We start from the raw sequence: 130273 nt of genomic DNA, 5'->3' as shown, positions 1-130273 counted from the left end.
ATCTGGGCAAATAGCAAGCTGTCAAATCAATCATGGGTCTACTGTGGCATGTAAAGAAAAAAAGGCAAAAGCTTTTTTTGAGGCATTCAGAACACAGTGTTGCACTAGATCTCACTGCTGTTTGCCAAAAGGCTTTCCATGGCAATTAGATTTCCAGGAAACAAAGCCTCCTCCTGAATGCTGAAAGGGCTCAAATTCATGTTCTCAACACAACACAAGACATAATACAGAAAAGTAGGACAATCTGTTTTTTCCCAAAATTCCAAGGTCAGACAAAAATGTTGTCTCTAATTTTATATTTAATGTACCAATAACAGAGGATGCTGGATACATGGTACAAAATAATTAGTAGAGCAGAACAGTATGAATACTTACACTCACACAGATTCCTATATTAAAGTGGGCAAGTCTGCCAACAGTGGTGATACCAGAATCCTGTTTTGAATGTATCCCTTAAATGACTCGGCCATTGATACTTCAAACATTGCTGGAGAGGTCAATTTACATCTGACTCATACACTGCCTCTCAAGCTAGAGAATCAAACTGACATTTCCAAGTATTTAAGGGATTTTGTCTCTATGATCACCCGGTCAGATCCCAGTGCCTCTCATACTTGTATATTCACTCCTATCATGTTTCAATAAACCTGTCAAGCTTGCACCTGTTCAAAGGTTGGTGGAACATGTCTACTGATCATCTCACAATAATCAACAAGTGACAGCTGTGCCTGTAGCTGATTCTAACATTTCTATCATAATGAGGGACATAGACAAATTTCATTAGCTGTTCATATTTAGCCCATATTTCTTTAAGAAGATTCATGAGGCTATAAAGACCTGAATCATGCACTCTCAAGACAGATTACCGCCTGATACTGTAAGTTATGAGAACAATGGACTGCTTCTGAATATGTCTCTCTTCTTTTATTTCTTTTTCCTTTTTTTATTAAAACCAGTCAGCAAGTAACTGTTGCTGACTTTTTCTGGTAAAGCTTTCTTTAAGGAACAGTCAATGTCAAACACTAATTAAGGAAAATAGGAGTCATCCTTGGCACTTCTTGAACCTTCATGTTGAAAGAGGAATGCCAGACATTTTCCTAAAGCTTTACATTAGATGAAGTTGAAGCATTTTGCAAAATAAATCAGTACTTTAAGGGTTCAGAATGTATTCAGCAGTTTTTAAGAATATACCAGTTCTGATATTAATAAAACAATAGCCTCTAATCATACCTGCTTATAAAAAGGAAAGGGAAGGGAAAGGAAGGGAAGGGAAGGGAAGGGAAGGGAAGGGAAGGGAAGGGAAGGGAAGGGAAGGGAAGGGAAGGGAAGGGAAGGGAAGGGAAGGGAAGGGAAGGGAAGGGAAGGGAAGGGAAGGGAAGGGAAGGGAAGGGAAGGGAAGGGAAGGGAAGGGAAGGGAAGGGAAGGGAAGGGAAGGGAAGGGAAGGGAAGGGAAAAGTCAATTCTTCTCATATTTGAGAAAAAACAATTCACTTTCATCTTCATAGAATGCCTCTTCCATCTTAAAATGACTACCTTTTAAAAAGTAAGATAAAGCCTTAACTCATAGACTTACCTCCCAAAAAAATACGTTTTGAAACTGATCTTCCCCCTTTACTGGAATTTGTTCTAGAGTTTATATATTCTTCCTGAGATCAGGAATAGATACTCTTTATAAAAAAAGAAAAAAAAAAAATAAAAGGTTTTTTACTTTGTTATCTTTACAAGGTTTTACCTCCACATCCAATTCACTTATACACAAAGCAGAAATTATTTTCTCCTAAGTAAATGAGTAATTACTAACTTTCTTTCCATAACTTTTTTTTTTTTTCACCAAAACCTTTAATGTTAGGTTTCATACTAACCCGTGCTGCAATTTCCAGCTTAAAAGTGTTCCAGTCAGCTGCCCACAGCTCTTAAGGCAAGCAGTGGGGAATGAGATGAGTGGGCCGTTCTGGTTACCACATGAGGACAATAGCATCTACATGGTCTCATTCAGAAACTGATGTCAATACCATCTTCTGGGGGACAAAGGGGATCTCCATCACTTGCACACAAAGCCTGGGACTGTTCCACCAGTGCTCTGCAGAGAGATTTCGTCCCTCTTCCTGCCTTGGTAGCCAGAGAAGTTCTGATCTGGCCAGCTCTCAGAAGAGCCTGCAAGTCAGAAGAGACAAAAGTAAATGGGAGCTTTTGGAAGTTACTCTCAAAATACTCTTCATCACACAAGGTGCTAAACATCATCTCTTCACAGATTTTACTGTCCCTGTTAGCTGGCCTTGTTATGGTGTTTTTTGCTCTTGTCCGTACCAACTGGTCACTACAATTTTTTCTTGAATTACATTTAGTCCATGCCTAGCTCTTCCTTACAATGCAAATGCTGGCATTTTATCATATTCTCCCTATAATTTTAACTTTGATTTGCCCCTGCATATTCCAGGAGATTTCTTTTCCTTCCTTTTTTCTAATAAATTACTGATAAACTTAATTTATGAAGTCTAGAAAATTCCAGAAGAGCATCTTTGAAGTGAACTTTAGGCTTATTCTTCTCAACTTTTCCTCCATTTTTTACTCTCTGTTCACCATTAAAATCTAAGACTGAATTACAGTGTGTTTAATCTCTTCCAAGCTTACTCAACAGCCCAAAAATATTTCAAAAATTCTTTATAGTTTATATCTGCTATATAACTTTGATACCTTTTGGAAGTGGGCTTTTAGAGGATTGGGTTTTTCCCCCAAGCATCATATTATTCCTCAAAATTAGTAATACAATCTCATAACTAATTACCCTGTCTTTACTCATATAACTGCATGCCATTAAACAAATAAAGTATTTCAGAATCCTTACTATGCTTTTTCCTCATTTTACTTGTCAATACTTCCTGAATTTTGCTCACTTACTGCTAAATTTCTGACAATTTCCTGATGCACAGTGTCACTCTATTTCATCTGCTCCTGTTCTTGGTTTTCAGTTTCTCTTCCCTCCACATCTCTTGTTAATATTTTTGGGTGGTTTTCAATAAGAAGCATGTTGTAATGGAGCTGCAAATTAGATGAGTCCCTATGTTAAAAACAGGTAACTATATTATGTGAAAGAGCTCATGAGAGAAGGAAGAACAGCTACCATAAATCATCACTGGCTGCTATAACAGAAAAAACTAAAACTGATTAAACCAATTGTTCATTTTCAGACAACTAAGTCTCACTGTTGTTTTCTGTGATTTTGTGCACTGTTTAACTTCCCAGAATGTCTTTCTGCACTGGACAATTTTCCTGTATTTCACATAAGAAATCCAAAAATAATATTTGTTATTTTTCATTGGTTTTCTTGTTGGAGAAATATGGACAGTCTCTCATAGGTCAATATCTGGATGCGTGTTTAAAGAAAATGAAGTGCACAATGTAGTTTATCTCTAAACAAAGCAATGTACTGGCCTTGTTTCAGATAAAGATGTACATCTGAATTTTGCAGTCATCCTATTGCTTTCAAGCCAAGACTTCCATTATGTCTTCAGGTCAAGACCCCCATACCCATTCCCTGTTTGTCTCAAATTTGGGACTAAACACTTTATTTAGGAAGCTGTCATATTTTCAAAGAGCTCATCTTGTTTATTTACAGCAAACAACTCCAGAAGGCTTTTACTGTCATCCCTCCTAGTCTTACTGACTTTTCAGGAATCCAGGAAGATCACAACACAGATAGGCTAAGAACAGTCTCCATTGCACATAAACCCCATGATGGCAGCAACAGGCAGCAAAATACCATGAAGAAATTTCCAAGTAAACATTGTCTTTCAGGGTAGATCTATAATTTCATTATTTAGAATCCTTATTTGGTCTGTAAACTGATAGTATACCACAGGATTAACTCTCTCCCTGGCTGAGAGGAACAGCTCATACTGAGTACTATCACACTCATGGAGCAGTTCATACTGAGTGCTATCACACAGCACTTACAGGATGGCCAGGGTATCAGACCCAGCCAGAATGGGTTTATGAAGGGTAGGCCACATCTGACCAACCTGGTCTCCTTCTATGACCAGGTGACCCGTCTGGTGGATGCAGGAAAGGCTGTGGATGTTGTCTGTTTAGATTTCAGCAAGGCCTTTGACACTGTCTCCCACAGCACACTCCTGGAGAAGCTGGCAGCCCACAGCTTGGACAGGAGCACTCTTTGCTGGGTTAGGAACTGGCTGGATGGCCGGGCCCAGAGAGTGATGGTGAACGGTGCTGCATCCAGCTGGGGACAGTCACCAGTGGTGTCCCTCAGGGCTCTGTACTAGGACCAGTTCTATTTAATATTTTTATAGACAATATGGATGAGGGCATCGAGTCCTTCATTAGTAAATTTGCAGACGACACTAAGCTGGGAGCTTGTGTTGATCTATTGGAAGGAAGGAGGGCTCTGCAGAGAGACTTAGATCGGTTGGATGGATGGGCAGAGTCCAACAGCATGAAGTTTAATAAGTCTAAGTGCCGAGTTCTACATTTTGGGCACAAAAATCCTCTACAACATTACAAGCTGGGGACAGTGTGGCTGGATAGTGTTCAGACAAAAAGGGACCTGGGGGTACTGGTTGACACCTGGTTGAATGTGAGCCAGCAGTGTGCCCTGGTGGCCAAGAAGGCCAATGGCATCCTGGCCTGCATTAGGAATTGTGTGACCAGCAGGAGCAGGGAGGCCATTCTTCCCCTGTACTCGGCGCTGGTGAGACCACATCTTGAGTGCTGTGTCCAGTTCTGGCCCCTCAGTTTAAAAAGGACATTGAGATGCTTGAGAGCATCCAGAGGAGGGCAACGAGGCTGGTGAGGGGCTTGGAACACAAGCCCTATGAGGAATGTTTGAAGGAACTGGGGTTGTTTAGCCTGGAGAAGAGGAGGCTTAGAGGTGACCTTATTGCTCTCTACAACTTCCTGAAGGGAGGCTGTAGACAGGTGGGGGTCGGTCTCTTCCACTGGGCAGCAACTGACAGAACAAGAGGACACAGTCTCAAGCAACATCAGGGAAGGTATAGGTTGGATATTAGGAAAAAAATTTTCACCGAAAGAATAATAAAGTACTGGAATTGTCTTCCCAGGGAGGTGGTAGAATCACCATCTCTGGATGTGTTTAAAAAAAGACTGGACATGGCACTTGGTGCTATAGTCTAGTTGAGGTGTTAGGGCATAGGTTGGACTTGATGATCTTAGAGGTCTCTTCCAACCTCATTATTCTGTGATTCTGTGATTCTGAGATTCACACACATACTTCTGGTAATGCTAACTTGATGTGTATGTCAATTCCTGCCATGTAGAGTGGCAGAACTCACTGTTCTTAATGGTTGTATGCTCATTAATAAAGAAGATGCAATATTCTGAGAAATTTCCACAATTTGGATGGCTAGTATCAGGAGTTGATAAATTAATTTATCCAATTCAAATGTTGAACTATTCTTGCATCACTAGTTCATCCTTCTGGCTCTTGCATTCCTTGGAAAAATGCTTTCTGCTGTCCCCCAGACCTTTCATGGTACAGTAAGGTATTTTACAACTTAACAAACATTTTGTAAGTTACTTTTGACAAAACAGCCCAATATAAGAAAAAAAAAATCCTACTTGATTTGCTAGCATAGCTTAAGGACAAGCTGAAATTCCTGACTCAAAGATCAAGACCAGTAACTGTTAAAAGCCATTCCTGAAACTTTAAGGGCAAATTTCTTCATCAGTGACTCCCAGTAAAAGGCTCTAATTCTAGTGAACACAGGAGCACTGAAGAAACACGTCTGGAGGCAACTTTGTCACTAATCTTAGAATAGGATCCATAAAATTCTCCAAAACTGTATGCAAGGGACAGATTTCAGCGACAGATTTGATGCTGTATTAATTATGGATTGCACACATAAACCAAAATTTGTTCCCCTTGTGATGCAACAAAAATTAAAATCAAAACCAAATTATTTCTCAGTTGGTAAGTAGCTAAATATAAGATTTATGTTTGTTGGTGTTATGTAATACTGCTGGCCTAATTCCAGACACTAAACTCCTCAGCTGTCCCTCAACAGGTGTAAAGTGGTTTCACTATCTTTGTACTTCTGCAAAAACACATTAGACCTATTTGGAAAAACCTTCAGTATTACCATTCTTAAGGACTGAGAGTCATGACCTCACCTTGACTCTCTTACCTACATAACTGCAACCACCCACCAAAATTATGCTTAAATGGATGGTCTGCAGAACTATGATCCTCTGGTGCTATAAACACACATAAACTTTCAGCATCAGCACTGAATGACAAGTCCCATGACTGAATATTAAAAAGCCCAACATCTCCCAACACTGAACTAGTCAAGCAATTATATTCCAAAAGCCACCAGCGTTCTCTTGAAAGATTTCTTCCCACCGCCTGTTTTGGTAGCCAGAGAAGTCCTAGTCCGGCAAGCACTCTGCAGAGTCTAAGTCATCATATTCCAGATTTTTTTAATTTGAACGTTAAATTAAAAGGCTGCGTTTGAACTTGTTCTTTCACCTACAAATCCTGCCAGATCTTATGCTCTGAGGGCCAAGCGGGCCACACGAAGAGGCTTCCGCCACCCCTGAGGGCGGCCGGGCAGCGAGGGCTTCCCGTGCCCTCCCTTCCCGGCCTTCCTCCGCCACCCTGCGGGCGGGTCCCGGGCTGGTGAGCCACGGCAGCCTCCGGCGGGGAGGAAAAAGGGCCGGAGGAGAGCCTGTGCTGGAATGAAGGGCTGTCCCGCGGTGGTGCCGAAGTCCCCCGCGGTTGGTGTTTTGCCAGGTTTGCTTCGCCTCTTTCCAGGACTCACTCCTGGCGGGAGCCCCGGCTGCCCCCGCAGGGACCCTTCCCAGCACTGATGCTCCTGTAGATGATCCTGTGCCGTGCCAGGAACGGCAGCAGAGCAGGAGAAAGGAGCAATTATGACATTCCTCAAGCTGAACAGCAAGGCTGAATAGCTTAGAAGGATATATTAAAAAAAAAAATTATGTCCATATCTACCTATATATATGCGCTGTGTACAACACATCTCTTCTAGCATTGCACTGTTTGTAGTTCGGAGTTCATTTTTAGTGCCATTGTCCAAAAGCTTCAGAGGTTTAAATTAACGAATGTTACGTCTGCCAGCAGAGGGAGCCAATTTTATTCCATAAACATAGGGGGAAAGCATTTTTGAACAGGAACGTTCCTGGTCTTTTTACATTTATCAAGTCAGAAAAGAATAAAATATAATAATTTTTCAGTGCCATCTATATACCATGATCTTGAAGGGCTCTGTGACTGATATAGCCTTATCATTTGAATTTCAGATGAGAGTAGGATTAAATTTTGAAACCCAAGTGGCATCACATACATTTCTTACATCTTGTGGCATCACATACATTTCTTTCCCTTTTTTAAATAATTCATTTCTTCATTATTCAATTATTTTAGACAGTAATAAACAACTGTGCTAATCACTTTTGACAGACAGCATATACAAAACAAGAACTTAGAGCAGCTTATTTATCACATTTAAAGTTGTTATTATGCTTGTAGCAGATCTGCTTTTTGGTCCAGGACAATGATGGAAAATCAGTCGTTCTTTATTATTTATGACATCCTTCGATTTTTTAATTATATTTTAATTACACAAAGGTCAGCAGAATGCCTTGAGTAAGGATCAAATGTGCCTCCTTTCATACCATCTGACTGAAAAAAAAAAAAACCTCCAAATTCCAATTTACAATATAACTGAGTTAATGACAATAGTTTTCATGCAGAAGCAAGTAATAATATTGAATAGCAGACTGCATCACCTTTTTATGTATATATATACATATGTATATATGTATCTGTGTATATACATCTATATATATACATACATATAAAACCCCCTAATATTCCTTAAATTTTAATGGAAATGTTAAGGAAAATTTTAGTCATTATTTTGAGGAATTCTTAGTTTTAAATGTTCTTTCATAAGTCTGGAATTTGAGGAAAGGATCTTAAAAATATGTCAGAAAAAGTAAAAACATAACACTAAAATGAGCTGCATTGTGGCAAAAAATAACAAAATTCCTATGTCACTTGCAGTTTATAATGGTAAACTCTAAGTCAGGTAGTGGTGTAGGGATTGTTGCAGACAGCAGAGCTTGGGCATTATTGTCAATAAGCTTTCTAACATATAGGATTGAATACAACACTGGCTTTTCCTCAAACATTATGTCCACCCATACTGCAAGAGTGGCAAATTTTAGTTAAAACACATTAAGGGATCTGATTAGTTCTTTGTAATCTCCAAGTACAGCTAAACCTCAGTCTGCTGAGGCTGCATTCCTAAGAATTGCAGCTGTAAGCAGTTTAATCAAAAATAAAGCAATTTTTCCTGTAATAATTTATATAGCAGAGAGGGAAAATGTAGCTTAGGAAGTACATGTAACCTATATGTTCAGGAAAAGCATTTATAGCGGGAAGGATAGGAAGCCTGGAGCTCCCCATGGGAACCATGGGATCACCAGTACTGTCAGCCTGACAAGCCTGACTTTCTAGAAGCAAACTTTTCTGTATAGATTTCCATTCTGAAAGATCTCAGGTGCTTCATCTATGAAGCCAACCACCCAGCACAGTAATAAGTGTGTAAGCATTTTTTGAAATAGTTGCATTTTCCTTGCTCTCATCATCTTCCTCAGATTAATCAATGTCAGTCAAGTAAGTCAAGGGTAAAGAACATAACAAATGGAAAATAGTGGTTAGCAGAGCATAGTACTAAATGACTGATGACAGAGCTCCAAACTGAAGAGCTGGAAAGTGACAGATTAAGGGGTGTTACTGTATTAGTTATCTGGAGTCACTGAATAGATATTTATGCATCATAAACCCATTTAAAAGTGAAATTAAAGTTTAGTCTAAAGGGAATGGCATAAATTTAGCATCTTAAAAAAAAAAAACCTTTATCAAGATTAAATGCTCTGTGGAATGGAATATTATCCATTTAGATTTTAAGAAATAATGACACTAATCAACTAATGAAGTGTATTCTTATACATTCCCCATACAAGCTCCAGGCTTTATTTCTTATGCCTTCACAGATATTTATTCCCATCTGTTTCATCCTTTTCCTCTTTTTTTTTCCATTTTTATTCCCAATGGAAACTATCCCACCTCCTGTTCTGTTTTCATTTTCTGCACTGAATGCTTAGCTTTGACTCTGAATTTGTCTCAACTGCAGGCAGCTTAATTATTTCTTCATATCTTTTTCTTACCCTAGACGAAAAATGTCCTCTGACTGCCATTTTTCACTATATATGGTGAAAATATACAGGATAAATAAAATCAGTACAAGCAAATTTGCAAGTTTTCTTAGATTTATGAACTTAGACAAGAAAAGGAACAATGGGGGGTTTATATAGCACCCAGGATAATGTGGTCCCATTTTTCTGACAACATAAAAGTATTACTGTGCTTTCAACTGGAACTGTTTGGTCATGATTATGTTCTTGCTTAAGATCACCAAATGAAAAATGAAGGTCAAATCCTGAGTGTTAGAACTTGTGTGGGATACTGCCAGATGTCTAAAAAAACCATCCAAAACCGGTAAACAATATCTACAGAGCCAAGGCCTTTTTCACTTTTGGTACTGCCACACTGGGGAGCAGACTGGGGGTGTGTGGGAGACTGGGAGGAGACACAGCCAGGACAGGTGACCCCAACTGACCAAAGGGATGTTCCAGACCCTATGGCATCATGCTCAGTATCTAAAGTGGGGGATGTTTGGAGTGATGGCTTTGTCCTCCTAAGTCACTGTTACGTGTGATGGGGCCCTGCTCTCCTTTGGATGGCTGAACACCTGCCTGCCCCTGGAAAGCAGGGAATTCATTCCTTGTTTCGCTTTGTTTGCGTGTGTGGCTTTTGCTTTCCCTGTTAAACTGTCTTTATCTCAGCCCGTGAGTTTTCTGGCTTTTACCCCCGATTCTTTCCCCAGTCCTGCTGGTGGAGGACTGAGCGAGTGGCTCCGTGGGACTTGGCTGCTGTCTGGGGTGAAACCACCGCAATTTCCAACAGAAAGCTCTGAGATGGATATCACACATCAGACCTGTCTGCCATGCAGATGCAGAATAGAAAACCTGCAGCAGCACAGCACTGGAAACACATCTATTTAGATTTTATACATTTTATTATGAAAAGTAATATGCTGGAACCTTGTGTACAATGGAAGGGTGAGCCATATTTTACTTGTGCTTAGCATGTGGAACAGACAGCATGCCTAAGTTTTAAAAAGCTCACCATTTTTTGGTTGTTTTGGGGGAGTGGTTTTGAAACATGTTGGTTCACACTGTGTGGCACCATCACTTTATCAGGCAACCTCAGTGCTGTTCTTTCAACTGCTGGGAGATCTTGACATCAGGTAAGGAACCAAAGGGCAGGCGACAAGAAAGAAACAACCCGAGATGACAGAAAACTGACCCTTGGAAACCGGTTTAAGGGTTCGCTGTTTGAAGCTACTTAGCATTATTTGTGAGGAGGGCAGAATTAATTTATCCGAAATGAAAAGACCTGGAGTTAAATTCTACATATTAACGCACAGAGCATTTATCAAGGGATTCATGGGGACGACCTTTGGACCTCAGCATGCCGATGTGCCTGAGGAAGTGCGAGGGCCGATGTGGACGAGCCTGGCCTGGAAGGAGCAGTAACGCGAGGCAGCCGGGCCAGCGGGATTGCGGAGCGTCTCCCGATGGATTTGTAGAAATGACGAGGAAATACTACCACCGTTTGGCAGCAGGCCGCTGATCCCAGACACACTGGGTTGAGCTCAGTCATGGCTGCCCACGGAGAGAACGCTCAGACCCGCGCACTCCCCGCAGCGTGCCGGCAGCCGACAGGCACGGCAGCACCGCAGGGCAGGGCAGGGCAGGTGCGGGATTCTGGGGGAAATCCCGCGGCAGCGCGGCCCCTCCCGCCCCGCCGGACGGGAAGCTCTCGGGCCCGGACCCCCGGCCGGGAGAGGCGGGGCGCGGGCAGCAGCGCGCGTGCGCCGCCAGGATGCGGCCGGGCCCGGCCCCCGCGGCGGCGCTGACGGACGGGGTGAGCCCGCCCCGCCCCGCCCCGGCCCCCTCTCGCCATCCCCGGGGAATGGATGGATGGGTGCAAGACTAGGTAGGTAGGTATGTGGGTGGGTGTCCTTCCTCAGCGGGAAGGGGAGCGCCCCCGCCCGGGACGAGCTAGCGGCGGAGCCGGGCCGGGCGGGGCAGGGCGGGCTGCTGTCCCCGCTGCAGGCTGGGTGCTCGGCCGTCGCGTTTGGGCCTCCAGCCCCAGGGGCACCTCGGGGGGAGGTGCGGAGACCCCTCGATCCCCTTTCTGCAAGGCCCAGGTTGTGTCACACAGGGGGCAGTTGCGCCTCCCGCACTGACGCCTTCCTATAGCCCCTGCCATTCTCCATCGCCCTTGGAGACTCAGCTTGCCTGGCTTTAGTCACGGATTTTTTGGAAGAGGTCATCATAATGATGCAAGGCTCTTCTCGGTGGTGCCAAGCAATAGGACAAGAGGCCTCGGGCAGAACCCGATGCCCAGGAAGTTTCACCTGAACACGAGAAAGAGCTTCTTTACTGTGCAGTGACAGCACTGGAACATATTGTCCAGAGGGAGTGTGGAGTCTCCCTCAGTGGAGATACTCAGGAACTGTCTGGACACGATCCTGTGCAATGTGTTCTAGGATAACCCTGCTTGAGCAAGGAGGTTGGACCACATTGCCCTAACACCAAGGTTGTGGTTTTGATCCCCGTTATGGGCCATTCACTTAAGCGTTGCACTCATTGTCCTTGTGGCTCCCTTCCAACTCAGACGGTTCTGTAATTCTGTGACCCGCTGCGGTCCTTTCCAGCTTCACCCATGCTGTGATGTCCATGATGAGCCACTATCAAAAGTGGCTCCTTTTGCAGAGCTTTTCTTTTTATTCATGAACCTTATTCTTGCATAGTAATAATTCAAATAAAAAACGTTTACATAAACCCAGGCAAACATTTTTTCACATTCTGGTTGGCACTTTTGTGGGTCCCACACTCCAAGACCCTATTAATGCAGATAACTGTGTTGTCTAAAATTATGCTTCAGGAACCAAACTGTTTCTTGGCACTCCAGAATCACTGAAACATGAAAATCCTTCACCAGCAGATAAATTGTAGTAGATTATTATATTTTAACTGTCATGCTTATTTTGCTCATTTCTCTTAAGAATGCATTTAATGGAAAGAAAATTATTCCTATGTTGTGGGTTTTTTATTTCATGAGTAGCAATGGCATTGCACGTGGAAGTGTCTCATTCTTTGTAAGCAAACAGTTGTGCAGTAAGTCTTTCCAAAGGGTCCTAGTATAATTATTTTTATAGGTGCTTGGTAGGGCTTTTTTTGAGCAGTTTAAGCTTTTTTTTTTCTGTGGAATGTTGCAGTGAGCAGTACCTACACTCATCTGTCATCTTTTGTTCCTCTCTGTACTGCCACATCTGTTTTTGTCTGGCACACTGAACTTGACTGGGGATTGATCTGTCTGGAAAAGTCCTCTCTAAATAGAAGGGTGTTTTTCCATCTGCATGAGCTCTCTGGTGAAGTTCGTGTTAAAATGTCTGCAGTGAGTAGTTAGGAGGACGCAGAGCAGGGACTTGGAAGGGAGAAGAAACAGCTGGCTGGTCTCTGTGGTGGCATAAGCCGCTCTCCCTGTCAGATGTGAAACTCAGCCTTAGTTCTAGAGGTTGTGTATGTCACACACATACCCCCACCCTTTGCTTTTTCTCATTTCCCTGAAACTGTGTATTCCAAATAAAGAAATGCATACTTACAGATGTGTCTAATTACCTTTCTGCTCAGTTCTGTCCTTGCTTTACTTGAGCTGGAAGAATGTATATTTTATATATATATATGAATGTATGGGAAACATGACATTTGGATTGAAACAATGAGATTTTACCTAAAGTATTTCTAGATGGTATAAGTATAGAATTATGGCTTTTTTTGTCAAGGTAGGAAATGCATTTCCAGGTGTAATTGAGGTGCTGGTTGCAGCAACTGTGTACTGCTGTACCACTCACACTTCCCTGTTTATTCACTGGCCTTGTGTAACCCGAGCAGCTGCAGTATTTGCTGGTGTTTTTGCACACTGTGGTATAACAGCAGTCAGTTGTGGCTTGAGAGAGGGCATGTTGAAATGGCTGTTCATTTTTGTTGCTTCTTTTTTCTCCTTAGATAATTCTAGAAGCTATGGATATACTCTTCAGAATAAGAGGAGGCTTGGATCTTGCATTTCAGCTTGCAACTACTGATGGTGTGTCTATAAGACTAATTGATTTCTTAATACTTATATTAACTTTTAGTAAGAAACTATTTATTATATTTATTTTCTTGGCATTTTACCAGGTGTTAAGTGCTTCTTCACAAACTTGTAAATATTATTCTTTACCTCCATAAATTTTCTGACACTCTTTTTCCATCCTATGTTTTTGTTTTAATTAGAAATAAACTTTACATGGACATTTTAAACTAATTTTATTTGCATATACTTCTTACTTGTGGATATGTTATTGGGATCACTTTTCAGCTTGAAGCTGAAGTTGACTCCAAAATTCTAAGCAAACGGAGAATAACTTTAAGGCAATGAATTTTGTTATAATTGGACTGTATTATTAGTACAATTTTGAGACTTTGGTCCAGTCTTTCCAGAGAAATAGAGAAGGGGAACAGGCACTCAACTGAATTTACGGAGGATTAGCTACTGCAATTCCCTGTGATAGCAAGGGACTAGTCCATAAAGCATTAAGGGACTGCTGTAGTCCCCCATTGTTACATTAAGTGACATTCTCCTCAGAAGGCCTGCTCAGGGCTCTCAGGGGCCATTGAGGTGTCATAAGGCAGGATGGAAAAGGAGGCTGTTTTTAGCTCATCTCTTGGTCATTCTGCATTTTAAAGGGATCTGGCTCTAGCAGAAGCACTGAATTCCATCTAGTGAACCTTGATAAGGAACTTGGGCTTATTTGAATTCGTGATGTGGAGCAGAAGTGTTGAATAGATCGACCTAATCCAAAACAGCATTTTGTGAGTTGCATTCTCAGAGAAGGGTTATTTATTTGACTTTGTCTATGGTGTAGTGAATTGTAACCACGGTGAAGCAGAGTGGTGGTTGAATTGTACAAGTGCATGGCACAAGTAAATATGGCACACTGTTCCATTTGAAGGGCAGTAAGCTTTTTCTTTTGGAGCAATTTTCCTATGACTTTTCTAATAATGTAATTTTTACAGATTTCTAGTACAAAAGTTATCTAATAGTGACCAAATTTAAGTTAATACATCAGAGACATGCATAGTCTTTGATAGCTTGTTAGTTCTGTATTCAAAGTAATGTTTTTTAACCCTTAAAGTAAGCAAAAAAATATGGCTAATGTGCCAGTTACTCTGTCATATCCAACAGTGTCATATCCATTATTGGTTCAGGTTGCAAGGTGTGGGTAAAACACCTTACAAGCTCTGAAAGGCAACTGTGCATACCAGCAATAAAGTTTCAGGCAAACCAGACTGTGGCTTGCAGGTTTATGTTGGCCAAAATTTGGTCCTCAGCTGGAATGTAGGCCCTGCTTTTACAAAGATTTAGTCTGGTTTTGGTTTGTATTTATGAACAGTAATATGAGGTCAGAAACATGCGAGTGATTCAGATTGAGTATTTTCAGGATTTTTTCAAAAGCCTAAATATACATAAAAGTTGTACATTGAAGTTTGTTTGCAGCCGTAGGCTTGGTTAAGACTTATTAGATGTGGTAAGTAGTAGAATATTCTTCTGTATGTTTGACAGCATCTGAGAGAAACAGTACACCTTTGTTCAGGGAGCTGAGGGTGAATGTTTGAGACAGATCTGCTAAGTGAAATCTTACCTCAGTTTTGTTTACCCAGTCATTTTTCTGATCATAACAGCACTTGCATTTTTATTCCAAGTCAAAAAATGTTATTAAATTTGTGCCCAACAGCTACAAAAAATGGTGAGGGAATTTTCTAAGCTAATTATATCCTTACTGTGTTTCAGAGGCATCAACAAAAAAGGCATTAGGATATGTTTTCAGTGATCTTGAAAACAAACTGTCCTCAGAGGTTCTTGTATTCAGAATTTGCCACAGTTCAGTGTATGTGTGGCCTAACAATGGTATGACCACAGTTCCAGAGCTGACTGATGAGTCTGCATGTAAGGAGATAAGACGATTTATACAGTAAGTATATTTAAAAACTGGGGGGGATGGTTAACAGATTAATTTCATCTTACAGAAATTTCTCTTTCTGTTGATAATTCAGATTTGATCAAGATGATGAGACCAAACGAAAGCTTGGCAAAAAAAAGGATAAAAAGTTACAGGATATGGTACGTTCCTAATCTATAAGAAAAATTATAATTTAAAAATTTTTAGACTTGCCCTCCCTAGGCTTTTCTGTACACACTTAGGCATTTACATGACTTTAAAGAATGCTTTTAAAGTCATTGAGACTCAACATAAATGAAGAAATCCACCTATGGTAGATCAGCACATAGAAGTTTGTCTTTAACATTATCGGCTTTTTTCTAACCCAAGTATTTCATTACTGAGTTTGATACCAAATACCTGCAATCTCACTTTTGCCTTCTTGGTTCATGTGTAGTTGGAGATGTAATATTGGTGTCTTTATTCTCTGCAGCAGCAGATAATCAATGTAGACCTCATGTTGGAAATGACGTCTTCATTAGCTGCTATGGCTCCAGTCATTGAAAGGGAAAAGAAAGAACACCACTACATAAATATGACATTACCAGTTGATGTTGTTGTATCTGTTTCTCCAGAAGAACCATGGGGAAAGTAAGTGTTATCCTGGACTTGCAATTTTTCAGCTTCATTTCTACTTTTTCTTGAAATAATGAAGTAAAACGATATCATTCACCAGTTTAATGAAAAGCATGTAGTATTTTTGTGATGTAATTTTAACTGTGTAAATAATAAAAGCTCATGTAGACAGCTGTTAACTTCAGTAATCTTGAGACATGATCCTTTTTCTGTCTATAAAAAATTCAGTTTATCAATGTCTGACAGATTTGATAACTCATAACCATTGCTTAGCAAAGAATTGAGAAAGTCAGGAAAATGTTCTAGAAATTTTTGTATATGAAGTATATAAAAGTGAGAGTTGGGGTGTATTTGATGAGTCTTTGTAATCTCAGCCCTACATTTGGGGGTGCAGCTGGGTAGGTACAGATGGAAAACATTTGAGTCTGCCTATGTATTTTTTCCTTGCATTTTTTCCATAGGATTTGACTCTGAACGACACTAAATGGAGTGGATAAAATGCAAAAAAAGAAAACATTTAGTCATGTATTTAATTTTCATTTTGGCAAATGCTCATACTGATTGTGTTTCTGATATGAGAGCAAGGTAGCCACATTTGGGAGGATTGAATCACTAGGGACTCGTTTCTGTGTGCAGACAAGCTTTGAGTAAGGGACAGTTGGGCTGTGCCTTTTCCTGTGGGAGCAGAAGCATTGTAGTGCAGTCATCTGACCAGGTCAGACATGCATTTAGGTATTGTATAACGCACAGCTGTGAGAAAAAATGATTCACAATCACTGCTCTACTTTTGAAATATTCTCCCTTGTACTTTGCAGGGTACAAAATCTCCTAGTGAAAGCAATTCATGGGCAATTAACTGACATGGAAAGATGCATCATGAAATATGTGAAAGGAACATCAATTGTGGTACCAGAACAATTTCATTTCATGTTACCAGGAAAAAATCAACTTGTAACAGTCTCATATCCTACGGGTATTTCAGATGATCAGTTGGAAAGTTACAGAAAGGTAAGGCTAACAAACAGTAACAGGACCAGATCTTTTATTTTTAATTACTGTAATTGAAGCAGTATTAAGGCTTTCTATTTAGTCAGTGTAGAACAAATACTAGCAGATGCTGCTGTATTTTAGATTCATTTTTATTATAACCAAAGCAGTATACTGAATGTGGAAACTTGATTTATTAGAAGTTATTTTGTAGAATGTGCCAGATCTCATTTTTGTGAGGGAATAACAGAAACTTTAAAAGTACATAAAATTTGGTTGATAAATATTTTCTCTAAATTATACTTCCAGTACAGTATTCTTTGAATTTCTCCTTTTTTTTATTCTTCTATGGTAGAACATCAGTTTACTTTTGGTGTCTTACTACATTCAGCTTTTAACACATGTCCTGAAAGGGTTAGTATTGGGGGTTTTGTTTGGTTTGGTTTCTTTCTTGGGGTTTAGTGGTGTTGTGAGGTTTTTTTCTGTTTGGAGGAGGCTGCTTTTTGTAGCTCACAGTTCACCAGGCTTAGCTAGTTTTCGGCTTGTTTTTGCCTTTGGGTTGGTACATCTAGAAAAAAGAATATGGATGAGGTGGAAGAATGTTGAGATATGGCAGTCGTTTCAAATTGAGACTGGTATCAGTCTCGGTCACACAATTTCAGGTACTGAGAGCAGGGAAAGAATATTCTGCAGCTTAGAGGTGGAGAAGCTGAGGGGACTTTTTCTGTGTGACGCATTACTGGGTATATAAAACCCAGTCTAGCCTTGTGTTTGCAGAGGCCTCAGGCACTGGTGGCACTGCCTGTGTTTCCTACTCTCTGTCTGCTGTTCGCTCTAACCCACTGATAGGAAGTGTTACTGCAGCTCCTGTAGCTGGGTTCAGTGCTGGGTCATCTGCCTGAAATGTATTACCTGTGTTATACACATTATCCTACATGATCTCATCATGCCTTTCACTCTTAAGCTCTGTGAAATAAGACAATTTATCTCTTTAAATGTGGCTGCTGTGTGGCAAACAGAGCTTAAGAGATTTTAAATAGACTGAATCTGATTGAACCGTAAGCCAAATATCTTTACTTTGTCTCAGTATGTGTTATTTGTATGCTGCAATATCAGTTAAGATTATAATTTGGTGTGTGTATCTACATTACTGTGTAGATAAAACTGTAATCCTCTTCTATTATAGTGTATTTTATCATGCTTTCATAACAAACTTGTTACTCCTGGTATTTTCAGTGGGGCCCCAGCAGCAGGTGTTATGTAACAAGACTGCATAAAGTAGTGGGCCCTTTAGATGGCAGGTAAGCCTGCATGAGCTTCCCTGGAGAGATAAGGTCTGGTAGTAAACATACCTGCTGAATGTTTGATTAAGCCTATTTTAATAATTTGCTAAACTATGCTATTAAAATTATATTTTTATTGCTGCTTACAATGTGGTCTTTCTTTTAATCCAAAATTTGAATTGTGTTTCTTATTTTTATTTGAACTTGCATGTAGGAATTGCATGGGTTATACAATCTGCCTTGTGACAGACCGTATTTCAAGAGAGCAAATGCTTATCATTTTCCAGATGAACCATATAAAGATGGATATCTCAGAAATCCACATTTACATCTTAGTTCACCTGGCATGGAGTCTGGTATGGTAAGTTTAAATTGAAACATTTTGCAGAAAGTACCTTTTTATTTTAATTGAGATTTTTTTTTTTTGAAAGAATTAATTAGATAATCAATGATGTGCAGATGAGAAAGTGAAATAATTAGCTTGATCTTTTAAGCAAAAGGGCTCCTCTGCACAAAATGGCATTGCTTTAATTTGTTGTATTTGTCCCAAAGAAATTGGATTTTCTTGGGAAAAAAAATGTCAATGTTTTTAGCATGTATTCTAAAAAGTTTCTCAGAACCAGGACAAGAAACTAAAACTATGAACAGAGTTTAGGAGACAAAATGAGGTGGAGTTAATCATGTGTGAATAATGACCCTTTGAATCTTCCAAAGATTTGCAGTCCCCAACTGAAACTTTACAGTGCAAGTGCCAGGTGATATGACTTCTGGGAAAACTGATGCATGTGTGACCAGATGTCTGTGTGTTCTCCCCTCCTGTGCAGGTTTATTTAGTACAAGGTGTATACAGTTACCACCACTATATGCAGGACCGCATCAATGACAGTGGCTGGGGCTGTGCCTATCGGTCTTTGCAGACAATCTGCTCTTGGTTCAAGCACCAAGGCTACATGGATAGACCTATACCAACACACAAGGAAATTCAACAGGTACAGAACATTGAAGGAGTTTATTTTATGCATATTTGTCTAGAAAGGTTTGTGTAGGTTATTTTTAAAATATCAAATTCGTACATTTAGAAGATATTTTTTGTCCCTTAAATTGGACTAGTGTTTCTAAAATGTTTGTGTTGGGTGACATTATCCATACAAATAAGATACATTAAAATAATCTTTTAAATGTTTCCTTGGATTAATGTTCTATTAGGAGCTGTGATATGACATTTTCAGTGGTTTTGTCAAATGAAAAGAACAAAGAACCCAATGTGTCATGCTAAAATCAGTTTTAAAACTGGCTGTCTTATTCAGTGACAGCTGGATTAGTTCCCAGATGCTACACAGGAATTTACTGACAACTTCTGCAACTTTCCCTTTGACAGTAGTACACTTTTCCTGATTTTTGAACTCTCTTTCACTTCTTTCTCTATTTCGAATTTAAATGCATACCTGAATATGTTCATTTTTGTTAACAGTACTGAATTAAAACTGTAGGCTTGTAGCTAATACCCATACTTGGGTATGCCTGTCAAGGAATACTGCAGTTACCTTCTGTCTTCTAAATATAATTCTTCATGTTACAGTTATTTACTGAACATTTTTAGTAAAGTTTAATTCATTCCATGAAAAAACATTTATTATATGTAGCAGGGATTTGAACACTAAAGATAAAACCACATTTCCTGAACATTTCTCAATCCACACCTGAATGCTATTGAAATCTGTGCATGCCTGTATCATATTTAAGCATCTAAAAGAGGGCAGTAGCCCTCAGAAAACCTTTGGGCTTTGTGTCCTGAGCAGAAAAGGTCTCTCTCCAGTGCTGAATGTAACATATAAACCTCAGAATGAGGAAGAGTTTAAAATAAACCATAACCTTTGACATGGATCAGTAGCCTCTTCTAGAGCACTATTTTATGGATCCTTTCCTGAGTGCTTTGAATAGAAATCCAAGCTTTCCAGTCTGTGAAGTGGCTTCTGCAGTGTACAAATGATGCACTCTATTATTAAAGAGCTCAGTGGTCCCCCTCCCAGCCTGTGGACCTGGGATTGTAGTCTCTGCTCATGGACACAGTTCTGCATTACTGCTCAAAGGGACATTTCCAAAACAGAACTGCAGTGAACGAATTCAGCATTCACTGGTCTGCTTTTAAACAGCTAGGTTCAAAACACATGCCTATATGTGCTATATGTGCTAAAGTAACTTTGTTCACACAACATGGTGGAATTCCCTACTATATGTTGTTGATATTTGGGTTTCTTCCTCATTATGATGTTGGGAAGGCACTGGTTGATGCTGGAGACAAGCCTGCAGCATTTGTTGGGTCACGGCAATGGATTGGTTCGATTGAGGTACAGCTTGTTTTGAATCAGCTTTTTGGAATAACATCCAAAATATTATTTGTCAGGTAAGAATCACTACCTGTTTAGTAGCTTGGTAATTGCTAAAAAGACTGAATGCCTTAAAATGCAAATCATGATCACAGTACATGGGAGAAGAGATATAATTAAATAAGAGGTATAATTAATCCTCTGTTCCTAACTTTAGTTGTGCTAAGTGCTTACAGGTGAAGGTGGTGTTAAATTTCTTGGGAGCTTGGGGTTCCAGTTTCCATTTGCTGTAAATTGCTTAATAATATGCAAATTGCCTGGTTTTATAAAGCTATGGTCAAATGCTTCCACAAGAAATGTGGCTCCCATTGAGTTTGCTTAATCTATAAATTGCTTTATGATATGCAAACTGATACGGAATTCAGCCTATTCCTTTGCACCACAATTTTTGATGCAGGCACACAGTCTGATGTCCAGACAGAATGAATGTACTCTGACAAATAGATTATTACTGCAGCCGCAGACCTAACTTGTGAGTTTAGGATTGAGGAAAGTTGTTGAAAAGTCTGGAAAATAATGTTCCCCTTTTTGCATTTGTGTGACAAATAAAGCAAGGAATTTGTTTCCATTCTGACAACTTGATGCTCTCATACACAATGAAGGACCCTATCAGGATATTTGGGACAAGAAGGATAGTCTTTAGCATTTATCAGAAGAAAAATGACCATATTTTTTATCATTTAGGAAACACTAAGCAGACTAATAAAACCCTGAACATTTAATAAATACAATCGTGAAATTAAGAACATACACTATGTATGAAAATACAAACCAAAATACTTTTCATGTGTTATGTTTTTTTGGAGTAAATTCACACTGTAGATATTCTAAAAGAGCATAATGATGAGGATCCTTAATGGTAGGAAAATAGTTCAGGTCTTCAATATTTTAATCTATTTTTTGTTCCAGAGCTTGTACTTGCAGATGATCCACCTATTATTTATAGCAACTATGACAGGCCCTGCCAGTAGGAAGATTTTTATTCCTGCATTTGAGAATATAGAATACACTCCTTTCTGAACTGGGTAGAATTGCTCATAGTGCTGCTACAAGGGAGCACCAGTTTTTCTCAGTGTTACAAAAAAAACATCACTACCATACCGGGAAGAAGAAACAATCATGCAGCTTTTTCAGCTGGTCACTGGTAGTGGAAAACATTTTTGTCTTGGGCTTATTTCCAGCTAGCATCTCTAATTCTTTATGGAAATAAGACTTCACAGCTGCACCAGCAACACCAGTACTGGATCCTTTATAATAAATGCACCATTTCCCAGTTTTGTATTCTGTCTGCATTTAATCCATTCTCTCTACTTGGGAATTAGGCACACAGACTTTCACTGGGTTTTACAAAGATTAGCCACTATTAAAGAAATAGAAAGACAAGATACTAAAAAATGTCTGTATTAATTTCCTTGCCTAGCAAATAGACCTTGTGTTAAAAAATGTTTTTCAGATTTTCTCAGGCAGTTTACACAGGAATAATCCAAGTGACTTTCTAATCGGTTATCTATGCAGTGAACAAGTATCATGGATAATTAGAGAAGTAAGCCTAGTGAGAATGACAAATCTCTTGTTGTTTTTCTTACCTAGCCAGGGTTCTGAACTAGCATTGCAGGGAAGAGAGCTTGCTAATCATTTCAAGACTGAGGGAACTCCGATTATGATTGGTAAGTGCTTGAATATTGAAGAATGCTAATGAAAGTGTATGGCCTCCCTGTGCTGAATTTCATTTCAATTAGAACCCATTCAATTTACTGTAAATGAGTTAATCAAAACTATAGATTAATTAAAAATTACGGTTTTCCCAAGGTAGCCTCGAAAATGCTACAGTTTAGTCTGGTTGGTATCTTTTTATTTAGTATTTCTTTCAAGCTTAGTATTAAACATAGTAACAAAAGTCAGTCTAAAGGGTGTTTTATAAATTCCTATTAAGTCAGAACTTGGGCTGACTTCCATTCTCTACAGGAGCAGAAGTTCAGAGAGTTCCCCAAAACTTCCCCTCAGAGAAGAATACTGTTTATCTGGCTTGGAAGAGAAGGGTATTATCCAAATTTGCTTTAAGTCCAGTTTTAATAATCTGAAATATTGGTACGATAAGAAGTGCCATTTGTAAAAATACTGTGATATTAATTGAACTATTTTTTCCATGCTATGTTCCATGTTACAAATCAGTAATATTGATATTATTTTCAACTTTAAAAACATTAATTAAAGCAATTTTTCAGTCTGTATTTGTCATTCCATAATGCAGTGTAACTTTCTCAAAACAGAGGTGCCAGAAGTCCAGACTTTGGTGTGGTGATGGTTTAGATTAGATATTAGGAAGAAATGTTTCCCTTTGAGACACCAGAATTGCTGCCCAGAGAAGCTGTGGATGCCCCAAGACCAGCGGGATGGCCCAAGGCTCAAGGCCAGGTTCAATGGAGCTTTGAGCACCTGGTCTAGTGGGAGGTGACCTGCCCATGGCAGGGGGATTGGAACTAGGTGATACTTAAAGTCCCTTACAACCCAAACCATGCTATGATTCTGTTAAATATTATTGGCCTTTTGGCAGCCTTTTTGTCTGAATTTCAAGAATGTAGAATCCTATATTGAAAAATCTTAGTCTGTAACTTACCCTTCCCTCTAATGCTCTCTTGTAGGTTGGTTTAATTCTTCTTGTCATTGGAGGGCTGGAGATGGGCTTTTGAGGGTGGGGTTTGGGGATTGTTTTTGCTTGTATTCTTCCAGGGATTTTGCAGTCCCTATGTGCTGTGTGGAGTTATTACTACAGTATCACGGGGAAGTAAAGTATGGCATGTTATCTGAAAGAAACATACAAGAGTTGACCTGTGCCTATCTCATCAAAATATCCCCTTTTCCTGTTTGCAGGCTGGGGAAAAGGAAATCAGAATTTACTATTCTGCCCCTAATATTCATTGATGTAACATAGTAGAAAACAGTAGATAAACCTCATCCAGGAATTCTGATTCCTCTTCTAATTTTAGTCCTTTTACAACCATGAAATTTTGTAGATTTCTTTCATACAATTAGGTTTCTTTAAAGAAAAAGTGTAAAATGGATGTTTGAAATATTTCTTGACATCATCTGGTAGAAGTGCTGAGGATTTAACCTGCCTTGCTGACTTGGAAAAAATTTGGAAAATACATTCTCCACTTACTTTAGTTACTACAACTAAACTTTCTTATATGTATTAAAGAGACATTGTTTAATAATGTGAAGAATCTTATGTTAGACACTTTCAGAATCATCTTGATACAAGCTAATCCATTAATAGAAGGTGTTGATGTACTTTTATTTAACCCTTGCACATTAAATCAATCCCAATGAAAAAAAAATCAGCTATCTATGTTTCTCCTATTTTAGGTGGAGGTGTTTTGGCTCACACGATATTAGGAGTGGCTTGGAATGAGACTACAGGGTACATTAAATACTTGATTCTAGACCCACATTACACTGGAGGAGAAGATCTACATGTTATTTTGGAGAAGGTGAGGCTTAATGCACGTATACACTCACACATTTATGTATATACATGTATTTTGGCATTAACCAAATAATGTCCAGCCAAATACAATGTGGCCATTTTATGGTTTCTCCATTCCTTATGGAAGAAGCACTGACCCCAGTTCATCTGCTTACTGCAATATGCCAAGTATTGTCAGTTTCTGCAACTTAGTGTCTTTGGAGGTATATCCGATCAGAAACTACATCAAGTTATTATACTATAGAGCAATGTTCTTTAATTTATATGAATTCACCCATCTCCCCTTTTACCTAGGAGTTTATACAATGTGCTTTGTATTTTGAATAAAACAGAAAATTCTGTTTAGGCTGTACAATGTTCTAAATGAAACAGAGAAGATAATTTATTTTAAATTTTAAAAATACTTTTAAAAATCCAACACTAACCATTCTCAGATCAGGCTTTTAGCAATGATCAGAGGGCAGGTACTGAATTGTTTTGAAAATGTGGAAAAACTACAAAGTGCTCAGAGGTATGTAATGTCATTTCCACATTTAAAGCCACTAAAAGGGATGACACAGCACATTACAAACCAGCAAATACAGTGTCAGAAATGTAAACTCTTAAAACAGCTGAATCACCCTGTAAGTGCTAGGTAATCAATGTCTTCTCTGTTTTTATATTAAGTTGCAAATAGTAACTTTTATTTCTAATCTTTGATACCTTTGTGTAGGCCCAACAAAAAACAACCAAACAGACAAAAAACCAAACCAACAAATAAATCCAAACAAACAAAAACCCAACAAACAAAAAAAAAAGGAGCTGTTTAAGAAACATTTTACTGGCCTATAATGATCAAAGCTTGAAATGAACACAGGAAGAAACAATTTCCAAAGAATTTGTAGAACCAAAGGCTGTTACAGCTACTAGCTGTAAGAATGGTTCAGTGGTCCAGGAGGATAAAATAAATGCAGAACCCACTTTACTCATCAATAGTGTCTAGGGAGGAACTACGGGAAACTGTGAGAATGATGGCATTTCAGAATAACATCAGCTTCTCTGGAGCAGCAGAAGGTAGTGGGGAGGTGGGGACAGGGACAAGATGATACTTTCTAAGAATTAAGCTGGGGAAGGAGGAAGGGGGAGTGAGTCTTTTTGTAATGTGGTTTCCATTAATGTTTTTCCAGGCATGTAGAGAACTTTCTGAAAATTGTCATTGCATTCTATAGACATTTGAAAATAATTCATACAGCTTAGATTAGTATGATTAGTAAAATAAGAATAGACTCAATAGTAGTAGACAGGAAAAACAGAATTCAAAGTAAGATTTAAAAGCTATCTTGCTTTTCCTTGGACAGGGCTGGTGTGGATGGAAGGGCCCGGAGTTTTGGAACAAGGACGCCTATTATAATCTGTGCCTACCTCAACGACCAAAGGCTATTTAAATTCACTCTTACGCTGAACGCGCTGAGACAGAATAGTAGCTGATCTAGATAAAACTGTCCTGTTATTTATCAAAATAATGCTTTAAGTCAATCAAAACCCAGTTGAAATAGAAATTTTGGCTGAATTAATTAAATTAAGAAACTATTTTTTTTAATGAAACCTCTAGAAACAAGTTACCTGCTTTGAACTGTATTCCTTACAAATGCATTTATTAGGCAACAAATACTCTGTACTTTTCCATAGCATCATTTTAGGTATATATAGTATTTCCTCTTCTGCTAGAATCTTTTTAGATTAAATGCCAAATCTGTTTGTTTTATGGAATTCTTTCATGAAAAAAAGATAAAATGTCCTCTGTGTTTCAAGTTCCACTTAGCCAGCTGTCTTGTCCATTATGAATCTGTTCAAAGGCCTTGTTTGTTGCTGGTGTTCTTGATGACACACTTTAGGAGTGGGAAAAGAATGGCTATATTTACTGAATTTTATTAGTTTTGCTGTCATATTTACACAGAAAAAGCAAGATAATTAATTTTCCTATGCTCATTTATTTATAGCTGAATGAATACAAGTATTCCAGGGGAGGAAAAAACCTCACAAAATTCTTCTGTAAGAAGTAACAATAAACAAGCTTTCCTCCTTCTCGGAAGGAGACAATGTCCCAGCACACACATCTGACTTCTCAGTGTATCATCCAGTCATGGTTCTTCAGACCTCAGATTCCCCTTATTTCATGTTGGTATTACAAGCTGTTTCTTTTGGCAACTAGGAGACAAGATCTGTCATAGAAACAAAGTAAGTCTGTAGCTACTCCATCAGTACATCAGTAAGAGTACCCACAATTTTCATTTTTTCTGTGTTGAAGTAGCCTCGTAAGTGGCATTCCACATGTACTCTCCATTTCAAAGAAGACCCTAACCGTAAGTACCTATGCAAGTTCATCCTTACTAGGAGGCTTCTAAATCTAACTGCTCTAACACACATTTGTTTTACTTAGATGCTAAAAATATTTTTTAAAATATTCTGAATTGTATTAAACCAACACTATTACACACCATCTGATCTTCTCCTCTTCCTGTTTACGGATCTGCTGGTTTCACTTTCTTGTTTCTGTGCAGTTGGATCCTCTCTCTGCAAGCCATGTCTGTCACTTAGCAAGGATCCAGACTGTCCTTTCAGTTTCATTGTCTGAGTGTGCTGAATTGTCCTGAGGAACTTGGCACATTCCAGAAAGCCATAATCCAGTGCAAGGTCTGCTGCTGTCTGTCCACTGTTGTTGCATAAGCTGAAATACAGAATTAACAATAACCGATTAAACTGGAATAATGAGCAAGCAATGATTAAGTGGTAATTTAGGCAGGTGTATAAAAATAAGTACTGAGAGTCAATACCAAGGTTTGTCAAGGATAGTATAGGGCTCATACAGGGGGTTGGTATTAAATACGAAAAGGAATAGTTATTTTAAAATAAATTTGTCATCAGACTATTAGTGGCTTTAGTATATCAGAAAGGCAAGAAGAAGGTGAGATTATGATCAGGAATATTCTCTCAGCAGTTATCACAGAGGTATATAGCTAAACAACAGCATGTGAGCATGTGGTCAGTGCTCCTTTGGTGTTTATGTCAGTTTTTAATACTCCTATGGCTATAGTCATGCTATATTTACAGCCTTAGCATGTGTGTTCTGAGCAAGTTAAATGTACTCTCTAAAATGCACATCCTTTGATGCTCTTATTGAAGTTACTAAATGTTGCTCAACTTACTCAATTTTAGCATCACCAGCAACAAGGAGAGCAAGACATTCCAAACTCCCAACTTTTGCTGCTTTATGTATCGGGGCTTCTCCAAGGCAATCCTAAAAACACAATTTATATATAACAGTCATTTGCAAGAAGAGGAGTAGGATAAAGCTGTCTTGTTCTCCAGAATGACTGTTTATATACACCAGTCTGTTGTGAGCTCAGAGAGAGATGAAAGGAATATAGCTAGTAAAGTGTACTTGGTAACGACCATTAAATGTCTAATGTATTCATCACCACAAAGCAGAAGTGCTGTCTCCTGTAGTACTCATTGTTTAACCTTTGCCTTCTAAAAGATAACTTACAAAGAATACTCTCTGCACAGATTAACAGCATCTCTTAGCACCATTCAGGGATTGCTGTTACCAATAGCTTGCTACCAGCTCAGAGGTATAAGGAATTAAACTAAGCAACTCCAGTAAGAATCCTTACATTTACTTAAGTAGGGTCAAACTTTTGAAGGAAAAATAAATAGTTGTGTAAAAGAATTAAGTTGTTTGGACATCTGCATGCAGCACTCTTAAGTGTGAAAATTAAATTATACATTGCAAGTGAAGTTGCTAATGCAGTATAGACAGGATTTCTGGTTCATGCTAGAAGTTACTCTAGAATAAGCAACCCTAGATATCTCATGCAATACAACTGAGTATAAAAAACCCCTCTCTTAGATAAAAAGTGTGTCAATAATAGTAAGTGGATTTACTGGCATGCCAGATTAGAAGTGGAAGGAATAAAATGTATGTGGTTTATACCTGTTGGTTCAAATTTGCTCCTGTCTGCAGTTGCCAAAGTAGGAAAAAAGCTTCACCACCACAAGCAGCTAAGTGAGCTGGAGACTGACCAGAGGCATCTGCAGGTGCGTTCACACCGCTTCCTGTCTCAAACAGGTTGCTGAAACTACCGAACTGAAACGAGATACCAAAAGAAAAAAGAAGAAATGTTACTGGCAGTGTAAGACACGGCAGGTCTCAGAATACTGCATCACAGCAAAAAGCATTCCCCTTGCAAATCATTGGACCTTCATGTTCCTTGAAGTTGCCTTTTAAGTATTTTCTTTTTTAAAGAACAGTGCAAGAAAGACTGTTTTAGTTTTTAATCCCTTAACCAGAAACACCGATCGACAGTGGCAGTGCCCCAACATTAACCCCGCAGCTCAAGGCAAACACCGCCTCATTCACTTCCGTAGCTGGGCTCTCGGTAAGACAGAACCACAGACAGACCCTCGCAAACCTCACCTCTGAACTGCAGTCCAGCATCAGCATCGCTTCCCCTTGTTGGGCGCGGGGCTGTCGGGGCTGTCAGGGCTGCGGGACCGAGGCGCGGGTCCCTGGCCGCTGTGAGCGCCGAGCCCGCAGCCCCGCCCCGCTGGCCGCCCGCCGCACGTAGGCAGCGGCAGCCGCCGCCCAATGACCGCCCCGGAGGCTCCGCGGGGCCGCGGCCGGGCCGGGGCCGGGGCGCGGGGCTGGCGGTGGGAGCGGCCATGTGGCGCGGGGCCGCCCGGCACGTCCCGCACACACTCGCCAGCCGCGGCAGCGCCCTCCGGAGCCCCGGGCAGCCCGGCACCGGCTGCAGCACCGGCCGGGAGCGGGCGCCGCTGGAAGTCCCGCTGCCGCCGCCAGCCGGGAGCCACGGAGCCCTGAGCGCGGCCTGGGGTTAGCTCGGTTGTGCTGCTGCCAGGCGCAGCCGCCGCAATGGTTCTGCCAGCGGACCTTAAGGCTGGTTTGGGAAGGCTGGACCAAGGCAGACTCGGATCTGCCCAAGCTCTGCCACTAGGCCAGAGAGACTGGCCAGACGAGCCACGCTGTGAAACCCAGCTCTCGCCTTCAGCACAGACATTACAGCAAGTTCATCACCAGCCTAAGCAGGACTAGAATTGGCAGTGGTGGATCTGGGCACAACCACCTGTTACATCTTTGCTCAAAACACATTTGCAAAGACAAAGCTTTGATTGCCACTTACATGAGCTTGAAGTATGGTAGAGAGGGTGAGTGTCCAAGGTGCACAATTCTGTTCTGTTAGCATTATGGTATTTCCTTCTGTGTCAAATGCCTACATGTTTGTTATGGAAGTTGTCATAATCACTACCATCATTCAAGAAAAATAACTGAAAGTCACATATTTTAAAAAAATAATAATGGCATGGTTTTAATAAACAGAGACAGGGAAAAAGAAGCCTAACAGTGTTCCTTTAGGGCATACATAGTTCTGAAATTAATTCACAAACATGATGAAATGACCTTCTGCTTCTCCTTTGGGAAAGCTAATATAAATTATTTTAGTGAAATATGAGCATATACATTACATTTTTTAAAGGTGCAGAAATCCAGGTAGATAGGCTGTGATCGATTCAGCAGAATTGTTTCAGTAAGTGACAGTTTTCTCTTTTATATGGAAAGAAGTATGCTTGTGTAATTACAAAATGTTGTATTGGGTTTTTCCCTGAACAGCTAGCCAAGCTCATTAGTTTACAAACAAATAAAATTCCTACACTTCTAACTATGCTTTGTTAGGGATGAAATACCTTTATGTTATTTTAAAGACTCTTTAGAAAACACACATATCCAGAATTAGCTTAAGACTAAATAGTTTTGGATTGCCCAAGAGGTTGTGTTTTGGTGTTTTTGTTTTAAAGATCTTTCCTCCCTACATTACCTCGGCAATTCAGAGGTTTTAAGCTGCACCCAAGGAATCTCATCTTTCCAGCCTAGCCACCTACATCTGCATCCAGCCAGCCAAAACTCTCTTCAAATTCCTGCTATTAATTAGTTCTTGAGCTTCAGGTCACATTTTGCACACCTCACTAGTGCCTGCAAAACTTCTGCTTTTGAATAACCGGTATTCGTACTGGTAGAAACACAGAAGCTACAATTCTCATCTGTTTTGTATGGGGCAGCCCCAAGTGCCATTTAAGGACAGGGCTTCCTGGCTACAGCTGTTCTGGAACATAACTCAGCAAAAATTCCTCTGTGCTTTCTGTCTCAGATCACACATCTTGCATATGTATCAACAAAATTAAATTGGGAAAATGGTTCTAGTAAATGTGTAAGCAGTCAGATAAGCCATGCAGCTGGTGAATCTCACACCCTTTGCATCAAAAGCAGCCATGCAGCGCATTGTTAGTTGTCTTTGCTGAAGGGTACTGCTGCTTTCACAGACTGTTCTTCACTCTGCCTGTTAAATCAAGTGATTAATTGATGCTTAAAAAAATATATATTTCGTGTAGATTTCTTTGGTTATATCATCTACACAAAATGAATCAGGATTAATTTTAGGAGTTTCTTGGTACTTAAAGTCACTTGGGACTGCTGGAAAACATCACGTTGAGTACATGGTTTTAACCTCACAAATCTGCACGCATCACTCTTTGATTGTTGCCTCTGTCCCTGTCGCTATAGAAACAGATCACACTGCCAAAAATGGAAGGATGATAATCATCTGGAAAAATGAAAAAGCTGGGAGCACATCTAAAGATTATTCTGAAAGCACTCTCACACATTTTCACATTAGTCCCTTTTTGTAAGATAGACAGCCAGAAGCAATCAACAGAAGTGGAAGCAACGCATTACATTTCAGGAGAAACCACGAACAGCATTTTCCCTCAATTATCCTTTTAAGTTTTTTAATATGGTCAAAACAAACTACATTAAAACAAACCGTTTCTGATCACTGGAAGCAATGAGAAGTCCTGCCTGCTAGACTGAAGTGTCATGGCCTAGTGCCTTTTTCTCTGAATTGCATTCAGAGTTTCTGCTCCTTTTTGCCTATAGCGCTCTGCAGAGCATTTTGAGCTCCTGCTGTTAATTTCCGACAGAACCGCCGGTAGCAGGGAAGATCCGGTGGGTGCCCAGCCCACAGCCCGTGCCGTCGCTAATTGACACTCCGCACCGGACAACGGCCGGAGGTGGAGCACAGCCCGAACAGAAAACGCCGTCGTTGCATTCCCAGCCTTCCTCCTGCCTTGCCGAAGGCCGTGGGACCCCAGGCCCAGCTATGGAGCGGCGCCGGGTGCCGGCACAGGCCGGGCAGGGCTGCGGCAGGCCCCGGCACAGCAGCAAGGGTCGATCCAGGGCCGGCCGCGACAGGAGCTCGGCACCAGCGAGGGCCGCGGCCGCGCTCCCTCGTGGCCGTCCCCGGGCGGGCCGGGCCCGGGACTGCGCATCCCGGCAGGCTCGGCCCGAGCCGCCTTCGGGCGCGGGGCTGCCGGGGGAGCTCGGCCGGCGGTGCTGGATGGCGCTGCGCTGCGAGCGGCTGCCGCAGGAGCCGGCCCTGCCAGGTACCGCTCCCAGCTGGCCGGCTCCGGCCGGCGGCTCTGGCGGTGGTCAGGCGCGGGTTCAAGCTCTTCCACGGCGAACTTCACGCACACAAGGGTCAGGCTGTATTCACTGAATGTTTCCTTCGAGCTGTTTTCACTCAGCTTTTTGGTTTTATAACAGAGCCTTCTCTTTCATCTTAGTCTTTTGAAGAACATATTAAAAAGGGGACCCGGCCAGCTTCAGACCTCTAGTGTATTTATGCAGGTTTCACTTCTCAGGGGACAAACCCAAACGTGTGTCTGTTCTTGAGCAGAGAACCACTCCCACGGTGCACTGTTGGCAAAATCAGAGGAGTCGCTGGTGAGAAGAGAGGCGGGTGGAGATCCTCCAGCACCCTTTCTGGATGGGCAACGATACTATGAACAGGTGCTTTCCCTCTTTTAAGTAAATAACATAAAGCAGACAATTTTCAACACCTTTTCAGTGAAAAGGAGACACCCTAAAAAACCCAAAAGAGGTGCCTTATGCCTTTTTTCAACTATTAAAATAATCAGGTGTTCCCTGTAAATAAGCTACACTTTCCCCAAGCATCTAGTGAGGTATTCCAGTTCCCTCACAGGTGTCCTAAGCCCAGATAAGTAAGCAGTAACCTATCCTTATAGCTAACTTCCAGGCCAGGTTGGGTTTTTGGGCAGCTGACTGCCCAAATAAAACACACTTTATTTTCAGGTACAGTGAGAGTGAGCCGTGACCAAGACACAGCTTTTAATCTTTGTTCCCCACCTGGGAACTGGAGCTTGTTGAAATGTATTATCTTCAAAATCTCTGTCCCTGCTCACTTCAGCTAAAATTGGTCATCCAAGTCTTTGAAAGTACATCCTCAGGGAACAGAGTAAGACTGGCTGGCAGGTGAACTTGAACCTCAGCTTCCTGGGAAATTAGAACTTAGTTCAGGAAGATAGAAAAGAATGTACAAACACTGAGTCAGGTATTTTCTGATGCGACATGCATGGATTCAGTACTGTGTACAGTGCAGCAGTGGTACAGTGTAAATTAGTCTCACTGTTTGCAGCATAAACAGAATTAACTCACTCGGGCTTTCTGAGCCCTGTCCTTAATGTTTTCTTTAATGAATTACCTGAGACTAACTCCATGGAGCTGAATGAACAGATTCCTGTCTGTTTCTTGACAAGCTGGCTTGGATGTCCATGATAGATATTGCTGTACATCCCTGAATTTATGCTTTGAGCAGGTTTTAATTTTCAGATTTTTTAATGTATATCTGTAGTGCCTAAAAATGCACATGCTCATAGCACTGTACTTTTAGATATTGGGGAAAAAAACCCCACTTCCTAATCACAGCCCTATGTCTCCTTCGCAGAGAAAGGAAATTCTCAGAAAAGGTGAGATTAAATGTGCCTCCTGTACTTTTTCTGATATTCACAACAGCTAGTTGCAAGAAGAAACTGGCGTGTTTATTTTTTTCCTGAGTTCTTTAAAAATAAAAAGCCCTCACAGTCATAATGGGTAAGCTCCCAAGACAATTAGTAGTTTAAGATAATAGCTTGGTCAGTATTAATAGGGGACAATTGGTTGTTGTGAGGACATTTGACTGACTGTTGAACTGTTACTCAGTTCCAAGCTTTTGCAGTCTGAACTTTTTTTTTTATCCAAACACACAGAATATTTGAAGTAAAAATATAGAGAAGAATATTTTAATTTCACTATTGTTTTTACTTAGTGTTTATGTGTAAAAATATTTCAGTTAGGACCCCAAGCTCAGTTAACTGTTGTATTACAATTGTTTAACTGTATTTTTAAATGTGGCTTCTTCTTAGCCTTAATGCAGAACCAAGTACTCTCTGAGATTCATTCTTAGGAGTGAAAGAACCTCTGTTGTTGCAGGTGATACCTCCATAAGAAATGTGTAGCAGACATCTGGTTTATTAGTCTTTGTGGAACCAACCCTTAGCAGAGATGTAAAAGCAGACTGTTAAACCCTCGCAGTGTAAGAACAGCTGACCTGTGTTAAAGGATGTCCGATAGATGGGGTAGGGACTCTGAACTAAAGTTTATGTCCTCAAATTAAAAAGATTTATGGCCATTTTTGGGAGGGGAGAAAGTTTGTCAGAAGGGCTTTTGGTTACCCAACTTTCTTGGTTGTTAACTTACTCTGTGTGTTTTCTGCCAGTTCTGTGGTTGCTATTTTTTGTTCTTCATTCACGAGAGAAATACACCAGGTTGAAAAATTGTAAGGGTATATATATCAGAGAGTTATTGTTTGTCTTCTCTTTCCCAGGGGTTGTACAAAGAAGCGTTAAAGCAATTTGAAAAAATCAAGGATACAGATTTTCAAGCAATGTATCAGCTTGGTGTAATGTATTATGATGGACTTGGCACTAAAAAAGACCCTGTGAGTAATTTAGCTGCACGCTTTTTATTTTTCTTCTAATATTAGCTGATAATTACTAGGAGCTTCTTTGTAAGCATGATTATTTAGTTTAAAATTAACAGCCTTTCCATTTAGAGTGAGTTTCATAAAGTGCAGATGTTTTCAGAGCATCATTAAAGAACAAAGGCTCTGGGTTGAGGAGGTTCTCAAAAATTATTATAATAAAATAGGAATTAAAAAAATACAGTAATTTCTATTTTGAAATTAACTTTTAACCAAGGGCTTGGTTGGACTTTTATGTGGAAGCTATGTTAAAAAATTGCTTTAAATTTTTTACTTTTTAATAAGCATATTATGTACATGAAAATAAAGTGAGTCAAAATGGAAATCAAACAATTATATTTCAAAGCATAAGATCTCTGGCACAAAGGTTTTCTTAAAGTACTTTCTATTCTTTTAGAACAGATGCCAGAGATGATTCTGCCAATGGTTGACAGTATTCTTAGACATATGAAAAATTATATTTGTAAGCATTTGAAGAATTCAAACTGAAGAATTATAATACAAAAAAGGAAGACAAAGGAATGTTTTGCTGCAATAAGGAGAGTTAATTTGTTGGTGGAGATGATCTTAAAAAATGGCATTAGGAAAGAACACAAGCATTAGGAATAAAAGGGTCGATTGTAAGACAGAAGGCCAAAAAAAATTAACCAAAGTGTATATTAACAAATGGGACTCCTGTCTGGTCCTTACAGCATTGTCAGCAGAACTTAAAACATTCTGATTGGGGTTTAGAGGTGGTTTCTTTTTTCTGTATAGCTGCATAATTACCACATTTGTTTACTTGCAAATAAACATTTTAACAAAGTTTCTTTCTTTCTTGTGTATTGCAATATGAAAGCTAAATAAAAGCAAAACCTTTTATAAAGGACTGTTTCCAGTGTATTTAAACAGGGTGTCCATGCTAAATCCTAACAGTGTAAATCTTGTTTCCAAAGTACTTCTGAGGCCCTGTTGCTCATATGCAATGTTCTCCATCTGCTTATATAACATTATCAGATTTTGTCCTTTATGAGTCTAAGGTATTTTAATTGCAGGGACTTCAAAGTGTACTGTGTATCACTTTGCCTTCTTGTTAAGGTTGTTTTATGATTCCAGATACAATATGCAATATTAAAAAGTTCTCAGAATTCTGAAATTGAAAATGTTACAAGCGTAGGATCTAACATTCATTTACATAAGCACAATAATATTTTTGGGAAAATTTTTGTCAGTCAAGAAGAGTAATATATTATCAAATGAACACTTATGAGGAAATGTTTCACACTAAAAATATGCTGGGCTCAGAAATCAAGGGCCTGTCTAGTAACCAAAGATAAGTTCTGCTTTGGTATGACACTGTTTCCCAAGCTGTCCTGCCAGTATGCCTCAGCCTTTCTTCAAAGGTGAGAAAATGAATTTTCTGGCAGAAGTTAGTGCATTCTTAAGTTATGTATTTCATCCTCTTCACAGTCTGAACCTAGTAACTTATATGGCTCAATTTTAGGCAAGGGGAGTGGAATACATGAATAAAATACTCAACTCTGATTCCCCAGAAGCAAGTCACTTGAAGTTTGCAGCTGCATACAATCTTGGCAGGGCATATTATGAAGGATGTGGTGTTAAACATTCAACTGAAGAGGCTGAAAGGTAAGGGCAGTCTGTGATTGTCCTGAAAAATATAAGATTGTGTGTTTCTTAAACTTTGTTGTCCCCATTTTCTTAGGTTGTGGCTTACTGCTGCAGACAATGGAAATCCAACAGCAAGTATAAAGGCTCAGAGTACTTTAGGAATGCTTTATTCTATGCCAATTCTGAAAGATCTGAAGAAGGTAAAGCCCTACCATTTGAAATAAAAAGTAGTCATGAATAATTTTTAATTTCAGAGAAATAATACAGTGGTATATTTGACTCTGAAAGTTATATTTTGAGTAGTTAGACATTATCATCCATTTAAGCCTGTGTGAACAGATAGCCAGAATTTCTCATTTTGACTCACTTGACACTGCTGGCTAAGATTTTTTTTTTTTTTTTTTTTTTTTTAGTGAGAGTATCAGAAAGAATGATAGAATGGATTTAAGTTTTGTCAGCTTTGGTTACCTTCATAATTCCAGCAGGTAACACTGATTGACAGGTCTGACTGTAAATGAAGCAGGTTTAAAAGCCTTACAAGGATTCTTCTTTCTTTTATGTATAAGCACTTCTTACAGGATGATTGGTGTAAAAGCTTTTATGGGAAGAGTATACAAGAAAAACAGCTAAGTAAATACATATTCCAGCTTTGTGCCTCTTGTTTAGGCCTTTTTCTGGCATTCAGAAGCATGTGACAATGGAAATCTGGAATCAAAGGGAGCACTTGGCATTATGTATCTCTATGGACAAGGTATACGTCGAAACAGTAAAGCTGCTTTGGAGTGTTTGAGAAAAGCAACAGAACTTGGAAACATCTATGCTCAAGGCCATCTTGTGGAATATTACTACACTAGAAAATTTTACTCAAAAGCTGCTGCACTAGCCAAAAGGTAATTTTTGTTCTGTTTTTCATTAACATTCTTCATGCAAGATCACATAAAAAAGATTTAAATTATTAAGATGATGGTCCTGTCTATTGAACTCAAGAAATGTTTAAGATAATGAATTACAAAATGTCTTTAACAGACTAGCCAATGACAAAATTAATACTACAAGGTAATCAATTCCTCAGTATGACTGAACTTTTCCTTCTGATCCAATAAAGCAAAACAGCCTTGAACTAGAAACCAAAGCAGATGCCCACATGCAATCTTGCCTTCCTTGTCCACTGTCTCCTCTAGGTTCCTGCCTTCACCATTCCCTTTAAACCCTTAAGTCATAGTGTCAAAGACCCCCCCCTCAGCTTAGAAGGCATCTTAGTAATCATCTGGGCCAATTTTTCTTGGCAAAAGCACAGTCTGGACACAATGGCCCAGCATCCTGTCCAGCTGAAGGTCAGTGAATCCACCACTTCCCTTTACCTGCTTTTCCATCTTTGGTATGGTTCTCCCTTGGTTTTGAGCAGGCTCAGAAACTTAAGAGTTAAGTCAAGGGGGTCTCTTGCTACCTACTTTCCTTACCTTTAAAGGGGATGAATAAACAGTTCATTATGCTTCCAGGATAGCATTCTTGAAAAATTGCCAGCACTCAGTAGCTCCTTTATTCTCCATAGAAGCTTCCTACGGAGACTCTCCCAACTGTGTTATGAGCCGAAGTTTACTATTCTGAAATCTGAAGCCTTTGTTTTAGTACTAACCCTCAGAGTGCTCAACAGGATCCCAGATCCTCAATATTGTCATCACTGCACCCAAGGCTATCACTCACTGAGGTGCTACAAAGCAGATTTTCTTGATTTGTGAGTAGCAAGTCAAGCAGTGCCTCATTCCTGATTGGCACATCTGACATTTGGTTGAGGGAGCTGTACTCCACTGCTCCATTCCAGTAACTTCATGGATGTCCTGGGAGTTGCTGTATTCTTCTTGCACCTAATGCCTGGGTAGTTCAAGTCACCCGTAAGATCCAGATTCTGTTACCCAAAGCTTACTTCAGTGACCCAAGCATTATCTCGTTGGTCTTACTGTCTTGGTTCAGAGGTCAGTAACAGATGCTTAGTGTAAGATCCCTCTTGAGATGACCCCTCTGATCCTGACCTAGAGGTATTCAATAAGGCTTCCAGAATTGCCACAGTTAACTTCTCCACATTCAAGATTCTCCTTAATTCAGTGAATAACTCCTCTTCTTTTTCTGTCTTTATAGAACAGCCTATCCATCCATCACAGTCCTCCTGTCAAATGAGTTGTTCCACCTTGCTTCAGTTATTCCTATGGCTGTGTGACTTTGACTGGGTGCAGAGCTCCAGTTCCTCCTGTTTGGTCCCCAGGCTGTGTGCACTGTACTCATACACTTGAGGTGGTTGTCTTCTGGTCCTCGCCTGGGAAGCAGCTAAGGAACATTTGTTGCTGCTCTGGTTGGCCTGGCTTATTCCCCAGCTGGTTGGAATATGACACAAGTGCAACCACTTCAGGTCCACTTCTGTATCTTGAACTAGTCAAGTAGGACCAGAGCAGTGTTGCCACAATATTCTATGGCTGATAAACAGCACATTTCTGTGACAAACCTCCAGAGTTTACCAGTGCATTGATAAAAGTTCAATCTGTCAATCAGATTATTGATTTGATGGAAGTAAGGTGCAGATAGATTGACTGCTTGCACAAGTGGCACACGATAACATTTGTGCTTTTTGGGGTATGTCTACATAGCTGCTGCTGCACAGCAGTAAACATGTCACAAATTACCATCATGCAGAAGCTGCATTATATGCCACTGCATAGCAGAAGCTCTGGTAATTCAGTAGTTCAGCTGTAGATGCTGTTTGCTCTACTCCATGCTGAGAAGGACTGTTTCTCTCTGAACTGCTGCTTTTCTTTTGCACTGTCAATAGAGCCATAACTGTTCAGTCTGGTCTAGCCTGTCTCACTGGGAGTGAAGCCCTTCCAGTCAATGCTGCATGGTAGATTGTCCAGACAAATAAAGAGTGCACCTTATCAGCTGCAATTGTGATTGCAGAAAATAGCAATGAAATCCCACAGTACTGTCAGAGGTGACCATTTCTGAAATAAAACACTGAAACCATACTTGAAACAGTTCCACTTAATTAGACTTGAAGATTGCCTTGAGGCAAAAATCTCAGCAGTTCAGCCAGTAATATCAAGCACCGATACCTCTTCTGCTAAAATTTGTCCTTCTATGATCATATCAGCTACATTTGTTACATTATATACAAGCATAAAACATTATGTGACTATGTACAGTATAACCTTGCCTAATATTTGGAGTCTACATTACCTACTGCTACTTTACTTCAAATAATTCAGTTATCCCACACAGTTGTACTTACCAATTGCTGTGGTATGTTCTTGAAGTCAGCTGTGCTGAAGTAGAATTTTTGCCTGACTTGACTGAATATCATTGTTTGAATCAGCATTCTGTAGATTATCTTTTGGAAAGGAAGGGGAAAATGTTATGTATCAGGAATAAAAATGGGTAATATATTACTGTTGTTTTATTTGAATGTTCTTCCTAATAAGAACACTTGTGTCTCTCTATTTGTTAATGGGACCAAATTAGGCGGAAGAACATCATTCTCAACACATGCCTGCTAGCATGCACTGGCATGCAGAGGGTCATTGAGAACAATCTTACAGAAACACTGATTTAAAGCAAGTATCTATAAACTGAAATTAATTGCACTTCTCCTCCTTCTGTCAAGTTTGTGACTTCTACACAGCTAAAATGATGTGTAAAGAAGCGTATAGGTACTGTTTGGTACCTGGAAAGGATACAGGGCTTATGGGGTATCTGTTTTAAGACAACAGAAAAAAATAAATTCCCACTTAGGTATATAATTTTCTAATATTATAGTGATTATACTAGATAATTTTAGCTTGATAGTTAAAACAAAATTCACTTTGTCCCTCTGACTCTTAAAATAGTTCTTAGTAAAAACATGCTGAACTAAGATGACAGCAAGCATGCAGAAGAAAGGAAATAATTGAGCCAAGATAGCGATAAGTGGTTTTCCTAAAGTTTTCTAACCAGGGGCTCTCAATATGTCCAAGATTTTCAGATTACTACAATTTGCCAATATCCTTGTAAAAACTGGAAATTTTAGAATCACAGAATCACAGCATGGTTTAGGTTAGCTCTTTAAAGATCGTCTAGCTCCAGCCCCTCTGCTGTGGACAGGGACATTTTCCAGTACATGAGGTTGCTCATGTAATGAAATAAGATGAAATAAGAGCTACATGAAATACATGAAATAAGAGCTTTGCCTTTCTTCCACATATATTTTCAATAAAATAATGTAATGGGAACAATTAGCGTAAAATATGTTGCCTTTTATAACTAATATAACTGTAGTGAAAGTGACTTCAAAAATTGGGTACTTGTTTGCTGTTTAATATCACAAAATTCAAATAAGACTAACTGAAATACAAAACAGAAGACACGGAATACATGTAAATTTCAGCTTATTTTGGATAATAATATAAACAGAAAGGAGGCATTGTCAAAGTCATGGTCAACTTTAATTATTGCGTGAACTAGCATTATCTAATGTAATGCTCTAAATTCCACAACAGGGCTACAGAAAATGATGACATCAACATGCTAGCCGAGATAACTGATTGTCATCCAACAAATATAGCCAAGGGGGCTGCTATGGCTGCTTTCTACTTGGCTAGATGCCTCCAGCTTGGCCGAGGCACAGAGAAAGACCAGCATGCTGCTGAAAAGTACTATTCTAAAGTAAGTTGAGAAAGTCTTACAGACTGGTTTATATCTCGTGGAGTGATACCTTGGATCTGAGTTTAGTCTAAACTTGCTATTTTATTAAGGACTCCAACACTGTGTTAAAAAAATATTTGCAAGAACGTGTAGACTGATAGAAATGTACTGAAAACTACTAAAAATAGCCTTGAAAGGATGCTATCTGCCCACTTGCTCAAGCAAGCAATATAACCAACAACAGCAAAAAATCTATGGCAATCACCACAGCAAAGAGCTTGGAAACTTGCAAGATAAATTAGCTAAACAATTTGAATAATTTTATCCTAAATTGATTTGCTTTCTCTCATTCTCTCACAACTGAAAAATCATAACTTTTCCCTTTACTTTAGAGTCTCTAACAGTTACAGCCGTTTTTAAATTTGCCATAACTGGTTCTCATGCTTATTTTTATATTTACATTTTCCATGACAGCTGAGGATCTACTGCTTTTTTTGTTCAATATATATGGGGGAAAAAAAATCAGTTACATTTTTTCCAAAGTTCTAAATTTGGAGTAAGACTGATGAAAAATAAGCTTGAGGAAAAATACTAATAATGGTCTCTAGAAGATTAATCTGTTGAGTAATTTCAGTGATGTCTAAAGGCATCAAGGCAAGGTAATTTTACCAGCTGAAGGGAATGTAGCAAGTTGGCATCTGTGCTTCAGAGACTCTATGGTTTCTGTGCATGTAGTGACCATTTGTTTCTGCAAGTACAACACTGTGGTGTCCATCTTGGTGCAATCTAAATGAATGGAGAGTTACAGAAATTATAAACTATCAAGCGAATTTTGTGGCTCTTTACCCAGGGAAGTCACTGATAGAGAAGGCTTAGCAGAGCAGGTGATCTAAATACAGACATTTTAAATATTTTGTTCTCCCACCATGAAAAATGTTACAGAGGATAGGATGAGGAGGCAATCAGGAAAGGAACATAAGCTGAGGTATTATGACCATTTCTAGTTAAGGCATTGAAGAGGTCCATCAGGATTAAATTGCTGCATGGCTTTGTAGGGGTGTAGCCCATCCCATTGTCTTCTAAAGTGTAGTAAGACTGCCACAACTGAAAGAAGACTTCAGCTTTCACTCATTATTCACTTGCTGTACACCTGAGACTGATCTAGGAATGTCACTAATGTGTCACTATAAAGAGATGGTTCCTATGACTGATGTCATGTGTCTCTAAATCAATACCAAAAGAAAAGGAACATAAAATAATCAAGAAAACTCCGGCGGTTTTGTACCTGCAAAATTCTCATGTTAACTGTACAATTACACTTACTTAAAATCATGTTTGTTTCAATTGACTGCTCTGGTTTTGTCCTACCATTCTTAGACCAAGTTGGTTTTGTAAGAAATGAGAGAATATGGGCATCCCTAAGGGTGCTGAAATAGATGATGGATGTGAGTGAAACTCATCCAGTCTGTAAGCAGATTTATTTTTCTGACTGTGGTGCTGCATATGCCATGCCAACACACAGAATTTAAAAAAAAAAAAAAAGTCAAGACTAACACTATAGTCCAGTATGCTAATTTTAAATACTATTTTTTTATTATGTGGCATCAGAAGAAGGATTCAAATCCCAATACGTTAACTCTTCAATACTTTAGCAAGTTGACAGTCTCATTTTTTTGACACTTAAAGACTTATTAATGTCATGTTGATAACATACCATTTTATTGTAGCTATAAACCAGAACTCTGATATTCTTTGTTTTTAAAGGCATGCTATCTGGATCCGGCTGTTGCTTCTCACCTTGAACTGGCAGCTAATCTTGGGAGAATTTAGTGTTTCTTTTAACTGTGACTGGTATATAAATATATTTCCTACAATAAACCATCATTGATCTCCAGCAATTATAGATTGCTCATCACTGCTTGCTTTTCAAATTTCTATAAATTATTATGTAAAGCAATTCACTGATTCATTTTATCTAAAATAAAGAGAAAGTAAAAAGCTCACACTCTTAACTCAGATGAAGCCAAGACAGATATTTTAAAAATCGTATTGAAGACTTTACGATTATTAAGGACATTTCACTGGGACAGATGTATTTTCTTCATGTCATATTTCTACATAGCACATGAATCAAAACAAAACCAAATAAAGATGCTTGTTTCCTTTTTGCATTTTTAATATTTAAATTTTAATACTCTGAAAAGCTTGAACCCAAACTTGTCTCATTTTCACATACAGCCCACGGCCATTTTTAAAGCTTAACTTGTTAGTGGTGCTTATACCTCCTTCCACATACTTTCTAAAGCATCTAGATTTACTTAAAAATCTTTATACATATTACTTTTGGATTGCAGAGATTCAAAGTTGAAAACTGTCCAGTAGAACACCAAGCTTTACAATTCAAACCATACCAGCTTCTCAAACTAATAAATACGACTTACAGAACTGTGGAAAAAAAGCCTCCAATGTTAGTATGGAAATATTGAATATATGTCCTCAGGACAAGGCCTGTTTTCCTCAATCCTTCATATTGCATTCACACTGTCTCTGCAGTAGAAATAGTTGGAAATCTTTGGCTAGGAGTATTTATGTCTGAGCAATGTCAAGCTGGATCTTTTATCAAAAGATACTTTGATTAACCACTGGGAAAACGTATGGATTGCTATGGTAAGCTTGCACATTTCCAAATGCCTGTGAAGCTTTCTAAGTGCAGAATTTGCCTTGCTTCTTAGTACTGTGCCACAACTTGAAAACTCTTCTGAAACTGTTGGAACAGAAGGCTAGATGTTACAAAAAATGTTGATTTAAATAGATCATACAGATTTTATGTACCTTACAATACTGCCAGTCATAACTGCAAGTAGTTTTTCTAAGAGCACAACTGTACCGAATTGAGAAGAGAGTAATGAGTGTCAGCTAGGGATTTTTGATGATGTTTAATTATTTAGATGTCCATTAACATCATATTTACATATTTTTACATAAATTAAAAAAAAAAAAACACTGAAGACAGTTTTCTTTCCTTGTATAAAATAAAGAGAAAGATCTGAAGGTTATTTGAAATTGGGGCATTTGAATAAAACAGCCCTGAATAATATCAGGGAAGTTATCAGAATGGTTTAATTAAATGTCTACTTGATCATTCATAGAAGCAATTCATAAGCACTAATCTCTGAACTAACATTTAACACAGGCATTCTGTTAGGACATACCAGTTTACAATACATAATTTTGACACAGACTTCAAAGCAATGTAGATACTTCTTATGAAACTAGTGCTGTCAAACCCATTGATCCATTGTCAGTACAGCCTCATTATCAACTGCTGCAATCCAGTTGTGATATTTATTGCTTACAAATGCTTCAAACTACAGGAAATCTTTGGTAAAACCAAAATTGATAAAATTTTCACAATAGCTTTACATGTAGTATTGCACAACAAGGCTTCTTCAATACACAAGAAAAAAAAAAAGGAATGCTTAGATCCTCAGTGAGGAGATTAGAACTGTACAACATTCATTAGTTTACCACTATAAGCAAAATTTCTTTCCATAAATGTTTAAAATATCTTCTGGTTTCTTTCAGCATATATGAACATTTATTTTTCAATCTATATTTGAAACAGAGGAGTAGTCAAATAGAACGATTGAAATAAAAATTGGCAGCTATACAGCATTTTTTGTCTACCCTACAACAGCATCAGATCTTTTCGAGTCTGTACTTCACAAAAAAACTCAAGAGGAAAGAAAAATGCTAAAAATAATCATAGTCCTCAGCCCTCTATGGAAAAGAGGAAAATAAGTTTCATGTCTATTCTTGAATATAGACATTTCTCTAGTGGTCCAATTGTGCAGATTCAAACCTAAGTGGCATTAAGCTGCTCTAAATGAGCTCTCAGCTCAGGACACAGTTCAGTTAGCAGCAGTTCCAGCAAAACCTGAAAAACAGAAAAGAGTTAAAATTACGCAGGTGCCAACCAAATTTCTTCTTCCTTTCTGTCATTTTTAAATATCCACACATATGTTTGATTACATTTATCTTTTGTGCAACTACTTTTCTTTCATCCAGAAGTTAGCACATGTCCTACAGATAACATGGGAAATGTCTTAAGGCTGAAAGGAGGCAAGGGTTGAGGGCAGCTCCATTCAGGTGGGGATTTCCCACCCAGTATAAATTGGTGCTGTTCTGTCAAAGGCTCCATAGCATCATAAGCAAGCACCGGGGCATGCACTTCCTCTCTGGTGCTGGGGCAGCATTGTGTGACAGGCTGCTGTCTGGAATGTGCCAGAAGAGACTGACTGTGAAGGTGTTATACTTAGATCCAGCTGCATAATTCCAACCATTCCCAACAGTTGAGGGAGTGGAACTTCTGGAAGGCTGTCATATCCTAACTATGAACCAGTCCTGGAATTCTCCTTCACTGGGATTCTCCAAGGTATATGTTTATTTCTCTAAGCTGTATGAAGAAATTAGTTTGTACCTTATGAAGTCAGGCACATTGGATGTGGTAGAAGATCTCATTTAGACAAAAACATGCTGCTGTTGAACAGTCCTTTGTTATTCAAACTTAATCAAGTGATCAAACCTAGAGCAACTGACTTATTTTAATAATAAATAAATCTCTGCGAAAACACACCACCCCCTAAGCGTTATTACTGAGTGAGTAGAGCTCAGTAACTTACAGGATTATGAAGTTTAAAGGCTACTTTTCTGGTTACTCACATAAAGTAGGTGCTTATTAGCCTTTCTCTCTTGCAATGCATTGAACACTTTCACTACACCATGACGGGCATTTTGTTGTCCAACAAGATTCTGCAGAGTATCTGCAACAAACATTACTTCAGTTTATGTTGTTTCACTCATGTTAGGCAAAGCCTCCAGCCAGAATCATCATTCTGCTACCCAAAATCACAATCACAAAGGTTGGAAGAGACCTTCAAGATCATCTAGTTCAACCATAAAGACCCATAAAGAAGGGGAAGCAAAGCCACTGCACTTCATTGGCCCTTGGCTACAAGATACACAGCGTCCCTCCTCACCAGCCTTTTAAAAACACAGCTTGAAAAGGTACCTTATTCTCCAGTTACCCAATAGATAATAGTGTGTGCATCTAAGGATATTTTAAGCATTCTAACATGATACATCAAATGTCTTTTCAGTAGTTCACTGAGTCAAGTCTCATCTCACACATCATTAAACCTTAAATACACCTTCAGCCACAAAGACCCAAGTTCTACAACTGAAACAAATTTAGCAGTTTAATTGCCTTTCAGTCTTCACAGAGAATACTTCCCACAAGAAGGCAGTTAAAGAGAATTCTAAGTCAGTTATTTACACTTTGGATTAAATTAGAGAATAAAGAGTGATTCAGTGCTCCATCATTAATCTAAGGTGCATTCAGCTATGTCCTGACATATGGCTCCAAGTTGAGAAATAAACAGAAAATCAAATACCACAAACCAACTATGGAAGGCTATTTAGTAGCCAAGTAGATGAGTATATAACACATGTAGTAAATGGAAGGGTTGTTTACACATCAAAAGACAAATATTTTGTATGCATACCTACTCCTTTTTTGCAGTAAAAGTTGATTAAACTACCTAATGCATGGGGGTATATGAGATATGTAAGTAAAGCCATAAAATAGCTCATTCTCTTCAGATGGAGCAGAGAAAAAGCATCCAAGCTATGTTGAAGTGCTTTTCCACGTGTTAATGGTAATGATTTTGTTTCTTTTCAGTTAGATGCCTTTGGGTCTACATGATCTCTGAGGAGTCAGAAATATGTAACTGAATTTCCTGTCCTGTGAGTGGGACAGGATGGAGCATCTCAGAATGTTGCCCCAAAAACATGCTAGCTGAAAAGGCAGCTGCCCAGGTGTGGGAAATAAGGGTAGGCAAAGCAAAGTCCTGAAAAAACCACTCCATCTAGGATCTTCTTCTGCCCAGGCAGCAGGTCACTCTTAATTTTCAGTGCCCTGAGACCTCTTATCAGAAATAGACAAGACACAACACGGACAGCATGGGTAGATCCCTCTCTCTCCAAAATATAAGAGGAAGAAGTAATTGGGGTCTCCTATTTGGCAAGTAATTCCAAGTAGCAGAGCCACATATTTGCTCACAGAGAACCAGCACAGAGAGAATCGATTGAGATTCCTTCATGAACATTATGCACAAAAATACAGCAATTTTGATTTTGCATCCACCAATAATATCTGAATGCATGCCTTTTACCAGACAGGCAGGAGAGGCAAAGACTAAGACCAAAATTATCCTTATTTATGCAAATAATAATAATTTAGAACTCTACAGGAAAATAGTGTGATTAACCAGTTTCCTTATTAGTTATTAAATCTGTGATTAAGCAGAATCAAAGTGATCTCACCTGGAATGTTTTCAAGTAGTTTTTGCTGTGCTCTCTGTTTTGTCTCCTGCTTTTGTTCATCGCTCTTGGCTCTCGTTGGTGGAGCTAACTTCCCATTTGGCCAAAAAGCATCTCGAAACACACCAATGTAGTAAACAAGCATTGGTTCACTGAACATCCAGTGTACAGTGTCACGGATTTGCCTGTAAAGAAGCGTAGAAGGGAGCCCATCAGAGCTAGTCTTTCATGTTTTACCCATATTTATTCTTTTTACTCCTCAAAGTAGTGGAAGAGATGTTCTTTTTCATGTAACTTTGCCAGTATACCTGAGTTGATTTCATTGGCATAACAGCAGGTCATATTCAGCTCTGGGTGCTCTAGGATCTAGGTCACTCCAGATACCTCACTTAGATCTGAAGAAGGCTGCTTTTCAATGTAATCCACAAACATACATTTCAGATTACAAGTAACACATTGAAATATACATCAAAACTACATTTCAAGGATGGGCACTACCAAATGCTCCACCAGGAAAAGTCAGGAAAATCAGGTCACTAATAGTAGCAAACTCCAAACTAGTTGCCTGCGGAGATGTGCCTGCTACGATACAAATAGCCAGTTTTGATAGAAGTACAGTAAGTTCCTTCGCAGATAGCAAACCACATTACTGAAGGGATTAGAAACAGAGATAGCAGCGTCTTCTTGTGGCTGAACCACTTACTGTAGCCTTCAGCACCAGGAGTTTAAGGTAGAGAGCAGGCTTCAGTCACTACTGCTGCCATACAGCCAAATCCCTTAAAATCAATAAAGTCAACTTACATGTAAAAAGCTACACAGGAACTTTGCATGCAAGCTATGCTCACAAATTCTCTGCCTCTCTGTCCTCCTTCAGGCATTTTCCAGTTATCAGCAGGGTATGAACAAATGAACCAATCAATTTAAAACTCAGTGAGTGGATACTGTCTGAGACCAGTCCAATTTACTGCTGCGTAATGTACATAAGAGGCTTTAAAAGCCATGCTGGCAAGTGCAAATTTAGTCACTGATTGGACAAAGAACAGCCTGCTGTGCTGATAGAATACTTCTAAAATTTGTTTCTGACCAGGGATACAGCTTTCCATATGAAGGTGATTACAGACAGGTATGCTCACAGCCTCAGGCAGGCCTCACCTGGCAGCATAAGGATAATTCATGTATCTGTGTTTTCTCTAATAAACATAATATAGCTGTAAAGTGTGGAAAACAAATGCAGATTATCATATCCGACATGATGTCCAGATTATTTTTAACCGTTCTTCTGTCAGTCTTTTTTTAACAGAATGATGATGAAAGCTCAGTTAAAGCAACAGCTACTTACTTGTTGATGGTTCTTCCAAAAGTGACTTGTACTAGTGCAATTAATGTTTTTCTGACCCACTTGAACACTAGAACAATGAAAAAATTTAAAAAATAATGACCAAGAAGTTAATAATATTCCATAAACCATGATCATGTGCAAAACCTTCCCCCTACCTCCCACCAAACCAACCCAAACAACCCACCCCTACAGTAAACACATTGTTATAACCCTTTCTAAGATTCTATTAATTGTACAGAGGTTTCATTTTTCTTGATTATGTTCCTTGTACTGTTCGCTGTATGGGTTATAGGTCCTGCAGATTATATAAGTATGCATACAAAATGCATTCTAGGTTATACTGTAAATTTTTATATGTAAGAATATTTCAAGTTTATTGAGCAATACAACTACTCAAACCCCTTTTTCTACTACAAAAAAACCAAAATATCCTCAAACTTCCCACGCCTTTCATACCTACAGTATAAAGAACACACAGCAGCACCATAAAAATTCTGAAAACATTTTCACTCAAACTAAGCAGCCAGCTTTCCATTACAAATAAAGGAAACAAAAGTGAGTGCTTCCTAGTAATTACTGGTAAATCTTTCTTTCATACTGTCCACCATCACAATAAAGTCTCTATTTGGAAGATACATCTGCCATTTTTGGAAGGTGACACATTTTGCAATAGTTACCCAGTAAATAATTTTATAGAGCATCATGTGTGGCTACATATTCAAATAGAAACAAAAATAGTTTTCTTTATTATCATCATTCAGTTACATAAAAGGGGGGAAAAAATCCAGTATTTAAATATACCACAATTCTAGCATAATTTTCATCATAGACATTGCAGAACTAAAATGCATCTATAATTCACTTAAAATGCATATTAAAATCATATTTATTTGTCAGAGACATGTTCTATAATAAAGCTATCTTTCCTACAATTTGTAGATTTCCTACACTCTAATGAACAGCCCATTTACAAATAGCATACTATTGTCCTTTTTTCCTAATCTTTTCATGAAAAATTTAAAAATACTAAGTGCAAATGCTCTCCCCTACCAGTTACATTTTATTGCCATTTTATATTGTAATTTCACTCCAAAATTAGGAACTACTGAAGAACAGCTTGATCACAAACTGGCCATATAGATTGCAAGAATGAAGATTAAGTGCAATATAGATTGCACTTATTGCAACAGCAAAAAAATCTGAATTATAAAGTGTCCTACAGAGCCAAGAGATTTCATTAGCAACTGAGCAGGTTTTTATCTTACTTCCTCGCAGTTCAAAAATCTCTCCAATCAGCATGAAACACGGTTCAGCAAGAGAGTCCTTCTTCCCATCCACCTCCTCTCCGTAGTCCGACAGGTCACTGTCCTCTTCCGTTTCTTCCTAGGAAGAGAAGCACAACACGGGTGTGTGTCGCAGCTCCCCATTCTTCTTCCAGAATGGATTTAGTTACTGCCATGATCTGGAGAAGGACCACAGCCAGTCCTCTCAAAAAACAGAGTGAGAGCCAAAAACTATTGCTGGCAGGATCTGGCAAACAGGAATCTCGCTAGGGGTCTTGAAAACTTCCCATTGGACTAAAGCAATGAGGATACTGCACTGCTGGAATTATCATCACTGCTGTATCTTCTGCTTGCAGCCTTGCCCCAGTAAGCAGCTCAGTGCTGCCCAGATTTTCAGAATCTACTGCCTATATTGCCCTATCAACACCAGCTGGATGAAAGAAAGCAGGTGATGTGGGAGTCGTGTACTACTAGGAAACAGGTGAGAGCTGTAACCAGGAGATGGCACTCAACAGTGTTTGTGACTGCAAAGCCTCCTCTGACACAATACCCATAAAAAATATTCAGGATGGGGAACTAGACAGCTGGAGCTGTTTGCAATGCAAATAGCTGGGAGAAAAGGGGAAAATCTGGTTATTGCACAGGGAGAAGCAGGTAGCTGGCTCCCCAGGAGAACAGTCAGTGCCTTCCCACTCAGTGGGATCAGGCACTAACCAGTTGTCCTTGAAGCACACTGGGAACCAAACCCAGCAGTGGAAAGGGAACTGGCCACTAGAGAAACAAGCACCACATGTGAGAACTAGTCCCAGGCAGAAACACAAACTGTGATACTTAGTGACCTGAGCCTGAGGATACCCAAGCTCCAGGCACCAAAGGGAGAAGAGCTATTCAGATAGACTCCCAGAAGATGACCGGGTTGAACTACCTCAATTCTGGCAGTACCATGTATTTCAGAGTGAAGGGCAGAGAGCAGGTTGTTTCTCACTGTTATAAAGATTGCTTCAGGATCAGGACTACAACTCCTATCATTACTCATGGCAGCCAACACATCCCTTTGCCTTCCTGGATCTTCCCCTGCCAACCTGTGCTTCGAGCAAAGCTAAAGAGAGGCAGACCTGACCTCCACTGAGGCTGGTGCAATGCCCCAGTCTCTGGTTCAGGAGTGGTCAGAATGATGTGCAAATTTTCTTCTTCAGACTGGCTTTCAAAGATATCAATCATCCCTTCCTTTTGTCCTCATCATTCAATCATCTAATATTAGTTTATTTTTCTGCTATTCAGTGAACCTCCTGTCATTTAGAAAATGCAACAATGCAACTGTAAGTTCTTACACTATAGTGCATTTTCTATCCAGTAAATTTGTAAACCTAAAAGCCTTTCTTTCTAGATGATAACTACATTTTTGCTCTGATTTGATTTTGGTCTAGAGACCTAAAAAATACGTTCTAAAGCTAACCCTATCCAAGGAGTTATATATATAAAGAAATTCCTGCAGTATCTAATCCTGAACACAACACTCAAGAAGTAGTATTATTGCTCTTACATATATTTGAAAAATGTGAAATGAGATTAAGGGCAAAGAGAGAACTGAATGAGAGCATTCTATACTACAAAGTTCAAAATACAAACTAAACCAGGAAGTCTCAGTAACAAAAAGAACACAATTATACCAGCTTTACGTGTGGTTTAACACAACTAACTTCATTTATGACCTTGTACCAAATTATTTAACCCCAGTTTAACTGCTTTGAAGTATCCAAGATGCTATCAATAGGGCAAGACTGAGCTGATCCAAAGCTCTTACTGAAAGACATAGGAGTCCAGGAAACAGCAGAGCTAATCCCAGACTGCCTCACAATCTGTCTCCCTCCATTTTATTTATTACTTTCACTTTAGGACAATTGTTTGACATACTCATTCATAGGGTCTAAGAGTTCCCACCATCCTGTATTCTGTTATATGTAAGCTTAAGGAAAGAAGGGAGAAAGAGAGGGAAGAGAATGTGAAGCAGTAACAGTTGCATAATATCTGCTTTGTTTATTTGTTCTTTCTCCTCTCACACACTAGTATTAAAAATTCTCTTTCCTTCTCCTGTATTTACCAACTATTTCCTCTTACACACTCCCATAATACAATAACTATGCAGTTTGGCTTTGTCTTGAGGATGTTTTTCAATTAAATAGCAAAATACAAATAGCTTCACACTTCAATGCTTTTATGCTACTACTACCTATCAGTCATCTTAGTGAAAGCACTTTGGATTTTAGAACTCCAGTACTTCTATCAAAGTAAAACTAATTCCTCAAACCTTCTTTATATTTATTACTCTTAAATGAGGCACACACATTCAGCACCTAGATGCAAACACAGCATACTTTTGTAAGGTACGTTTATAGGATTTTCTTATTTCTGAGATGCAAGACCACCTTTCTCCCTATTAAAAGCCTAGAATTGTACATGCTCCCCAATCTCAAAATATCCTGCATAAGACCCATCCACTCCAGACAACTACAGCATGTTAAGAAATTAACTGTTTCAAATGAATTTTGTATAACATAACTAAAAGGGGGAATAGAAACATCTCCTTGAATATTGCATTATCTGAACCTGAATAACACAGAATAGAGTGCCATGCAATTACAGTCAATTTAGTCAATGAGCTATTTTAGTCACTAATCTATTATTCATTGCATTTTGATAAACAATGGGTTTTCATGGCTTAATAACAAATTCTCCAACTGGTTTGCCTACATAGACTCCTGCCTGCATTTGCAAATGCCCTCAGTAAGCCTGTACTATTTGCCAACAGTTTTTTGTCAAATCTAGGTCTGCTTCAGAAGTTGTCCTGAAATTAAGGAAACACAGCTGTTCTTGCCAAGATAATATTCCCAAGGGAGAATTATTTTTACCTGGCAAAACCTGAAATATATATGTCCAGAACTCAAAAAGTGGAAAATTCTGCTGTAAAAAAATAAACAATCCCACATGAACTGCAATTTGTTTATTTGCAGTAGCTTACACATTCGGCTATATGCACATACCAAAAGGCAGGAAACCTATTTTATTAATAAACATCTTTTTAATTCATAGGCAGCTCTTACTTCTGACTCTTTGTTCACTTACTGTAAATTACAAATGACCTTTGGAAATATTGCCTGCCATTCAAATACTAATGACTCTCCCTGCTTACTTAGGATAAGAAATTAAATTTGGGAAGATTACTTTTCTACCACTTACCTCCTGATGAGAAAATAAATCACCAGGAAGTCGTTCTAGAAATGAGGAGAGTGAAAAGGATGACTTCTTGCCTTGCACATCAATAACTTTGAGGTGCTCTGGGGAGGGGCTCAAGAAGGCGTAAAGTGCTTCACTCTGGCAGAGTCTTTCATCAGAGAGTAACTTCTAGGAAACAAAAATAATGACACATCACAACACAGCAACACATCAATTAAATATTTCTTGTTAAGGAATAAGATGTATTGAGGCATCCAATAAAACTGATTAAATCACAGCTCAGAGGTAGTGTGAGGAAAAAATCCCTATCTCACAAAGATACTTTAAGAAACTATTTCTAAAGTACTGGAACTAGTAAGAATAAAGCTTTTAGTCTTACACCTTTCTTGTTTTATAACAATTTCTCATTTGTAAGGAATTTGTTGTGAAGAGTTTTAGCTGAAAGTGGCTATTAAAGGATTCATTATTTATTATTCCTTAATTAATTGAAGTTTAAATTAACTTACCACTAGAGAATGGTTACTATCAGTCAAACTCATCTCAACTTCAGGCATTTTGGACGACTTTGACATTTACAGTGTCAAACCTTGCATTTGACCTATTTGTTCTAGGCTCTTTCTTTAGGCAAAAGAGAGGCAGCAGCCTCTCAATTCTCCTGTTTAGATATCTGTTGGTTTCGTCTTTATTTTCTTACCTGCAGGAAGTTATTAAGCTGGTTCTTGGATTTCTCCATGAATTTCTGGTCTATGGATTTGAAGGGCAGCTTGCTGAGAGAAGGCAACTGAACTTTCTTTAATGATGGAAAACACTGTGTAGGAGAAAGGAGAGCTCAGTTAAGATGTATGCAGAAAAAAAGACAGGTGGTTCAGAATGGAAATCCTTTTTGCATCTCTTCTCACAAGGGAAGAAAACACCTTCCCTTTCCCACTATGGGCTGACACATCCAAACCCTTTCACTTTACAGTACCATTATCTACTCCTTATCAGACTGAAAGGTTAAAGCACTGTGAAAAAAAATCCCAACCTTCTCTCTCCCCAGAAGCTGTCATTTCTAATACTTCCCTAGAAGCCGGACATAAAACCTCATTAAGGTTATAAGTCTATTCTTATAGCAGGCTCTTGTATGACACAAGTTTTATAATCATCTGTCACAGACCAGAAATATGTAGATAGAAATCTAGCTCTAAAGGGCTAAAAGCCAAAAGGTTAGCATTAAAACTGGTAGCATGAAATTTCTATCACTCTGACAAATTTTGGCAGTTTGTATCTTTTCCCTCCTGTAACCAGGATTCGTACCTCGCTGAGTTTGCGGTGTAGGTTCTGAAACTCATTGAGCTTCCTGGGAACAGTCCAGTTCTTAGTTTCAGCTCCACCAACTTCTTGTAAACTCACCATGACAGAGTAACAGGGCACTTGTTCTCCATTCTCTTCTAAAACCTTGTGGGGGAAGAAAAACCAGATAAGGTAATCTCTGTTGAAAGTAAACAGTGGAACATTTGAGCTGCCAGGACTGGCTTGCAAACTCAGTCATCAGTCCCACACTTCTCTTAAGATTTGAAAGCTACATATTATATACTATTATATATTTACATATATATGTATTGCATATATACTACAATTCCCTTAATGAACTAACCTTCACCCAAAATGCTGTGCCAGTCCTGAACCAGTCCTCCAGCTAACCTCTATTACACCTTTACATACACTTTTGCAATGCTGTCCACCAGCAGCCAAGTCTCCCTGACATGTCCTCCTCAAACAGCTGAGTGCATTATTTCTGTTTTTAAGGTACCTAGCATGTAGCTTTGTGATTGCTCATCAATACTCCATCTCTCCTATCTGCCTTTACCTGGGTGTTCTCCCCTTATTTCCACCCTCCCTTCCCAGTGCTCCTGCTGAGGCTCACCCACACGCCAGGCACAGCAGCTCTGCACTGGGTCTAGCAGCAGCTGGTGCGGTTATGGAGCGATTTCTCTGCTCACCTGAGCTGTTCTTGCACAGTTTGTGGTATCCATGCACTATTCCTGGGGGACTCACAACTTTATAAAAATACTAATGAATCCAACTACAATCCTCAGCCAGAGGAAGGAGAAGCAATAAACCACATTGTGCAAATGGGAAAACTACAGCAAAGCTAAATAATTTTTCTTGAAACAACAGCAGTAGTGTGACCACATTGTTTTTTAAATTGATATAAGAATTGACATAAGAATTTCATCCTTATGTCCTATTAGCAGCAAATTTTTGCTTACTTATTTTGAGGAGACAGCCAAATTGATTATGAAAGACAAATAAGGGAAATGCATAAAATATTTCACTTGAGAATGCTTGTCTTTATATACATGCAAATAATTATAAGGTAATTGTAAAATACCACTCCTAGTCTTCTTGAGCAATGTGATAACTTTAAAGCTTTTTAAAAAAAGAGTATGCAACTATTCTAATTAGTATAAGAATAAACTTTAAATTCATATAATTATGACACCTTTTCTGAGAAGCCTGTAGAAATCTGACAACACAATGCTATGGATGAATAATTTGACAAGCAACTACATCACCATCATAAAAGCCATGTGGCTGAAATGTACCTTCATATTTTTAAGCTATTCAGAGCTGTACATTTATAATATTTCCTGTGATGCATTCCTCATACAGCTGCACAAGGACCAGTGGGAAGCTAAGTCTGAGGCCCAGATTTCACAAATCTCTGTCAAAAAGCTGCAGCAGCACTCAGACAGAATACAAAGCACCAGCCTGAATGCCTGCAAATGTGCCTGGTTCTCAGTACAGCTATTTGGAGAAGTGCCTATCTCCTGCCAGACTGCTGCAGAAATAGATGATTGAACAGCCTCCAAGATGCAGGTCAGAGAGACATGGTGCAGAACAACTGGGATTGTCTGGGACAGTCCCTGCCCTGTCTACCCTGAGCTAGACTGGATCTGTGTTTGTAGGTGACCCACAAACACCTCCTGGCTGTCATTTTTCAATACTGGACAGTGAGTGCTGAAATTGCTGATTTGAGTCATGCTTATGATTTTCCATGCCAAATTTGTTCCCAGGGCAGTGTGAAAGCACCTTTTCAAAATGGGAGGATTTAGTACTCCTGCTTCAAGCTATGTGCAGAATCCTCTACATTCCAATTAGTAGATGTAGACACATTATAGCTTTTTTTCAAGTACTCTCAAATACCCTAATACAAATACTGAAAATGTTCAGGATCTTCTTAGGAATGCAAAATTTTTTATCAACTTAGGTGCTTGTGAATTTGTTTTTCCAAATTAAGGAGTAAACTGGAAAACAGAAAAATTGAATGTCAGGAGGTCGTCTAAACCAAGAGATCTAGTCCTCTGCTGTTAGAAGGCACCACCTCATACAATTGCTATAATGAATGAATTCAAACTAGAGAGCAATATTCCTCTGATTCTCCTTTTTGCTAAGGTAAGCAAACGAAATTTGAAAGTGCTTTCAGAACCTCTTCTTGTGGGAGAAGTTCCTCATTCAAATCCCCCCTTCTCAAGGGACACGGCCCAGCACCTGCAAAGCGACTGTAACACTTCCTCATCCTCAGTGGAAACTCCCTCCTAATGTGTTCAAGGGCTGCATTTACCCTTGACAGACCTGCAGCCTGCTCAAGATGAGCTGCACATCTGACAAGCCACCAGCATATCTACTGTATCCAGCCAAGAGGTGCTTCAAGGGTCAGAGCTGAAGCCCAGAGCTCCTGCTGAACGCAAACCTTGCATGCCAGCGACATCGTGACACTGGGCTTCTAATGCTGCTGCCCAAAAAACCATCCAGCTTTTTCTCAACCTTCCTAACCCTTCTCTAGCCCTGTTTTCAGGTACTGCCTGTACAGGGCCGAGTACTGGGGGAAAATCACTTCCCTGTTCCTGCTGGCCACACTGTTTCTGATACAGGATGGGATGCATTTGGTCTCCTTGTCCACCTGAGCACACTCCTGGCTCACATTCTGTCAGCCAGCAGCCCCAAGTTCTTGTCCACTGAGTAGCTTTTCAGCCACCTCTTGTCCTTCTTGTGGTAACCACAAGAAACATGCAATTTTTTTCACCTCATTCAGATCTACAAACTCAATTCCTTATGAAAGCAATAGATTTTTTTGAAGAGTCATGCTCTGAAACAGTCTTTCTTTGGACAAGGGAGACAGAATGTCTGTTAAAATATTAAATTATACAAGGCCAAAACCATTAAAGCAAGCAGATCAAGTTAGGTTATTTAGCTCTAAGTTATATACCTGTAATGAGGAAGAGACACTCAGTCTCACACATGTTATCATAGGCCCCTCCATTCTGCATGTTCCCACTGTATTTTTCAACCTCTATGAGTCAGCCAAAACACTGAGTCTCCAAAGTAAGTTTTATCAGAAATATGAGCTACCAAAAGACACCTAGAGATTATTTACACTGATATTTATTTATTTATTTATAGTTCACACACATAGGTTTAGTATATTTAAATTTCTCAAAACTATAAAGACTGAAAGATTCAAACTAAGAGATTACAAACAAGAGTTTGGACATGTTTGTTTTTTTTTTTTTTCCCAAGACTTAAGTAATTTTTCTTTTGTGAATTCTCTGTTAACTGATTTAGTGGATCTGTTTAAAAGGTCAATGACTGGCTACTACACTTTCAGTTCAATATCTATAGCAAAATTTACTTTTACTAAGCTTTTCTGCTAAACAACAGGGCCAAGGTTTTCGCTCTCTAAAATCACAGAGCTATGTTCTGGGATTGGCAACAATGAATTTTGCAGTTAGAAAGACAATGTCATCTACTCATGCCCCTGAAATCATCAAGTGCAGCTAGAATATTCCCAAGCAATTAATTAACATAGATAGCTACAACACCCATGTTTTCTCCAGCCTACCCTTTGAAGCACGGACCTGCAAACAGCACAATTTATGCAAGCCTATATTTAATTACCTAATCCAGTACTACTTATAAGTTATAGCTAAGGGAGCAAGCAATTAAAAGCCTCTTCCAACCTCTCTCTAATTTAGCCAAACCACCTACTCCTCTGATAATGAGAGGGACACTGGACAGTTGTATATGGTTACATTTATGCAGAAAGCTGCCATTCTGCACCCAGAGTTTACCAGATTTTAAGACCAGGCTTCAAAAGCTACAAATAACTCTTAAGAAGACAACTTAAGAACTTTTCAGTTCTCAACAGTGTCACTTGCAAACAGCATTAAAACAATACCAAATCCAGATGTTTCCACATGGAGAATTCAGTTTTAAAACTGGCACCTTATATTTTTGACCTGTTGGATTTATTTCTTTTACAATGACTTTAACTGTTGACAGACCTATCACTGGCTTGCAAGAGCCTGAGACACAATCAAATAAACTCCACAGCACATAACTCTTTGTTGGAGGAAAAAAGTATCTCAAGAAAACTATTTGTATTCTTTTCAGGGACATTTTCTTAGTGGCATGCAAAGGCAAGGCAGTAGAGACCCAATTCATCTTTAGATCTTCATAGTGATACTGTCAAGAAGATTACTTATGTATGTCAGCCTACACTGACTACATAACAAGCATTCACTGAATTCCTTTCATGGAACTCAGATAATAGAGAGCCAGGAGATAGTAATATTTTTTGCTTTCATCACAATTTTTTGCATGCATTCTACAATTGTCTGCCCAAATGGAACAGCAAAACAAGACAAAAGAAAAGTAACAACTTCTTCAACTTACAGATATAAAGCACTTTTTTTCCAGGCATTCAAGCCCCTTGAAACTGTACAGCCATTAAATACAATAATGCAAAACCCAGAAAGTATAAGCACTGCATCTTTGAGACACAGCAGACACACAACTGCACCCAAGTGCAATAGCATGGTAATATAGGAAGACAGAGCTCTCATGAAAAACAGTGCCCATAAGATAGCAAATTACTTTACCCAGTGCCAAAACTTGTTTATGTACATGTAGGTAATTTTTTATAGCTCCATTGTTATAACCCCAGTGTCTGAGGAATAGAAACTCTCTGTATGCATCATAGTAGCCACTGGGGAAAGAGAAGAGGAGCTCAGAAGAGGTTAAGTTTCTTTCCCCCACAAGTAAATTTTAAGTATGAACAGTTATAAGGAAAGTATCTACACATTTTTCTTCTGCTTTTCATGCAAGTTTGAATAGACTCAGAAGATAAAAAGGCAGAAAAAAATCCCCTACCTCTCCTGAGACAATGAAGGCTTTCCACATGCCAAGATTCTCACACCACCAGTCTGTTCTTGCAATGTGCAGCTGAAGGTCACTGTGCTCTCTCTCCATCAGAGTAATTTCATCCTTCAGCTTAGAAACAATCTGCAGAGAAAAGTTTATTCATTACAATTGGTATGAAAAAGTTCGTGCAGCACACAAGCTTTGTGTCTTTAGGGACACTGTTCTGAAAGAAGAAAAGGTACAAAACCAGAGGGAGAGCAATTCCTGTGGATTAAAAAAAAAAAAAAAACAACAACAACAACAACAAAAAAAAAAAAAAAAAAAAAAAAAACACAAACAAACAAACAAAAAACCAAAAAAAAACAAAACCAAAATCACAATCACAAGTGAGGGAATTGATGATACCTCAAACTTCTAGAGCACACAGCAATCTTAAAGGTCAACCCTCACACTAAAATAAAAGCCAAGTTAGAAGTACAACTACTATCACACTACCAGCAGAAGAGACACTTGAGATAGGATTATATATTACACATGGTATGTTTTATAAGAATTTGAAATTGTCATTAATGAAGTACACCTTACTAAAGACATCTTTATCATTTTCAGGTATACATCTCATGACTGAAGAACCTGGGAATAGATTTCATTCCTAGGAATTTCTATGTTAGAAATCACTCAAAGTTATCACTTATTTCATTCTAGTTTTGAGAAGACAATGATTTGTTATTGTGGAAAGCACAAAAAGTAGCTAAACATCCTGCCAGGAGATAGCATGACAAGAGAAGGGGGACATATACATAAGATGTGACATTAGAAACACAACAAAAGCAGATGACACTTCTCCATTTTTAAATATGCTATACCACTTACCCAAATTTATCAGTTCTATCACTTACACCACAAGTGGTCCATTCTACAGAGCTACAGGAATTCTATCTTATTCAGAATTTTTGTCTCATGTCAGATGTAAAATATTATCTACGTGACAGCTATATAACAGTTTTTAGCAAATACCTCACCTTCAGGATAATTTTATATTTTACTTTATTTGCTATCAGTGCTGAGACTTCTCTGCAATCCCCTTACACTGACTACAGGAACATTCAATAAATACAGAACAACTGGTTTTTCTCATAAGTAAACAGCTGTTACATTGACAAACCAAATACTCAGACTTTATAATAGTACTGGATCCATTTTACTATTCTGTTTCAGAGAGGTATCTATTTTCCAAGACCAAGAATATTTTAGAAACAAAAACATACATGGAAAAACCCACTACTTCAGTAGGGGTACAATCCCTGCCTCCCCAAGAACCTAAGTACAGAAAGAATATAGCTATTATGGTTTCAAGAATGCAAAAGGAACATAGAACATTCATGTGAATGGACCAATATATAAAGGCTTAGTTATATAGAATCATAGAAGGGCTTGGGTTGGAAGGGGGACACCCCAGAACAGCTGCAAACATCTTCAGTCGTCTGCAGTACCCTCTGGCAGAAGGAAGATATGGAAGGGAGAGAGGGAATGAAGCTAGCCAGGGTGGCCTCAAATTCTAGTGTCCACGTCTTTCTCCTGGAGGTAGCTATACCCAGAGCTGGGGCAGCAGAGAATGAGTGGGGTGTCAACTCCTATTCAGACAAGAATCTTTTCACTCACCCTGAGTGAAGGAAAAATGTATAAGGAAGCCAGCCAGGTTCTGAGCAATGACTAATACCCAGGCACACTTTTGTCATTGCTAGCAGCAGGATTTTAGGAAAATGCCTTGGCTACTTGTTCATCTTACCCACCATCTGCAACCAAATCCCATTACACCTGACATGATGCCCAACTGCATCTGAACAACAGGCCTGTAAAATGAACACAAATAAGCTGGCCCAAGCCACGTGCAAGTCCCTTGCTTCTCCTGAGTATATCCTCAGATTGCTTACCTGTTTCACTTTGCAAAGAGAAAAGGATATTTTTTGTTTGCCCTAGTGCAGAGATTTAAAATTTCATATCACTCCAGATTTTTCCTTTGATGACAGCGTGCTTTCTCCTAGCTCCTAATAAAGGAATCAGTCACTCCTAAAGGTTTGGGGTTTTTGATCCCTCAGCTCTGTCAGAGCTGGTGCTGCAGACGAGGGCGTTGTGCTGTGCCCCTGAGAGGCAGCAGAGGGCACAGGAGCCGAGCCGCGCATCCGCCGCACGGCAGGCAGGGCAAGGGAGAAACACCCCTTGCTACCGACAAGATAGCAAGACCACGGGAGAGTGATCCTTATTCCACGGCCAACAAAGCAATATATATTGCATTCACAAGTTTAGTTACAATAGCTTTTAGATGTGGGGGGAAAAAAAACAATTAAAACTAAGTTCTGGTTTCACCTTCTGTTTAACAAGCTGACTGAAATAACCATCTGACCCATCCAAAATAAATGCAACAACTGGATATTACACAAACATACACATATCCAAAAAAAAAAAAAAAATCAAATAAAAGAACTGAAGACACTACAGGTTTGTACCTTTTTGTCGGGTTTTGGTGAATTACAAATGGAATTTAGAGCCTGTTTCTTATACTCAAGCTTGTCATTTAGCTGGCGAAGTTTATTTACAGCATAACTGGCCTGTTCATTAATTCTTGTGCTGCATTCTTCAGTAGCTTCTTCACAACCTTGGCTCTAGGAATAGAGGATAGGGGTAGTTACTACATTAATATGAGAAATGAGGCAGTTATTCATAGAATGACAGAATGGTTTTGGCTGGAAGGGACCTTAAAGATTACAGAGTTCCAGTCTCACTGCCATTGGTATGGACATTTTCCACTAGACCAGACTGGTCAGAGCCCCATCCAGCCTGGCCTTGAACACTGCCAGGGATGGGGCAGGAAATGCATTATTGTTTGCTTCTTGATATAGATGAAAATGTAGGTGTAACAGATATTCCAACCATCAGATCCAACATGAAATGTCAGTCTATTGTAAAAAACCCCAACAGACAAAGCCTTATTATAATTTCTAATACAGTTCTTTGGCAACTCACAGCAACAGTGCAAAAATGACCTTCAAGCTAAGGCTTTAGTGTTAATGACAGGTAAAGTTTGTTTTAAAAGCAAAAACAGCTTAGTAGTCATGATCAATATTCAGAGCCAGATAGAAAAGTAAATACTTAGCACTGAGCTGAAACATAATGAGAATGGGGTAGCAGGGGACAAAACCAAAAATATTCCGTGTTTCTAACAAACATTCCTGCCTCCCACAAACCTTCACAAAACAGATTTGTCATCCTGCAGAACAATCTAAACCAAGTCCTTTAGCTTTCTACACAGATTTTACTGCTGTTTTTAGAGGTGTTAATAAAAATGTGTTAAAAGCACATATGCCTTACCCTAAATTCATAAATCATTTTCATATATTCATTCAGACAAACCAATAGCTTTTTCCATCTTGTGTACTACAGGCTGCTGCAAAAAATAGAAAACTTCACACATTTCAGTGACATTCTCCTTAGCATCTTCTGACATATAGCTCAACCTCCCCCTTCTTACTGTACTTCCCCAAATAGACATGAAGACCTTGAGATCTAGCAAACAGCACTCAGTTTTTACTGCTGCCATGTTCAAAGATCTTTGAGGTCTGTTTGTGACTGAGTATATCTAAATTTATCTGTGAGAAGCTAAGTCTCTTCTCATGAAGAGGGGTTCTACGTTATTTAATGATATTCCAACTAAGTAATCTGTATCCTTTTATCATAAAGAAAAAGGTAACAGAAGGAACTCTCATATTCTTGTAAATTCTGTGGGTTTTAGAGGAGACAATCCTGTCATAAATTCCACAGTATCTTATTTAAGAAAGTCTAAGAAGAGATAACAGTAGCAACAATAACTAATCTCCTTAGCATGATCCTCAAACATAATGCAGAAGTCAGGAGTTCTAGGTTGAGAAATCCATGCCCTTTTCTAGCTCTGCATTTGCCTGCTATGTGGCTGAGTAAAAACCCATTAGCTCTATGCCCTCTCCTTTTTTCTCTCTATTCTGCATGGACTTTAAACTCCTAGGGTCAGAAACTTGCCTCCAAGCACGTGTACAGACCTCAGCTCAGAATGTTGTCTTCTGGCACTACAATAGCACAAATAATAATAATTATCAATACTGGGTGTTATTTAAAATGTTAATGTAAAAAACCATAAAAAAACCCAAACCTTCCACTTGTTGGGAAGCACAGAGGTAAAGAAGGAATCAAAATGCTATTTTCAGCACAAAAGAATTAGAAGACTTTTCATATGAAGTTCAATTCTAGCAATCAAAGAATTGCAATCAATTACAAATCAGTGAGGCTGTGCTCCCAGAGGTAGGCTACATGATTTCTCTGTCATTAACTTTTCATACACTTAAAGCAAATACCACTGCTGAATCACTAGGTTTATCACAACAACAACAACAACAAAAGGTAGAATTACAAGATCAAGTAACCTGTATTCAAAATATCAAATTTAACAATAAACAACCAGTTCACTCAAAGCTGAGATCATAATTGATTGTGCTGTCTTCCCCTGATTGGTAAGCAAATAATGGCTTCCATTTCTGTGAGTGACGTAGAACACGGATGTCAGTCTTATTTTAGTGATCTGACACATGCAGCACCAATGCAATCACCAGGTCCTCTCCTCAAAGTGCTGCATGCCAGCACTGCCTGCTTCTGTATTTCTACCTGCGCTGTTTGTCCAAGCAGAAATACTTGGAGGTTTGTGGCGGTTTGTGGAGGTTTGTCCCAGAAACAGAAAGTGGTACCAGACTGGGAAGAAGAAAGAACTTCTTCCACCTGCAGCAGAACCGGCAGTCTGGCTCTTTCTAGATTCCTATCTTGTGACTTGATTTTCTCACATTTAATCACGGCTCATTCTTTTGTCCTCATCTCCTTGAGTGCACGAGATGGCTTTTTATCTATTCAGCTGTAGCAGTGAAATTTATAGAAAATTAACACAGGTGATGCCCACAGTACCCTAGGAAGTGGGGACATAGACCCAAAACCCAAACTAAACAAAAACCAATCTGTATGTCCTAACAATATGTATTCCTTCAGAAACATCCAATTTCTCAGCTGTCATTTCTGATATACGGGGAGGGAAAAAACTACAAACTTATTAGCCAGTACTGCATTTTCACCAAAATTTGAAAGAACATAGGAAGTTTCAGAAAGACTCTTATAATTTGTTTTCACCTCAAAGACCCTGAGTACCACAACTGCTCTATTCAAGAGATACTCAAGAAGCACAGTATATACAACTTCATACTTAATTAGTTGTTAAAAATTTAAAAAAAAAAACTGCTTTGAATGTTATAAGCAGGCTTGGCAATATATTAGTCTTTAAGGCTTCATGGCTGACACAGACTTTATGTCAGGCCCATACATATCCAAGGACTCAGAGGAAAGACAGATGATGCTGATGTCAAAAATCTAACTTTTTGGCAGCTACAGTAGATATCATCAGACAGTACAACTAGCCCTAAAGTGTTGTGTCAGTTTCCTCAGAGAAAACATTATCTGTGTTAGACTTTGAAAAAATAATATGAAGAAATTAGAAAGCTCAGCATTTAATGCCTCAGGAAGTTCTGGACAAAACTGTTAGGAGCCATTGTGCAAAGCCTCAATGACTGCAAGCACAAGGACACAAAGCCTTTGAAATACCTACTTCCATCAACACAGAGCTGAGTTAGTAGTGAGAAAACTAGAAAACACATCTTGAATATTTTATCAAGGAAAAGAATACAGGGGAAAACACACTGAAAAGATTCATCAAGCTCTAAAAGCACATATTGAAAATAATTTACTTATAACTATTAATCTCTGCAGATTTGCTGATACACAAACTACAAAGACTATAACAACTCACCTACAGAAATTAAAGTCATTTAAGGAGTAAATACAAAAGCCTTAGATTCTGGAAGAATTGTATCTAAATAGCAGAATGTAGATCAGCACTTCTGGATTCTGCTTATTTGTTTATTTAGATCTGTTTTTGGACAAACTGGTACATTTCATTGAGTTCTGAGCAAGTTCACATGTAAAATGAAGACATGCATGCTGATCTGAAGCAGCAGCCTGACTGAAAGAGGCACTCAATAGTCTGAGACATGCTCTTGTCACAATGTTAATGGATAAACACAACACACAAGTTCCTCTGACATGACTGCTTTAGACAACCCAAGGAAAAAGCCTGCCCCAAGAAGAGTTGCCATTGGCTTATTGCTTATGACATTCTGAATGGTCTGTTTTAGTATTTAGAGTTCTTGTGCCAGATTTATCTTCCAACATAGTCTATTAATTTAGTCAATTAAAAAATAAAAACCACTAAGATTTTATATTACTTTTTCTCCTCTTTTGTGCAATTTTGATACCTATTTAGTACCTAGGTATGGTTTCTCGAGGTTGGGATTGAAGGCACTTGAGAAGCTATTTCATGTTCGGACTCAGGTATTTATTATTTCTTATCTATGTTACAGTCTCACTACTTGAGTTTGGCAGCTTTTTCATTAGCAAGGCACAAAATGGCTAACTAACTCTTGTTATAAGGTCTTTTAAAACTAAACTATCCAATTAAGAAATGACACCTAGATTATTTTCCCTTTTAACCCAATAACTGATCCCCTGAAGTCCGCAATGCAGACTTTTCTGTCCAATCATAAAACATCACCCAACCCCATGAAGAAGAAGGAAGATGGTAAAGAAGAACAACTTGCCTCTGCCCTAAAACCTCCATCTTGCTTCATATTTATTTCTATATTCTAAAACCCCAAACTCTATGTTTTCCACCCTGTGATATTACAGACTTCTAACCAACTACACATCTGTAATCCCAGTGCTATTAATCAATTTTAAAAGCCTGTTCCACAACCTCAGGTCAAATGCAGTGTTCTCTTGTGGGTCTGTGCTTTTCAGCACAGAAAGTTTAAAATTCTCAGCATCCAGGATTCCAACACCTAGGAAATGCATGGGAGACAGGGACAATGTCTGGGCAGAAATCTATTGATGTTTCAGTGAGAATTTTTTCACTCAAATACATACATTTTTTACTCAATACATACAATTTCATATACAAGGTATGTTTTGCATTCTCTGTTTCTAAGGAGCATAATGAAAGATGTGAAATACAGAAGGCTTAGGAATCTGAACTATCTACTTCAACTAAATTAAAATTTAAGTATTCTGTCATTTTGTTCCATTTTATTTCAAAGAGCATGTAAGCAAACAAGTCTTTCCAGATGAAACTACAGGAGTGATGATATTTATAAATAAATGAGTAAAATAGAGTGGTCCAAAGCTCAAGGACAGAAGATGCTACTACATTCTTTTCTCAGGACAGTCTCTCAGATCACTTTAAATAACAGTGAAAAAAATTGTCTGTGTGACTCACCACTTCATCTTTGTCCTCAGGAGTTAGCTGAGCAGAACTTCTTTCTTCCTCCTGCTTGACTGATCTCTCATATAAATCACTGACAATGAATGAGGGGTAGTATCTGTCCTTTAGAGTTTCATAAACATCTGCCTGTATTCTGTAGAATACTTCAATGCCTTTATTTCCCACAAGACTTTGCTGTATTTCCTTATAAAGGGATTTTTCCACAGGTATTTCTCTGCTTTCCACAAAAAAATTCTGGTAAATTTCACTCACCAGTTGAGGTATTTCAGCCTAGGAAGCAAGGGAAAGGGAGGGAGAAAAGAATAATGAAAAGATATTGAAAATATCAAGATGACTCAGGACCCAGGTGCACAATTTGAAGGATAATCAAGCTAATTTCCTATCCAAATGTATGAGAAGACATCTGTAAACCTCTTACTGAGATCAAGCATGCTGCCTGCCTGTGCACCTCTGCTAAGCAATCCATTTTACAAGTTAAGTATGGGTATTTGTTAAGTGAAGAAACAGCTGTGCCTGAAATTGCCAGAGCTTCCGCACTTTTAAATCCATGTTCCAAAAGATGGCATTGAAAGGAAGAAAAGTGCTAGAGCAACAGTGTGGTCACCATTTTAAATTCAGATGGGAAAGCTCAGCTGTATCAGCCCTCCTGTCTTCTGCTGAATAGAATCAATTCACTTTATACATGATTATAATTCATTTGCAGAAGGGGAAAAAAAAATATGCAAGAAGAGGAAAAAAAGCACAATTGAAGAGACATTTACCAGTACAGGAGGCTGAGTATTTTTACTGATCACAGTAAAGTGCACAGGATTGAAGTTTGCATTAATGAACAGGAAAGAGAGAACATAATGCAGCCCAGCCCATGATCAGCTCCCTAAATTACCATCCCCTTAAACTGGACAGAATTGAAAAAGGTTTATCCACTCCCTCAGAATGGCACAATGTTCTTACCTGCCTTATCTGACAATACTACAGCCACATGACTGCAGGACATTACCTTTTTGCAAGCTGCCCTGTAGTGGCAGATATATCCATACCCATATGTACATACATATTGTTTTGAACAGGAAGACAAAAACCAGAGCTGAGAGGTCATAAAGTGATTTATAGTAACTTTTCCAATCATGAGAAGTTTGCAAATCAGAACTGATTTACAGAACTCTCTTCACAGTGCCTGACAAACCGTTTTTATCAACACTCTCTAGCTTGAGTTGGTTGGTAGTCATGTCTTCAGACTGTATTAATGGTTCTCTACTCATACTCTACAATTTGTCTCTCTGTTTACAGAATACTTTATGTTTTCCAAATGACTGGAATAAGAGCAATAAAATTACAGTGAAAAAGAAGTCAACTGATAATCAATTATCAAATCTGTATTTCATGCTAGCATGAATTCTGAAGGTTTAATTGCTTCCCCCAAAAATCCACCACACCAGTCATTAACAGCAAATTTGTCCTCTACAAATTCTTCCTCTGCACCATTACTTCAGGGTACTTGTTGCAATTTTAAGTGATATTCCCTATCCTTGTTTCAGGGTTCTAATTGCTACTTTATTTTAGCCAAAATTACAATATAACATTGTTTCTTCTCTCCATCAGTAGGGTGGCATTCCTGGAGAAACTTAGCTGTTACAGTTTAGGGAAAGGTCTTTTAAAGCAACACCCCTCTTCGAAAAAGATTTTAAGAACATAGATACACACAATTTCATTATTTTGGATTGAACAGGCTATCTGTAATTGGCAAGATGAGCCACTTATGTACAGACTATCCAATTAGAGTGTGCTTCTAGGTTTTATGTGAACTGATACAACTAAAGCCTGCATGCTTTACTGAATGTTTTTTCTCTGGTGGAGGGGGAAATAATTCTACTACTTTTGCATATCAAGTATTCCTTTTAACAGATGTTGTTACACCATCCAACAATAAATCATCATCACAACAGCCCACAAATTTTAATTGCAATATTATCCTCAAATATTGACATGAAGCAGTTAAAAAAAATCCCAAATTGCTTAGAACCCATCCTATGCTATTGATATTTCAAAAAGATAAAGGCATTTCCTAACATCAAGACCACAACAAGCAGTGTCATCAATGTACAAAGCCATACAGGCTTGCAACTTCTTCCACCTTGTTAGCATTCTTCAGATTCTCCACAGACTCCCAGAAGCCGATCAAAGCCATCTTGTCCATCCTCTCCATGTAGATCCGGAAGTGCTCTCGGTATGAAGGGTTGGCCAAAATTTCGTCAAACTGAAGAATCTGAAGAAGGGAAAACTAAGAATAAAAACTAGGAAAATGCCTAATTCTAACTCCTTTCCTTATAGGGAAAATCTTTTCACCATGCATCCCACAATCGTGTCCTAGATTCAACTACACAGACCTCCTACAGTAATAGTTTTGCTTCATTAAAAAAAAATGAGAGTTTTAAGTACTTAGGAGATAAATTCATCATGATATCAGATATCAGATAGTAAATACCTCCACATCTTTCTGATCAGGACACATTTCAAAGGCCTAAGATGACATTTCAAGTCACTCATTAAATGCTATTGTCAAAAATGTAACTTCCAATGTTCCTGCAAAGCAGAGGAGCTGAGCTGAAAGCTAAATGATCTGCTCTTTACTTGTTTCAAACACCAGCAGTTTCCATACCACAGCCTACAGAGCTTTCAGATGTATCTCAATTATTCCCAGATACACAGAGAAAGATGGAATACCTTGGCTGCCAGGGCATTTGGTGGCCAGTTTCCACTGTTATTAAAAAACATCTATCAGAAACACAGTCAGGAACAATTATGTCCTGTGATACAATGCTCAGGACTTCTCCTGAGTGAGGAGGGTGTACATCAGGCAGTAAAGAAAATGAAACAGACTTCCTGTACCCATGCAGATGCTGCAGCCATTAAAGAAGTTGCATTAAAAAGCCATTATCACTTCATTATTCTCTACTATTTTTGTGAATCCAGGCCTTTTCTGTGAGAGAAACACTTGAAAACAAAACACTTCTCTGGCAAAATGATCAAAATTTCCCTTACTGAACAAAATGAATAACCTTGTCTTTCTCTGAAAAATAGGACCAATATTCCAAATACCTCAATAAAACCAAGCAACCTTTTCTCTCCAACTCTTCAGTGTTGCAGCTGAACCAGTTTTCATGTTGCTTATTTAGTGCCATTACTTTTATCACCTAGAACCCAAACACACTACCCAGAGTAGTCTGAATTTCTTTCTTTGTTTCTCACAGGCACCAACCAACTCACACCTTTTTCTTTGGAAAGAAAAGAAGGTCCTTAAGCACTGGGGCTAATGAGTCTTCCTATGACTTTGCATTTTATAGCAAAGTTTATCTGGTATAGAGCAAGATGTGAACTCTGAGATTGAGGCATTAATAATTTCTCTAAAATGGGTTTTCTGATACCTAATAATAATAATAATACAATTTTAGTCAGCAGAATACCTCCCTCTCTGGGAAGACTGCTCGTTTTCCTAAATCTAGCACCTGTGAAACTCTACAACCAAGTTATACTTAGGAAAAACAGTTTCCTTGTCTCAAGCTACACGTGAGGAAACCATCTACATGGGCACATAAACAATTATTGGCACAAAATCAGTGCCTTAACAAACCAAGCTAAATTTGGTTCTTTAACAACTGCAATCATCTATGTTTTGCCTGAAACAGCTCCCCCAAATTTTGGGCAGTGTTTAAGTAAATTATATTTGTCTCATATGAAATGCCCATTTACATCTTTAAACTTCCCCTGTGATAATCATGTGCTATTCTTCTCTTTGTCCTTTACCATACCAATATCTTCTGGACATGACTTAGCTTTAAAACTATTTAGATATATGAATATCTGCCTTTAAAAGTTCACTCTATAAACCTCAGTGAAAAAGCAGAGAGCATCTTGTTCAAGCTAAGCTTAATACAGAAATGGCAATCAGGTTGTCAAAAAGAACAACACAAACATGGCAATTTAAAGGCCAGTCTGTGATTTTGCCTCATTACTGTGCATCATCATATTTTCTATTCAATCATTCTACCAGAGACAATGATTTAAAATACAAGTGTAAGAGGGTCTTCTAGCCCCTTGAACAGATGTTTTCCCCATCTCAGGGACTGTCAGCTGTGTAAATAATAGCAGAGTTAATAAATCACAACATGGGGCATGTGCTGTCACTTCTTGAGTGAGAGGTCACCTTGGTCTCTATATTTCTATTATCCAAGCCATACCCACTCTGGCTGCCAGCAAGGAGGGTAACTAACAAACAAACCCCTCTCAGAAGGAACTGGGGCTAAGTGCTGCTGCAGGGAGCAAGGCAAGTGCAGCCATCTCTCCCACCTAACAAAGGACCCATTGCACCAGTGCCCCGTGGTAATCAAAGCAGCAAAGCCTAGCAACAGTGTTACACAAATCTCCCAATAGATAACCTTGCAAACTAAAACAAATAAATTAATGGGCAGAAAAGCTTATTCTCTTGCAGAAATTAGACCTTTCAAACTTTTTCTTGATTTTTCTTTAAGACTGGAGTATTCTGGAATTATTAAATATGTTACCAGTCCTATACTAAAAACATTATGTTATTGCTGCAATGCCAACAATGGCAGATAAGAGGATTTCAGTTTTGAGGTGAAAAATCATAAAGTGTATGTGTGCTGGTTTTGGCTGGGGTAAAGTTAACATTCTTAAGAAGCTGGCAGGGGAGGGGCTATGTTTTAGATTTGTGCTAAACACAAGGCTGATAACATAGAGATGCTTTTGTTATTGCTAAGCAGAGCTTACACAGAGCCACAAGGCCTTTTTCACTTTTGGTACTGCCACACTGGGGAGCAGACTGGGGGTGTGTGGGAGACTGGGAGGAGACACAGCCAGGACAGGTGACCCCAACTGACCAAAGGGATGTTCCAGACCCTATGGCATCATGCTCAGTATCTAAAGTGGGGGGGACATGATGGCATTTGTCTTCCCAAGTCACTGTTAGGTGTGATGGGGCCCTGCTCTCCTGGGGATGGCTGAACACCTGCCTGCCCATGGGAAGCAGTGAATTCATTCCTTGTTTTGCCTTGCTTGTGTGTGTGGCTTTTGCTTTCCCTATTAAACTGTCTTTATCTCAGCCCATGCGTTTTCTAGGTTTTACCCTTCTGATTCTCTCCCTGATCCTGCTGGTGGGGAGCGAGCAAGTGGCTGTGTGGGGCTTGGCTGCTGTCTGGGGTGAAACCGCAACAGTTCTTTTTGGCACCTAGCTCTTCTGTGGATCTTCCTTCCTTTCAGGCGTTATAGAAGAAGTTCTGCAGTAATTTGTAATAGTCAGCAAAAGATCATTTTATGATTCAGTATCACCATGGATTAGAGCACAAAACTCTAAGCTATGTTGGCACATACACAGGCATTAGGGCATTTGTACACCCTCAAATCTAATATCCAGTTAGCAGATATAATCTTAGAATTATCAGCCTCCACAGCAACCCTTCAAATCCTGTTAATTCAAGAGCAGCTTCCAGGTTTGGAAAAACCAGAAGCTTTAGTGTTGCCACATCAATTCCCTGCTTCAATAGGCATGTAACTTAGATATCACAGCTGGTCACAGGCTCTGCCTAAGATGAGGAAAGGGTCAGGTTTTTCTATTTTTTCTTAAGTGGGGTGCTTTAACCAGCATCCCTAGCATGTGCCCACAGGAGAGACTTGTCCCCGGCTCTGCAAAGCAGACACTTGGTCTTGTTAAATCCCTGAAGACAGTCACAACCTCTCTCTGGACAGGAACATAGAACAAATAGGTTATTTAGGACTGCACAGGCACTAGGCACAGATTAGATGCACTGTACTGTATTTCTTTGCAACATACCAGAGTCCCATTCACTATAACCACATTGACCTATTATGAATAGCCCAAATAAAGCTGGTAAAGCACTGCACATGGTTGGGATGAGCAGCATATGGGTCACTAGAGGAAATTTTCTTCTGGGATAACAGGATACAGTCAGATTGCAAAACTTCTGGTTGCTGCTTTGGATTTTTTCCTTTTTTTTTTTTAATTGGTAAAAGGCAGGAATAAGTGGAATGTAAAAACCAGTACTGATAAATATCTTTTTCCAAGCTGTATTTTAAACCCCCTTAACTAATGTTTTTTTTCCATAGACTGACTAAAATTAAAGCCTGTATTTATCTTGTTATGTTTTAAAAAGAGCCAAGTCATCAGAAGACTATCTCTGTCACATCAACGTAAATGAAATGCAATTATTATTTAAGTATCAGAAAGTATATACTAACCATATAAGGTACCTGACTATTTTACTGCACATACACTAATGTAGAATAGTCTTAATATTCCCTAAATTCTGTACCATGATGTATCCTGACCTAATATGATCTTACAATCTGAAGCTCAGAAATCACTGTGAAAATCTGGTAAGTCACCAGTTAAATCAATATCTATCCACAGATGCAGTGGAAGCAAGATCATCTGCAGGAGTTTCATCTTAGTCCTCATCATCTGGATTTTGAACATGAGCTTGTTCCACCTCAAAATACACTCAGATGGTTTCCTTGCTATTTCACACCTAATTCAGGGTCAGATCCCCACAGCCCCTCCTAGAAGCCATGATCCACAAAATAGCTCCACTAAGATGCTGTGACTCCATATGTCAAATCTAACAGATGAGGGGATGTGGCTGTTGTGCTCAGCACAAGAGAGGAAAAAAAGTATTCACTGGATAAACACAGACAAAAAGAATCCAACTAATTATTGCAGTAATGTGCAGGCACAGTTCCTAGGAAAAAGGACTAAAACAGCACTGACTATAAAGGGATGCTTTATATATTACACTTACTCAAACTGTGTTTTCTCCAAAAACAAATCTAACATCGTGGGCAGAGTTTAAATCAGGATCAGAGGTAATGACAGAATTCAGATTCAGACAGTAGCTGTGGTTTGTTTGTCTGTTTGTTTGCTTACAAGCATTGGATTATAATTCACATATTTAGGATTTCCCTAGAGAACCTAGATTCAGGAAAATTAGGTGAGTGAAACATGTACAAAATCAAATGAACAAAAATCACAAGACTACATAATCAAACAGAACACTGACAGCTCCAAATAATCCATCTCCATATATAAGCCCATAACCAGAATATGCATAAATAACATTTTACCAGCAATGCCATTACTCCCCTACTACTGCAGTCAAGAAAAAGCTTTCTATAGGATGCATAAGTGAAATCAAAATACAAGTTTAATTCACTAGTCAACTCTTTGTTCAACTAGTACCAAAAATTCCCCAAAGTTAATAACGTATTCAAGCTCCTACATTACACTTTAAATATTAATTTAAAACACCATCAGTAAATGCCCATTTCTGACCTATTTCATGCAAGTTGAAGAAAAGAAGGCAAATATACAGTTTCTTCTACAAAAGCTAGTTCTGCAGTTTAGATGCTACCTTAACAGAAAAGCTGGTACAACCATACTATAATGAGTCTAAGAGTAACAAGCTGCAACCTAATATAGCTTATCTAGTAAATCCCAAACAATGCCTTTCCCTTTTGCTTAGAAAAGAGCCTGAGTGTTCAGTCAATACTGCCCAAATGGGGGCATCCAAACAACACCAAAATAACATCCAAAATAACACCAGCTGCCTTGAAATAAGAACCCAGACTGCAGCTAAAACAATGTTAGAAGATGATGAGAAGAGGCAACAGTGAAGAAAGACTGATTCCTCAGTTAAGCATTTTTCTGTGCTCAAAATGGGACAGCATGGCCTCCATCTCTCAAGCAGCCTCCTGCAGCTTATTTCCTGGCAATGGGGAATCAGGGACAAGAGAAGGGAGAAGCCGTTTTCCTATTTTCTATACTGACATAACTTTAGAGGAGTTCTAGGGCTTCATCAAAACATCAAAAGCTCAGAAGCAAAACTGCCTCAGATCCCACTGTTTACACCATCACCGCAACAAATGCCTGTGCAAGAAGTCATTATTGCTATTAATAGTACCATTAACTCAATATCGAGCTGCTCACTGATATATTTGCAGGATATAACCCCAGGTCAGCAACTCCCACTAAAAAAACCCATTGGTCCATGAAACATGCAATGTCAACTTCAGGAATTCCTTTGATTTTAATTACAAAATTGTATTTTATTATATTCCTGACCAGTGCCTGCCCCTATCAAGTGCATCTTCACTATTGGACTCCATTCTTGAACAATCATATGTCCCCATGTATCTATCCAAAAATGTTGGTAACGTCTCAACAGGCATCCAAAGTGGCATCATTGGCTCATGCAGTGCTGCCACATGCTCCCGTCTCTCTTTTTCTCCTTGGCATCACTTGCTGCACTCAACTTCAGGAAAGAGATCAGGACTGTCTTGGCACAGTCCATGACACACCATCTGAAATCATGCTTTAAGGACAAGTGGGGAGTAGTGTATCATTGTGATTCAGACCTTAGTCAAGAAAAAACAAAATTCAAAAAATAGGAACTATTTCTCCATTATTCTACTTCTTCTAAAATGCTACTAAGTTACAATTATTATAAGGCCATAATGAAAATTAAAGATCCCTGCAGGAAGAGATAAGCTATCTCCTACCTACATGAAAAACATAAAATCTTTTCACATTTGAATACATCAGCTACTGTTCTCTGCCCAAAGGAAACAGAACAGATTACAAAAGAAGTCACTAAATTTTTTAAAGATTTGCAAGGCTAAGTAGTCATTTTATTTTTGTAGATGCTGGCCAACACAATAGTTGCTTCTAATTCCAGACTACAGTGGTATTGAAAACTAGCATTCAGTCACAGCATCTTTACCAGAGTTTTTCTGCAACAACTGCCCTGCGCTTTGTCAAATACCTCCTTCCCTAAGTGTTGACTTTTGAATAATTCAGTACCTTCAAAACCCACATATATTTCCTAAAGTAAATGTAATGAAGGCCAAAGACATATTGCACATATGTTGGCAGTCTTTTATTTGAAAGCAACTTGCTACTTTCACAAAAGCTGCTACCATGTCCTTATTAACTCTCTACAGGTGGTATGTCTAAAAAATCACACGTGCTTACAAGCCACTCAACCCTTTGTGAAGTTTCACATTGCACAATGTTCCAAGCTGCGCAATTAACATGTCTTTTTGGGTACTTCAGTAATCTTTTCCCAAGGTAAATAAACCAAGCATCAATTAATTTGTACTCGACTCCTGGGGGAAGGGAGGGATTAACGACAGTGGGGTAACATGATCCAGTGGTAACACACTCAGAGAGACCTTCCGACAATGCCATTTATACCTTCTGACTTGGAGGGCCATCGCCTTCATCAGAAATGCCATCTTCCTGCTGATCATAAGCAGGCCCTCCCAGGAGCCTTATTCTCTTCTCACATTGCTTCTTTGCCACTGTCAGCTGATTAATATACCTCTTCACATTGCGAGCCCTTAGGAGGTCAGCTTTCATTGCTGCAGTTTCTTTTCCTTTTGAATCTAAGGATAAAGCAAATCAGAGGCAGTATTTTACAACAGGAAAACATCATTGTACCATTGCTTCTGTGAAAAGCAAATCAGAGATCGTATTTTATGACATGAAAATATTGTACCACTGCTTCTGTGACCTGTCTGATCAAAACATCTGTCATCTATGAATCAAAACATCTGTCATCCATTCTCATCAGTACAGACACTGGCAAGTTTGTATTTGAAACAGAATGATGATTTTGAAACATTCTGCAATTGTAACTCAACGGTTTACACAAAAAAGTTGAGGAAAAAAAATCCTTATTCAAATGCATAGCAAAAACCAACCCCTCCAGCTCTCTTTTCACAGTTTGTTAGAGGACACGGGATGTACATTTATCAGATAGCATTAAGGAAATTACCTACAGCCATGGCAAATGATAACACATGGAGCTGATAGCTTATATACCTTACTGAACATAACACTGACTGCCTGGAGTCACGAGGGACTGGGCTCTCTTCCCCCCCAGCCCAGTGTGACACATTCCCACACATCTGATTTGCAAACCCAAACTTGTGCCTGATGTGAACAGCATATCATACAATATCCCCTCCAGACAACTGACCAAAGTTCATTCAAAATGGTCAGATGACTAAGAAAAAAAATCTTATAATGCCACATCAACACTGCACAGTACTGTTAAAAAGTAAAGTAATGTGAAGATGACAGTCAGCTAAATAAGATTTAGTAATAGCCAGTGTAATGGTTATGCATTCTACATTCCATCCTCTTCAGCTAATTACCAGGGTCTAAAAAAAGGAGCAGCAGATATAAAACCCTGTTGCGTGGAAATCATGTTTAATATCTGCAGAATGCAACTGATTCACATTTATACACTGGTTTTATTTTCCTCTTGCTCAGTGATAACACTCATGCTTTTTTGGGCTGCAGCTATTACTCAGTAGCAAAGTACTTGGCTTTTACTTGGCTCTGGATTATCTGATTGCTCAGGGATAAATAGTAAAGATCTACTATGTTTTCAAACTATTAAATGCTAGATCATGTAGATAAAAACAGCATTTGATTTTTACAGGAGCTGCTGTTAAGAAACAGCTACCTAGTTAGGTTTGTGAATGCACACACAGCAAAAAGGAAATCTCTCAGAAATTATTTTAAATCCCTATTTTAAGCAAGTTTCTAATACATTATGGCAACTTCTCATTTTACAACTGTTTTTACCCTTCTATTTCCCCCTCAAAGCCACACATAAGTATTGCATGCAACTTGTCTTTTACATACTGAAGGACAACTCAAGGTACATGGAGCTCCCTGAAGTTCGACACATAACTGAGTGCAAATATTCTCCCATTATCTTTGCCCATATTTTTAATCTCACTTGATTTGCTTTATGTATTTATGTTGGTAGGGATGCTTCCTGATACAAATGCCCTTAGTATTTTAATGGATTAAGTATCATTTGCATCTGAGCTGCCATATAACAGGGAACTAAAGAGATGATACTCACTGAAACAAATGATAAAATTACCAAAAAAAAAAAAAAAAAAAAAAAAAAAAAGCCATCTGTTTTTCTGGTATGTTATCTCCACAGGGAAGTCAACAGAGCATTTAATTTAGTGTTTCAGTTCCCTAAACAGAAGTACTAGTATTAATGAGAGAAAAGGAAAGGAAAAGACCTAAAGACCTTAAGGACAGAACAATGCTCTCCCCAAACCAAAACATTTACAGCTATTACAAACATAGGAACAGAAATTTAAAGTGAAGATTAAACCCCAACCTTTTCCCTGCTGCACTTGACTCTAAGATGATTTTTTACAAGTTATCAATTTTTTCAATAGTTTAAATGTTTTGAACTCAAAATGCATACTTGAAATTCCACACTTTTGAAAACCCACTAACAGTACATGATTCTTTAGCCTTCTTAAAACAAAAGTACTCTTCTTGATGGGAACAAGGCATTCTTGAAGGGTTTTCAAAGTACGCATGTCTACTTCACCTGAAATCTTATCCTGTGACTTCAGCAGGCCTCCAGGAGAGATTAATGAGCCCACCACTTCCAGAAATAACAGAGATACTTCAAAAACATTTACCTCAGCTCTTCATATCCAAAAGGAGCCACTCCACCCAAGCATCACTCAGAGCAGTTACAAAGATCACACTGCCAGCCTGTTTCTGCTCCATGGATAAACAGGACTAGTCACCGTGAAAGCCTGGCAGTGACGTCCTTCACAAATAAACAAGAGGCTGATGAAAAGCAGAGCAGCACAGAATGTGCCTGATGTGCTACAGTGCAGGAAAGACAGCATGGAAGTGTGGATTAACACTAACACTGAGCATCGCTTCGCTCTTCCAAATTACAAAAGATAAGCTAGCAAAAATCAGGAGGAGCATTTTCAGCTCAACTGGAAAAGGTTAGGTGGATCACGGGTTTTCTCCAAACCTTTTTGCTTTTGAGATTTTAGAGATTTTCACACCTAAACTGCTCTGCTTTTGTCATATTAAGCACTTTTGAAACAATATTTTAAGTTATAAAGACTTGTCTTTTTAATATATTCTTGTCTGATTCCACAATCACCAAAATACCAAGACAGAATTAAGAGTGATTTTCATTGGAGTGATACTCTATTTCTGAGTATCAGAAAGATGATGTTCATTATATTCAGGTATCACTGCATAAACCAAATAAAACCAGAAAGGCACAAAAGGAAAGGCTTTCATGTATTCACACACCCCACAGCAAGTTTCAATAAATGGAAAATAAGTAGATTTCTGCTACTAAGATACTGCTTCACCACAATGTAACGGGGAGAAAAAAGCATCCTTTGAGTAATATTTTTTTAAACTAGTAACAACTTTGCAGTTTGGGTATTTCTCTAAAAAATATTATTAAAAACAAACAAAAATCACTCCTTATCAGCAAGACAAGAAACATGCTACTTTGGGATTTCCTCCCCACAAGCTGTATACACTTTATGAACAGCAGAGCAGAGCCTCCGTCTCCAAAGGAGCAGTGTCTTTTACTAACTTCCTCCAAAATAATTCTCCTTATCTAGGGAAATTTTGACAGGACATGCACTGCCATGGAGGAACTTTGAATCCCAAAAGGGTCCTGTGCACCTCTCCCAAAGGCAACCAAAGGCAATTAGTACCAAAAGCAGAATTTCAAACTCTGCTTATCAATCCACAGTTGTAGATAATTCAATTTGCACCAAACATTAAAATAGAAATGGTCCAAATGAGCTCAAACTTACCACGCAATCAAAGCTGTTACCTGCACAAATTGTTTTATTCTATGCATTTTTGCACATCTGCAGTAATTTCTGACAAAGCTTCCACACTGTCTTCTAAATAATTCATAAATATCTTGACTTGAGCTAAGCTAGAAGTATATCCCCAGAAGCATATCCTAGAGCCCACCAAAATGATTTCTGAAAAGTGATTTCTCACACTAGTTTTCTTTCCTCTTCTTTATTTTTTCCTATGGTGGCTTTGCTACTTGAGCAGGTTTATATCTATTAAACACATCAAACTGAAGTACATATTCACATCATCCATTTTTAAGTCAGAAAATGGGGCCTTCCAAATTGTCATGCCAAAAAATGTCACACAAATTTTATTACCCTTAAGCACACTGGAGGGTACACAAAAGCAATGTACATTTGCTTAAAGCAGAAACTTAATTGTATTTTAGACATGCATGATCTGTCCCCTCTCTTAGCCATACCAGCAGAAGGCAGAGATTTCTCACTTTACCTACAAAGTTATATATGGCAAAAGCATGAATAAAACAAAAAAATACAAGTTCTTGTTCCTTTATAGCTTCAGTAACTACAGATCCATGACACCTGGCAGCACATACAACAGCACTGACCAACCCTCCCCGTCAGTGAAGGAGCAACACAGATGCTCCCCCATCACAAGCTTTTTTGCAAGATTTTTTCCAAGAGACAGGTTAAGCACATACAGGACCTCCTAAATGCCATGCTTAATATTTAAGTAGTGAACATCAGTTTAACATTTTTGTGCAAGCAGTAACTGGAATCTTATACACAACTTGAAAGTCTTTATAGACCTCCTCCAAATCTTAGAAACCTTGAATTACAAGTTTAAAAAACCTATGTAGGCCTGGAAAAGTATTTATTCAACTCTGTGAGAGCAGAAGGACCTTTAAGAATAGCACACACTGTTCTTCTATTGCCCAACATCCAAGGAAAGGATCTTGGGCAGCTCTTCTCTGGTCTCACAAGAGACTGAGAAAAAGAAGTGTTAAATCCCAACCACTTCTACAGACAGGTCTGGGGAAAGGGACTTACAGGGAGACCATGGACAAATTCAGCCCTGATCATTAGCAATGCATCGTACAACACAGCCTCCCATTCACAGCCACAGCTGAGAAAAATAAAAAGTCAAGTGGCAGAAAGGTAAATCTGAGCCTGGGAGTCAGTATGTACTGACAGTAAAATTACATCCACCACAGAGAGCCTCTGTCTGCAGGTCCTTGCATCCCCTTTGGTCACATCCATCTGACCAGTCAGCCTCTTCCACTGAACAGCATCTTTCCAGCTGAGAGATGCATTACCATCACTAGCAGACACAAAGGATCTCAGGAATAGAAAGAAAGACTTCCTTTACAAAGCTGATTTGAAAATCACAAATAAAACCAAATAAATGTACCACAAACTCTGTAGCCTTTACCCTCATCCACATGGATTCTCTCCACACTTACTGCTTGAGCATGACGTGCAGGCACAATGTCAGCTCTTTAAGCCTTGCCAGAAAACTGTGCAAAAATAATTGTGTGTGAATGTTTATTCCTGTGTGGAGGATGCAGATCAGGGGGAGGAATCTTAATACAATTTTGACATAATTGAGTTACATGGCATCTGTAATCTGCTGGAACACACAAGTATCCATTTTACTTCACTTTAAATTATCATCTTGACAAAACCCACACATCACAACCCACATAACTAAGCTAGCCTGCAGCCCCAGCTTTTTTTTTTCTTTTTAAAGTCCCTTTTTACAGCTGAACATTCAAGTCTCTTTCAGAACCACAGCACCTGAGAGGCCTGCCCACAGCCAGTTCTGTTTCCGTGCCACTTGTCAGCTTTGCTTATAAAAGCAAATATCTAGACACACAGTGGGAAGGCTCAGCAGGAGAAATCTTCTGCTGCAACACAGCAGATCTCTCCACACAGAAATGGCTGCTTATTCGATCTGTCTCACAATCCCTGCTTGAAAAGGAGCAGTTTTCTCAACAGGGATGCTCTGGGGTCGATTACACTGTAGTGTCTGAAAAACAGTCCCATCCAGTCATCCAAGGGTGGTTTCCAGTAATGTTGTGAAGTCATGTGTAAGGTGGAGAGCATAGAAAATTAAAAGGCAAATCAAACAAATCCCTTTACAAAAAATCCTTAAAAAAAAAAAAAAAAATCTGTTGAGAGACTTGCTCTGTGTTGCCCTAAGACGAAGTACATGCATTTTTGGGGTTTGTTTTAAACAGCAGCTAGTAAAAGAGAACCTTGCTAAAATTCTGGTAGGGTCCTGTAATACAATATCAGTATGAGAAGAAACAAAAATGTGCCTGTTAAAGTTAGAACCAGTGTATTTAAGCAGCTTCCTATTCATGTTACAGCAAATATCAAGTCATTATAGCAACTTACTTTTGTTGCTATTTCCCAACTGGTGTTTTTGAAACCTTTTCTTTACAAAAATTAAGTTTCTTGCTTCTAGAAACTTGCATATCATCTGTCATTCATGCTATAATGCCCAATCCAGGTATTTGTTCTTTTACAAACTGCTTTAATAGATCAAAATGCAGTAAACATTTTCAGATAATCATTTAGAGTCCTTCAAAATCTTTAGCAGACATGATAGATTTTTGTAAAAAAAAAAAATAAAACAACAAACAACTAAAATACTTAAAATTTAGCTTAAATTTTAATTGGTTCAGTATTTAGAATGAATCCATATCAAAAGGAAAGACGAGGAGAGTTGTTTATAGTTAAAGGTGTAGAAAGATGTGATTCTTTTAACCTTAGCACATGTGACTCTAGAGAGCGGTACCATCTGAAAATACCAACCGTAAGAAAAACCAAATACAAATTAAGCAAACAAAGAAAAACAACAAAACTACCACCAAAACCAAGCTGCCTCCTACAGTCACTGCTTGAGTGATCATGACCATTTTGGAAGAAGATACACAGGAAGACACTGGTTAGAAAAGTGAAGTAAGGCAGATACATGCACACACCAGATTCTGTGCTTTTGTGCCAGTATAAATGAGAGAAGTGCAGTGTCAGAATGCAAGGTATCAGCTTCTATTTACAGTGGCCTGCACTGCTCCAAAATACACTATCTACACCTCTAGAAACAATAATGCTGTATTATGGTTCTTATTCAACTTTAGCAATGGCCAAAAGCAATTCTCCTGGCCACAGAAATTTTATCATCCACCCACAACTGGCACCATACTGCAAACCTCTCACATTACTTTGTGTCTCAACATTTTAGACCTTTGACTCTCTCAGGGAATCAAATGCAAAACTTACTGCTTAACAAGAATCAGATGCTTTTGCACGTTTTTGTTTGCTCTCTTATGCTCACATACCAGAAGATTCAAGTGATAGAAATCTGAAAAGAAAGGAATCCCATAATGTGCCATTTTTTAACTACAGAGGATTTAATACAATGATGTTTAGAAGTACTTTAAAATACTTTCTGATTTTATTGTCCTAACAGCTAAATATTTTGCCAATAGGTGGCACCAGCACTAGTTAAAAAGTGTAAAGAATGCTGTCCTTACTGAGCAACAAGCCTTCCTTTCCCACCTTACTAGGCACCAACATTAAATGCATACTTTGGTATCACCAAATAAAATAGTAAAAAGGTCAGGTAACTGTAGCCCCGGTAAGAAGTCATCAGTGTGAAATCTGGACCTCAGCTATTCATTGTTTAATAATAGACAGAGTTTTGGCCACCTCTGCTATACTAACTGCTCCTCAGGTTTTTGTTTGTACCTTCTTCTATTGAAAACACTGCCTCAGGAAGCTCCCATATTTCCAGATGATGGAGGCTGAGACTGCTCTCGTGTGGAAACCCAGCTGAGTACTACATCCAGTTCTGGGGACCTCAGCACAGGAAAGACATGGACCTGCTGGAGCAGATCCAGAGGAGGGCCATGAAGACGATCAGAGGGATGGAACACCTCTCCCAAGAAGAAAGGTTGAGAGAGCTGGGATTGTTCATCCTGGAGATGAGAAGGCTTTGGGGACACCCAGCTGCAGCCCTTCAGTACTTAAAGGAGGCCTGTAAGAAAGATGGGGACAGACTTCTAGCAGGCGTGTTGCAATAGGAAAAAGGGGCAATGAGGGGCAATTTGGATTATATAAAAGGAGTGTCTTTTACAGTGAAGGTGACAAAACACTGGAACAGGCTGCCCAGAGAGGTGGTACATGCCCCATCCCTGGAAACATTCAAGGTCAGGTGGATGGGACTCTAAGCATTCTAGTTGAAGACATACCTGTTCATTGCACAGGGCTTGGAGCATTTTTAAAGGTCCCTTCCAATCCAAACACTCTATGATTCTATATCCACATATGTACTATCTACACTTGCTGTACTGTTACACTTTTAGAGCAGACATCAGGCTCAACAGAATGCTGGCCAGCCAGAGTTCAGCTGCTCTAGCTGAACACCCAGGCACTAAAGAAGCAGTTACATTTTCAAGACCCAGCTTTGCTACAGGAAAAGAAATAGCTATCAGTAAGACTATCTCTTGCCAGGTTGGGGTCAAAGCTAAGAGATGCCCTTGACACAAAAGGCAAGAGCTCATTTAGCAGCAAAGAAGGCACTGTCACGTACATCCAGCTGCCACGCTCTCACATCACTGCAGGTATGTACCACCCGCTGGGGGAAAAGATTAAAAAGAGAAAGACAGAATGAGATTGTGCAGACACTTTCATTTTGCATAAAGCTTACATGTAGTTATTCACCATTAACTCTGGGGGTAGCATTACCCTGTAGCATCCAGAAAGGAAACATCAAAACATGATGCCAAGTAACATGGCATCATGTTCTATAAGATTTCAACAATCTTTATATTAGCAGTGAGCTGTGCTGGGGTTTTTTTGTTGGGTTTTGTTTAAGAAAGGTACCACAGTTTTTCCTCTAACCTGTTATTTTTAAAATTTAGGAACATATTAGATTCATTACCACATTAGGTAAAATGCCTCCACTACCTTTAGGAAAAATAAGTCACAAAACAGTCTTCAGAACCAGATTTTACCCCTCTACAGTTTTGATAGTTCTCTTTAGAGTTTATTGTACATACATAGAGCCTGAAAAATTTTGGTAGATGAAAACTGGAGTGGAATAATTGAAATTTAAAATCTGCCCTAAATTTGTGTGAATTATAAAAAGATTGTATTTCCATGCCTCTGTTGGGCATACAGTTTCACATGTTTCAAGCAAAAAAACATCAGCTTCTTCAGACAATGTGCACAACCATTGGCTATTTAATAAACAAAAGGGTTAGCCCAAATAGTCCCAATAGCTAACAGAGTCAGCAGTAGTAATCAACCCTTAAATTATATATAAGGTTACCATAGGAATAAACCAAAAATAAAAGTCCATATTATAATACAAAATTTCAATGCACCAGTTAGTGACATTTCTGTTAGGTTTTTTTTTAGTACAGGTAGAAATCAAGAGCCTAAAAAAATGCAGAATCAACTTTACCACATACCACCAGCTCTACAATATTTTTGTACCTGTTCTTCCATACCAGACAACTGTAGCTTTAAAAACATATTCTGTTCAGGATTTAGAACACTAGATATTTAAACAGATAAAGTCAAGTGAGAGAGCAAGAGAATTAATTAGTAAATAATTAATTGTAGGAACATAAACTATAAAAATATTCCCCAAATCAATTACTGTCTCAAAAAGACCAATGGTAGCACAAATGGAAATACGGGCTTAGCAAGATTTGATTTTTCAGGATGTTCTCAGAGTTAAATTCCTTTGTCTCATTTTATTACTTTATGAAACAGACTTCCTATTCAACTACCTTTCATCTGAAAAATATTAATATCTATTTCTATAATGTACACTTGAATACAAACCAAAGCCTACTTTTCCTTTAATCTTTGTTTGATACAAGCAACGTATTCTACTGGAATGCACATTTAGCTCTATTTTAGAGTGTAAACAAAAAGCATTATTGGTGTTGACAGCCTTATACTTTCTGAAACTTGAGCATGGACCTCAAGCTCTTCAGATTGTCAAAAATTTCCCCACCGCACAGCATGTTCATTTTCTGTTTCTGCATTTTTCATTACACTTGAATAGACTTTTTAAAGTTTTCCTTTCTGATACATGGAACTAGAAAAGGATTTTTTTAACCTACAGAGAGACAGAGATTACATGAGAACCTAAAATCTTACAGATGTATTTATAAAGAAATTATTTTACTATCTATTGCCTTTTTATTATGCATTGATACAACTGAAGTATACCTCCCTAAGCAATGATTTGGTCAGTAATTTTGCCATTAAGATCATCTCCTGATGATATACCTCAGTTTTTATATATTTTGAGAGCCATAAAAAGTAGTATATGTAAAAAATATAAGTACAACTGTAATATGCACTACTTTTAAAAAGACAGCCATTACCAACTCATTGAAGATTTAAGAGGACTCTATTGCAACTGGAAAACATAATACATTGAAGAGTCAAAATAAAGTCTGACTGACAAATTATGCTGTATCATTCCTTCTTTTGTGTTTCAAAGAGAACAGACTGAAATTTTGAAGAACAGATTGGATTAAAAAAAGTGGAAATATGATTCTCAGCATATGAACTTGTAATGTCAGAAATCCCAGTCACAGCAAGTTCTGAAAATAAATGTATCATAGATATGACCTTTCTCATGATCCATCAGCTTAGATGAAGAGAGGGTGGGGGGATAATCATATCATGTGAGCTTCTGGAAGATTCAGACAAATGAAACAGCAACAAAATACTAAAGGCATAGCATTCCTAAAATCTGTCTAAAAAACCCACACACACTGATTGCATATGTATGGCAGGAGTTCAAACAGTTTTTCAAAATGAAAACAACAGATGTGACTTAAAAATGGAATCTTACCTTTCTGTCTCTTCACTTGGGGAATATTGCTGATTGTGGTTGCCTGAACTATTTCCACTACAATTTGATACCTAATTTTAAAAACAGTAGGGAATAAGGGTGAAGAGAGAGAGGAGAAGAAAAAAACACGGCATTAATTTTTTACAATGTGTTCTTCATACAGCACACTTAAAAATTAATAAAAATCAAAATACTTCTACTTCCTCCTCATCTAGAAACAAATTCATCTCACAGTATACCTGCAACCTAAGAAGCAGGGAAAACAGATTGTCTTGTAACAAAAAGGAGACATTCAACTAACCATAATACTGCACTCTTCTCTCAACTGATGGCATTGCACAGACAGGTAATATGCAGTAAACACAATATGAAGTCACACTCTAAACATTATATATAAGTTTTCTTTAGGAAACCAGGGTGGCAGTTCAGTTTAGAAGAAAAGAGCTGTCTGTAAGGTTCTTCCAGCTAATCCACTCAAAATGGAGCATATATAAATTTGCAGAAGAAACAAATTACACTGAAATACATAAAACATCAAAGCACTACACTCCAGGAATAATTAAAACATGTTTATCATCTAAAACTACATTAAACAATAGCAGACAGCTAATGCAGCTAGCAAACTGAATTTTAAGTAAAACTGATTTTGTAACTAACAAATACTATGCACTCAGCAAAGAAAATGACTGTCAGTTAAGTTTTCATAAATGTCAAAGTCCTGGTCATAACACTCCTTTCAATGCATTTACTTTGGTAGCTACTGATACTCGTAAGAAAGCAAGTATTCCAGTGAATTTGCTATCTATCAAGTTAACTCTTAGATGAAAGCTGAAGCCTCCTGGAAAAGCTATTTCTGTGATGATTTATTCTCCATTTAAGAAAGAACATGTGATCCTTAAAACATATTTACCTTCTTTCATGTAAACTTTTCTCACCAACATCACTCAATTCCCCCCATTTTTCTTGTAACTCTTTTAGGATTTTGATTGTCTCTGGCTCATTGTATACGCAGTTTTATACACACAGCATACACTCACAACTACATTTCCAGATTTTTTTTCTGCAGCAAATTCTTCAGTTATCAAATTGAAACCTGAAAACCTGTTTGAAAACCTGTAATTTTTGTAACACTACTTACTTTTGCCATTACTGTATTTTGATTGTTTCCACCCACTACCAGAGTTCTTGCCCAGTCTGTCAGAGGAAATACAGCCCCATAGTAAGGGTGGTGTTGTGGTGCATACAAAGTCACACACACTCAGACCAAGGCTTCCCAAATTATTTAGGACAGTTCAGTTAGACTTTTGATGCATTGCTTATGTGATCTGTAAATGCCACTCACTGCAATGACACTCATTGACCACACTCAGGTATTGTAGGCTAACTGTGAAATCATGAATTTATCAAACAAGGTATGGACAACCAAGTGCACATGGAAAGTACTTCCCACTTACCTTGCCATTTTTTCCTTCCAGATTTACTCCCATTTGTTCACTTTTATGGTTTCACTTTTTTTTATTACCAATACTTAACACAGCATCTCTTTTTTTCCTGTTCTTTGTGTTACTTTAATATGGGAGATGCTTGAAGTTACATGCTCAAAGATACTATGTAGTCTGCTCCTCCCAAGCACTGGGCTCCTGCTGAAGCTACTCAATGGGAGTGCTGTACAACACAGCACCAAGAAACACACCCTTGCTACACTGCCAGACCATGACCCTTTCCTCCCTGTAACTCTGTTCCAAATATTCTAGTTGCTAGATATTATGTGGTGCTGATGAGCAAACATCTAAGGACATTTTAGATGTGATATATTAATTTAAGGAAGTGACTGCACTCGATAAATGGGACCCTTCATGGCCTCACATCCATATTACTTCCTTCTTCCCTATTCTCTGTTCTATTCATGCACTTCTCTCATTTCTTAGGTAAAAGATGATACAGAGCCAGTAGTAATGGTCTTCCTTACAGTGAACTGTGTTGTGACTTTTTGCTGCTATAAAAATAAATATCAGCATAAATACAATGCTGATCCTGAGAGCAGAATTAAAACTATCCACCAGCTTATCTCTTTATTACTATTTGTTCTCAACTATGTTTTTAATTCAGCATGTCTTTTATCTTTAGTCTTCTCCTGACAGAGAAAGTACATGTTTCACATCTGATGTAAAAGAATTCATCTCTTCTTTATTTGTAGCAGAATTCCAATTAATCCATGCTAAATTCAGTCTGAGGGGAAATTAAGGTGAAATTTCACTGTTTAACTGTTTCTTCTTGAAAGACATAGGGACAACACTCTATGTGAAAACTTGGTAATACAGGAATAAAAGTCTGCCTGCCTTCATGACAAACATCAAAGAAATGAAACATTAGAGAGTGTGGGTTTGAAGGACATTTGTGTATAACCATACAATGGTCCCTCCTGTGAAAGCTTTGCTGGTTTGTTCTCACCCCATTCCCCCCAGTAAATTAAACTTTTAAAAGGGTAAAGGTATGATAGGAAAACAAACAAAAAACCCCAAAACAGCTCCCCGGAAATCAGCAAATTCCTTTTTATGAAAGTCTCAGCTCCCCTGATTTCCCTACAAAAATTAAAGGGATATTTCCACAAAAACAATAATTATGTTCCAAGAGATTAAGCGACTAAATGTTAGAGGTTCACTATAGGTACAAACAATGAATCCTAAAGTTCTCCAAAATTAATATTAAGTAGTTACTGCATCATTCAAATGAATTCCAAAAATAAAATCCATAAAAGCAATCCAGAAAATCAATACAATATTTCTTCTTAAGGTAGTGCTTCTAAGCTAGGAGAGAAATAAGATTTAGAAAATCCTAGCACCGTTATTATCCTTCCAGGGAGAGCTATTTGCACAGCAGAGAGCTTTACATTCGCTTACAAGGAAACCCGCATAGCCTCCCTCTCTTTTCTGACTTCCTGGGTGAGAGCAACACACACCTTTCACCCACAGGTTTCCACGGAACCAGCCAGAGGTTTTCCTTGCCTTCCCCACCATGAATACCTGGCTATTACCACAAGAAAGCCTAGCAAAACCCTGTTAATTAACTCAGTCTGGAAGGATGCCCTAGCAGCCCTCCCTCCTGTACTGTCACGTGCACACATCAAGAGGCACCCAGGAGTCCCTGCCTTCTCGGCTGTGCTCAGTCAAGAGCCTAAGGAAATGTTTATCAGTGTCTCACAGCCCCTTGAACTTAGCAAGGTATTTTATCTTTATTTTATTTAACAGATAATAATCAATCTGCAAAGATAAGCATGACAGGAATGTTTAATACAAAATAATGAGTTCCTAGCAACTGTAGTGCCTTAGGATAAATTTTCCTCAAAGCTAAACCTACATTGAAAATTGCTACTGCCTGTATGTGTTCTTTACCAAGATGTTATGTGCCAACATTATAAGTAACAGGAGGAGGCTTAGAATTCATGAATGTCATGCACTGGCTTAGAACAGACACTGAAAAATGATTTCCAAATAAAAGCAAGAACAGGAATTCTTGATGAGCATAATTACCCAGAATAGCATCTAACTGGAAAACTCTGTTCAAGTAAAACATGTCAGTAATTTATTTGTTGTAAGAGAAAGGGAAGCATTTGCCCCATTCCCATCACTCCAACAGACTCTTACTGTGCTTCTCAGGGATAAGTGCACAACAGCTTATTTGTTTCTTCCTGTTTAACTCCTTTATAGATTTGCCCTATGGTTCACTGTTGTGAATTACAGCTAAGTACCACCTGGTTTTGTTTGGTTTTCAATCCATATAGGGACCACTGCTTGGTTTGTTAATGCAAATCTGCAAGCTTTCACTGGTTAACCATGAAAGCTTTGCCAAACAGACTACACAAATTTGAAATGACTGCAGGTTGGCCCATCTTTCTCTGGGTGCTCCCACAGTGCTAGAGGACAAAGAGAATGGGAATGCCTCCTCCCACAGGAAACGCTCTTTAACCACTATCCCAGAGGAAGGAAGAACACTGCCTCCAAAATCAGATACTGTTTCTCTTAAAAAAGAAAATACATTTTCTCAGATATTTTCCATTGAAATACTGACCAGGTTAGACTGACCAACATTTTGTAGGGTGTAGAGGAACATATTTCAAGATGAGGCAGTTGGACTTCACGGACTAGAAAGGAAAAACCTAGGTGCAGCCAAAACCACATTATTTCATAAAGCAGATCTGCTCTCTGGTATTAAAGAACACAATTTAAAGTGACCTATGAGCTAAAGAGAGAACACACTGAGCATTAATGTGCTTGAACAACAACAACAACATAAGAGTTGGGTCTCTTTTGAAACAAACAGATCCATTAGTGTGATTATGCTAATAAATACATCAATTAGGTTTTAGGCAGAGTCTAATATAGACTAATTTCTGCTCTCAGGAAAGGCTCACTGTCCTAGAGTAAAGAGCAAATTTTACAGCAGATGAACAATAAGTAGCCAAGCAACAGAATCATTTCACCATCACCTAAATGTATTTTCCTATCCCAGAAATGCAAGTGGTTTCAGAATCAAAGAGGAGAACAAGAGAAAGGATGACGTTATTTGTGCAGCCTGCACACTCCATCCCAGTAAGTCATCTCTTGGCCTGATCAGGCCAAGCCTAACAGAAGTTCAGGGTCACAAGAGATGACACAGAAGTCACCAAATGTCATCAATATGCATGTGTATTTCAGATGTTTCTGCAGTCATTTGAGAAGAGAAAAAACTGGCCTGCAGCAGCAACAGGAGTTGGGAAGAGGTGATAAGAGCTTAGGACAAACGCTCCAGAAATGGTTTCAGGCATCCTCCAAAGCTTTGCTCTGCTCAACAAAACCAACTCAAGGACATCTATGGAGGTTGTATAACAGCAGTTATCTCTGTTCCCCACTTCCCAGTCAGCTGCTCATTATCCTTTCACATAAATCAGAAATCAGGAGAAGCAGCTGTAAAGATAAGGCAAGCATAAACAACTGGTTCTTGGGCAAGCAAGCTTGAGATGCAGGCAGTATCTCATATTAAGAGGAGAGATATAAGGAAAAAGATGAGACAGTGAGTAGAATTAGTATGAAAGGGAGCAGGTGCTATTTGCATTAGAAAACAGGCAAACAAATATCAAACAAACTCTTGATATGTAGGAGCTCAGTGATGTTTTTTCTGTTTTTAACAAGCTCTGTAGAGGTCATTAACATGGTTAAGAAGGATGCAATTGGGAAACACCTCCCTGCAATAGTCCAAGAAAACCTCTCATCCAGTGGTATAATGTGCTGGAACTCAAACCCCTTCTTTCCATGCCACAGAATCACAACAAGCTGTTCTGAATGCTCAGTGTCCCTAAGATCACTATAGTTCACAGTCACCAGACCATCCTAGCCAGTCATAATTCATAATGAGGAGAAAACCATCCACACCAATGGAAATTCAACATATTTCATCTAATTCCACAGAGGGAAGTTGCAAAGAAGAGTTCAGTATGCCTTTCATACATTTCAAGCATTTATCCCTTTCAACAGTACAATCATCTCCAGTATAATACTAAGCAGAATTTTTATGCATTTTCTGCCACTGAGCTAAAATGCTGATTACATTAGAGATCTAAAAAATGTTGTAGCTTATCATCCTTACTATCTCTGCTTCACCAAACAAAAAGAAATCTAAAATTAAATTTAAAAAGAAAAATCACAATTCATTCAAGTCTTAGTAATGGGCTGGAAAAGAAGCATGTTTAGTTTTGAATGAGCTACAGTGAAACATTAAATACCTCAGTTGTTTCAGGAATTCAACATCAGAGCTGCTGTTAATGAGCTTGATGAACTCCTCATAAGAAGGAGCATATGTGTAGTCTTTCTTCTGATGCTCATTCATCTGTTCTCTGTACTCCAGCTGGCTGAGTAGCATTCGGTTAATGTAATCTGGATCACTCAGCAGTTCCACCAATGGTTTCAGTACTGGAGAGAAAAAATATTTTAAAACAAAATCCTTATGCTGAAGAATAACTTATGTCTTGCAAATAAAAACTGCAGCTAAAAGGCAAAAATAAATATCCAAGTTTATAAACATCAAAAAATACAAAACCAGTCTTCTGGACCACACAGTACATTTGAGATTGCATATACTTTCTTGATAAAACTGGTTATTCTATTACAGAAATTGATGTACATTCACAAAGCTGAGCTCTGTTTGAAAAATTCCAAGTGTTTTCACTCTTTATGCTGTGTGTTCTGAAGGCTATGACACTACAGCCAGTATAAATGAAAGTAAACTGAATTGCGCAATATACTTGGAACTTCATAATTTCTGAATTTCACAGTGACATAAAAAATGCGTTCTGTATTTATAAAAAGTGTAGCTGATAAAAGCAAAATAGAAATCCCTCCATTAAAAAAAAACACACTGCATAAATCAACATGTAAAATAATGAATTAAATATAATATAATGATTCAGTTATAGGATCCACAGATTTAAGGATGTGTTTATTCATCTGAATGTAATATAAAAGGCCAGAATTATTCATATAATCACTATAAATAATGCCAAGGAAAGCTGCAAAAGTATTCCTCTGTGAAAAAAACAGAATAAGAAAGGACAAATTGTGTTTTATCCTGAAATGTGATACAGCCTGGCAGCAGATCATGAGAGATAAGTAAGTATATGCTTGATTTTTTGAATATAGCGTCTTACTGGCTATCACAGAAATTAAATTTCAGAATATAAAAGCAGAGCATCAAGACTTATACACGATAAACTTTGTAATTGCTAGTATTGTACATGTACAAATGGTTAATCATCTCTTATCTTTGATCTACCTTTTGTTGCAAGTATTTCTGCAAGGACTATGCGCAAGCTGACAGACTGGACATCCTTTGAGGGTAGGAGACAATACACCAGAACTTGAGAACATTTTTGCAGAAATCTTACTTCTTCATCAGAGCTCCTCAAGCATGAGTGCAGCAAAAAAGGTCTTGGTGGATCTTCCTGCCTAGAAGGAGAAAAACAAAAAGGAGAGAACTTACATACCACTTGTATCAGAAGTTACCTACGATCATCAGTCGCTAATTGATAAAATGCTGCAGCATGAACACCAGGTGGGTGCTGTGCTGAACATGCACAGCAATATGCTGCTGGGTGAGTAAGCCCGTGATGCACACCGTGCTGTTTGCAGACTCCTCACAAACAAGTCTTTGGATGACATCTCTGAAAGAAACAGGGAGCAAATCTCCCTCACCTTGATTCTGTTCCCAACACTATCTACTTTATCTCCTTGCAGGTATCAATGTTTTTCTGGACTTTTCAGACCATGTTTGACTGAACTCCTTAGTGCAGGTCACAGCTGTACGTTTTCTTTATATAAAACCAGCTGCAGAAGCAGAGACAAGGTATCCTAGCAGCTCTTTTATGACCACATGCCTGATGTGCTCCAATCCATTTTAACAAGGTGACCAAGCCAGTGGTTCCAGACAGAGTGTCACCTGAGAGGCACCACAGTCATTTACAAAGGCAACCAAGACTTGTTGTCAGTAGAAGGCTCTAAGGTGCTACAAAGGCTTGTACCTGTCATGTCTCATACCAGTACCTGCTCCTATTTCCCATAACATCTACTTTCTTCCCAGAGCTGGAGGCTGCCCTGGTTAGGTTAGGCTGCTGTCCTACTCAACTGACTGCTACTCACAGAGCTGCTCTAAGCCCACTGCTTCTGTTGGTGGAGAAAGTGACCAAGAACTGTATACCGTCAAGCCAAATGTTTTCAGCTATACACCACTATACGGCCAATAGTGACAGCTCAGAAGGATGAAAATATGTTTGAATAGCAACGTTAACTCTGATTTTGTTCTAGTAATACAATAATTCATCTTAAGGAGACTAAAATTGGTTTTACAATTATTTTTCAGAAAAACGAATGTAAAGATGACATTTGGATTTGATTTGACTAATGCCTTTAACTCAATCACAAATCAAATGTTTTGTTTGCAAACACGGATCATGAAAGGTGTTTCAATTGTTATAGGTATGACAAATTTCAAAACAAGTCCCTTGGAACATCTTGGATATAAATACTCTTTTCTGAGGAGTAGTGGTTTATGAAGATGACCTGTAATCTTCATTATCAACCAGTCCAGGTGGTGCAGCTGACTGAGCTCAGAAAGCTGTTTATCTTGTTCTGGTACGACCTTTTCTCAGTGGCAGATGAATACATAGCTGTTTTCCTCAGTGCATTTCTACTCTTCTTGCATACCCCAGCCCCTGTGCAGCCCCCTTTGCACCACATCAAACATTCCCTGTCATGTTCTCCCTTAAAGGCATTCATTATTTATCCAAACTCAGACAAGTCCTAGGCAGATTACTGACAGAAAGTCTGGGTCATTTACCTACAGCCAACTCTTATTGTGGAAGTAAAGTCTTCCAGACAGGTTGGGGCACCCAAAGTCAGCCACTTAGAAACACAGCCAGAAGCGTATGCAAAAATGCTGGCAAACAGGATGACTCACAGTGAACATAGAAAAATTAAGGTTGAAAAAGCCCTTTTAGATCATGAAGTCCACCATTAAGCCATGTCCTTAAGTGTCACATCTACATGGATTTTTAACACTTCCCAGGACAGTAATTTTACCACTTCCTTGGACAGCCTGTTCCAATGTATGACCATGTTTTCAGTGAAAAATTTTTTCCTAATAATGTAAGCCTCCCCTGGCACAGCTTGAGGCCATTTCCTCTTATCCTGTTGCTTGTTACCTGGGAAAAGACACAGACCCCCACTTGGCTACAACCTACTTTCAGGCAGTTCTCTCAGCAGAGAGCAATAAGGTTTCTCCTGAGCCTCCTCTTCTCCAGACTAAACACCCCCAGCTCCTTCTGCCACCCCTCATAAGGCTGGTCCTGTAGATCCTTCCCCAGCTTCCTCTGGACATGTTCTAGCACTTCTATGCCTTTCTTGCAGTGAAGGGCCCAAAACTAAACCCAGGATTCAAGATACAGCCTCACTAGTGCCAAGTACAGGAATTATCACTAGAAATTATTCCTGTGTATTAACAGCCATGATACAGAGAACTGAATGCAAATGGTGACTGCTTTTTGGCCTGTAAACAAACCCATCTATTTTGGACACCTTATTTCTGGGACATCTTGCATAGTGATCTTGCACATACAAAGCATAAAACAGACCCAAAATGCATAGAAAATGTCACTGAACTGAGATTGGCCTTCTTTGTCTTCAATATCTATCTGCAAGTCTCCTGAAGAATGCCAGTCTGTTTGGGACTGCAAACACACTGGAGCATTAACTGTACCTATAGTATCACCCATGCAAGAGAACTTTGTCCCCTACTGCAAAAATTTATTCCCAGTCAAGAGCCAACACATACAGCTTTGCTGAGCTGGACCTATGCCAGGATTTTTCTGACACACAGGCAGGAGAACACAAACGGAAAATGGAACAGAATAAACAAGCACATAGGCAAATACTTGGTTCTTACCCTTCTCATTTGTCTAGTGTGTTCCTGCCTACAGGAATGCAAGGGAGGAGCAGAGTTGCCTACTCTCCAGTTTACAGACCGTTCAAGAAAATCTTCATTTTTTCCTGGAGTTGTCTCCAATACCAAAGAAGATATGACTCTCTAGAACAGGTTTTCCTAGCCAAACTATATCTACATGTGATCTAAAAAGCAAAAGGGAAGATATTTACAAAAATACTAGAGAAACAAAGTCTTCAGGAAATTCAACTTGAAGCCTTGCCTGTCAGTGCCAAACAGTTTTGTCAACAAATCCTAAAGTATTCATCACTGCTGGGCAAGAGAAATAAAAGGAAGACTGAAAGCAGGATAGGAAGCTTGGGGGGAAGTGAACGGCTACAGAATAAATCAATATGACAGTGATAAATCAGACAAGACAAACCAGACCGGTTTATATCCTCCTTTGCATGTATACAGGAAGCATTACAGTTCTATTTGTCTCAATATTACCATTGACGAGCTTGCAGGGAAATACTGTGTGTCAACTAAAGGTCTGGCCAGTACACAGCTGCCCTTTTAACCCAGGCTTCCCCTTCACTGATGCACATTTAGAAAGAGAGCAGTGAGCAATCAGAGAAGTATTAACACCACTGCCCACTTACCAAACCATGTCGGTTTACTACCTTGGAGCAAGAGCTAAGATGTCCTGATCAGGCATATTCTTAAGGCTTGATATAAAACCTGGATCTTCAATTCTGTGAGAATGTGGCACTGTTCATTTTGCAGAGACCAATAGGAAAAGCAGAAATTTAAGTGCAATCCACATACATGTACACAAAGCAGAGTGCTGCTATATCTCTCCAGTGTCAATAAAGATATTAAGCAGTATTAAATAACCCAAATAGTAACAAACATTATTTTTTTTCCTATCTAATTCCGAATATGTATTACTAGCACTGTGTGGTTGGATTTTCCCAACAAATAGTCCCTTAGTAATCCCAGAAAACTGAACTAAGACTGTTTGCAGATATTTTTAGACAGAGCTTTAAAAGCCCAGTCAATTAGCCACAAATTCTGAGCACAACTGTGTGCAACTACTATAAATGTGGCATTCTAGAAAATAGTTCCAAAACAGGCATGATACAAGCTCTTTAAACCAGGCTCAATTAATCTCCTTTAGACAATATTCAAATAATGGCAAGTGGCAACTTAATTCATTTGTGTCTTCTTGAACAATTAAGACTGAAGTAATAGTGACAATAGACATCTGTCAAGATGCAGGTGACTTCAGTGATTTACAACAGTAGACAGAACATATGCTCTATACAGCATTCTTACAGATCATATCCATCTTCTCTCCCCCATGAGCTACAGAGTCAGCCTTAACCTTGCTCAAATTCCTTTTCTGTAATTTTATGAAAAGCCTTCTCTGAATTTTTAACTCTATCCAGTACTTTTATATAGCACCAGAAAGCAAAGGGATTTCCTTCAGTTGCACCTCAAAGCACTGGAAGATCAAGCAGCAGAGTACAAATATAGATCAATAGATAGGACCTGCCAAAGTGAATTTCTTTGTACCAGGTCTGTTCCAAGCTGTACTTTTCTTTGGGAACAAACTAACACCTGTGACTATCCTCTGCTCAGAGGTCACTTTGTGCATTTACTGCCTGTGCATCCCACTGAGTGTCATCAGTGTTAAGACTTTACCCCTTACAAGCCTACAGTTCAGTTCATCCAGCACTTTATAATGGAAAGCAGAAGACCAGATTAGCTGCAGTATTCCTGAAGAGAAGCAGTTAAAACATTACCAGGGTTATAGAAGTATCATCATTTCCTTCCCATACTATAAGTAAGCAACTCTGAGCCAATATCTGACGGGGTCAGCTTTGCTTTGAATGACCCCAAAATCATAAAAGTCCTTGTTCCCCTTGCCCGGCAGCTGAAGAAGAGGTCTGGAATGCGTGAGGTTGAGTTTTCAAGGTTGTTTATTTTTCCTTATCTATAACATTCTCTCTCTGACCTGCCGAGGTCCGTCTAGTACAGAAGTCACAGCAGTCTGCCCTGAGCCTTAGGCGGCTCCCACATTATATACCCAAAATTACGCGTTGTAGGTTTACAGATTTGTGCCCATCACCTATGTTAGACAGTGAATCTCTACCTTAAACCAACAGAAAGCTGTCACAATCGCACCAAGACAAGGAGGACAAGACAAAGCAGAAGAAGGCTAGGACACGTCCAGATTCCTCCATCTTGTACCCCTGAATTACATTCTAAAAACCCCAAAATTCTACTTTTCCACCCTGTGTCAATTCACCTATTACACTACTCAAACCCTTTTGGCTTGTAATTCCTCATATAGAGTTGGCAGCCTCTCCCACAGGCTAAAATCAAAGGCACAAGTGTTTTTGACTTCTTGCCAAGGTCCCCAAGCCCCCTGCCAGGGTCTCAAGACAGCCAGGGCAGCCAGAGGGATGTCCTGGACTCTGAGAAATATCAACACCTTTTAACAACAGTACCTCATTCCTCAGGGATGCAGGACCTGTGGCCATTTCATAAGACCAGACTATCACCTGGAATTCCAGGTTTCCCAATACAGCAACCTCATGGAAATAGTTTTTCCTGAGAATCTACTCTAGATATCCATATTTTTGACAAGGACCATCTGGTAACTGTCTGTATTATAATGACTCAGGATTATTAAAACTTGGTTTTTATAGTTGGATGTATGCACCTGACACAAAGCACCTTTGACAAACATAAGTCAGTTTGCTTTGAAATTAAGGCAGGAAGCAAGTTTACACACACACACACACACACACTCCCCCCTAAAAAAAAAAAACACCAAACAAAAAAACCCTCACCAAACAACAAAATCAAGGGTCTGTAAAAAATTAACAATTCCTCTACAGGAAATTACTTAAGGGATAGATGGATAACAAAGTGTTTCCTTCAGCTTTGATATTTCTTTATTTAGTCTTTCAAGAGACAGCCTTGCAGAGCTCTATTTAAGTCTCAATCAGTACAATTGTGAGCTGAAGTGCACGTGCAACTCTATGTAAGTGTCATCAGTATATTCAACATTCACCATGCATTTTCATTAAACCGACTCTGAGAACTACCAAAGCCACAAGCAGGCTGTATCTCTTCACCTATATCACCCTCAGAGCTGTAAGCTTCTTGACAATGCAGCAAAGTAAAAACTGTTTGATTTATATGAGTTTTCTAAGACATAAAAGAAACAAAAATTTAAACCTTTACAAGCCAGTATAACAAATATACAGGAAAAAAGTATCTACTTAAAAAAAAAAAAAAAGAAAACAACAGGAAAAAAAAACCACATAGACCTCAGAAAGCACAACAAAAAATAGAAACAGTAAACAAAGCTAAACCCAAAATTTCCACAGCTGCTATTTTATCAAGAAAAATGAGCAAGTTTTATACATAATTTCAACTAACGTTTACGGTACATAAAGCCTGTCACTTTAGACATGCCACAGTTACCTCTTTCAGGAATAAGCATTTGACATCTCATATTAGTACCAGAGGCAAAGAACTTATGAATGGCTTACAAACTGTGGTATGACCACATCAGCAGTAGGATGCCTTAATGCTTATTATGGTGTCAAGGTTATACTCAATCATTAACAGGAAACCAAACTTCCCACATTGAAGCATGAAAACAAATGGTGAGCTTTAGACCTGGTGCTAGCTATGGGTTGAATTTAATAACATGCTCAGGTCTTGGTTTTTCATGACTAATTTGCTCTCAGCACTTTCATACACAGCAGTTCCCATTGCAACAAATCTCTACAACTTCATACTAATCCCCTTGATATCCCCTTTCCAGAGGCTGACTGTGGTAACCAGTTCTTAGTATTTCTGGTTTCTGACAAATGGAATTATAAAAGTAAAACAAGGCCTGTGGGAGGTGTTTAGTTGCTATCCAGAAAACTTGGATCTATAGAATTAACCAAGTTAAATCTCAAGTGTTAAAACTCCCTTTGTATCAGTCTGCTCTTGATTAGTTTGTGGTGACATCGCCTTCTTTTTTTACTATCTTATCACAATGCACACTGTAATCACAAAAAAAATTAGGTTATATACCCTATTAATGCCAAGGTATTCAGCTGGGCCAAGAAAATGAAGAGTTATTTCCTCTCCTTATCCTGTCTGTAATACACAGAAAACAAAAGGAACATTATGAAAACACGTATGATACAAACTTTAATCCCCAAACAGCTCACCATCCTGCTTCCCCACAACATTTTCCAAGAGCATTGAGCTCTTAACTATAGATTCTGAATCAGCACTGGTAGCAGCCCGCAGACCCCAAGCATTCATTTTGCTAAGTCATAACTTATGCTGCAAGTCTGGGCACAAAAACACATAAAAACACTTCAGGATATACCAACAGATGCTGTGTAGTAGACAACTGGTCAGAAGCAGCCTGCGATACCAAATATTCATGTTTGCAGAAACCAATTCTTCCTCTGTCTCTGGAGTCAAAGGTGCCCCAGCTGTAGGTTAAAGACAGAGAACACTCAAAACCAAAAGATATAGGGAAAAAAATTAAAATACTACTACTAATAAAAACAAAATCAGTGTCATTTGACCTCTTCTTGCTGGGGTTTGTTCCAAAAATCACTGCTTGTCAGGGAGTTCAAGACACAAGGATTAACTACCTTCCAATCCTACATGCCTACTCTGCTGATTTTTTCTGGGGTTATTTTCTTCCCAATGGCTGGTATTGGACAATATTTTTGATTTGTGCTGAACACAGACTGATAATATAGATATGGTTTTGTTATTGCTGAGCAACACTTGGACAGCATCAAGGCCCTTTTCTGCTTCTTGAATCACCCCACTGCTGGAGGTGCACAAGGAGTCGGAAAGAGACAGCCGGGAGAGGTGACTTAGCTGACCAAAGGGATATTCCAGGCCATGGGGCATCATGCTCAGTACGTAAAGCTGGGAGAAGAGGAGGAAGCGGGGGGATGTTTGGAGTGATGGTGTTTGTCTTTCCAAGTCACTATTGCATGTTACAGGGCCCTGCTCTCCTGGAGGTGGCTGTACACTTGCCTGCCCATGGAAAGTGGTGAATGAATTACTTGTTTTGCTCTATGTGCACCTTTTGCTTTACCCATTCAACTGTCTTTATGTCAACCCACAAGTTTTCTCACTTTTAACCCACAAGTTCCTGCACTTACTTTTACAGATCTCCCTGAGCATGCTGGTGGGGCAGTGAGTGAGTGTTTGTGTGGGACTGTTGCTGGCTGAGGTTAAACCATGATACCTACTTACCTAATGCAGGCAAATCTTATTTTGCCTATGCTGCACCCAGCAAAAAATAGGGTTTTATTTCTCAAATGTTAATAGTTCTGTAAATATTTAGAGCAGTTATTCTTAGCCCAAAGAAAGGGCAAGGGATTTCCCTCTTCCTTTTATGTGGACAGCTTCACAGAAAGGTACTTCTTATTTGTCTGCATCTTGCTTAAGTCCTTTTGGTACTGACTGAGCATTTAATCCAGAAGAATAGCTGTTTCTAGCTTTCAACAAACATATCATGCTACCAGAGGGAAGCTAAATTCCTGGGATCAGATCATTTCAGTCCCTTAAAAGCACACTGCCACCACAGACAACACTGCACCACATACCAATATGACCATTTCCATTGTTATACACCACCTTACTCAGCTCACGGTCTGTCCTTGATTACATAAAATGGTATTGCCAGTATTCAGCTTGCTTATATTCTAGTTAAAGTAACCAAGCAAAGACTTTTTAACAAGATATGAAGGAATGAAGGAATAAAAGGTGAAACACAAATGGCCAAACACTAACCTCATTACACTTGCAGGATGCACTTGGCTAATCCTGTTATAAATGCACTCCTGATCCTGCACATATGGGAAAAGAGCAGTGGCTGCTAAAAATAAATCCAGGTCTGACTTTTTCTCCATATCTCAAATTCATAAATTAGCTAATGCTGGACACAGGAAACTATCATATTCCATTTCTATACACCAAGCTAATACTAGAAATTAAATTATTTCCTATTTAAATTATTTAAAATGCAACAAATTTTCACACTGGAAAGTGACAGTTTCCTTCGAAATCCCAACTGAACCTCCAAGTACACCCCAGTGACACATGTAAGATGAAAAATTTGGGAGCTGTCTTGCCTAAAGCTTGCATTGGTCTATGTCACTCCAGACAGTTCTGCCCATGGCTAGAAGTGTCTCTGCCCTTATTTCACTCTGTAGATGTGTGTGGCATGCACAGGAAAGACAGCTGCTGTTAAAGAAATCCAGGGGATAGAATAAAGAAACGGGAAACAGACCAAACACTAAAAGGTTCCTTTCTCCCAGTGCCCTGTCCCCAACCAGCCACCATGAAAGTGGCCTCTCCTGTTACCAAAGAATGGTTTGGGTTGGAAGAGGCTTAAAGATCATCTAGTTCCAACCCCATGCCATGGCAGGGACACCTTCCACTAGACCAGGTTGCTCAGAGTCCCATCCAACCTGGCCTTGACCCATGCTTTGAAGGGAGACAAGGTCTCCCAGCACTTTTCTTCATTTCTGGCCTCTGCTGGCTATTTACCTTGAGCTGTTTATTACTGAGTGGATTTTTGAGATGGTTAACATTAGCCAGAGGGAAAGCAGGAGCAAAAGAAAGGACTGTAGCACCCTTCCTCATTGTGAAGGGCCTCAGCCTACTTTCATCCCCTCAGACATCCTGGTTAATCACAGATTGAAGTTCATCAGTGAAAGCAGAAAAGTAAAAAAATTTGTGTGTCCAACATGCACCTAGTCCCAAAACACATGAACTTCACTCTGAAAAAACAAGACATCTGTCCTCCTGGGCATGGATGACTCCTTTCTGCTGTGGTAGTGGATTATCTGTTATATAGGAAAACCAAGACAAATTGGCTCAGGTAGCACTCCCTCCAGAGACAGTATTAGAGGTATTTAAAGCTTCATAAGCTGCCACACAATAGACAAAATACCCTCTGCTATCATGCTGTAGTATAAACTCAGTGGCAGAAACAATGGAGCACTCCAAGAGGTATCACAACAGGAAAGATACCTCCCACTAATTACAGACTCTATTCCAGTATATTTATCATCCAAAACTAACTGGATTCATTATGAGATACAGAAGGAAATGTGAATGCAAATTTACATTTATTACTGTCTTTAAAATATTAACAGAAAGCAAAGCAGATCAAGAAGATCTGCATTCCCTACCTTAGGAAGATGAATTTTTTGTGTTTGAACTGTGGTAATTCAACAGTGATTCAACCCAGTAGACAGTTGAACACCATACAGATTTTCAATCACTCCCTCACCCTCCTCCTTCTCTGAGGAAGAGAATAAAAAAACCCTGTAAAATTCCTGACTTTGGGGTGACCTAATTGCAGCCGTCAGGCACCTGAAGGGAGCCAAAAAGAAAGGTGAAGAGAAACCATTTACAAGAGCCTGTAGTGACAGGACAAGGGGTAATGGCTTCAAACTGAGAAGGTTTAGATTAGAGATTAGAAAGAAATTCTTCCCAGTGATGGTGATGAGGCACTGGAACACGTTTCCCAGACAAGTCATGGATGCCCCATCTCTGGAACTGTTCAAGGCCAGATTGGGTGGGGCATTGAGCAATCTGGTCTAATGAAAGGTGTCCCTCCCACAGCAGGGGTTTGGAACTAGATGGCCTTTAAGGTCTCTTCCAATCCAAGCCATTCTATGACTTGAGACAAAGAGAGTTTAACAGAACAGAAAAGGCAGGAAAATTAATAATAATGATAATAATAGAATTAGAATATATAAAACAAGTGATACACAACACAAATGCTCAACACCTGCTTGCTGATGCCCAGCCAGCTCCCGAGCAGCATCTTCCAGACAACTTTTCACCTAATTTATATATTGAACATGACACCATATGGTATGGAATACCCCTTTGGCCAGCTGGGGTCTGCTGTCCTAGCTATGTCACTGCTCAGCTTCTTGTGTTGCCCACTCCCTCAGCTTCCTCACTGGCAGGCAGTATGAGAAGCTAAAGTCCTTGACATAGCATAACACTGCTTAAGAACAATTAGAACACCAGTTGTCAACATTATTCTCAACCTAAATCCATAATACAGCACCATATCAGCTACTAGGAAGAAAATAAACTATCTCAGTTGAAAACCAGGACAACAATATAGAAAATAATTAAAGGCTTCCAAGCTAGAAGAAGCATATTTCTTAGTTCTCAGTCTATAGCTTAAAATGTCAGCATGTTCTAGCACAGTAAATGCCATAGCAGAAAGCAATTTGTACAAAACTCAAATTCTTGTTAAAACTACAAATTCTCTTGAATAGAAAACACTATCAGACTATTTGCTGTGCTTTCAGGTTTATTACATGCATGCTTACATCACTCAGCAGCACAAATTCCACCTGTAGTGTATGTGCACAATGTCACCTTTCTGCTGACTTCGCAATAGCCTGTACACAGCATTTAAGCTGTCTCTCCATCTGCTAAGAAATGGTAAGCTCTGTGCAATTTCCATACAGCTCCCTGGACTTTTTGAACAAGTTTGGATGAGCAGCATGAGGATATTCTAGAGCTTTACATGCATCATGCAGCATCATGTTGCTGATCTGTCAAGCACATTAAAACCAGAACTTTCTCCTTGTGAATTCATAGCCTTGCAGTCTTCAAAAAACAGTCACCGAGTCCAGTTCCAGCCTCTATAAATTGTTCCGTTAGAGCTGTTGGGTTGGTTTGTTTGTTTTTTTTCCAACCTGCTATTGCACTAATTCTTGATAGGACTTTTTTCATTCCCATATTAACACTGCCTCTGCTATCCAGAGTTAAGGTGCATTTATTACTTCCAAGTGAAAAAGTTAACCAGAAAACAACCAGAAGAAATTAATTTAATTCTACATAGTGGAAATAACAATCCAACAAAGACCAGATGAAGTGTCAGCAGCTAAGAAACCTCACCAACAATCAGCATTAATAATACTTAATTCTGCAATTCTAGGTCCTACATCTCCAGCTTCAAACAGAAAAACATTCAGATAAAAAAAAAAAACAAAAAAAACAAAACAAACAACAAAAAAATTAAACTTCCTCATTCTTTAGCTGCTCAAACCAAATTCTTCCCAAAAGCAAACACTTTCTTCTGATCAAGGATAAGTGCAAGCATGGTACTTAAAAATCAAAGAACACCCTTAGGAGTTTTATCTAAGAGATAAAAGAAAGTAGTACCTAGAACTCACTGCAAGATCTTCTGCAAAGTACATACACCTTAATTTCTTATTTTCTTGAACGTAACCTCCCTTTAGTGTCTTTTCTTTTTCTATGAATTAGCTAGGATCTACCACAAATACATTAACCATATCTTCTAATACAGAAGAGAAAGAAGTGTCAATGGTAATAGACTGATCACTGACCCAACACAAGTGTTCTTTTTTGTCTGATGGGGTGTCAAAAATACATGCATCTAACTGCAGGTAAAACAATTTCACAGAATAAAATGTACAGTCTAAATCTGAATGACCAAAGCATATTCCAATTAGAATAACCAAAATGCAGGTAAGTGCAGATATAAGACCAAATTCCATGCACAATTAGACAAATTGTGTATTCAGATGTGGGAGCTGTATAGGCTATGATTTCCTATCTGCAATTACAATTTGGGTGGAACTTTAGTGTTCAGGGCTTTTTGAAGTGGACAAAAAGATCCTTGCCAAAGAGGAAATTTGTGAAATTAGCAAGACAACTTAAGCAGAGAAAGAAAATACAGCCAACAATTTTTCCACTAGAAAAATCTTGTTACTGCAGGACAGGCCACCTACAGAAATCACAAGGCTTTACCTCCCAGGGTTAGAAGAAATGGAAAACTGAATGGAATTTCTCCTGGTGCTATTCTGGGAAAGGTGAAATAACTGTCTTCTTGTCTGTTGACTGCACTGACAGTATCCCTTCTTTCCACTGCACGTTCACAGTACTTTGCAGGAACTGCTCACGCAGGCCACCTCCTACTGTGAACAAAGGATTCATGGATTAAACTGAAAAGAGTAGTGAATCCAAACTCTTCGAAAAAGGAGTCCAAATGTTTCCTTACATCCTGAAGCCTGCTTGATCTCTAAAACTAGTAATAAGTGTGAACTATTTTATCAGTTTCCTACAAAAGCATTATACACAGTCTTCATCACTTTAGCACATCTGTAAGAGAGAAGCAGAAAATTCCAATGAACTGCAGTTTTGTTTTTACCTGGCATTGGCTCCTTTAAGGTCACAGAAGTGTGAGAGTAAAGCTTTCACTACATCATTGCAGACAACTTTAACTACATCAATGTGACTCAGCCTCTGTCGCAGCTGCTTGGCAATCTCCCAAAAGTCTTCAGAGAGCAGCTGGTACAGCTGCCCCTCATCTCTGCTGAGTTGCCCATACCAGGACAGGATGTAATCTCTATAGCTGTAGTCAAACACTGAAAAGAGAAACAAAACAATAAATAGCAAAAACTGCAAAAGGACAAGGCACACCAAGATAGGAAAAATGTAACCCTCCACCCTTCTCAAAAACTGGATGGGCTTCACATCTACTTCTTACCAAAGAAAGTCAGGTTGGCAAGGCTACAGCAATCTGCACCTAACAGGTTACTGCAGGTCACTTTGCAAAGCAAAACCTTTAAGTGGATTTGCTCAGACAATCAGGTTACCAGCTACACACAAACCTCAGACTAATACCTGTCTCTCAGCAATGACTTTGGTTATATGAGCTATGATATAATCTGACTCTGTCTAAAGTGTTGCAGACTGAAGCCAGCTTTCTCTACAAAGGAACTGAATAGTCTCCATTCCAAAGTCATGGCTAAAAAGGGGAGGTGGTAATATTTTTGGATTTGCAAAGATATATACAACACAGAACACCACCACAGAAAGTACATTATAGGATCAGAAGGGCTAAGAGAGAACAAGTGGATTAGTGAGACCACATGAACTTCAAAAACGGCGAACCATTCCAAACCATACCGACAGGCAAAAACCAACATTACTGTAATCGCAAATGCCCTGGCAACACTGTTTTCTACCATTCTGACTTTGCTTTTTGGCATTTGTGTGTCACCAGTTTTACTGATGTTTCACTCCAGAAAATGTCCCTGAAGGTCTAAAAGAGAGCAGGAAGTGTTCAGGGAGAACACATGAACTATTCAGCAGTTGCAACAAGATAGGGGAAAAGCTGGGGTTGTAAGAGTCAAGATACCAGGTAACAAAAAGGGGGGATAATAAAGTCATGGTAATTTGAGCAACTTATTTACTAAACAAGCTGGTTTCAAACTTTCATATCAGAAGTCCATCTTATTTGTCAGTGTAAGCCTACAGTGCAAAGTAATCATAAGACTCCATAATTTCTTACCTTCCACTTTGATAGAAGTTGTTTGTTTGGTAAATTATGTAAGCTATGAAAATCTCCCTGGCACTGGCAACAGTGAACTAACAGCATATTAATTAGACACAAGTTGAAATATTTTCACCTGCCTTTTCAGGCAAAACTAGCAAACCTCAACCAACACAACCTTGATAAAAACATTTCCAGAGTAACTGCTAAAACTGATTAAAGTTTCTAGTCAAATGCTTCACAAAGTAGCTTCCTCAAGTTTATAAAGAAACTGAATCATTTCAATGAGTATGCTGAAATAAATAGTTAAAAGCCTTTTGCTAAGTCATTTCAAGACTTTCTAATTAATAACTCAGAAAAAAATTCCACAGTTCTGTAAACAAATACATAAAAGGTTTGATTTTTTTTTTCCTAATCCAGGAGAGAAAGTATGCAGAGCCATATAGCAGGATAGGAACTTCCAAAATACTCTTCTAAAATATTTCACTGAAAACTCTTACCCACAAATACTACAGAGTGATGAAAACAGTTATAAAAATAGTGGTCTTCTGATAAGCAAGCAGAGGAATAATCTGTCAAGATACCACAGAACAGGGGGAATAGCATTTTAAAATCTGAAGCTTTATTACTTATCTCAAGTCTTCCAACAAAACACATTTTAAGAATCTATTTTTCCACAGCTGTCCCCACTTCCTTCTGCAGCCACCTTTTTTGTTACAGCTTAGTTACTCTCTTCTGTTACAAGGTCTGAAACGCTGTGGAAAGCCCACCACAGCACAGATTCTTCCTTTTCATCTAATCCATAAGAGACCAATCATTTCTCAAGTGCATTGTGATATTTTTTAATCAGCATCACTGACAGGTAGTGACTTCCCAGATATTCTTACAGACACCCTCTCTATTCTTTGCAAGGGTGCAAAGTAGCTATTTCTTCAGCATCTTTTGCCCAAGAGGACAAGCCATGGTATGGAGTGGTGGCTCCTACAGAAGTCTATTCAACAGAGCTCTACAAAGTAAGAGCACAAGAGCAGAACTTGCATTCTGATCCCTTAAGGACATATTGTCTTTCAGAGAAAATCTATTCCTAATGACTGCTAATTTATCAATTTTTAATAGATTATAACGTAATTTATATAACATAATTTACATTATCTTATAGAATTATTATTATAAAATAATTTATAATTTTTAAGCAATTCCACACCAAAATGAGCCCAGTTTCCAGCACACTACAAAATACATTCTTTTCGATTCCTTTTAGTCACTCATTAATTCTGTCACATTCAATGCAAAAGAACCACAAAATTGATTGGCAGTATCTAGCTAGAGACAAAAGATCTTGAGTCATGACCAAAAATCAACCATACAATTATGAAATATTTCATCTGTGTTTAACTCTTCCAGTTACATACTTTCAACACCTTAAAAGGATTACACTGCTTTAAACCCTATTTTCCTGCACGTGTGTTTTACAACTCTTACTTTACATGTCTTCTGTAGTTTCCTTGTCACTTCTGAACCTTGTTGCCCTTCCTGCATCACAACTGTTATAGAGAACAGTGCTGTTCTCTATAAAATTCAGGGTTCTTTAGAGCCCAGCATGTATGTCCAAGTGAGCATTGAGACAGCTTTTAATCAAATAAAATTTAAAAAGGACACCAGCCACAGACACAAACAGCAACCAGTTTAAGGCTGGGTAATACACTGCCTTGTGTCATCCTGGCCATGGGGTGCAGCTGCTGCTTTAGTTTCATGCCCACTGATGCAGCTGGTGCCTTTTCAGCACTCTAAAGAAATTGAGAAAACAAATGTAGCAAATTTATAGAGAGCAGCTTGCTCCCTTCAGAGAGGAAATCTGCTCATGCATCTATTCTCATTATTTTTATACTACATGTTCTCTAAAACATTGAAAACAACAGTCAGAAGACGAGGAAGGAATAAAAAAAAGAAGCCGAACACATTCAGGACAAACTTGCTACCTCTAACTCACCCACTACAAACATAAAACAAATTTCTTCTGATCAAATCAAATAGAGTGACCACAATGAGTCTGGTGCAAAACTGTAGAAACTTCTACTGGGTTTTCTAAATTAGTTCAGAAGGTCCAAGTCCCAAATGATTACAATGTGATTAAATGCCATTCGCATGTGAAATTGAAATTGAGCCTGTTCAACTACTCTTTTCAAATACTGTAAACTAGAAGAGTTTTTGGAGTAGAGAGCCAGAAGCTCATGTGGATGTTTAGTAAGGACACCCTTCTAGACCCTTCCTTCATTCCTACACATGTGCTACAGTAACTGCTATCCCTTTTTCCACATTCATTCACTGAGAGGCTCAGTGGCACCACCAGGGTCTGCAGGTCAGACTGGCTTCAAATCTGCAATTTGCAAAGCTTCACTCTAGACAGTTTTTACAAGATTCATTATCCAACTTTATTAAAAATAACAAAAATCTGAATAACAAGGATTAAATGCCTACTTTCTTTCTCAAAGCAATATTAAAGAACAAAGCATAAACATTCTATGCAAATGCAGACACAGACTTCCAAGTTTCAACAAGTAACTGTCCTTTCCTGAAAACCCTGGAGAAGCCACAACCACAACAAAAAACAATGACAACAAAAACCTGAAAGAAAATTTAAAACCCCTACATTAAAGGTGGGGTTTCAATTACTAATAAATACTCTGTATATTCAGTTTCCAAGACATTAACATTTAAATTGCAAGAGACGAAGGCCATTTTTCACTTTTTGTATTTTAAATTTCATTATGTTTTAGCTATACTAGAGGATGAGGTTTTATGCTTAATATTAGCTTTACTGAAGTTTCTCATGGCCAAATCTTTACTCAAAGATTCTCAAATCTAAATCTTAACTTAGACCATGGTGTAAAAGGCTGACAAAATGAGGTCTAAATGCCAACATTTCAGTGACCGTGATCTAGCAATAGTGTTTAAAGATTTCAGTGCTCTTCTGAAGTTTGTGTTTGGAAAACCACTAGCATTTCTTGGTTTACTTCCATATTCAAATTCTATCAAACTGCCAGGTTTAGAAGGCTTGATGATATCTATCATAGTGCATGGATGGATCAGCCCTGTGCAAAAGAAATCCCTGAGAGTCTCCCAATTCCCCAATCTTTGGTTCATTTTTATTAAAATTTTCCTGGCATTTGTGTCTTTATTGGTTTTTCATGCAGAAAAAATGATAGTAGTAAAGTAAAAAAATCATAAAAATTTATGTCCAAATAATTTTCCACATGTACCCTTTGCCAAGAGTTCTTAGCTTCAAGTGTTTGAATGCCAATAGCAGAGAAAACATTCATTCAAATTGGTTTACTGATATTGTGGACCAAAAAAAAAAATTGGTTTGAAAGCTGCTTTTTGAAAAAATAATTTTTAAAAATTTTAATATATTTAATAAAAAGAGAGCAGCAGGAGTTACTACCAATTATTTTTCTAAATATCAATATCCACATTTTAAGTTGGGAAATGAGACAGACTTTTTCCCAATCTTTCTGTAAAGGCAAGTACAACATTACGTCTCTAACAGAGTTAGATCCTAAGGGATCAACACAGATCTAATTCATAGAAAGAATCTAAATACCCAAAATATTTCCAAAAAGATCACCTCAAGGTAGGGTTGAAGGAAGATAACCCACTCCTGAAGAAGAGATGGCTCTCTGGCAGGAAATATTTTAAGCTCTAAGAAACAGGTGAATTTTCACAGCAGAACAATTTCACCAGTAGAGCTCTGCCGGGATTTGAGCTATGGCCTGTACGGTTTTACTTACTCAAAAATGACCCAGTGAAGCGGCTAAGTGATATGAAGACCATTCTTCTTGGCACTACTAAAACTGTAGAGACAAAGACTGACTGTGAAAAACAACAAAAAGACCACAGGATTTGGAGCAATAAAAAAGGAAAATGAAATTCAGTTGCTGGGAGGCCAGTGACCCCCCAACAGATCAATCTCCTGGCAGCTGCAGCCTCAACCCAGGCAATACACACTGTGCAAAGCAGCACGAGTGTGACTGGGCACAGCCTCTCTCAGGAGGCATCTTACCACACCACTGTGTGCATGGAATCCAGACAAGCGACAGGTAGCACTAAAGGGTATCTGTACAAGTGGCTTATCTTCTCTTTTTGTATGGTAAATGAAGGTCAAACAAAAATCAAATAAATCACTCAAGAGAAAGCATGAAAAGTACTGAAAAAAACATATTTCAGTGTTAGTTACTCAACTGCTACTCAAGCTGAAAAGGAGACTCAAGGTTGACAACTGAAGGCCTTTTCTTTCTGCCATATTCAACGTGGAAAATCTCTTTGTAACCTTACGCATGTTCTGATTTTGAACACTTAGATTTCATAAACTACAACAAACTGTGGCAGGGCAAAATCACAGCTTTCCCCCCCCTTGCATCTACTGCTAAGGCAAGGACCCCTTAATTAATAATGAAGCAGCACTCTGAAGCGCAAACCTGTTACACTACTCTGCTCTTAATGGAAAATAACAAAGACATTTAGGGTAGAGCTGTAAACTAACATGTACAGAGTTCCTTCTTGGTGGCGTTCAGTGAGGCACACTGTAAAAGGATGATTCCAAACAATTTTATTACATGGGCTGCAGCAAGACAAGAAGCTATATAAGACCCAGGCAACTATTATCAGCCAGTGACCATCACAGAAAAACTATCTAAACATATAATAGTTATCGAAATAAGACTGATGGTTGAAACAGAAACATGGATGACTCCTTCAGTTAAACCAAGGATATGACCAAGGATCTTTCCAACTACATTAACAAACTATGATGGGAACATTAGGAAAAACGCAGTAAAGTAAGTGGTAGCTTGAAGTGACACAGAACCTCAGGTGAACCACACTAAACTCAGAGAGAAACCACACAGCCTGGCTCTAACACCAGCAAAAGCATGGCATGACTAACAAACATCAGGCAGCTCTGGAGGGGGGGCAAGGTAGTTAGCAACTAACAGTAAACCCCAGGCCAACAATTACACAATGATGAAACACAGCTGAAGAAATCAGAATTAACCAAAGGGCTGTCTCTTCATACACAGCAACAGCATTTGTGAAATCAGATGACATCATCCATGCATCTCCAAGGTAATGTAAAGAGAAGTAAAATCTGTTAAGGAAAAAAAAAACCCACATCCCAAAACCTCAAGAGGCACTAGTGCCTCTAGTGCACATAGAGACTGATCATTTTGTGCTAATAAAAAATAAACTATTGCTTTTGGGATTGCATTCAGTATTTCAAAATCATTGCATTCAGTATCTCAAACTGAAGATGACTCAGTCACCTTTGAAACCAAAAACACTTTGTATGGTAGAGCAAAAAGCATAGTCTCATCTTTGTCAAACTGCAAAACAAAGAAGTTGGCTTCATCACTTAGGCCTGGAAGAAATAAAACAAAATCTGACAAGTTTGCTCTCCAAAATTCAGCGTGAGGATGGAGGATAAAAGCTAGTCTGAAAAAAAAAAATAGCAGAAAGGCATAAGCTGTCACAACATAAGGTACTTAACTCTGAAAAATGAATCATTTAGGTATTAGTAACTTTCTTTCAGCCTTTCTGAGTAGGGATGGCCTCATGCATCCAACTGGATGACATAGGTAGGTAGTGTTCTAATTTTATAATTTTGCTACATACCCTACTAATAGCTATTCATAAAAATAACTTTAAAAGCATAACACGTTGTCATAAGACAACCAGCCCATTTAAAACAATGATAGTTTTCAAAGATACTCTCCATTTATGAAAAATACAGGGAAAAGTGCTGCAAAGAAATCTTAAAGGAAAAAGTATTCAAAATTAGATAAAATATTTACAAAAGGCTGATATAGTCTATCAGCCAGAAATACAAATTAGATTCAGTTTTAATGGCAAGAATTGCACTAATTGGGAAGACTGTATGCAGGACTCTACAGGATTTCTCAATTCAGGAAAACCCAGTCAAGAATATTTTAAGTGTTACCCTTTTGCTTTGTGCATAAGTATTAAGGACTGTATTTCGATGTATTTCTGTAAAAAACTAGCCACTACAACGACAAGGTATCAGCTGAATAGCAAAAGCAAGATCACGTTACTTACTACAGTGGATTTCTTGAGGAGACTAAGACCTTGCCATTATACTTTATATCATGGAAAAAAACAGGGTCTTATTCTAAAGTCTAGGAATATAGTGCAGTTATGGTTTGCTAAAAGGACAAGAGATATTCAGACTCTAATGCACCTAAGACTCACCTTCTTTCAGTGCTTTATCCATGTTGTGAGAAATAACCACTCTCCTTGATTGGATTGAGTCATGAGAGCTTCCAAACCAATTACTCTGAAATTAAAACAGAACATACATCATAAGAGGAAGAAATAAATCAAAAGTTACAGAAGGAATAAAAAAGCAATAGTACTGTATCATTTGGTCTTTATACAAATATTGTCACCTCATAGGGTAAAACAGAGTGTCAATTGTCTATGAGGTTATTATACATTGTTCATTAAGCACATATTAATACTTGTATATCATACATTGTACAACTTGAAAAATAATCTTAAGTGAAGTTTTTTTGGTAGAAAGGAGCTGCATTCATTTGCAAGACAGTGCACTGAGAATATGACATGCATATAACAAAATGACTGGAACTCTTTTATTCAGTATTTTCACAGCAAACAGAACATTTTTTATCACCTACTGTGACAATGGAGTTCGTTTAGCCTTGTAAACTCCTTTTAAAAGAAAAGAGAAGCCTTTAGATCTCCTACTGTAATTTTGGTTCACATTCTTTTGAGCTTCTTTTTTCAAAGATACTTCTGGCCCTCTGCATTTTAAGCTGCTGTCCTATACAAATATTTATCTTTATTGGAGTATTCACTCCCACAGTGTCCAAACAGGTGGGTGGATGGAGAAACATTTTTCAGGGTACAGACAAAGAGCAGTGACTCATGGTGTATTTATATAGAAAGAAGTATAATTCAAAACAGAAATAGAAACTGTACCCACTGAGCTTGGAGCTCACTCTCCTTCATAAGGGAAAAGCACTTCACAAACATCCTCATCCCTCCAACATTCACCACACAGAGAATAGGAAAGCAGCATAAACATAAAGTAAAAACATTGTTTCATGTTCTTAAAGGTAATATGCCCTTATTTCATCCAATCTGCAGGCTAATACTCTGTATTTTGATTTAATGTTTGTTGTCTACTTCAGGTACATGCATGTAGAGTCTTACAAAGCTGATCTAATAGAACCTAGATAAAGGAGTCTATGAACTACTTTTGACAGCCAAAATAAAGCTTTTCAGGCTTGCTCACACCTAACAATTACAGCAGAATGACTTGGAAAAGTATTTTCCATGCCCTGAGTGCCCCCTGCCCACAGCTGATTTGTTCCACCCTTTGGATGAATGCAGCAACACTCTCTAGACTTCTTCCAGTCACTATTCTGAGACCATGACTGTGATCTTTCAGCTGGTTTCTTCCCTCCTTCACAGCACTACCAATGGCAGGAGCAGCAAGACTTCAGCACATTTGCCTCCATTTGCAGTCCCCCCTCACTATTAAGACTATAGTTAATGAGGTGCAAGAACAGAGTATTTAGTGAACCACTACAGATTTCCAAGCTCCTTTTTGACCTGAACACTGGTAAAAGCTTCAGCCATACTCAGCTAAACAGTAGGAAAAAATATTTTTTCTCTTTGTAAGGCTCCAATACATCATCTCTGGCTACTAATGTTATCACACTTCCTCAACACAAAGCTGTGTTAATGCCAGTCACACAATTACTTCAGGATTTTTCTGCTTTATTTGCAGCAGGAAACTGCATTATTTAAAAAATTTAAAAGACTCACAGAGACATGAAATACTTCAAGTACCTTAGGGGAAGGGAAAACCCAATTAAACAAACTCACTCAGGTCTTTCTGTGAAGAAAGAACTCCTAAACATGAGCCCACAATCCTCAAGATCCATGCTCAACACACTCCATCTTCCTTAACACTCATGCCAGCTGGGGTATCCTGCAAGGTTAATCCTCCTGAACTGAGTCCTACCTGCATGGAGGTCAGTGACCTCGAGCTAACTTAGGGATCAACAGTTGCAACACATACATTGCAGGAAACAGTTTTTATGGCCTAAAGCATCAGTAAGTGCTCCTCCAATGCAGTGCTACCAAATTACTCCTTTCAAAATTACTTTCAACACAAGTTTAAAAAAAGAAAGAAAGAAAGCAACCTTCAGAGGGGATCTATAGTTGCAAGAAGGTACATAGCTTATTCCACTATTAACCTATGATTCTGGTTGGGTTACTTCAGGTTTAAGAAAAGAAAACTTCTGTGAGACCTTACTGCTGTCTCTAACTACTGAATGATAGGATACAGAGAAAAGGGAGCAAGACTCTTCTTGCAGATGCACAGGACATTAGGAAACATTGTGACACAGGAAGTTCCCATCACAAGACAAAACTATTTTAATCATGAGGCTACTCAAGTACCAAAATAGGGGTGCTGACAGACTGCACCTCAATCTTCATCTCTCAGTCTTCCTCACTCTGAGCAAGAAAGTGAACTAGATATCCTCCAGATATTCCTTCCAACCTGAACTATTCATGATCCTTGATGACCCTTCAGAGAGCTGTTAATTCAATTTTATTATTAATAATAGATCTAAAGGTGCCTTGTCTAAAACAGCTGATCAAACTCATTTTTTCTTCCCGTTTTATGAACTTGCGTTTAGCAGAATCAAGACTTAAGCCTTGTTAGTTTAGGTTGGCTTTCAAAAAGTACTGTTTCTGTGACAATAATAGTGATGAATTAATTAAATAAGCAGGCACCCCCAAGTTAGATGACATATGGCAGCAAACACCTTAAAAACAACAGTAACAACCTGGTAATGCAGATAACCAACATCTATGATAAGAGAAGGATTTCAGAAAATTCACAGTCCAAGCTCAGCTCCAACAGCTGAGAGAATGAAAGATACAGCATATTTCACTGAAAGACTTTCTTCCCACCCCTCACTCAAGTCAGATGCAGGGCATATGTAGAAAACAGTTTCAGCTAGAAAGCTTAGATTTGAATGTTTTCACATTTTTCTTCATGTCATTCATCTAAAGAAAAATGGTGCTAGCTTTCATTAAATAGTTGGCATAACCCTGACTGAACCAAAGACATTTGTGAATGGATTTAACACAGTCAAAGCTCTAGTTTAGATGCTCTTTTATGCAGATTAAAACCTGGCATGTTCCTCTAAGCCCTGACTTACACTATCACAGCCATCAATAATTTTTTTTTTAAATTGGTGTCAAGACAATTGGGTTCTTGTCTGTAGGTTTTATTGGTAAATAAGGACAGAAACCAGACTGAAACATAAATAAAACTTAACAAAAGGACTTGAAGGGGTAGGGGTGGAGAACATACATGCTAAGAACGAGGTTGCTAACAAACAGGGAGGCCTGTTTCCTGGAACACTTCAAGTTTTCCTCAGTTTTGACTTTGCTTACAGGCTGAAAAAAAGGATGTGTGCATTTCCTGTAGACTTCTGAACACCACTCATTGTTTAATACTTTTGAAAACTATTTGAGATGAAGAAAACAACAGTCTGAGTGGACCAAGAAAAAAGAAAGCCTGACATTGAACCTGAAATTTTGTCCTAGGTTCAGTCTCCTACAGATACAAAAATTAAGTAAATGTCATTTGTTGGTTTAAACTATATAAGTAATTTTAAATTAGCTCTGAAGACAACAATAGATGTTAAATAATAAAGAATTAATAAATTATTTCAGCAACAACACTCAATAAATGGCAAAACACACAGAACATGGGAGCACCTTCCACTATCAAGAAATTCATTTGCAACACTTGGCATCAAATGCAATTTTTAAAACACAGCAGCAGGTACCTGCTACAGGCACACCACATGCAGCCTTATTCTCCCATGGAATTAAGGCCCGAAGCAGAGAAAAATTTACAATTATACCTATTACATTAACTCAATTACAACAAAACTTGAACAGAGATCATGACAGATGCCACAATAGAAATGGGCATTGTGGATGAGACAGTTCAATCACTGATCTAAAAGGGAAAGCCTGCATCTAATTCAGCATACACAAACCAACCAGTTACTCATAGTTACTTGTTCCTCCCACTGTTGCCCTATTAGCTTTCCTCTTATCTTTGTAAAACATACATTAACATCAGACTGGACCTTCATAATGAAGAGTCACAGCCTCAAACAATACTTCACTGAACTCTCCATAAATTTATATTTAACAGATGTGGATAGATGTGTTCATATCCACATATTACTTCATATAGATGTTCTTATCCAAACATTATTTCAACTAATGATGCAAAAATAAATTTATATTCACAAGAGTTAATATTTTTAATATATACTTATAGTCTATTTAAGATTACAAGGCAAATATGTATGTGTCACAGTCAGCATTAACAGATACCATAATTACCACTTTAGAAGTCAACATACTTAAAGCATGTTAATCCTATTATCTTAAGCATCATTATCTCAGTAATTATTTTATGATATAATCTCTTTATTTCTACTAATATAGTAGCTCCTGGAATATGTAAACTCTGTTTATCAGATAGGGATCTTCAATCTTAACTGTACCATGTCTAAAACAGGTAAAACTGTAGCAGTGTAAAAACTTTATAATCAGGGCACAATTTTGTTCATTTGAGATTTCACAGAATACCAAACAGATAAGAATATGAAAATCAAACATTTCCCAGGTATTACTTTCATTCCATCAGTACAGCCAAAAAATAATTGCTAAGTTAGCATTCAAACTGCTGCTCAGCAAGAAATATAGCATTATCCTGTGCTGGAATTTTTAATATTGCCATCCAAATAAAGTCTCAAATGAATTCCCAAGGTACAGGCATAGCCCCAGTTTACTGAACATTTCCACACTCTCCTCCGCTGTAAAAAGAGATGACAAGAACCAATGGTTCTTCAAGGCCAAAAAAGCCATATGGCATGAAAACTAAATTGCAGGCAAGCCAGAAAAGCCAGCACAAAATTATGCTTGAGCTGTAGAGTCTCAGCTTAGCAACCAGAAACTCCTGTGAGCTCTATTGCTATACCCTCCCTGCACATGACTTTTCACCATACACACATTTTATAACCTGCTCTGTGTTTTCAAGAGCACCACATAACATGCAAAATGAACCATCATCATTCATTTTATTACCATTAACTTGTTCTGTTTCACTGTGCATATTTAATAGGGGGAAAAAATGGTATAGAATGACTGGTCACAAAAACCTCCCATAGATACAACACAAATCTGAGAAATGAGCTAGCTCCCTAGTTATGTTTTCAGTCATAAAACATTGTTCACGTAGAGAAGCAGTCCCTACAAAGGTAAAAACAGCCCATTCACAGCAAAATATGAGATGTCAATCTAACACGAAGTTGAGAAAATTAAATGTCAAGCACAATAAAATGAAGAGCTGACAACAACACAGGATCCAATGAAAGGAATCAGAAAGGACTGCCTAACAAGACAAGAAACCTCTAAATATACATGATGAATAAAAGAAACCTCTAAACACACATGATCATGAAAAAAAGTGTGGAAAACTACATCTGCTTACTGCTACAGAGTTATGGGACAAAGAAGTGAGTGACAGAATCTGAAAAACATTTAATTTCCTGAGGTCAGTGTCCTGTCATAATAAAGTTATCACTCCAAAGTTACACCTGCAGGTAGTCAACATATGCAGTCCTAACAAAGTTCCAATTCTGAAAAGGCTTATAAATCCCGAATTATAACAGATGTTTAACAGATACCTAAAAATAAACTGTACCAGAAACATCTAAACCACAGGCTCTGCTGAACTGTAACAGAACACTTGCAATTCATGCAACATTCCCTTAACATTTTAAAATATTCATGGAATTGGTAGAAATTGCTAAAATATATTTTCATTATTTTGATTTCAGGACTTTCCTAGTAGTAAACTCAACCAGATCATCAAAAGCTCATTGTTGACCTGCCTATGAGACAGAACCAAGAACAAACATAAAACTCTGAGTTCTGTTAAAAATGCACCAAACATATCTTCTCCTTTCAATCCAGAAATAACCCATCAATTAAAAGACTGGCAGTAGATCAGAATATCTGCTTGCAAGCCCAAAACAGTCTAAAGTGCAACAGAAGTGCCACAACCAGAGACTGCTGTTGTTTTTACAAAACTCCTGCAATATCAGAGCTTTAAATATCCCCTGTGCAGAGAATGAGACAGATCATAGAACATGCTTGGCTTTAGATTTAGAAAAACCCACAAATACTTTTAAAGTCTTACTAAGGCATACAGATCAAAATTTGAAGGAGTTAGGAAGCTTCTCCTCTCCCTCACAGTTCCTCCAAACTACTTATTACCTCAAGAACTCTTTTGCATCCCACTTGAAATTTATGCCCACAGATGGCAAACCTTCCACTTTCCACAGATGCTGGGGCTCCTCCAAGCTTACCTTCACAAGCTTCATCTCATGGCAAAAGCCCAACAGTGAAGGAAAATAAAACTCTGTGTCCTTTCTCTCTGCTTCCCTTATGTTCTTCACAAAGGGCAGAGCACTCAGCTTGGATACTATGACAAACACTCCACCTCAGTTAAGTTGCCATCACATTTGAAAGATTGGGACCATTTCCACTTCACAACACATCCTCCTACAGCTTGGATAAAAAGCAATACTATGTTCCAAGACCCAGATATTTCAAAGACAACCTGATCCAATGAAAAAAAGCTTTACCCATGCCCCCTCCATTAATGGCAAATTCACAAAAATACACATTCAAGGATGGAACAAGCCTTTAGGAACATAAAACATGATCACATGTAGTGTGATTTGGCTTCAGGGCCAGAAAGGGAGAGTGTTAGTTTACTCTCACTCAAAATTGAGAGCTATTAAACTGTAGTAAACAATAGTGACCAAATACATCAGGAGGTGAGTTTTAAAGGAATACTAAAAATAATTTACAACTGTTAATTGTAGGAAACTGAAGATAGGACATTAAAATCCATGTACCTTTTTCAGCAGGAAAAAAAGCACATTTACTATCCTTCTGTTAGTGCTGCAGACAGACTACTAGATCCTTCTCTATACAGAGTAACAGTCAATCTGCATTTGAAATGCAGTACTTAAATCTAACAAACTAATCACTGTTTTTTGCATTATTTAAATGAAGTTGATAACCCAACTCTCTGTTACTTGGAGCTTTTGCTTTGAAGCAGAGTCAAAACATTATGCTGAAAAGAAAACCCTGTCTCTGCCAGGTTTTTTGGCAGAGAAACAACTCATACAAACGTGGGAAAAGTGTTTTCCCTCCCCTCCCCACTAACTTGGTTAACATGGTTCTTCACATGAGTCAAAGCCATCTCCCTCTACACCAAGGTAAAAGGAGTTTTGGGAGCAAATTCGAATTTTAAAGAGTTATATATGTTCTAACCCAGGGCTATCTTTGCTATGAACAAGTCCACTGGTATTTGAGAAGTGAAAATCCCCTTTAAAAAAGACATTCTCACTAAAGTACAATTGGGTCATCATGTCTTTTTGCTGTTCTCCTCCACCACAAATCATCTTGTCCTAAAACAACTCCTGCAAAGTGCTGAAAAATACCTGACAATAATATAATGTACAATTTCAAGGACTCATTCAATTCCTATTATTTCAATATCAATAGAAACTATTTACCAATATTATCAGTACCTGAAAGTACTTAAAGTATTAAGTAAGACATTATTATGAGCTGCCTGTACACCTCTCTTCCAACAAAACAGAGATCTCTATGTGGAAGCCAGGAGACTGCCCAGATAGTTTCTGTGAACAGAGCTGTCACCTACAGAAAAAATACACTGAAAGCACAATTTATCATGGGGATACAAGTCTTGATTTGCAATTCTCAGCAGATTTCAAATGTTTTTTTCTGAGATACCTGACTTCAGAAGGAGGTTTTCACCTTTCAAGTCACAAAGGAGTTACACAAAAAATGGGCAAAGCACAGCTTCACATTCAAGAAGCTGGCTTCTCTAGTTGCAAATTCAAGCAAAATGAAAAAAAAATATACGTACCTTGCTCTTCTGAAGTCCAAACCTGCTACACTGTACTTCCTCACTCATATTCCTCACTTGCATGAACAGGTCCATGAAAATCAACAGCATTGAACTCTCACATGCTAAGTGGTTGCTGAATTGAGAACATACGGAAAACTCCCTTTATTCAGCACAGCACGAGGGACTCCATTCAACTTCCCTTTGAAGTTGGTCAAGAGTACTCCCACTAGCTTTCCAAGAGCTGAGTCTGACTACAACTAGAGTAAATATTTACTCCTGAATACTTACTGTTTCCTCATTTGTTAACCCCAATGTGAAAATTCACTCAAAGAATGAAAAGTGAATTGTCTAAATTTTGAACATAAAACACATGAAGAGTGAGATACCAGTCATAATAAGGTTTTTCATTTTCTCAATTATTAGGCAAACAGATAGTTCTTCCTTATTCTTGAGGAAAAGAAAAAACAAGGCTGAAAAAATTATAGCTTTACTGTCATCCTACTACTGGCTCCCAGAAAAGACAAAAGGATCATAAGGCTCTATGAAAAACATGAGAGTAACAACTGAATCATAAAAAAGTAGAGTAAATGCAAAAGGATGGAAAATGAAAAGACTAACTATATCAGATAGTTTTAGTGAATGGCCTACATTTCTATAGGCTGCCTATCTAGACAATTTTATTTTCTTCACCTACATGTTGCTGAAGATCCAATTAGAAAGTTTGCTACACATATACAAAATCATGTTCAGAAAAACTCTTAAAGAAGCTTTGCAGTCTTGAAGCCACTTGGTACCAAAAAGAAATCAATAAAACTATAAATTGAAGGTATGAGAAATCCAAGATGCCTGGCATTACATTTTCTAAATAGAAAGGGTAAAATAACTCACTCCTTTTTTCAACATTCCTTTCATGTAAGTAAACTTTTGGGAACAGTGCAAAGAGGAAGGAAAGAAAAAACTGAACGGCGTCAGGGAGAGGGTAACAAAATAATCCTGGGAAAAGGGTTCTAGCAGGTACTGCTGCCTTACCAGTGAATTTTAAGTACCAAATTTCAATTCCCTTCTTAAACAAGAAACACATCCCATAGAGCTATAATAAATGCAAACACTACAAATTAGACCACACAATGCAACAGCAGGTGTGCACTATTTATATATACAAATCCAACGGATGAACAAAACAGGGGAGCATCCTCAAGAGAAATGTACAGTAACATCACAAAAAGAAAGTGCAGATGGTACAGTAACAGAAGTGGCTATTTGTTTCTGGCAGTTCTAGTTTCACTGCTGTTCTGTAAGCTTATGTTTTTCAGTAGGCTTACATTTTTCACAAAGGAGGAGACAAAAAAAGCAATGAATCTTTTTTTTTTCTTCATATCTTGGCTTCCCAAATTAAATTGGCTGTTTAACAAATCTGAAAGTTGATCCTTATTCCAGCAGCAGGGAGATTTTGATTGCCAAATTTTTTTTTTTTTTGATACTATGTAAAAGTAAGTTAAGTCACTCAGAGGTTCAGATAAGTACACAAGTGCATAATGCCACTGGAGCTATGAATTAACACTGAAACATTTATTATTGTAAATCTCAAAGCAATAGGAATTGTTGTTTTGATGATCAATTGATCCATTTAAATATTTTTTGTTTGGTGTAACATAGTTGTATGGCTAAAAACTAAAGCATACAGTCCTTCACTCGAAGGTGCTTATGCATCTAAAACACATTTGTTACCTAGCACTCCCCTGACAAAAACCAGCTGAACTATCCCTAGCTTTACCCACCTTTTGCTTATCGTTTTGTGCATTACACCTTCTTACTTCCCTCCTTTAACACTCACACACATTATTTATTCTTCACTTCCTTCAGAAAGCTGAGTATGATGTTGAGTGTTCAAAGCAAAGATGATGTTTAAAAAAATTCTACCAGTAAGACAAACACATATATCCTGAATGCACCTTTGCAAGTTGTATTATTCACTGAATTCAACAACCCCCGGCCAAATGATCCAGGCTGGCTTCCATTAAATGCAGACCAAGAAAAGCATATTGCTCCCAAGCACAGGTTCCTTCTCTCCCTAGGTCAAAGAGTGAAGGAATAAACCATTACTACAGGTTGTTAGCAATTTGATTGACAGGACAGAAAGACAACTATATCAGCAAGTGATTTGTATTAGGTTCTCTGCCCTGCCAGCACCCTCTGTGTTCCGCAAACTCAGCTGCACCGACTGCAGCCCCAGAAACACGTGACAGCGTTACTTACTGCTGCCGAGAAGCGTACGTGGACTAAATGTAACAAACTGGGTTACCAGAACAGCTAGGCTGCACACCCAGGTGACACAAATTCCCTTCCCGTTCAGAGTGCTCTCAGGTGTCCTGACACTACAGAAGGGAAACCGCACTTACACAGTACAGTCTATTTATTGCTGCAGCAGTTCATGTGCTAACACACCTACAAGTCACCATAAGAGCCCAAGGGCTCCAGGCTGGAGTCGCCAGCTGTAACATTAAAAACCACATCCCTGTGACCAATGGCAAAGCAGGAGTGTGGGCAATCCTCAATTTGCAGCAGTAGTTTTTCAGGCTCATCTAGGATCGGCTCCCAAGCACTGAATGACAGGGAACAGGGCTGTGGATAGGAGGAAAGTTTCCAAATGCCTCGTGCTATCAGTCCCATTCAGAAGAACCCGAAAAATACTAAGCTATGAGCTACAAAGAGCTCGTGAACTAGTACATTTTGGAATACGTACAGAAAATGAAATTGTTTCCCTTTTGCACAGAGCTCTGCAACGGCTTGAGTACAAAATGGCACTAGGATAACACTATCTGAAGCTGTCCAACTTCAGAGAACGCATTAAAGGAACACTAAGCTGTCTCTTCGACCAAGTCTCTCTTTTACCAGTGACATTTCAATGGGAGGAGCAGAAAAGGATTTGAGACACAGACACCGTGGAACGAACACAGTGAACCACCTTGAGAGCATTCCCGCAATCCGGAGGTCTCTCTTGGAGCGAAGTGTTGATTTTTCCGGTGTGCCTGCTACCCTCCAACACAACTTTTGCCATTTAAAGACCCGCCGAGCGGCAGAGCGCGGGCAGGCTCCTGCGGCCGCGGTAGGACAGCAGGACACCGTGTTCGGGTGGCGCGGCGTTCCACGGCGGAGCGAGAGCCGCGCCACCCCCGCCCGCCGCCGGGCAGGGAGGGCGCGCCGCGGCCACCGCCCGCTCCGCTCCACTCCCCTCCCGCTACTCACCCCCGCGACCGGCCGGACCGGAGCGACGGCGGCGAAGTCCGGCGGCGGCAGGCGGCGGCGGCCGCGGCACATCAGGACGATGAGGGTACCCAGCGCGGCGGCAGCAGCGGCGCAGCCCACGTAGAGGGCGAGGCGGAGCAGCAGCAGCGCCAGACACGGCGGCCCGCCGCCCCCTGCCTCGGCCCGTTCCTGCCCCAGGTGGACGACGGACACAGCCAGAAGCCCCAGTCCCGCCGCCAGCATGAAGCGGGATGAGCCGGGATCTTCGTCCTCCTCGTCTTCCGCCGCCTCCTCCTCGCCGCCGCCGACCACAGCGGCGGCCGCCGGGGCGCTGCGGCGGCGCGCCTCGCCGCCGGGGCCGTGCGAGCCCAGCGGGCCGGGGGCGGCGGCCCCCGCCGCCTCGGACTGCCCGGCCGTGCTGCTAGCGCTGTCGACACCGGGGAACATGCTGCTCCTGGCGCCGCTGGGAGCAAGCGCATCTCCCGCCGCGGCAGCTCCCTGCGAAGGTCGCCGCTCCCGGGCCCCCCTCTCTCCTCCGCCGCCGCCGCCGCCTCCTCCGCCGCCCGCCGCCGCCACTGGCACCGCTGCGGCCGCCGGGGGAGCCGGAGCTCATGCCCAGCGGCAGGAGGGTGCACGGCGGCCGGGCCGCTTTCTGGCGGCAGCGCTGCCCCGCGCTGGGCGGCGGGAGCCGAGCGCCGTGGCAGCAGCCGGGGAGGCCCCGCCGCGCCGCTCGGTGTCCGGCCGGGGAGGGGGCGGAGGCGGGGGCGGTGCCTGGCGGGCGGGCGGGCCCGGGACATGTGCGGCTGCCGCACCGCCCCACGGCGGGGCCCGGCCCGGCCGGAGCGTTTTGTACCGTGTTGTGACCCGGGGAGCTCCGCCGTGGCGGGGTCGGAGGCGTCCCCAGGCACAGGCCGGAAAACGGGTACGCTCGGACGAAGCGAGGGGAATCCCCGCCGGCTGCAGTGTGGAGCCTGGTTCCGCGGAAAGCTACGGAACGCCTCCCCGCCGCGGGGGCTGTAGCACGGAGGGCGGGGGTTAGGCCCAGAGGGACCCGGCATGATCAGACTGGGTCATCGAGGCCCTAGCCAGAGCTTAGGACTAAAGCCTTGGCGTGGGGCATCTCAGAGTTCCGGACACCCTCCTGAGTGCGGGCGGTATGCACCCCTCTGCCTGCTCCCCTCTAATCAGCCAAAGGAAGTCATAAATTACTGGACTTCAGAAATAAGAAGTTCATTGAACAGCAATGAAGACGGTACAACAGCGATTCTAAAAAAACACAGTCTCACCACCCCAACAGAAGCATGCCAGCCCTCCTGTCAGTACCCTCTCTCCGTTGTATATTTTATATCCGTGGTAGATCTGAGAATAAATTCTTGGAAGGGCACAAGGCTTGCCATATTTCAGCTGTGCTTGGGACACATGTTCATCTTGCCATAGGTGCAGCGCAGCTACAGCTCCACCAAAAGTGTGAGCTTATAGCAGCTCCGAGCCAGCTGAATTGGGAGGCCTTGATCTCTTCCAAGTGTTGTCTGCAAAAATCAGCTTCATTATCCAGTGTGCAACAAGCCAATAATTACACACTGAAGAGAGACACTGACTACTTATTTCAAAGTTGTGCAAGCTTGGGTGCTCAGTGGTATTCAACAAATCAAGCACACCAAATATCAAAACTTTTTACTATTTATGCATTTTAGCAAACAAAGGAATTAGTGTTCATCATCTACAAGTTCCATAGTTATCTTATTAATTTGTATTTTCTCCTCCATTGGCTAATGATTTCTCATTTCCCATTGATTGTTAGTATTTTATCCTCTATTGGCTAATGATTCTCTCATTTCCCATGCTAATCAGTCTGTATGCTCAGCCTTCTTTTGATTTGGTGGATTTCTTGGGTCAGTGGTCCTTGAGTCGGTGGTTGTGATGTCCCTCTGCTGGAATTACCTTTTATCAAGTTGGAACTGATTTCAGCACAATTGCTGAATTGGGTTTACTGGTTCTTCCTTACCTTGGGAGTTCTGCCAAATGTCCATGTGTCCCATAAATTCTTCATTCTTTGTGTCCACTATCAGTGGTACATCCTTTTCCCCAAGCTTTGTTTACCTCCCCCTAGGTCTGAGATCACTGAAGCACATCAAGCCCTAAACATTAACAATGTAATTCCACCAACAAGTATTTTGTTTTTCTAACACATAGACATCACTTAGAGCTTGCTTTTTAGCTGCTACCTGTTTTGAAGATGACATCTCCCTTCTTCTTGATTAGTCTTGAAAGTATACAAAGATCAAACATAAAAGAGCATCCTTTCTTAAGAGAATTTTTACAATATCCCACATTTTACAACAAGAGTAGGAGTAAACGGCAATGCTTTCCTTACAGAAGCCACACTATGCAAAAGTGGATTTACAAGCATTTACTAATGGGCTTCATTTTAATAACAGATACCTGTAAACTCTATAGAAATGTTTAGAGGTAAAAGTGTACTGGTAAGCAGCTGGTAAGATTGTCATTGCTGTCAGTTGAGGTGCAAAAAAAAAAAGCCCTGAATTTTACTTTTTAAACACAGTTATTGTTGCAGAGGTTGGAGTAGTGATTTATTTATTCGTGCTCTCTAAAAAAGTTACTTCTGTCAAATGAACTCTACTAGTCAGATGAAGAAAAGAAACAAAACCAAAGTTCTGATCTTGTGTTTACATTTCCTTATAACTTCTATGGTGCAATAAAGCAGCATTTATAAAACCAGACACCAAACTTCCCTGAGCTTCTGCAATGCTAAGCAAGGCAGAACACTGAGCATGAATAGTGCAGGTGTCCAAAAGTCTGTTATAGCCCTGGAGCAGCACTGTAATAGGGAATTGTGTGTCAGCTCATGGTGCAGAACTGTAATGGAAACAGGCACAGAAGAGCGTGGAGCCAGTCAGGATTCTGAGTTGCAACAAATGTTTTACTCCATTACAATATTTTCTAAGCTGTTTCTAACCTAACTCACAGTGTCTGATGGGCTGGTGTCCATATATACCTGCCTGTGTGTATTAGACATTTGCATATGTATTTCCTCTCAAAATCAGAAAAAGTGGTTATGAAGTGATTTTAGGGCCCCTGTTGGTCACTTATGAAAGGAGACATTGATCCTTAATCTGATCCAAAGTCCTTACAGTAACTTAGTCCTTAGTAAGATAAAATATATTATTCTATTACAGTTTGTTTTGTTTAGTGGATATTAAATTGCACAAAATCCTTTTAAACCCTCTAATTTCAGACCATTCATAGAGTACCCAAAATTGATTCTATTACCCAAAATTGTCTAATGTGATTAAAGGTAAAAATCATCATATCATAATAGTGAAAATACTATTGCAATGGCAGTCCTTTCCCATGTGAATTACTATGTGGTTAAACATCCTGATGATTCACTTAAGGGCTTTATGACCAGGTTTTCTTCAATACAGAAGACCATTAAAACCAGCAGAGATTCTTGCACAGTCTGAAAGCTTTTGGATAAGGCCCAACATGCCAGAAGGTTTCTTATATTTTATTTTCATCAGGTAGAAAATAGAAAACAAATATCTATCTCCCAGCACACACTTTACTCATCAAAGATTTCAGAATATACAGGACTTTGGACTGAGTTCAAAATCTACTCTGGGATCTTTATTAAGATCCATACAAGAAACCAGACAGAGACCTACTGTAAATGCTTCAGTGCCTGGGCCACTGTCAAAACTACTTAAGGGAATTGAATTTTTAAATTAAGCTGAAGCAGAGCATGCAATGTTGATAGTCCTGTGTAAACAGAAAGTATTTTCTTACAGTATTAATTCTCAGAAGTGGAGAGGAAGATAAAAAAAACAAACCTACCTGCAGTAACAATTTAGTCCTGCGGTGCTTATGCACAGAGCCACTTTTTGTCTGACTGAGTAATCCCACCTATTTTAGCTAGGATTTACACATCATACCCTGAATTAGATATGTCTAAATCAACTCAAGTGTGTATCCATAGAGCTAGAAGAAAATTTGATTCTTTTTCTTTTACCTCTTAGTAAGTTTCTGTGACTTTTCAACCTGAGGCACAATTCCTAATATTTTAGATTATAGCCTAGCTCTACTGAAGTTAATAGCAATTTTCAAGTTTACCTCAGTGTTATTTGAACTTCCCCTTTTGTACTTTAAAAATTACTTTCCTGTGCAAGACAAAAGGACTTCAGTGAGGTCAATTTTCTGAACTGGGGATTACTACAGGCTCTTTCTGTAACTATTTACTCATTCATAGAACTAGTTTATGAGAAAAGAGATTCAAATTCTTCCTTATCAAAGCATTACAGCAAATATCTTTCCTACAGAGATAAGACAATTGCTTCTTTTAAAAGATAAATTATGTCTGATTTGGGGAAGGATTTAGCATCTTCACTATTTTCCTTTGAGCTATCATTTATCTTTGTAACATACCATAGAAAAAATCTCACTGATTTGAACAGTTTTGCAGCTGCCTTTAGTGACAATTGTTCAGCTTGCACCTTTACAGTACTGCAAACTTTAAACTTAAATGAGTTTGAACTTTCAAATGTTTAGGCAAGATTAAAATGAATACTTTTCCTGTAGGCTTTTTCACATTTGATTTCTGTTTTGTCAGCCTTTCTAGCTCAGATCCCATTGCTGTAAAAAGACTAAAACAAGTTACCACTTCTCAATTAAAACAAAAAAAACCATACATTATAGGCAAAAAAGAGGTCTGTATAGTGCTTACATAGTTTATATTTTTAGCATACTTACAACTTTGAATAAATTACATGCTTTTTTATAATTGCTGTGGTGCTGCATTGCAGTTACAGTCATACTAGGAGTTTATAGAAACTTCTAAGGTTCAGAGCACAAAACCCAGAACTGCTTGTGAACTTGTAAACCTGGTGATAAACCAGGAAAACCTGGATAACTAACACTGTTAGAAGCAATCATAGGAATCCTAGAGCAAGAGAAATGGAAATTGGATGTTATACTTCTCAGTATCTTAAATGTAAGTAAAACGTAAATATGTAAGTTGCACTAATATTAGCTGATTTTAATTTTTGCTACACCTATTAAGACAGTGGTGTTGTATTTTGCATATTTGCAGTCAGGAACTTGACATACAGGAAAAAATTACAAAAGCACCCATTCAGTGTCCAATGTAAGGAACCTAAGACCTCACATGGCAAGGTCAGCAAAGGCTTAGCATTTTGTAGCACGTCTTCCATGTACAGTTTCCACTGATTTTAACAGCAGTTTTCATTATTCAACATTTCAACAGTGAACTGAGAGAGGTGCCAAAAAAATAAGAGGGAAACACATGATAAGTATAAAAATCTAGTCAATGTAATTTGCGGAACCTCCATTAAACACTGTGTAGCACAAGTAGGACTTGACTCTGGTTAACTTAGACATGTTCAGTTGTATTAGTCAAGAGATTTATTTCTTTTCTTGTAGTGTTCTGACACATTTGCTACATGTATTTTAAAAAATGTGGGTGGGTGTGTGTGTGTGTGCACAGATACATCCATACATGTGTGCCTATGTGTGTGTGCCAAGTGAAATAGGACAATATACACAATAGTTGATTTGGCTGCACAGCCCTGATTTAATTCAAAGTTCAGTATGCTCAGCAAAAATGTGATCATGTCATTAAATCTCTTTCCTGATGAACAATGGGGCCAAAGTAAAGCTGAATTTCATATTTTGAATATGTGGATCAGCAATCTGGAAGTCTCTCTTTTCACATAATTCTTTCCTCCGTTGTTAAAAAGTAACATTGCTATTATTAAGATATTATATTGCAACTGTTCTTTTTGAAAGACCTGTAATCTTTCCCATCCTTAAACAGGAAACTACCACTTCTCAGGGGCAGATCACCAGTAGGTAATCACCACTTACCTATTCAGTACCAGGAGTAATGAAACTGTCTGAAGTTTCATTTTTTACTGAACTTCAAGGTAGCTTGGGGAAGGGTCCAGATCCAGCCTCAAATATTTGGATGAGACTTCCCTAGAAGTCCTCCAGATAAGTTGCCCCTTTCCATTTCCTCAGGATACATCACCCAGTGCTGCAACCCAGGCACTATAATGTAGTGGCCCATCACATCGACCTCTGGTCCTGTTGCCTTAATATGGGGCACCATCACCTTAAGGTGGCTCACAATCACCTCAGCCGGGGCACCATTCACTTAGCCTGGGTCCCCCTCCAGTCTTTATTGGGCTGCCAGCACATCAACCAGGAATGCCATCACCCCAGCCCAAGGCACCACCACCACAATCTGGGGCACCATCAACTTGATATGGGGCACTGTTACCCCAACATGGAAAACTATCACCTCAGCATGGAGCCTCATTGCCTTAACCTGGGGGACCATAACCTCAACATGTGATTCTGTCCCCTCACCCTGGAACTTCATGATCAAAATCATGAGGGGCAATCACCTCAACTAGGGGCATTATTTCTTCAGCTTGGGGCCCCACTGCATCTCAGTCTGGAGAACATGACTCA

At 39.0% G+C, this 130273-nt stretch overlaps 4 protein-coding genes across 8 annotated transcripts; 2 read left to right on the top strand and 2 right to left on the bottom strand.

Annotated features, from left to right (window-relative positions):
- Positions 1-11016: 11016 nt before the first annotated feature.
- On the top strand, positions 11017-25753 carry UFSP2 (UFM1 specific peptidase 2). Of its 3 annotated transcripts, none has more exons than XM_053975002.1 (12): positions 11017-11122; positions 13201-13279; positions 15026-15206; positions 15289-15355; positions 15670-15824; positions 16625-16817; positions 18294-18440; positions 18904-19068; positions 20359-20483; positions 22057-22133; positions 23833-23957; positions 25291-25753. In XM_053975002.1, exons 2-12 carry the CDS (start codon positions 13216-13218, stop codon positions 25375-25377), a joined length of 1386 nt encoding a protein of 461 aa, XP_053830977.1. In that variant the 5' UTR covers positions 11017-11122; positions 13201-13215; the 3' UTR covers positions 25378-25753. The 3 variants fall into 3 exon arrangements, with proteins under 3 accessions (XP_053830977.1, XP_053830975.1, XP_053830976.1); XM_053975000.1 differs by having other exon boundaries at positions 15667-15824; XM_053975001.1 differs by having other exon boundaries at positions 11017-11126; positions 15667-15824.
- A 150-nt stretch (positions 25754-25903) lies between these two features.
- On the bottom strand, positions 25904-28603 carry ANKRD37 (ankyrin repeat domain 37). Its single transcript, XM_053975006.1, has 5 exons — positions 28410-28603; positions 27927-28079; positions 27139-27230; positions 26431-26660; positions 25904-26154 (listed from the first exon to the last, which is right to left on the bottom strand). The coding sequence occupies exons 1-5, from the start codon at positions 28434-28436 to the stop codon at positions 26141-26143; spliced, it is 516 nt and encodes a 171-aa protein (XP_053830981.1). The 5' UTR covers positions 28437-28603; the 3' UTR covers positions 25904-26140.
- A 74-nt stretch (positions 28604-28677) lies between these two features.
- On the top strand, positions 28678-42053 carry LRP2BP (LRP2 binding protein). Of its 3 annotated transcripts, XM_053975004.1 has the most exons (8): positions 28678-29158; positions 31741-31853; positions 33727-33840; positions 35366-35508; positions 35585-35690; positions 36157-36380; positions 40011-40176; positions 41920-42053. In XM_053975004.1, exons 1-8 carry the CDS (start codon positions 29134-29136, stop codon positions 41983-41985), a joined length of 957 nt encoding a protein of 318 aa, XP_053830979.1. In that variant the 5' UTR covers positions 28678-29133; the 3' UTR covers positions 41986-42053. The 3 variants fall into 3 exon arrangements, with proteins under 3 accessions (XP_053830979.1, XP_053830978.1, XP_053830980.1); XM_053975005.1 differs by lacking the exons at positions 28678-29158; positions 31741-31853 and adding an exon at positions 33365-33478; XM_053975003.1 differs by lacking the exons at positions 28678-29158; positions 40011-40176; positions 41920-42053 and adding an exon at positions 31065-31447 and having other exon boundaries at positions 36157-36384.
- A 1019-nt stretch (positions 42054-43072) lies between these two features.
- On the bottom strand, positions 43073-124044 carry SNX25 (sorting nexin 25). The gene is made up of 19 exons (XM_053974998.1): positions 123764-124044; positions 112687-112771; positions 105298-105514; positions 92397-92569; positions 91351-91537; positions 85593-85663; positions 75261-75451; positions 68112-68243; positions 65975-66250; positions 61086-61241; positions 58588-58719; positions 53689-53829; positions 53087-53200; positions 52396-52560; positions 49141-49258; positions 47876-47942; positions 46540-46721; positions 44878-44978; positions 43073-44092 (listed from the first exon to the last, which is right to left on the bottom strand). The coding sequence occupies exons 1-19, from the start codon at positions 124004-124006 to the stop codon at positions 44018-44020; spliced, it is 2826 nt and encodes a 941-aa protein (XP_053830973.1). The 5' UTR covers positions 124007-124044; the 3' UTR covers positions 43073-44017.
- Positions 124045-130273: the final 6229 nt, after the last annotated feature.

This window comes from Vidua macroura, chromosome 4 (assembly GCF_024509145.1).
Source record: "Vidua macroura isolate BioBank_ID:100142 chromosome 4, ASM2450914v1, whole genome shotgun sequence".
NCBI classification, from domain to species: Eukaryota; Metazoa; Chordata; class Aves; order Passeriformes; family Viduidae; genus Vidua; species Vidua macroura.
This window is presented reverse-complemented; position numbering and strand designations above follow the sequence as displayed.

Bases quoted from the DNA above. Each gene is read 5' to 3' on its own strand.
- SNX25 (XM_053974998.1), bottom strand. From the start codon at position 124,006: ATGCTGGCGGCGGGACTGGGGCTTCTGGCTGTGTCCGTCGTCCACCTG. The intron at 105,515-112,686 runs GTGAGTCTTAGG...TTCTCTTTTCAG, and splicing joins GGATAAAGCACTGAAAGAAG to TGTTTGACTACAGCTATAGA. The intron at 58,720-61,085 runs GTACAAACCTGT...TTTTCTCTGCAG, and splicing joins CACCAAAACCCGACAAAAAG to ATTGTTTCTAAGCTGAAGGA.
- ANKRD37 (XM_053975006.1), bottom strand. From the start codon at position 28,436: ATGCTGATGCTGGACTGCAGTTCAGAG. The intron at 28,080-28,409 runs GTGAGGTTTGCG...ATCTCGTTTCAG, and splicing joins TGCTGGACTGCAGTTCAGAG to TTCGGTAGTTTCAGCAACCT. The intron at 26,661-27,138 runs GTAAGTTGAGCA...TCTGTATTTCAG, and splicing joins GCTGGTGATGCTAAAATTGA to CTTATGCAACAACAGTGGAC.
- UFSP2 (XM_053975000.1), top strand. From the start codon at position 13,216: ATGGATATACTCTTCAGAATAAGAGGAGGCTTGGATCTTGCATTTCAG. The intron at 13,280-15,025 runs GTGTGTCTATAA...ACTGTGTTTCAG, and splicing joins TCAGCTTGCAACTACTGATG to AGGCATCAACAAAAAAGGCA. The intron at 15,207-15,288 runs GTAAGTATATTT...TTGATAATTCAG, and splicing joins GAGATAAGACGATTTATACA to ATTTGATCAAGATGATGAGA.
- LRP2BP (XM_053975003.1), top strand. From the start codon at position 31,165: ATGGAGCGGCGCCGGGTGCCGGCACAGGCCGGGCAGGGCTGCGGCAGG. The intron at 31,854-33,726 runs GTGCTTTCCCTC...TCTCTTTCCCAG, and splicing joins GGCAACGATACTATGAACAG to GGGTTGTACAAAGAAGCGTT. The intron at 35,691-36,156 runs GTAAAGCCCTAC...CCTCTTGTTTAG, and splicing joins TTCTGAAAGATCTGAAGAAG to GCCTTTTTCTGGCATTCAGA.